The sequence below is a fragment of the Rattus rattus genome, chromosome 18 (genome assembly GCF_011064425.1).
Source record: "Rattus rattus isolate New Zealand chromosome 18, Rrattus_CSIRO_v1, whole genome shotgun sequence".
Lineage (NCBI taxonomy): Eukaryota > Metazoa > Chordata > Mammalia > Rodentia > Muridae > Rattus > Rattus rattus.
Window position 1 is genome coordinate 44,818,410 of NC_046171.1, and position 144,179 is coordinate 44,962,588.

At 46.9% G+C, this 144,179-nt stretch overlaps 1 protein-coding gene across 1 annotated transcript; it reads left to right on the forward strand.

Annotated features, from left to right (window-relative positions):
* Positions 1-20,172: 20,172 nt before the first annotated feature.
* Positions 20,173-115,274, forward strand: Prep (prolyl endopeptidase). Its single transcript, XM_032888595.1, has 15 exons — positions 20,173-20,373; positions 26,286-26,360; positions 42,569-42,702; positions 44,339-44,469; positions 45,905-46,114; positions 49,247-49,368; positions 60,325-60,430; positions 72,350-72,541; positions 79,752-79,949; positions 84,399-84,502; positions 105,486-105,622; positions 107,903-107,997; positions 110,612-110,743; positions 112,302-112,458; positions 114,505-115,274. The coding sequence occupies exons 1-15, from the start codon at positions 20,329-20,331 to the stop codon at positions 114,797-114,799; spliced, it is 2,133 nt and encodes a 710-aa protein (XP_032744486.1). The 5' UTR covers positions 20,173-20,328; the 3' UTR covers positions 114,800-115,274.
* The last annotated feature ends 28,905 nt before the right edge of the window (positions 115,275-144,179 follow it).

Genomic DNA, 144,179 nt, shown 5'->3' on the forward strand with positions numbered 1-144,179 from the left:
CATGGCAGGAAGACTAGGGTTGGCAGAAATAACCCAAGAGCGCCTCCACACACGGACCTGAGGAAATTAGCAATGGGACAGAGACAAGGGACATGAGAAAGGCAGGGGCTGCAGACCAAAGGCTGAGTCGGGAAGTGAGCAGGGGTTTCCCAGTCTGGCTGAGGCAGGGACTTCCTTGCCAGTGTCCCTGAAATCCATCTTCTTTTCCTTGTCACACGGCCCGCGCTCTGCGCTGCTTTCAGACCTGACCCATAAAAACCATCGCTCATCACCCTTTCTCCCCGTCCTACTTGCCAGGTGGTAACACTAGAATCCAAGCATTTAAGCTAGGCTGCCAGGCTGTGCGGGATACGGAGCCATCTTCCCTCTCTCGTGCCTCTGGGTGCTGACTTGGAGCCACTCAGTCCTCGGACTTGAGACGGAAATGAGCTGTCTGTCCCCTGGGTCGCTGAACTCTCATCCCAGCAGATCTACCCCTCTTGATCATATCAATGACATTATTAGACTCACACAATGTAGAAGCGATTTACTATAAGGCGAATTTCTCCAGTTCCCCTCTAACAAGGAACATAGGGGACTATCTCTTCCAGCTTCTCTCCTGGCTCCTGCGCTGCTCTGCGCATGTGCACCGACCACACTGAACTCTCGCCTTGTCTCCGTTGTATACCTTCCTCTTAGCTCCTACCATCCCCACAGCATCTTCCCTTCACTGTTTCTCCCCACCCCAACCCTCCCTCCAGAGCTGTAACCATTTCAGCCTTTCTCGTTCTTGAAATTTTAGCTTAAATATTATTACCTCGAGCCCTTCGCTATCTCTCCAAAACTCAGTCGACCACTGCTCCACAGAACCAGGTCATAAAGGCTCTAAAGCTCTAGGTGATAGCTGCCTGACTGTCCCTTCCTGAATCTAGGCTCCTTGAGAACATGGACTGGGTATGCCGTGTTCCAGCACGGTGCCTGGAATGCGACAAGCATTGAATAGGAAGGCTTGCTCCCAAAGCAGCCGTCAAAATACTAAGAATACTTATTGGCAGTGATTGGGAATAGAATGATATCTTCCTATCTTTTGTGACTCGGTTGTTTTTTTCTGCCCCTTGTACACAGATGGCATATGCATGGATACGTTAAGTGACTATCTGCTTGGAAAAGGGACTTTGATTATTAAAGGAAAAACAAGGTGAAATTCTGAACCTTGACTGATATCCCTATTTATACTTGGAATAGCTCTTCAGTCCAGTTTTCTGGGTTTGCTCACGTGTGCAATAAGAAGGATCATTTTTCCCCCTGAGAGATGCTCGGAAAAACCCAAAAAAGTCGATGCAAATTAGATAGAATATATATATATATAAGGAAGGGGGACCTTTGAAATCCTTTTGGCAAAAGTCGGGTCAACCTCAGAGTGAGAGCTTAGATGTTACTCGGAAGGACGGTAGGTTTGAGTGGAATGTCAAATCATGTGGGCCAGCATATAAGAAAGGAGGCCAAGTATTCGTGGATTCCTCAAACTCTGAACCCAGGAAGGCAAAGAAAGACTAGGAAAAGCAAAGAATGCCCTTCTCATATTACATTTTAAAAGTATTACTGTGACACTGTGAGTTACCAAATTCTCAATAACACATTTCTCATTTACTGTATATGGTAACAAAAAATAGATGTATTGCTAGATAATCTTTTAAAAAGTAGTTGTGCCTTTTTCCTAGAGAAACCTGGAAACAGATTTTCATCCTGAGGTACGCACAAGGGAGGAGGCTCTTGGGGTAGAGGACTGTGGGAAAAGTCTCCACCAGAACAGGCTGATCGCACTCGATGCCATAGAAAAAGCAAGGGATCCCTGTAGGGGGCGTCTTTTCAGTCCCCTGTAAGGTTCAGATAACAATATACTCAGCACTATACTTGCCAACAGGAGTAAAAAAAGTCTAGTACTTGGCCAGAGGAGCCGCCCCACTTCAAGTTAAGGCAGGGAACAGATCTGAGTCCGGCCAGCAGAGGGCAGTACACTCGATTTTTGAGACTGAAGGGCTGGTACTTAGGAGTTGGCCAGATGCCAGTGCGTCTTCTCTGTGAATGCCAGAGAGAGAGGGATTGCCTGTGAAAATCGGACTGCTTTCAAAAGGTGAGAAATGATCTGAGCTGTACACACCGCTCCTGAGGAGTAGGCTTTCAAGGTTTGATGACTAGAAACTACAGGGTTTCCTGTCTGGCTCCTCGGTGCTGGGAATGTGAACGCCTCGTTTCCTTTTATCCCCTGGACCGCAATCCCTTACCAGCGGTTCTCAACCTTCCTAATGATGCACCCCTTTAATTCAGTCCCTCATGTTGTGGTCACCCCCAACCATAAAATTACTTTGTTGCTACCTCATAACTCTAATTTTTGTTACCGTTATGAATCTTAGTGTAAATATCTGATATGCAGAATATATGATATGTGACCTCTGTGAAAGGGTCGTTTAACCCCCACCCCCATGGGGTCGCAACCCACGAGTTGAGAACTACAGCCTTAGACACCCTCTTTAGAAAGGGTTGGTGTGTGAGGAGTAGCTATTTTGCTTCCCCCGCTCCCCTAGTTGAGAAAGAGAGAGCAAGTGAATACGTTTTACTGAGTTATCTTTAAATCCAGATCGTTTGGTCTGAGCTATGGAGAGTCCTGGGAACAGCCAAGATTGCTGTCCCTTAAGCAAATGAGCAATCAGAATCTACAGGAGAATCACAGAATCTTGAGGCACATACACACACCCATGCACTGCCCACACGCAGAAGCCTTTTCCAGAAAACGGAGAGAAGCTCGTGGATGACATCCTGGGTTCCAGGGACCACTCCTGCAGGGAGCAAATGAGCACTTCTATTCCCAAGCAGTGGACTATTCCAGGGTATCATTCATGCCTTGCCTCTTAAATAAATCACAAGTGAGAGCTGATCTTGAACGCCACCAGCTGTATGAGGCCACCAGGACAACTGTCCTGTTCTTGATGACACCCTGCTCTATTTTGCAAATCACGAACAAAACAAGCCCTCATTCCTCCTGCCTCAAATTCTAAAATAAACACCCTGGTTTTGGGGTCTTCACGTTTGGAAGGTTTCAGAGCCTGCCTGCGTGTCCTGGTCCCTTTGTCTCATAGAACCATCTGAAGCTTTGCCCTGAGCCTGAGGGATGTCAAAGCCTCAGAGGGGCTTCTGGTCTTCCCTCTGTTGTATGAAGGTGGCCAGTCAGGCCAGAATCCGTTCTCTAACACTCCTACCTTTTTTCTTCTTTTTATAGTTCTTCCTAGCCAACCCAAATTTTGTGTAGGAAACTATCACATCTCCACAATCCCCTCGGCCCCCTCGTCTCTGGTAACTTTGTTTCACTAGGACCGCCTGTTTGAGCTTTTCCCTGTCAGTGGGATGGTAGTGGATGTATCTTCCTGAGCCTGGCTCGTTAGAGTCTATTCATGTCCTCTATGGCTATGCATGTTGGCACATGACTGGATTTCCTTCTTTTTAAAGCTAAATAGTACACGGAGGCGTCAGTGCTATGGCGAAGAGTGAACGCCTGACTTCCTAGCTTGCCTACTATGAAAACTGCAATGAGCTGAGGATTTCAAACCCACTGGATATTTACGCAGTGCTTTTAATACTGTACATTTAAGATGTGCTTTTAATATTTTTGAGGAAAATTGGAACGCTTAATCAAACTGGCTGTGCTAATTTGGGTCCCCATCAACAGTACATAAAGCTTCCTTTTTCCTGTCCTCCTTTCCTATATATATATTTTTTAAAGATTTATTTATTTATTTATTTATTTATTTATTTATTTATTTATTTATTTATTTTACGGGTATGAGTGTTTCCACATGCCTCCAGTCCTGCGTGTATGGATGTGACTGTGTGTACGCCTGATGCCCTTGGAGGCAAGATAGGGTGCTGGATTTCTTAGAACTGGAACCATTGGTGGTTGTAAGGCATGGGTGTGGGGGCTGTGACCCGAATCTGGGTCCTTGAAGAACTCTCTCTCTCTCTCTCTCTCTCTCTCTCTCTCTCTCTCTCTCTCGCTCTCGCTCTCGCTCTCGCTCTCGCTCTCGCTCTCTCTCTCATTCAAAGCCATCACACCAGGTGGAGATCTCACTGTAGTTTCAATTTGCAGTCCATGATGTTAAATGCTTTCCTCCTCCTTGTTGGCCAGTTTTATGTCTCTTGAGAAATGTTTGTTCAGGTCTTCTGCTGAATCAGGTTATCCTCGTGTTCTTGTTTTCTTTCTAGTGAATCGTTTGGTGCTGTCTGTTTCTTGGATACTGACTAACTTAGTTAGGGTTTCTGCTCCTGAGAAGAGATATAAGACCGAGGCAACTCTTGCAAAGGGCAACATTTAGTCGAGATTGGCTCACAGTTTCAGAGGCTCAGTCCTTTATCATCATGGCAGGAGGCATGGCAGCATCAGGGCAGACATGGTGCTGGAGAAGTTCTACATCTTCATCAGAAGGCAGCCAGGAGAAGACTGGCATCCTCGGGCAGCTGGGAGGATGCTCGCTTCCGCAGGAAGCTCTCTCCAGAGCACTAGGAGCCCTAAAGCCCGCCTACACCATGACGCACTTCCTCCAACAAGGTCACTCCTCCTAACAGTAGCACTTCCCATGGGTCAAGCATATTCAGACCTCCACACTGACTCTCTAAGATGCGATTGTAATAGATTCTTTCACCCGTAACATGTCTTCATGATGTTGTTTCCTTTGCTGTACAAACAAATTCATTTTGACCAAACCTGTTTGTTGGCATTCTGTCTAAGCTCCACCCCCACAGTTACCAGGTATGCTCCGCCCCACAGTTACCTGGCAACAGCCAAATAGGCCTGGCTCACTATAAAATGGGCTGCTTGGCCCCTCCCCACTCTCTTCTCTTACTCTCTTGCTCTAGCTCCCTTGCTCTTGTCCTCTTCCCTTTTGTCCTCTCTCCCCATTCCCCTCCCCCCTTCTCGCCACGTGCTCATGGCCGGCCTTTACTTCTCCCCTCTTCTACTCTTCTTCTCTCATTAAACCTTTCCAGGTGGAACCATGTTGGCTTGGTGTGGTCTGTCTGGACTCGAGCCGAGATTTAAACCCCAACACTATTTGTCTGTTTCCTTTTCCTGGTTATTCTTTTGAATTATACCCTGAAAAATCAAGCTGATATAAATTACGCCCTATGGATATTTTTAGTGAATTTTTTTTAATAGCTAAAACTTGAATTTCAGATTTTAGTAAGTTCTGAAGTAATTTTTTTTCACTGTTGTTTATTTGAGGGGTGAGATAAGGATCCCATTTCCTTCTTTCTACTTATGGGTAGCCTTTTTTTCCTAACGTTACTTATTGAAAAGACTACCCTTTCCCGGCGCTGTGTCCTTGACACCTCTGTCAAAAATTTAATAGCCGATAGGTACATGACTTTACTCTGGGGCTCCGTATCCATTCCATTGGCCATAATTTTGGGGTTTTTTTTGTTTTTTTGTTTTGTTTTGTTTTGTTTTGTTTTTATGCCAGGAATGTGATGCTTACGATGGCTTTGTTGCAACTTTGGAAATCAGACAGTGCAGTGCCCCTCCAGCTCTATTCTTTAAGTTCGTGGGTTGCTATTTTGCAGAACTCATGCACCATTTCCAACAGTTTCCGTTGTAGCCGTCAGATGTTTTCATATCCTGTTATTTAGCATCCGTCCCTCCCTCGATCTTACGACAAGAGTCTGAATGTAAGGTGCCAAAGAATGATTCGAACTTTAGTTCCTTGCCCAGTTATCGTCTAAAAGGTGAACTGATGACCGAAGGGTAACCAGCCAGAGTAAATTTCACTGAAAGGGCTGTCCTCCGGAAACACTGGGTACAAGGTGTTCATTCCTTTAGTCAGATGGACAGCTAGAAGAGTGTTCTCCTCTTGCTCCAGCCTCCTTAGCAGTAAACAGCACAGCCGGGCACCACCACGCCTGGCGGATCATCCGGTTAAAAATCGGTTAAAAATCGGGTTATTTGTTTTCATGATACAGAGTTGTTTGAACTCCTCATGCCTTTGGAAACGAACGCTTTCTTAACAGTGTGGCTTGCAAATATTCCCTCCCCTTCTGTAGGTTTCCTCTTCCATCACTCATTCACCTGACGGCTTCTTTCTTCCTGCCGATGTGTTTGCCTTCCAGGTGACTCCCCTTCCCACTTCTGCTTGTGTTACCTGTGCTGCTGGAATCCCGTCAAAGAGCAGTTGCCTAAAGCAACAATGAAGATTTGTGGCTGGGGGTGGGGTGGAGTGGACACCAACAGCTTTTCTTTGGTCTTTTCTTGTCATCGTTTGACAGTTTCAGTTTTCATGTGTAAGCCTCAGTGAATCTTCATGTCTTGGTTAATATGGTGAGACGCAGCATTTAATTTCATCTTTCTTTTGTGGGTATTCATAATTTTATTTTATTTTCTTCCATGCGTGTGTGTGTGTGAGTGAGAGAGAGAGAGAGAGAGAGAGAGAGAGAGAGAGAGAGAGAGAGAGAGCCAGATAGGTAGACAGGGAAAGAAAGAGGGAGGGAGAGAGAGGTCTTGCTATGTAGTCCAGGATGGTCTCCCAGTCTAAGGGCTCCCTCTACCTCAGTGCCTCAGTGGTGTGCACTGCCACACCCAGCTTCCCTGGTGGCAGCCTTACTCAGACTTTAGCCTGTGATAATCCGAACCTAATGCATGTGTTGGGAGTGTCCCCCCATCTTCACTACTCTGGACTACCTGATCTGCCCCTAGGTTGTTCGGTGGGCTGTGAGTTCTCCTTGGACGTATATTTCCGTTGAGGAAAAATCTTCATCACTAATTTCTTGAGTGGTATAGGTCAATTCAGTTTTCCTTTTTTTTTTTTTTTAAAGATTTATTTATTTTATGTATGAGTACACTGACACTGTCTTCAGACACACCAGAAGAGGGCACCAGATCCCATTTCAGATGGTTGTGAGCCACCATGTGGTTGCTGGGAATTGAACTCAGAACCTCTGAAAGAGCAGCCAGTGCTCTTAACCACTGAGCCATCTCTCCAGCCCTCAGTTTTCCTTTTGATTCCAGTTTTCAAAACGTAGTTGCTCTGCTTCAAATGTGCCCACGCCATATACTTTTCTAATCTATTTGCATAGGTTGTTCATAACACTCTCACATTACTCTGTATCATCCGTAGTATTGTTTACTATGAATGTCTACCATCATGAAAATTTTACTTAAAAAATTTTAATAATGGTAAACTTAATTAGTAAAATTTCACTTAGATTTTTTTTAATTTCTTCAGTAATTTTTATTTAGACATTTTTATGCAATATAGTTGGAACATATTCTTTCCCTATGTCCATTTCTTCACAGACCCCACTCGCCTCCCTACCCACCAACTTCACGGGTTTTCTTCCCCCCCCCCCAAAAAAAAACAAAAAATGAATCAATGCAAATTAAAGCAAACAAAAATAAAATGAGAAGATGGAAAAAATACTAAAACAAAACAAAAAGGACACAAAACCACAGAGTCCAGTTTCCGTTGTGTCCACTACTCTTGGGCATGAGGCCTGCCCTAGAATGTGGCGCCCTAGAATCTACCCAGTGACGCTCCATCGGAGAAAATTTGTTCTCCTTGTTTGTTTGCTTGCTTGCTTTGGCAGGTATCAATTGCAAACAGCTTCTTGGTTTAGGGTAGAACTTTGAGTCCACAGTTCCTTTTCCTCGCTGGAGTTTTGTCTGGTTTGAACCCGTGCAGACCTTGTGCACACTCCCCCAGTCTCTGTGTGTTCATATGTAGATCCATCCTGCGGTGTCTAGATGATGCCATGACTTCAGTCAGCCCCTACCTCTTTTCATTGTCCCACCTCCTCATCCACGAAGACCCCTGAGATTTAGGGAGAGGGGTTTGATAAGACGTCCATATAGGAGTGAGTGCTCCAAATCCTCTCACTCCCTGCACATTGTCGAGTTGTGGGTCTCTGTGGTGAGTACCATCTGCTGCAAGGTGCAACTCTGATGAGGGTTGAGCCTTGTTCTTATGGATGGGCAAATCAATAGGTCATCAGGAGTGTTCTTATCTGTGGGCAGATCAATAGGTCATCGGGAGTGTTCTTATGGATGGGCATATCAATAGGTCATCAGGAGTGTTCTTATGGATGGGCATATCAATAGGTCATCAGGAGTGTTCTTATGGATGGGCATATCAATAGGTCATCAGGAGTGTTCTTATCTGTGGGCAGATCAATAGGTCATCAAGAGTGTTCTTATTTGTGGGCATATCAATAGGTCATCAGGAGTGTTCTTATCTGTGGGCATATCAATAGGTCATCAGGAGTGTTATCTGTGGGCATATCAATAGGTCATCAGGAGTGTTCTTATCTGTGGGCATATCAATATGTCATCAAGAGTGTCTTATGGATGGGCATATCAATAGGTCATCAGGAGTGTTCTTATGGATGGGCATATCAATAGGTCATCAGGAGTCACATTATTGCTGTCCTTATAGAACAATAAAAGAAGTAGGTTTTGCTCCATTTCTTGGCCACTTTAGCAGAATCGAGTATGGTTTCCACCAGATCCAGTCAGAAAGTGGTTGGTCATTCCAATGACATGTGTGCCATCGTTGTACCAGTATATCTTGCAGGCAGATCAGTGTTGTAGGCTGCGGGTTTTGTAGCTGGGTAACACTGATGATCAATTTTCTCCTCTAGCAGTGTGCAAAGTACCTTCTAGAGCCACAAGCACAAACGCTAGTCAGTGAGGGCGAAGCTTCTAGTTGGGCATCAGCCTGATTTCTCTGTGCTTGATGACATGTTTGTTCTCTCAACAATAGTGCTTTCCCGGCATATTATACAGAGCAGCAATAGTCTTGGGTGAGTGTGGGGGGGAGTCCATGACCTCTTTGGTCAATGACTCAACAATATGTAACCTTGGCCCTGGATATTTTACCTGGCCACACAAAATGTCCAGTTAGAGTATGGTCTCTCCCATTATATAACGACTCCATTTCGATTTCCTTCATAATCTATGTATCCCTGTGTTTAATTCATCTTGCCAGAGTTTTATCAAGTTTCTCTAAGACGCGATTCTGATTCCTTAAGTGTTTTTGTATTCACTTCCTTGTTGTTTTTAAGACACATCTTGTTATGTAGTTCAGACTGCGGTGAAACTCACAATCCTCCTCCCTCTGCACCAGCATGCACAGTCTACTCTCATTATATCGTGTGCTTTTGTTTGTTTGTTTGTTTGTTTGTTTTGTTGATTTATTGTTCTTTTCATGTTTTCCTTCACAAGTCTGTTCCTCATTCCCCAGCCTTCTTTTATAATAGAAGCACGTTAGGCTCATTGGTAAGCCCATATTGTGCCGGGTTTTTACTTAATCACATATCACGAGTTTAGGGTTTTATATTTTCTTTGGTTTTAATATTTTATAATTTTCATTGTTTTTTTAGCTTCGAAACAACATCACTCACTGTTAAACATTGGCTTTTTGATCAGTGTTTATGATAGAAGTGTTTATACAATATTCTATTTCTACGTAAAAACAATTGGTAGCTGTTAGTTAAAAACAGGACTTTAACCTTTTTTTCCAAACCTTAAATATTTCTTTTTTGTAATTTGATATAACATGTCTGAGTGCTTTGTCTCTATATGTGTATATTAAACACATGTATGCCTGGAGGGGCAGGTCACTTAGAACTAGGGTTACAGACCAGTGCCCTTAACTGCAGAGCCCCTAACTTGTGTGTGTGTGTGTGTGTGTGTGTGTGTGTTTCTTCCTTCCTTCCTTCCTTCCTTCCTTCCTCACTTCCTTCCTTCCTTCCTTTTTGTTAACTAAACAATTTCTCTGTTTGCTCCTTAACAATGAGAAATTTGTCAGATGTGGTAGCATTATGTCTTCAATCCCAGGACTCAGGAGGCCAAGTGAATCTGTGAGTTCGAGGTCAGCTTGGTCTACAGAGAAAATTCCAAGTCAGCCTGGGCTACCCAGTGAAGTGGGAACCTAAGAGTTCTTCGGAAAGTTGTTTGGATGGTGCTTTGCTGAGGCAAACAGGTGAAGAAACGTTTAGCTGAAGCAGACACAGGTGAAAGTAAGCTCTGCTAAGACGGCGATGAAGGATTCTTTGCCGACAACACGCTTGTGTGGGTCTGCCTTACACTGTATGGTTGAGCTGCATTTGTCAGGGTTCCATACAGAGAAATGCACCAGAAAACTTCTGGTGGTGTGCTGAAGTTTCTTGCCACTTCCTTGGACTCCAGAGTGATGTCAGCTGAGACAAAATGGGTAGAGGAGGCTTCTTGTATGTTTATGGGCATCTCTTTCTTTAGGTTAGGGAAGTTTTCTTCTATAATTTTGTTGAAAGGAGATCAAGGGGATACAGATTGGAAAAGAAGAAGTCAAAATATCACTATTTGCAGGTGATATGATTGTATATTTAAGTGATCCCAAAAGTTCCACCAGAGAACTACTAAAGCTGATAAACAACTTCAGCAAAGTGGCTGGGTATAAAATTAACTCAAATAAATCAGTAGCCTTCCTCTACACAAAAGAGAAACAAGCAGAGAAAGAAATTGGGGAAACGACACCCTTCATAAGAGTCCCAAATAATATAAAGTACCTCGGTGTGACTTTAACCAAGCAAGTAAAAGATCTGTACAATAAGAACTTCAAGCCTCTGAAGAAAGAAATTGAAGAAGATCTCAGAAGATGGAAAGATCTCCCATGCTCATGGATTGGCAGGATTAATATAGTAAAAATGGCCATTTTACCAAAAGCGATCTACAGTTTCAATGCAATCCCCATCAAAATACCAATCCAATTCTTCAAAGAATTAGACAGAACAATTTGCAAATTCATCTGGAATAACAAAAAACCCAGGATAGCTAAAACTACCCTCAACAATAAAAGGACTTCTGGGGGGATCACTATCCCTGAACTCAAGCAGTATTGCAGAGCAATAGTGATAAAAACTGCATGGTATTGGTACAGAGACAAACAGATAGACCAGTGGAATAGAATTGAAGACCCAAAAATGAACCCACACACCTATGGTCACTTGATTTTTGACAAAGGAGCCAAAACCATCCAATGGAAAAAAGATAGCATTTTCAGCAAATGGTGCTGGTTCAACTGGAGGTCAACATGTAGAAGAATGCAGATCAATCCATGCTTATCTCCCTGTACAAAGCTTAAGTCCAAGTGGATCAAGGACCTCCACATCAAACCAGATACACTCAAACTAATAGAAGAAAAAGTGGGGGAGTATCTTGAACCATGGGCACTGGAAAAAATTTCCTGAACAAAACATCAATGGCTTATGCTCTAAGATCAAGAATCGACAAATGGGATCTCATAAAACTGCAAAGCTTCTGTAAGGCAAAGGACACTGTGGTTAGGACAAAACGGCAACCAACAGATTGGGAAAAGATCTTTACCAATCCTACAACAGATAGAGGGCTTATATCCAAAATATACAAAGAACTCAAGAAGTTAGACCGCAGGGAGACAAATAACCCTATTAAAAAATGGAGTTCAGAGCTAAACAAAGAATTCACAGCTGAGGAATGCTGAATGGCTGAGAAACACCTAAAGTAATGTTCAACATCTTTAGTCATAAGGGAAATGCAAATCAAAACAACCCTGAGATTTCACCTCACACCAGTGAGAATGGCTAAGATCAAAAACTCAGGTGACAACAAATGCTGTCGAGGATGTGGAGAAAGAGGAACACTCCTCCATTGTTGGTGGGATTGCAGACTGGTACAACCATTCTGGAAATCAGTCTGGAGGTTCCTCAGAAAATTGGACATTGAACTACCTGAGGACCCAGTTATACCTCTCTTGGGCATATACCCAAAAGATGCCCCAACATATAACAAAGACACACGCTCCACTATGTTCATCGCAGCCTTATTTATAATAGCCAGAAGCTGGAAAGAACCCAGATGCCCTTCAACAGAGGAATGGATACAGAAAATGTGGTACATCTACACAATGGAATATTACTCAGCTATCAAAAACAATGACTTTATGAAATTCATAGGCAAATGGATGGAACTGGAAAATATCATCCTGAGTGAGGTAACCCAATCACAGAAAAAAACACATGGTATGCACTCATTGATAAGTGGCTATTAGCCCAAATTCTTGAATTGCCCTAGATGCATAGAACACATGAAACTCAAGAGGGATGACCAAAATGTGAATGCTTCACTCCTTCTTTAAAAGGGGAACAAGAATACCCTTGGCAGGGAATAGGGAGGCAAAGTTTAAAACAGAGACAGAAGGAACACCCATTCAGAGCCTGCCCCACATGTGGCCCATACTTTTTTTTTTCTTTTCTTTTTTTAGGAGCTGGGGACCGAACCCAGGGCCTTGTGCTTGCTAGGAAAGCGCTCTACCACTGAGCTAAATTCCCAACCCCTTGTGGCCCATACTTTTACAGCCACAAAACTAGATAAGATGGATGAAGCAAAGAAGTGCAGGCCGACAGGAACCGGATGTAGATCTCTCCTGAGAGACACAGTCAGAATACAGCAAATACATAGGCAAATGCCAGCAGCAAACCACTGAACTGAGAACGGGACCCCCTGTTGAAGGAATCAGAGAAAGGACTGGAAGAGCTTGAAGGGGCTCAAGACCCCATATGACCAACAATGCCAACCAACCAGAGTTTCCAGGGACTAAGCCACTACCCAAAGGCTATACATGGACTGACCCTGGACTCCAACCTCATAGGTAGCAATGAATAGCCTATTAAGAGCACCAATGGAAGGGGAAGCCTTGGTCCTGCTAAGACTGAACCCCCAGTGAACGTGATTGTTGGGGGGAGGGCGGTAATAGGGGGAGGATGGGGAGGGGAACACCAATATAGAAGGGTTAGGGGGATGTTGGCCCGGAACCCGGGAAAGGGAATAACAATCGAAATGTAAATAAGAAATACTCAAGTTAATAAGGATAAAAAAACTGGGTAGAGGAGGACATGTGATGTTTGGAGGGTATAAATAGGACAGTGCTGGAGACAGAGCTTGGTTTGCTGATACGACCAGCTATACAGTGCTTGTGGGTCTCATCTTTGCTGATCATCGATTCCCTCAGCGGGGCACAGCCAAGAACTTCTCCTCGTTTTCCTCCTGCTCGCTAGAGCTGGGGCTGAGGCCTCTGACACTACTGAACTGGAGTTCTGGTGTATCCGTGAGGTGTTTGCCAGTGGGTCGAGTTGCCAATTTCCAGACCACACAGATGGGAGTCGCTCCAGGGAACCTTTCTAAACAGGTCTGCTTTCCTCATATCCTTTCTTTCCCGCTACCTCTGGTGGGTGTGGGCTAAAAAGGAGGTTAAAGCATTTAAGAACCATCATTAAAAATGGGTTTTTAAAAAAACTAAAGTTACAGCCCAGAGAAACTCTGTCTCGAAAAAACAAAACAAACCAAACCACTAAGAAATTTAAAACTACCATTATGATGGTATATTCGGTCCTCCCCCATTGTTCCAGTTAACACTGCTTCCCATTTATCTTATGCGGTTGTAGCAATTCGAGTTCCCATCAGCTCCATGTAAGATTTGCACCTTCGAGATTTGGTACGGTATGTTTTCCTGTGTCCTGCGTAAGACCGGATATTAACCTGGAAGCCCCATCCACCCAGGATAAGGTCACTTCCTGAAAAGCTAGGAGTTGTAGTTGTAAGAAAATAACAACAAAGCCACCTGTGAAAATACGGCAGCCAAATGGCTTTGTCCATAAAATAAATAAATAAATAAAATAACCCTCAACACGTGTCTCTGAGGCACTCAGCCGGGAATTCCAGGAAGCCGAGGTGTCCAGAGTCCATTTGCCTGGCCAGTATTTGCTTAATGAAGCTTGCTTCAAATTCGGCTCACAATGGCAGAATTGGGTCTTCTCTGAGTCTGAGGATTAATGCCTGAATAGGTAGGGAATAAACTTCATTGTGACACTGATTTCTGATTTTCCAGTTCTCTCCTACACCCTCCTCCCTCCCTTGCAACTCCCACCTGTCCCTAAAGTCCCCAGGGAGCCCCGGCTGGCACAGAACTCAATGCATAGATAGACCAGGCTGGCTTGCCTCTTCCTGCTAAGTGCTTGAACTAAAGGCTTGCACCACCGTGCCCACTGTGCCCAACTCTCTCAGTTCTGAGTGTGGTTGTTCATCTCGGAGCGTTTGCTGACTGTCCCCTTTACACAGTTGCCTGTGTGTAACTTATCTCTGTTTTCCTGTTGGGTTGCTTATCCATATTTCAGCTGAAGAGGAATTCTCTGTAGCCTTTTCTCAGCACCTGTCGAGTCTCCTTAAAGGCCACACTCTCCCTTGAACTGCAGAGACATTTAATAGTTGTCTTCACAGTCCATGGCTTCCTTTCTTTCTGCCCCTGCCTCCTTGTCTTGCCTGAGTTATCACAGAGTTTGCTCCCAGTTTATAAACTCTTTTTAACATCTAGTTACAGAGTAAACCCATCTAGAACTTCTTATTTAACAGTTTGTTTCCCGTTTCTGAAACTTTGGTTTTTGTTTTCCAAACCAGCCGGTCATTTTTGTGCTTCCTTGCAACTTACTGGGGTTTTGTTTTTGTTTTTTGTTTGTTTATTAGTTTTATTTCTCCCTCGAAACACTATCTTGCCATTTGTGTTCTCTGTTTTATTTTTCTAATGTATAAAACCCTCAGACAGCCTAAATATGCTTTTTTGTCTTTTCTTATTTCTTATATTTATAGTAAAGGGTGTCAAGGAAGACAAATTGGAACAATGCTAGCTATTTCAAACAGGGCTGAATAGAATGCATTTGTTACTGGTGCTGCCTACACTCTCGGACTCGGCAAGAACCTGGCAACCTTCCATCCCTTTGAAATGGTCAGCTGTAGATGCTTCTGGGGCATCTCGCCCACCCCCACTCCCCACCACACACACCTGACTGACCCACCTGGATGTTGTGAACCAGAGGACGGTGATTTGCAGGTTTCTGTCCTCAGCAGACCTAAGCCTCGAGAAGGAAGTGTCTCCCTTTCCTGCCCCTCTAATCTACTTTCTTCTTTTGAGAGAATCTGGCAAGAAACACCCTAACAGGGGAATTTAGAGAAGTTAATTTCCGGGCTTGTAGCTCCTTGCAGTACAGAGGCCAGAAGTGTGAAGACGTTGCTGAATGACTGACTACAAAGGCAGCAGAGAACCCTTGCTTGGCTGTTGATGGAGTTGCAGTTTGGTGACTTAATCTCAGAAACCCTCGAAGTTGGGTTTCCCTGCAAGCATTTGGGTGCTTTCCTTCAACGATGTCCCTTTGTCACTGTTCTCACAGACAGCTCTGGTGCAGTCAGTTGCAGGGCAATCTCTCTTGAGTGAATACAGGGGAACCATTTAGCAAAGGATGCCTAGTTTTGACTTTCTGTGTTTTCCTATGCAGTATGAGTGTGTGTGTGTGTGTGTGTGTGTGTGTGTGTGTGTGTGTGTGTGTGTGTGTGCTTCTGTTAGCCTTCCCTGGCATTAGGAAACCAGCGATGGTTTCTTACAGCTTCTTGTGTCACTTTCTTTCTTCTGCCCTTCCTCCCTAGTCCCCTGAACTTCTGATTTTGTAGTCAGTAATTTTGGACTGGTAATTTCCTCTTATTGGTTTTAAGTTCTCAGGTCTTAGTTTTAAACAGCAGACAGATATCACTGCTCTCTATATATAAACCTCTATATAAATGGCGCTCTCTCTGTCTCTGTCTCTCTGTCTCTCTCTCTGTCTCTCTCTGTCTCTCTCTTTCTGTCTCTCTCTCTTTCTCTCTGTCTCTCTCTGTCTCTCTGTCTCTTTCTCTCTGTCTCTCTCTTTCTCTCTGTCTCTGTCTCTCTCTCTTTCTCACTCTCTCTTTCTCTCTGTCTCTCTCTGTCTCCTCTCTCCCTCTCTCCTCCTCCCCCCCTCTCTCCACCCCTTTTCTCTCATGCAGATTTGGGCCACATTAGACCAGATCAAAAAAGTAGATACAGGCAGGTTTATTAGGAAGCAGCCCCAGGTGGGTGCGATGATCTCACAGGAAGAGCTCAGTGGAGCTGCATATCTGGGCTAAAGCAAGACGTTTTATAGAGCTTAGGTGAGGAGTGATGGCGTGGCTGCTAGGAGCTGGGATTATGTCCATACATGGTCAAAACTGAGCCCCTGGGCGGGCAGAGTGGGGGTGTTTTCTCTGAGGGGCAGAGTTGGGCAGGTGGGGTTCCCACCTTGTACAGGGGGGAGCAGAGGTTCCAGCCTCACAAAACCAAGTTCACTTTACACGTGGAGTCCTACCTGAGTTCTCTCCTAACAGCAAGAAGGAAGAGACTCTTCTTTTCCAATGCACAAACACTTTTGCAACTTTGTTAGAAATACCACAAGGCTCCAGGATCTGCTTCCTCTGCCTGTATTTGTTATCTGGATTGAATTCAACCCCATGCCAGGAGTAGAACAAGGTGAGGATCTAGAGGCCCACATACCGTTCATATCCATCAAAGGATATGAGCAACTGAGGCTGTGTCCGAAGTTCATCGAATGCTCAGACGAGGGACCGCAAGCCTTTGCCTGGCATCTGAAGTGTCCATGAAAGGTTTACAAACAGAGAAAACCAGGGAAATCCCTTCACTGGGTAGATGGTCCCCTCCATCTCGCCATGACCTACGGGCAGCATTCCAGGGAAATTAATCTTTTCTGAGTCAGTTATGAGGTTCCCATATTCTGCAAGTTCCCATGCAGTTCTCACTTAGAATATGGGCTTTTTTAAAAAGAATTATTTATTTTATGTATACGAGTACACTGTCACTGTCTTCAGACACACCAGAAGAGGCCATCAGATCCCATTACAGATGGCTGTGAGCCACCATGTGGTTGGTTGCTGGGAATTGAACTTAGGACCTCTGGAAGAACACTCAGCGCTCCTAACTGCTGAGCCATCTCTCCAGCCCTAGAATATCATTCTTAATTTTATAAAATCTCTGGACCCCAAGGTTGTTTTAGACTTTTTAAACGAAAATATGAACCCAAAGAGAGCAAGGGAGACCGTTAGTGGTGAGAAGAGGATCTTTCTCTTTCTCGAACCATTGCACATTTCCCAATAACTTTGCAGAATCAGATACACAAAAACACATGTGGACTTTCAATAACTGCCATACTGAGAAATATCTTATATACATCTTTGCAGGAAGGTAGCCTGAAAGGCCTGCACTTCAAACAGTGAGTAGGCTAACTTCCTACCTGGAAACCAGGGTCAAATTAAAGGGTGGATGACACAAACAGTACCCAAAGTGTCATTTCTGAGGGATACTAATGGGACAGCACTCTTGTGAGAATCAGAAAAATGTATTTCCCTTTGACAAGTACAGACTGGAGAGAATAAAAAGTTAGAGTCTTATTGCTGTGAACAGACAGCATGACCGATGTAAGTTTTTATAAAGGACAACATTGGGGCTGGCTTACAGGTTCAGAGGTTCAGTCCACTATCATCAAGGCAGGAGCATGCCAGCATCCAGGCAGGCATGGTGCAGGAGAAGCTGAGTTCTACATCTTCACCTGAAGGAAGCCAGGAACAGACTGAGCATCCTCAGGCAGCTAGGAGGAGGGTCTCCAAGCCCACCCCACAGTGACACACTTCCTCCAACAAGGCCACTCCCTGGGCCAAGCATATGCAAACCATCACAAAGATAATTCCACTTCAGGTGAGCACATAGGGCCTGTTGGAGTGTAGTAAGTGCCCTCCCCACCCTCAGTCTTCTCTCATGGGGTACAATATGTTTTAAAGTATGGGCTTTTCTGTGCCCGCCGACCTTGCTTTGAAAGACACAGAGACCTTTATGCTTATTAGTAAGCTTCAGACACTGAGCTGGACACATTCTGAGCTATTCTAACCTGACTAAGTCAGGTTGCTACTATGGCCGATTCCCCAGCCACGTGGCCCATTTCCTGATATCTTGCTTGGCATCTCCTTCATTGTCCTGACGGACCACATCTTCCTGGGTCCCACCTGAGACCCCTTCCCCCTCTCTGGTTTTGGAAGTCCCACCTTTCCCTCTCCTGTTCAGCCCTTTAACCGTTCGGGAGGTGGTGGAGAACAGTGTTTTACAAAGCACTGAGTCTGGAGATGGCTTCGCAATGATGGCCACACTGAAGTCGGGGGGGGGGGGCTGCAACCAGATCTCCGGGTACAGAAATCAGCATCTGAATGCACAATGCACAAAGACATCCCTCACCAGTGTGTGGGTGGGAGGAACCCTTTGATAAGCAACTTGAGAGGGTGCTGAGAGCAGCAAATCACTAGCCTGCCTCTTAGGGACAAAGTTCAAAGTCGCTACTGAAAAAGATGCTCCTGAAGGCTGTCTCGGAGGTCCTCTCTCCATGTGTTTACCTATCCCCTTAGTAACAGAGACGCACTGGTGTTTACTCCGGAGATAACACTTCCATTTCTAAAACAGTTCAAATACTCCGTTGTTAACAGTTGAGGTGGATATTAGGGACAACTGAAGAACTAACCTTAGTTCTGTCTTAGCGTTGGGTGACTTAGGAGCTTTAAGGTGACTGAGATTTCCTGTATCTGTTAAAAGGATGCCATTACGGGATTAAAGGGACAACAGAGATCTAGAACTTGGAAAACATGAAGGATATACCATCAGGGAGACAGGTTTTCATCGGTCACGGCCCAAGGAGCTAGACGAAAAGGAGAGAGAGTGAAGATATGTGAGGCTCTGTTCTTCTGTGGGTATTGTCAAGGTTTATCAGCTTGACACACCTGGGAAGAAGGAATAATGGAAGGGTTGTCTTTAGCAGATGCCTTGGGCATGTCTGGGGGGGCATTTTCTTGATTGCTATTCAATGTAGGAAGGCCTAGCCCTCTGTGGAAAGTACCATCCATGAGTAAGCAGGCTTGGGCCTCTGTACAACAAATGACTCAGGTTTAACCTGTAAGCAGAAACAAACCCTTTCCTCCCCGTGTTCCTTTTTGGTCAAAGCGTTCTTATCACAGCAACAGGGTCAATGATGATGATGATGGTGGTGGTGGTGGTGGTGATGATGATGATGATGATGATGATAATAATAATCCAATGAGCTGCTGCTGCACTTCTCAGGCTTTCTAGCCTAAGTAGTCAAACTCAAGTTTCTCTTGCTAAAAGGATGTCCTTGTAGACTGCATCTCTCTATGTCTTCTGAAGGGAAAGGCAGCGGACAAGTAGAAATGAAATGTAATTCAGCTTCAGAGACCGATTCCCGGCCCTCTTTTATAGGCCACCCCTACTATTGGTTCCATTTTATCGCAAGTGTAAAGCCGGGACAATAACAGTTTTCAAATCAACGTTTAGCGTGGCATCGAGTGTTTTCTGGGGATTTTTCTGAGTGTCCTTGGGATTATTATCTCTGAGATGGCAGGAGCTAGAACGCCTGGCAGCCCCTGGCATCTGGGTTCAGTAGTGCTAGCCTGCAACAGGAGCCTTGACAGTTAAAACCAACAGTGAGAATTCTCCCACCACGCTGGCTTTTTCTGATGGCCTTTCCTTTCCCATGGTTTGTAGGAAGGTAGGGACGCGCTATACACACTGAGAACTGGGACCACAAAGCGAGGCCTGAACACAAGCTATCGTTAGCCCATGGGTAGAGAAGTGTAGTTGGTCAATCTTCATGGGTCTGAGATCAGGCAGGTATCCTGTCTGTTTCCAACATAGGAACAGTGTTACCCAAAATACAAAACCCAAAGCAGAAGGGAGGAGTCATAGGGTAAGACAAGGACCCTAAATAACCAGCAGTCCTTTCCCCATCAGTCAGTAAATCAACAAGGGGTCATCCATCGTCTTGGCAACACCTCCAAAGAACCTCCACAGCCTGGAGGCCGAGCTCCCGGTGTCCATCAAGGGTTGGGGTGGAGGGAGGGGAGGGGAGGGAAGGAGGGAGGTGAGCTTCCTTCACGATCACCGTGAAACATTTCTTCCATATCCAGAGTGGCAGGCGAGCCCGCGGGTTGGGGAAAGCTGGCTATGGCCAGGGAAAAGGCAAAGTTTCTCTTCCCCGGCGCGAAGGGAGGGAAGGCGGGGTAGCGAGGGGCGGCGGGAGGCCGGTCGCCGAGCGGCGTGGCGCGGCGTCGCCAGCGTGCTCCTCCGTGCGCCCGGGCGCGGCTGGCGCTCCTGCAGAGGGAGCTGTGCGCCCGCTCTGGCGCCCGCGCGGCGACTCCGCTCCCTCTTGCCGCCGCTTGGGCCCGCCCGCCGGGGAGGGGCTCCCGGCCTAGCCGACAGCGTCTTCCTGCTTGGCGCACAGCCGCGCCGTGAGTTCGCCCGTGCACGCCGGCCCGCCAGCTGTCCGCCTGCTCGCACGCCGCCCTCCGCCGCAGTCCGCGCCCAGCCTTGCCCGCTCTCCCCCTCCTTCGGCCCACGCCCGGCTCCGGCCATGCTGTCCTTCCAGTACCCCGACGTGTACCGCGACGAGACCTCAGTGAGTACCCCGCTCTCACCGCGCCACACGGCCCGCGCCGCCCGCAGCTCGGCTCCCGCAGCCCCCGTGCGTCCCCCACCGGCTCCCCGGCCTTTGTTTGCGGAGCCTCCCCGGGGTCGCGGGGCTCCTCCCAGCGCGGAGCCGGCGAGCGGCCGCGGCCCACGTGCCCGCGCCGGTGGTCTACGCCGCTTGGCTCCAAGGACAGACCCCCAGTGCAGGCATGGGCGTCTGGAGCAGTGGGCAGCCAGAACGTACTCCAGTGTTTGTAAGGGGAGAAGCAGTCTGGCTTAAATATGGTGGTAGCACGAAGTGTATGCTGGTGTGTATGCGTTGGAAATGATGTAAGATTTGAAAACAAAAGCAAACTTTGAGAACTTGGAATTTGCAAGTCCTTGGAGTTTGAAGCTCATTCATTGCGCTTTAAGGCTGCCCTGCCCCAATCGGGTGCCTGGCGTTGGTTGCTGAGGTGCAAATAAGGAGACAGTGTTGGGGAAGGCGCAGTGGGCCCACAGTGTCCTGAGGTCAGCCAGGTTTGCTTAAGAAAGGAAGTTAAGATGGGGTGGCCTTTTGGAAAGAAAGTTCTCCCCACTGGGAGTTAACTGTTTACCTAAGCTGCAGGTGAACTCCAGACCCAGTTAGTGAAATTCTGAAGTGTGTGTGTGTGTGTGTGTGTGTGTGTGTAAAGTACTTTGGAACTTAAGTGGATTGAATCCAAACATTAGGGCCTTAATTCCTGTAGTCACAACCTGATTTCTCAGGTTACTTAAAACAGAATCAAAGTAAAAAATATTTTTGTATAATACCATTCTCTTTTTCTTTCCTGTTTACTTTGATCTGGTTCATGCCAGAAAATGCCCTCTTGGTTCAGCATATCACCCGTGGAGGTAAAGGCTCCAGCATTAAAGGCCATCTTGCTACCAAGTGAACTTCCAACTATCCCTGTAACCGCGTTTCTGTCTATCACAGGGACTGGTTAACCCCCAGACAACCTGAATGCTGTCTGTTAGTTGGGTGTCTCTCGCTGTCTGAGTGACATTGGGCAAATGTCTTACCTGTTATGAGTTCATGTCTGAGGCCTTCTTTTATGAATGGACTATTAGGGCTGACAGGCCTTGACTTGCTCAGGGAAGACTTGTCTATTAGGTGGCCTAGCCCTGCAGTGGGCCAGCAGCAGAGGTGTGAAACTGATTGGACTCTGAGTCTCCAATGTCTTTTAACTTCGGTTTAGCATATGTATACATATATATGTTATTAGTGATGTGTATTATATATATATATTATGTTATTATAATGATGTGATATATATATATATATAGTACCATTTTGTGGTTTTGATAAATATATTCTTTATATTCTTAGGGTTCCCCCCCCCTTTTTTTTTTTTGAACTTGGGGGTGGAGTGAGGATGGTATTAGCTCTTGCTTAATTTTCCCTTACTCCAGTCTGCCCCGACCTTGTAGTTGATCATTATTTAACAGTTCCTGGAAGGATCAAGTCATGGATTTTACGAAGTTTCTAAAAGTTTGCACACATCTGTGGAAGGAGTGTTTAGAATTTAATACAGTCCATTTCCTTCCCACTGAAGATCTCATGATACCCCTCAAGCCTGTGGCCTTGGCAAAGGAGTACCAGCCCGGTCTAGCCTCTGGCTTTATGGAGTACTAATGTTGGCCTGATAACCTACACAGGTGGCATTTCCTACAGTGGGGTTGTACTAGCGGGTCATAGTCTTGACTTCATACATTGGCTCGATCGTATGCTTATAGGGGTTTGGTCCCCTATAGCATATGCTGGGGTTCTGTCCCTCGAGGAGCATCTCCCAGCCGTGCTTATGCGTTCCCCCTAAATATGGGGTTTGTGCATGACGCTCATGGGTGTTCATGAACAGAAAATCCCATGTAACACCATTGCTTGTTCTGTGTCATTGTTAAGTCTAACAGGTCAGGAAATTTAGGCCTCCCACAGGACACTCGAGCCCTCATAAAAGAGTGCCGAGTTAGGAGAACACGGGAAAGGGGGCGAATTTCTCTCAGGAGGCGGGAATAATTTCCCAATTGAGCTTGGAGTTCGCTGGCTAAGGAAGAGTGGACATTCTTGAGTCTTGAGATGAAAATAAAGCCATCGTTGTGCAAGCCTGAGTGGCTGTAAAGTCCGAATTTACTTGTGGGATAGCAGGGAGACCCTCATGACCACGCCGTCCACGGAAAGTCGGTCTGGGAGGTAGCTGGGAAGAGACACTGCTCCAGGCTTGAGGGGGGGGGGGACACAACAGTCTGCGAGCCATCTCACAGGTGCAAGTGCAGTAGGGACAGCAGGAAGCAGAGAGGTGTCTTATCAGCCTCTCAGCCTCTCGGGGAGGGCAAGGGTGGTTTCCACACTTAAATCACGATGAGTTATATGTATGTAACTATTCAAGGGGTATAGCTACGATAGTACTAGAGTCTAATAAAGGGAAAAAAGTAGGAAGGGGGACATTGTGGACCGTAGCTCCTGGGGATGGACAACGGGAGCATCCTAGCGAGTCCGAAATTTGTCTTGAATTTTTGTCTTCGAGATTACTAAGCCAGATCTGGGAAGACAGAGCTATCTGCGTCCTATTAGGGTGACCACTTTGAGTCAGTTCAGGATATGGGATGCAATGGGTTCTGAGTTCAAGCCCCAGCCACGTACTTGCTGGGGTACACTTAGTCAAGTCTATGCACCTAAGTACATAGAATGACATTAGGGCCAGCTACTGTGGGGCTGCGCCCCACTGATTAGCCCCCAGGCCTTGACTGCTTTAGCTCTTGCTGGCTTTAGTTTCCCTATGTCACAGCAAGGGTTGGATAAATTACTGTGATGAGATCTGTGGCTAATGTTAACTCACAGACTCCTGCCTGTGCACAGCAGATCCGTTGACCTCTGTCCTCCTTAACCTCGGGATTTGTGTTTTTCCGTCTGTGGTGTGGAAATATGAACAGCCATTTGTATAAATCCACCCTTTTCTGTATAGCAGAGTTGTGAATATTCGGGGAATACTCATCGTAGCAACACTTTTCTCCAAGCAGTGGAACTGCCAGTCTACTTAACTTTTTGTACTTTCTTACGAAAGGTTAAGCTTGGGGTATGCCCAAGGACGTTTTGTGGTCTGGACTCAAGGCTGCCTGGCTGGTTTGGTTGCAGGCTTGACTCTGAATGTGGATGGCTGCTCCATCCTGTGCCTGCCAGAGCACCTCAGAGGGCCTTCAGAACTGTGACTTCTGTATCGACAGCAAGGAGAGAGTCTTTAATTCTCAGCCTGTTTATCCACTCGGGGTGTCAGATGAGAAGGGCTTGTAGGAGATCTCAAAATGCTTTGACTGAGTGGCCATCAGCCAAAATTGACAGATCAAGGTGGAAAATTGGCTTTTATGAAGACCCTCGAGGAGCAAGTTTAGTCTGTTTTTAGGTCTCCCGCTCTGGTCTGTCCGTTGTATAATGAATCTTTTTCCTGCTCACCGGGCCTGTTCTGTGTGTCCTTTTCTTCTCTCAGGTGGCTCCAGGTAGGGAGGAATGCAGACAGCCTGGTGGTACAGGCAGGGGATGCAGAGGCTGCCTTTCTCCAGGAGAGTTGGCCCTCCTTGGGGACTAGCCCTAGCCTTCTGCTGTTACGGCGTAAAGCAAGGACACAGGTTAGACATCTATCTGTGATAGAGGAAGCATTCCTGCAGCCCGATACAAGCAGTCTTAGCCCGAGTGCTGGCATCACTCACACACTGGGCTGGAGAAACCGATAATGGGGTTTAGTCAACCAGATCGATCTTGACCCTACTCAGTGGGGAGACCGTGTAACGGTTTTTACTTTCGGATTGTGTCTTCAGGCATGGTCTTAGAGAGTGGTGAGGAGGGGCGAGCCTGTTTCTCCCAGCCCGCCTTTCCTGTCTTTGAGGCCAGGCCTCGGACTTTGTACTACTGTAGGGTGTCCCTTAGTTGGGAGCGCCGGAGGCTCCGCCCACACCAGGCTCCACCAGCGAGGAGCAGTTGTCCTTTCTGCTAGCAGCTTCCTTTCTTCAAGTGTCAGGGTGGTCTAAGTGGATGATGGCTAGCGATGAAAGGCCATCTCTAGAGCCGTCCATTGAGCATGTGCTGAGGTGTGTAGGCCAGCTTCTGGAGCTGGTAAGAGAACCATGCTGTGCATTAGGAACGTCCTTTTAATAGTTCAGACTCAAAAGCAAAGCCGATCGTCTGCCATGCCGGAGAGAGTTGATTTCGTCACCCAGGCTCAACGCACGTGTGTGGTGGCTGCCTTACAGCCGTGTCCTTCTTGTGTGCCCGCTGCATCGTGTCCTTCTGTGTAAACCCCAGTGACACAGTTTTGACGTTCTTTAGCCCAGCCATCAGCCTTCCTTCCATCCTGTACAGTCAGAGCCTTTCCTGTTCCCTGTGCACAGTCGGAGCCTTTTCCTGTTCCCTGTGCACAGTCGGAGCCTTTCCCTGTTCTATGCTGTACAGTTGGAGCCTTTTCCTGTTCCCTGTGCACAGTCAGAGCCTTTCCTGTTCCCTGTGCACAGTCAGAGCCTTTCCTGTTTCCTGCATACAGTCGGAGCCTTTCCTGTTCCCTGTGCACAGTCGGAGCCTTTTCCTGTTCCCTGTGCACAGTCGGAGCCTTTTCCTGTTTCCTGCATACAGTCGGAGCCTTTTCCTGTTCCCTGCATACAGTCAGAGCCTTTTCCTGTTCCCTGCATACAGTTGGAGCCTTTTCCTGTTCCCTGCATACAGTTGGAGCCTTTTCCTGTTCCCTGTGCACAGTCAGAGCCTTTTCCTGTTCCCTGCATACAGTCAGAGCCTTTCCTGTTCCCTGTGCACAGTCAGAGCCTTTCCTGTTTCCTGCTGTACAGTCAGAGCCTTTCCTGTTTCCTGCATACAGTCGGAGCCTTTTCCTGTTCCCTGCATACAGTCAGAGCCTTTTCCTGTTCCCTGCATACAGTCGGAGGCTTTTCCTGTTCCCTGCATACAGTTGGAGCCTTTTCCTGTTCCCTGCATACAGTTGGAGCCTTTTCCTGTTCCCTGCATACAGTTGGAGCCTTTTCCTGTTCCCTGCATACAGTTGGAGCCTTTTCCTGTTCCCTGTGCACAGTCGGAGCCTTTTCCTGTTCCCCGCTGTACAGTTGGAGCCTTTCCTGTTCCCTGTGCACAGTCAGAGCCTTTCCTGTTCCCTGTGCACAGTCAGAGCCTTTCCTGTTTCCTGCTGTACAGTCAGAGCCTTTTCCTGTTCCCTGCATACAGTCAGAGCCTTTCCTGTTCCCTGTGCACAGTCAGAGCCTTTCCTGTTTCCTGCTGTACAGTCAGAGCCTTTTCCTGTTTCCTGCATACAGTCAGAGCCTTTTCCTGTTTCCTGCATACAGTCAGAGCCTTTCCTGTTTCCTGCTGTACAGTCAGAGCCTTTCCTGTTCCCTGCATACAGTCAGAGCCTTTCCTGTTCCCTGCATACAGTCAGAGCCTTTTCCTGTTCCCTGCTGTACAGTCAGAGCCTTTCCTGTTCCCTGCTGTACAGTCAGAGCCTTTCCTGTTCCCTGCATACAGTCAGAGCCTTTCCTGTTCCCTGCATACAGTTGGAGCCTTTCCTGTTCCCTGCTGTACAGTCAGAGCCTTTCCTGTTTCCTGCATACAGTCAGAGCCTTTCCTGTTCCCTGCATACAGTTGGAGCCTTTTCCCATTCTGACCTTCCATCTTTCTTCCCTCTGGAGCTAAGGCACTCTTTTCATGGAGAGTGGCTTGACACCTTTGAGAACCTGCCAACTTTGGCTCCTGTGGTAATTTGGGCAGACCTGTTGCCCCCGAGCCAGGTAGTGTCTTTGCCTGGCCTCTCCCATTTCTCTGCCACATTATATATACAGTACATACTGTTTGTTGAGCTTGAGTACTAATTAAGACCTCATTTTGTCTTCTTACAGGTACAGGATTATCATGGACATAAAATTTGCGACCCTTATGCTTGGCTTGAAGACCCAGACAGCGAACAGACAAAGGTAATTCTGGTTTGGGGTGATCGGTAAACTATCTCAGAGACCCCGTTCACCCGCGGACGTCGGTAGCCTTGGGTTTTTCTTCCCACGTCTCCTTGTATCTCTGCCTTGGGACAGTGTGTACCTGTAGGTACCCCAACTTTTGGTCAGATGTTTCTGGAGGGGAGGGAAAGGAACCAACACATTTAGTCCCCAGAGTGAATAAATGTAGATAAACGTGGCTTGTCCTGGCACTGATGAACAGCGCACTTGGAGGGGAAACCCTAGAAGGGATGAAGAAAACAGTATGACAGACAGACATGGCACGAGAGATGATGCCTTAGTCCTCCTAGGGTTGGGGCAAGAAAAAGATCCTACTAAAATACTACTCTGGATAATCCACTACTGGTTTTGACACAACAAAGAAAAAAGTCAAAATTATAAGAGTATTATTCGGTTTTGTTAAAGGCAGGGCAGAGGGGAAACTCTTAAGAACGTAGAAGTCTGTTTTGTTCTGGAGAGCCGTTTTCCAGGGCCCAGCTGAAGCCCGATTTCATTAGCGAAGTTCTGCTCAAATGCCGTGGGGATTGTTCCTGTGCACGGGGGAACTTGTCAGTTACACATATGCTAAGTGGTTAGGCTTCCTCGGAAGGAGTGCTGTGTCTCAAAATCTCTGTATGTATACACATGCACATGCACACACGTGTGCACACACACATGCATTGCACACACAAGCACATATATTTGGTTGTTTTTTTTGTTTTTTTTTTTTTTGAGACAGGGTTTTCTTGGTTTGTCTGGTACTTGTCCTGTAGACCAGGCTGGCCTCAGACTTAGGAGGCAAAGGCATTGCTACACACCTGATATCTTAAGTTCCTCACTTTTTTGAGGCTTTGAGGTATAATCTGTCTGTCTGTCTGTCTGCACCCCCCCCTTACACACGCACACACTGCTTTGTACATGAGAACATGTGTCCCAGGGCTGGGAAAATGGCTCATCAGTAAGGTCTTTGCCACACAAGCTTGAGGACCTGAGTTCAGATCACCCATACTCATAAAAATCTAGGTGTAACCATAGCCTCAGTGCTGGAGACAGTACAGTCCTGGGGTTTTACTGGTCAGCCAGTGCAACAGCATCAGTAGACTTCTGCCTCCACATGCACTCATGTGCATACATGCACACACCCATGTGCATATACATGAACACACACACGTACACACGCACATACACACACATGCACGCATGCACATACACATACATGTGCACGCACATGCACATACATGTGCACACACATGCACATACACATACATGTGCGCGCACACATGCACACATACACATGCACACACACAGACCACCAAGGACTGTCTCTAACACACTCGTCCTAGCCTTTGTCGACTTGATATACCCTAGTTATCTAGGAAGGGTGAACCCCAGCTAGGGAACTTCCTCCATCAGACTGGCTCATGGTCAGGTCTGGGGGTTGCTTTCCTTGTTGGTGTGGGAGGGCTCAGCCCTCTTGGCTGGTCCCATCTTTAAGCAGGTGGGTCTGGTCTGTATAAGAAAGGTAGTCAAACAAGTCCAAGGAAGGAAGCGGCATCCTTACATGGCCTCAGCTTTAGTTCCTGCCTCCAGGCTGCTGGCTTGAGCTCCTGTCCCGGTTGCCGCAGTGATGACTTACACGACCTGTATGACAAATCCAGCCTCCTCTTCCCCAAGCTGTTTTCGGTTGAAGTGTCTGTCTCCACAACATTAAGACAGTTAAGAAATACCATTTCACATATTCGAGTGTCTTTAGAATACTTTAGCATGTATTTCCCCCCTTCAATTTTATTTTATTTTTAATCAAAAAGAAAAGGCAAATCACAGGCTTGCTGTGATTTACTCTGGTATTTAACAGTATAGGTTTTCTAATTCTGACCGCGCTGGGCACGTAGGAGCTACCTTATCTGAAAGAGTATCAGAGCAGGCCTATAACTGGAAAACTCTAACAGGGAGGCGGTTTAGAGAGAGGAGGTCCGGGCGGCAACCTTTGAGGCTGTCGGTGTCACGTACCTGTTTTATAGCAGAGGTTCCAGACCGTAGCTCACACATAGTTCAGTGCATAGTCTGCAGATGAGCACAGGAGGGAGAGCCGGCTGGGCTTCGAGAGGCCCCACTTGGCCTGCTGACCATGGACCTCCTAATCTGAGATAAGTGGTCCTGGAGAGAGGAGACAGGTGCCTACCCTGGGGTTCCAGTGATAGCAGCTCAAAGGCTTTGGGGCCTGGCTTCCGTCAGCGACTTCCAGGGATGAGAGGCCTGTGGGCCCAGAGAGGAAAGGTATCTAATGGAGTTGAGGGGCAATCGTCACTGTTACAGCTGAAGGAGTTTCGCCTCTCAGGGGTAAAGGCTCCCGTGCTGTCTGAGGCACTGCTTGTTTAGAAACTGGGCTTCTCACATTGTCTTGGAAAGCGCGGCCTTGTTCCTCTAGCTTCAGTTTCTAGATGTGTTTCCTGAAAAGCAGAGACATCTCACTGTTGGCTCGCCCTGCTGCCAGGCTTCTGTGACTGCCCCGCACCCCCACCCCAGGTCCTGAGTCCTCTGGCCATGGAGGGAGCTCTGCCACCCCCGCCTGTGTGTCCCTGCCCTGGCATAGGAGCTGCTGAGCTCTGCTAGAGCAGAAAGGTTTTATACACAGTAAAACCTCATTGGTATAAATGAGACATCAGGCAGCCAGGGCAGTCTTCGGCATGGAGTGCCTAAGTCCCGAGAGGCTTGTATTCCTTCCCTGTGATTTGAAAGTGAGAAAATCAGGTCCCAGTGGTCCATGTGTGCTTCCAGTCACTCCTCCTTTGCCAGTCCACAAAGTCTCCATGTTCCTAGATGTGCTTGCCTTTCTCCTCTGCCGCCTGCCCCAACTCGCCTTCCTCAGCATACAGGCAGAGCTTGACGCGGGGCGACAACGTAACATGACAGTGAGGAAACCACTGTGCACCGAGTGGCAGCGGCGGTTGGGATTCTGCATGTAGCTTTTCCTCAGCTAGCGATGGGGTGTGTGGCACTGTCTGACCATAGCAGGAGCTGTGGCACCAAACTGGCCAAGCCACAGGACGGTCAGAGTCAACCACCAAGAGTCTCTAGCGTATGGAGTTGCTAATACGGTTCTATTCATTAAGTGTAGCCTTGTAAAAGCACTCTCCACTGCTTTGCTTTAAACTTCCCATGGGTTTACCAGGCTATAACCAAGTTGAGGAGCTTCTGCAAACCACTGTCTTCAAGATGAGAGGCCAGCGTGTCCAGAAATCTAATGCCACGCTCAGAGGAGCTCTCCTTGCTTGTATATCTCGTCAAGGGCTCCTCTTCCTCTTGGCTCTGCCTGGCCTCTCAGGCCTTTGGGGGACTGTGTCCCTTGTTCTATCGTCTGGGAAGCATCTTGGGTCACTGCAGGGGTTGTAAACTTGGGTTCGTTCTCCAGGGAGCTGGTAGTAGTCCACAGGGACGGTTTCCTGGTATCTCGGACTGTAATGATTTTAGCATTTTATCTTACTCCTCAGGCTTGGTTTTGTAGCCCTCGGGTCCAGATGAAAGCAGCATCTATGATCTCATTCTCTTTATCCTGTGTAGCCTTTATCCCTTCACCCTTCTAACTGACTCCTAGAGTTGGTACTGAGTCCCTGAAGGAGATGTGCGTAGGGGAAGGAAGCATTTATATCTTTCAGGGGATATCCAGTGAAATTCCGATTGTCAAGCCAGTCTCTGATCTCATCTCTGAACTCCTGGGCATTGAGCACTTCTTGAGGAACCAAGTGTATAGTCAGCCGCGCAGATCTGATGGCTTTTTCCTCTTGAGAACTGCTCCTGGCAAAGGGAAGATAGCAGCTCGCTTCACCTTCTATTTCTTGAGAGAATTCTTAATAGGAACCAGAAGAAAAATCAATAGAAAAGATCGTGCGTGAGTTACCCTCTCTAAAAGGAAGTAAGACAGGACTGCCATTTGTTCTGGAGAATGCAGTGTACATTTTCTTTCCTAGAGCACTGCACACGTTCTCTTGCCATTCTCCTATCGACCGAGCTGCTTGGGGTAGCGCCATTACGCTTCCCAGCAGGGAGATGAGAGGCCCGAAACACCGTATCTTCTTCCTTTGCCCCAGCGCCTCTCTTTTCCTTGCCTAGGATGTTTTAATAACCCAGTGTTTCTGAGATGAGTAAGGTCACGGGTTGACCGTTGGAGGACGGGTGCTAGGAGATGAACACCTCCTTTCTTAGGCTCCGTTCCTGTATCTGTGGAGATCAGTTTTCCATGTGCTTGCTTTGGCTTCCGGTTTCCTCTCAGATGTTGACGTATTCAGGAGAAGTTGCCGTTTATTACTCTAGCTTGGGTCTACCTGGAACAAGAGCTTTTCCTAGAGTGGTCCAGAGCCAGGCGAGCAGGGACCCCTGACTGCATCACCCCACCAGGCCCCTGCAGTGTTGGGTTTGAGGAAAGCCAGTAGGCTGGAAGCCCGCCCTGGGATTTCAGAGCAATGTAGTGCTAGTGAAATGGCTTTAAACCACGAGGTAGCCATGAGCGCACACAGGGTAATTTAGGCGCACAGGGACTCCAAGCGTAGGCTGGCTTTGGTTTACTGTATTCTTTGAAGACTTCCTGACCAGTGGAGATGTGTGCTTTGTTCCTGTAGCCTGTGAAATGCTTCTGTGCGGTGGAATGGAGTACTGGCTAGATGACCTAGAAGTTGGAGGGCATAACTAAGCCCTTGGTTTTATTTGTGCTTCTGTGACCAAAGGAAGCTATTAAATTTAGCATTCGTCCCCTTCATAAGAACAAGCGGAGACAGTTCAGGGGTAACACACTTGCTGTGCAAACATGAGTGCTAGAGTACTGAACCCCAAAGCTCATGTGAAGGCGTAGTGGGTGTGGTGGCTTACCTGTCATCCCAGTGCACGGGAGGCAGAGAGTCCCTGGAGCAATGTCTCTCAACCTCCCTAATGCTGTGACCCTTATACAGTTCCTCATTCTGTGCTGATCCAACCATAAAGTCATTTTCATTGCTACTTTACAACCATCACTTTGCTGCTGTTACGGGCTGTAATGTAAGATATCAAAATACCTGTCTTAAGTGACCTCGGTGAAATCTCTAGAGGGGTCTGGATGCACAGGTTGAGAACTTGCTGCCCCAGAACAAGATGGTTATCTAGGCCAGGTGAATCCGTGAGCTCAGGATTCAGGGAGAGAGATCCTGCAAAATAGATAGAGACCCATCAAGGAACACACCTGACACCAACCTTTACACACGCATATACACATGTACCTGCATACTCAGGTTTGCCCAGGCTGCGTGAACACAGACAGACAGACAGACACACAGGCACAGGCACAGGCACATGCACGCATGCATATACACATGCACCTGCATACACAGGTTTGCCCAGGCTGCGTGAACATGCACAGACAGACAGGCATTTACGCACGCACACACACACACACACACACACACACACACACACACATACACATGCACCTGCATATACAGGTTTGCTCAGGCTGCGTGAACATGGACAGACAGACACAAACACATACGCACATACACAAACACACAGACAGGCACACGCACACAGATACACAGACACACAGACACACACACACAGGCACAGATACACAGACACACAGACAGGCACACGCGCACATGCATATACACAGACAGGCACACACGCACATGCATATGTACACACAGGCGCGCACACACACACACACACACACACACACACACACACACACACACACGCACACGGATTTGCTCATTCTTCAGCTGTGAGGTCCTGACACCCTTGTGAGAATGTGTGCCTAAAGCTCCCCTCAACGTCAACAGTGAGCAAAGCGAGATGCGGTTGAGCGCTGCTGCCTACAGCAGACCAGCTTCCCAGCCCTGCTTTTAGTCACCAACTCAGTGTTGAACTTTAAAGACTCTAAATTCTCACCTGGAAACCCAGCAAGTTTTCCTCTTGAACCCTTGATTTTTCACAGAAGAAACCCACGTTCTTACTTTGATCTCCACTCTAGTACAGCCCACTTGAGAACCCAGTTCCAGCGTTTGCAAGCATGGCAGGTAAACTGGACCAGGGGTCACCTTAGAGCCGTTTGGTGCCTCCTTTCTAATTGCTACATCGAGAGCCACACTGGCAAGGCTGGCCTGTGAAATGGACCCGTTCATTAATGTCTCGTGTCAGAACCTCGGTAGAGAATGACGCTGTATGTCACCCTATCAAATAGAGGCAGAGAAGGCTTTATAGGTCAACTTACCGCCACATTATTGCAGCCTCCAGGACTTCTGTCTCCGATCTCTCCTCCCCTCCTGTGGGATTGTGCAGCCTAAGTTCCGTTTGTAAACATACTTCGCCTAGATCTACCCTGGACATTATTATGCGTTTAGGGTACGAATTCCTTTTGATGCTTGCTGGCATAATTGGCAGAAGTGTGAGGAAGTTGCTGGCACCCAGTGACTCATTTCAGGTCCTCCCTGCCTGTTGGTTTTCTTTGTCCTTGTCTCGCTTTCTGTACCAGAGTTTTTGGGTCAGTGGTTTTACTTATTATTGCACGCATGGATGTGCGTTTTGAGCATCAGACTAAGGATGGTCCATGCCATCTCCCTGACCCTTGTTTCACGGAAGCAGTAGAAGCCGCTTCTGGCTGCGTTAAGCAGAGGGGTCAACAGCAGGATTTGAAGGCGGTCACGGGGATGGGCTGCGGGCCACGCCTGGAGCGGGCAGACTTCAGGGAGGACCTCTCATTCTGCACCCACCACTGCTAAGGCTGTTTGCAGTGACTCAGTCCTCTGTCTCTCGTTCAGGTAACTGTGCCCCCAGAGGGTCTTGGTCAGCCAAGCCGCAGACGAGTGCTCCTCTCTTGACTCAGGACACTGGTTCCCGAGCTGGCAGGACAAACAACCTGGAAATCCTGCTCACTTAGGAAGGAAGGGGGGCGGCAGCCGCTCTGGCGGCCACGGGCCCTCTGGTGTCTCACCCTTCTCCTCCCGTTCTCTCACCTTGCTGCCTTCAGCTCCTGTACCAGCTCTTAGGTTGCACGTGCTGTGGTGTGCAGTGTGCCACTGTGGAATGCATTCGAGACTTGCATGATAGAGAGGCCGCCTTCGAGCTCTCGGGGGTCGGTGCCGAAGGGAAGTTGAGTTGCACCTTGAGTGGAAGCTTAGGCTCTGGTCCTTTTTGGTTACTCCCTGAGAAAGTCCCACGATAGAGAAGCTGACCTCTAAGGCACTGGTAAAGGGGGATAAGGACACATCCGTTTTCCCTGTAGCCATTCACTCAGGCTTCTGGTTTTCTGTGAGATGCTGGCATCCCGTGACAACTACGGCTAGATACGCAACTTAGTGGCAGTAGGCGAGTGTGTAATGTGTAGGGTGTGTCAGTCACTCCTCACACCCAAGGAGAAAGAACTAAAAAGCCAAATGCAAAGATAACCGTCTCCTCTTTTTCTTCCATGTTTAGTTGCTCTTAACCCGTCTGCCCTTCTCCTTGCTGTGTTTATGGGGAACAGTGCTCATTTGCAGAAGTCACCAGAGCCACTTATGGAGCATCCGGCCTTGGCTGGGGAGATGGCTCAGTGGTTAAGAGCACCGACTGTTCTTCCTAGAGGTCCTGAGTTCAAATCCCAGCAACCATGTGGTGACTCACGTCCATCTGTAATAAGATCCGATGCCCTCTTCTGGTGTGTCTGAAGACAGCTACAGTGTACTCATATACAAAATAAGTAAATAAATCTAAAAACCTAAAAAAGAAAAAAAGAAATCTCTGGTTCCCATCCCTCGTCTTTATGATCTAGAAAGCCTGGGATTCTGACTGGGAGGTTGCTAGGGCAGGGTCAGGGGAGGGTAATGGCGCCTTAGGGTTAGGTCGAGCCCACTGACCAGGCACTGTGGCTCCATTCTTCCAGCCCTCCTTTTAAATTAGCTTCTTCGTAAATTACAGCATAGGAGAGCAGGGTGGGGGTAGGCAGGGTCTAGTTTTTCCTCACCGGGGAAGCCCGAGTCTCAGAACACTTACAGGTCTTCGGGGCGAGCTGAGCGTTTGGACCTGAGCTGTTGAGTCACTGATATCTGGTAGTTCCGGAAGATCTTTGCCTTCCTCCTCCTCACCCCAGGCTGGCGTACATCCGGGTGCTTTTCAGCTTCCCCCGTTGGCTTCCTTCTTCCAGAAGTTTCTTCCTACTCCATTCTTCCCAGCAGCAACTCAAGAGGACTCTACAGCACTTGGACTCTGGCTGTTCAGGCGGTAATATGTAGCCATTAAACGAGCCACTTCAGAAGTAAAGACGGCGTTGAGCTCCAGTTCCACAGTTTTAATAGTTTGTGTGGTCAGGCTTTGAGCCTTTCTAAAGCCTCAATTTTCTTACCTTGTAATTCGAAGAAACCACCTCACGTAGATGTGAAAAATTAGATGATTAAATAGTTTCGAGCCATTCATCAAAGTCACGGGCTCACAGGAAGTGCTGCCTATCATACACTCGGCATTGGTTGCACTTACGGTGGGCAGTTGACACAGCACAGGGGCCGTCCGCTTATCCATGATTTAGAGACCTCCTCTGTGGAGCTGTGTGGGACAGGGCCGTATGCTGTGATTAGTTTTTGAACCTTTCCAAGAGTTTCTGTCATGTCGAATCATCCGTATTTCTCAGAAAATGGCCCGTTTTATCTGGGCGTTTTAGGATGCTAGCGTGGGGCAGGCTGGGTGGTGATCACGCTCCCTGGTCACACTGTCAGGTTGTGTATCCGTGTCCCTTTGAATTTTGAGTATCCATCTCCTCACCTTTAGTTTGACTAGGGCTTTGCCTGAGTGTCTTTTTTTTTCTTTTAAACATGAAAAGTAGTTCTTTGACTCACAAGTTAGGCTTTTTAAAACTTTTACTAGTAAGTTTCTTACTTTTTTTTTTACTTTTTTACAAATGTGAATGCTTAGTTTAGTTTACCTTGGTGATCTTTGGTTTAGGAATTTTGTTTTTCCAGACTTTCCAGTCAGCTCTGGGATGAGCTCTGGTCAGTCTCTGCTGGTGACCACTCCCACCTTTATCAGCGAATTGTAGGCTCCTACAACTGTCTGTCTGGCCTCTTGATTAGCAAGTCTGAAACCCATGGAAAGGAGCTTGTGGGAGCACGCTACATCAGGGAGTCCAGGGTTGTGCGTGCGTGCGTGTGTGTGTGCGTGTGCAAGTGTGTGTGTGTGGGGGGGGGGGCTGTTTAGGATCAGCCTGATCTAGGAATGGGTGTGTACAGTGTTCCTGGGAACCTGGCTCTTAGTCCATTAGGTCATTGTGTATTTTCCACATGGCTCCTCTGTGGTTGGGAAAGATAGGTCTTTGTTCCTTTAGGCTTCACCCTCCTTCCAGCCTGATGTCTCCAGAGACCAGGCAGTCCGTCTACCTTTGTTCTCTGATCCCAAGAAAGCATCTTATGGCCTTGCTTTGTAGACAGGAATTGGTGGGAAACTGCCATTAAAACGAGCAGGACTGACAGAGTATCGAGGGCAGACTGCCCAGGCTAGCGGCCGTGTTCGTCGCTGTAAGGCCAGTTGCACTGAACCTGTTGCAGATGGTAAGATCTCACCGTTGCTTTCCAATGGCCACTGTGTGAGTACAGTGCTCACCTGAACCAGATGCCCCTCATTGCTTAGACACAGGGAGAGCCCTGTGTATCCAGGTATGCACTGAGTCCAAGCCCAGCCCCGTGCAGCCCTTAATTTAAATGCCATGGACTAGATCAAGGGCCCTCTGCCACTGCCTGTGAGAGTCATAGGCGAGCCTTCCTTTCCCCAGAGCAGCCTCTCCTGTGTGGATTCCACACTGACCCTGCATCTAAGGAGTGGATACTCTGGTTGGCCAGCAGGGGTCAGGCATTCTTTAAAAGAATCGCCCCTTGGTCAAGTCTCATGAACTTTTTATGATACCCTCCATACACATACACACACATTATACATAGTCTTTTTCTGGTCACGTTGGCCAAATCTCATGAACTTTAATTTATAATCTTCCCCTGCCCCACACATGTGTACACACATACACGTTTTTTCCTCATACACATTTTCTCATGCACTTTATATAACCTATCTCTCTCTCTCTCTCTCTCTCTCTCTCTCTCTCTCTCCCTCCCTCCCTTTCCCCCTCCTTCCCCTCCCTCCATCCCTCCCTCCCTCTCTCTCCACATCTCATTAACTCTGTGTGTGTGTGTGTGTGTGTGTGTGGGTGTGGGTGTGGGTGTGGGTGTGGGTGTGTGAAAGAGGGGGGGGAGAATGAACGAACAAACGGATGCTTCAGAGCAGATCGCATTTGTGGGAATGTGGAAGCCAGCAGTTGTCACTTGTCTTTAAGCTCTCCACCATATTTTTTGAGACGGTCCCTTACTCCGTCTGCAGCAGAGCCCAGCTGCAGTGGTGCACAGCCCAGGTCCTCGAGCTTGCACAGCAGTCCCCGATGAACCATTTCCCCTGGTCCGTGCCTTTACTTCCCAGATACGCTCACTGCATTTCAGATTTGCTTAGTGACACGTCAGTTATTCCAGAGAGGATGTGTCTTCTGTGTCATTTTTTAATAGTTAGATATCTAGGGTTGAAGTTTACATTTTACTGTCAGACTTTTGGTTAGTGGAGACTCGGAACCAAATGCAATTAAAATTTTAGCTGTGAATGGGCAGTGAACAGTACCAAGAGTGATGCCAGACTTCTATAGTCAAGGGAGGGTTTCTCTTTCTTCCCCTCCTTGACTGACAGTAGTTAATTCCAGTGAGAAAGCAAGCAGGGACAAGCAGAACATGGGAGGGAGAGCCGGCTGGGTTTCTACGAGGCCCCACTTGGCCTGCTGACCATGGGCCTCCTAATCTGAGACAAGTGGTCCTGGAGAGAGGAGACAGGTGCCTACCCTGGGGTTCCAGTGATAGCAGCTCAAAGGCTTTGGGGCCTGGCTTCAGTCAGCGACTTCCAGGCATGAGAGGCCTGTGGGCCCAGAGAGGAAAGGCACCTAATGGAGTTGAGGGGCAATCGTCACTGTTACAGCTGAAGGAGCTTTGCCTCTCAGGGGTGAAGGCTCCCGTGCTGTCTGAGGCACTGCTTGTTTAGAAACTGGGCTTCTCACATCGTCTTGGAAAGCGCAGCCTTGTTCCTCTAGCTTCAGTTTCTAGATGTGTTTCCTGAAAAGCAGAGACATCTCACTGTTGACTCGCCCTGCTTCCAGGCTTCTGTGACTGCCCCGCACCCCCACCCCAGGTCCTGAGTCCTCTGGCCATGGGAGGGAGCTCCGCCACCCAGGCCTGTGTCCCTGCCTTGGCACAGGAGCTGCTGAGCTCTGCTAGAGTAGAAGGGATCCAAACACACATCCCCACTGGTTCCCTGGACTCTCAGCTCTGCACTCTGGCTGGACTGGAGCTTCCTGCCAGGGTGCTGGACCCCAGCCACTTCCTCCAGAAGCTGATTTACTGGCTAATTATGTTACTCACCGAGTGTGTGCAGGGGACTGAGTCTAAGACCTTCCTTGAACGCCAGTCTTCAGATGCTCCGGCTCCTGATGTCCTCAAGATTACTAACAAGACCTTAGACAGAACTTTGTAAATACTTGTGTTGTTTAAGGACTGATGGCAAGGGAGGGAAAGACCTACATACGTGCAGTTGTTTTCTCCAAATTCTGTTGGCTCGTGATTAATGGAGTCCAGGTGAGGGTGTGGAGGGCCAATTGTATACGCAGCAGGAATTGCTCTAGTCTGCGGCCTGTGGCCTGTCGCAACGTGATCCTTACTTGGTGGTGGTGTTTGAAAGGGCAGGACTAATTCTTATGTGGAGGACCTCGTGCCCCCTGGTCACTGAGCAGCCTGCAGGCCACACTGCTACCCTGATGCCCTGGAAGTGGCTCCTCCTTCCCTTGCTCTCACAGCGTGTTCTGTCCCTGATTCATCTCTCTCTTGCTTATCATGTTATGTGGAGCCTGTTAGTTACCGAGTCACTGTGGGCATCATGCTTACTCCTTGGCAAGAACCAGAGACCGTGAGTCTGTCTTACTTTAGTGAGCTGCGTTTTTATTCATACCCCGCTTCAGAAAGGCAGAATGCATTCCCAAGGCAGTCGGTCGTTGGCTCTGCGTCCGCTCCTTAAGCGTATGTGTGTTTTCAGTTGACTGGTAAAAACCACTGGCCTTTGTAGTTTTCGTTCTGTTTTCGTGTGTTTAAACGCTGTGAGACGTCCGTGTCACATTAACACGTGACCTCACATGCTTAACTATCTTGGTGATCAGAACACTTAAAATCTGCTCTAAGCAGTTTCCAGGAATACGGAATGGTCACTATATTCAGTCACCTGAACCTTTTTCTCCTAACTTTTGCATTCCGTGACCAGTATTTCCCCTTTACCACCCGCTGCCTGCCACCCTGACCTCTGACCCCAGATAACTTCCGTCTTACTCCTCGTCCCTGAAGAGTGTGACCTCTTTAGATTCTGTCTGCGTGAGATGGAGAAGTGTCTGTCCCTGCCTGGCTGTTCATCAGTCTTGATTGTCTTGCCTGTGATAGTACAACGGTGTCTGTGACAGCTCGAAACACTCCTTTTGAAGGCATGGGCGGTAGTGAATTGTCAGCCCTGAAACACGCCACTCTTAGGCAGGAAGCCATGTTTTTGCTTTTCAGTTATGTTAAGAATGCATATCACAGGGCTTTCTTTCCCCAACTTAAAGAAGGGTCCAGTGAAGAAGTTTAATATCTGGACACTTCCGTTTTCCATCTCAGTGTTCGACTTCAGTTTTTAAACATCGCTCTGCTCAAATAAATCGAGTAACCGTTGCGACCAATGTAACCGACGACAAGACTGGCCTTATTTAAAATTCCCTATAGCATGATTCTGCCTAGCGTAGCAATTGCACGACCGGTTTCTATGGGGAAAGGCAGTAGTATGTTCACAGTGGGTGCGTCTGTTGTGGTCCTTAAGGCAGAGGGTGTGGGGCAGCTCGGAGAAGCAGAGAGAAACACAGTTCTCTACCTTTCTGAAGAACTGAGCCCAGCAGTTTGTTGGGCAGCCCCAGCTTTCGACCCTGTGAGGCCAGAAGGCGCCTGACACCGGGACGTGCAGAATGGAGCACCCCTGGTGGAGGTGGGGCACCTGGCAGGATCCTCAGCTTGCTGGGAGCCCCACTTAGCTTCTCTTTCTTGGACCATCTTGGCATAGCTCCTCTTTCTTGGCAAGACCCTCCAGAAAGTTGCCATTAACACCGCAGACTAATGTGCAGCGTGCCTGTTCTCTCGGTCCACTCCATCCCTGCTTACGTTCCTCAGAGCCCAGCTTGGCTGTGTCTAACCTGGACCTCCGCCTTGGTTGCCTGAGTGGCTCTTTCTTCACTTTTGCATCCCATGGTGTGATCTCTAAAGATGGTGACCACATTTCCTGCCTCCTTGCCCACTATCGTCTCTCACACTTGGGTGGAAGGCTAAGCTTCCCAGGCACCAGGTCCTGCAGACGCAGTCGGTGCCTCCTCCGCTCTTCCTCTTCCTCCTGCCTGAGAGGCTCTGCTATTGCCTAGGGCCGTCGTTGGCTTTGCCTGCACCTCTGCCCTGCCTCGCCTGCTAGCATGTGCTAGACCCTGCGGAAAGCCACATGGCTGGCGGACAATTTCACAGGCGGCCCAGGCGCCGGCCCCTTCTCTCTCATCTCCGCAGCCGCTGTGTGTCACTGTCTCCATTGTTGGTGTACAGCAATCCCGGTGTGCTGCTGATAAGTCAACTGTATTGTAATACACATATTATACCCTATAATACGGTCAGTTAGTAACAGACTGCTGAGTCAGCTCGATGCTGGACTTGGCCGGGTGGCTTTAACACCACACGCCCCCGTCTCCCCGTCTTTGAAGCAAGCGTGGCGTTCTCTAAATTAGGTCAGGCTCTTGGACACACACTGATCTCTACTCTGCTGCTACTGTGGGCTGCAACCGGTTTCCACTTCCCACTCTTCAGGGAGGTCAAATGGCGTCAGCAAAGTGGGCAGGGCCACACAGCAGCAATTCTGGCCATCACAGCCATGTGGCTTGCTCTGAACATCTCCAGTTCCTCCCTCCCCCCTCCCCCCTCCCTCCCTCCCCCCCTCCCTCCTCCCTCCCTCCCTCTTTACCTTCTTTCCTTCCCTCCTTCCTTCCTTTTTCCCAAACCTCTTCTCTCCTCTTTCCCTTTTTTCCTTTCCTTGAAGCCCTGGGGCTCAAATGCAGACATCACCAGTGTGCCATGTCCAAGTAGCCCTCTGCCCCCAGCCCTTTTAAAAATATAAAAACTCCAGGAACTGGAGCGACAAAGTCTTGCCACACAACCACGAGTTCAGGTGTCCAGCAAAACCAAAAAAAAGCCAGGCGTGGCCACTCATACCAGGATTCCCGGCACGAGGGAGGCAAATGCAGGAGGGTCTCTGGGGCTTGCTGGCTGGCTACTCTAGCTGAATCGACAGCTCCAAGTTCAATGCCAGACCCTGTCTCAAAAACTGAGATGGAGAGCAGCTGAGGAAGACCCCAGTGTTGACCTCTGGCCTCGGCAAAGCCACACCCACACCTATTCACTTCGGAGAGGGAACTCACGACAGACCACGGCGTAAGGATACCACTAAAGTTCATTTCATTGGTGTTCCAGGAGCAGACATGTCTCAGGACAGTTTGAATCATGTTTCTTGAATTGCATAAACCTTGCTAATCGCAATATCCATTTGCAGTATTCTTCTCCTTTAAAGTCGTAAACATTAATGAGTTTGGCACTGTTTGCCCCACACATGGGATTGTGGTTCTCCAAAGCAGGACTTGCCAGTTCCTAGAGGAGAACCCGGGATTATCTGTCTGCTTAGAACAGCAGAGCCTAGATGGGCCCTGCTAGCTTGAGCGGCACCCAGAAGTGGACTGGAGGTGATGCTGGGTTGTACCGTCCGGCACATCATGTGCTCCGTTACTTCCTGACCTCTTCTGGCTGCTTATCGATCAGTAGACGCCTGATGAGACCTACTGAATATGGCACCTGCTTCATTTCTAACAACATGCACACATGAACCCTAGAGGCAGGATTTGTACCGTGTTCTAAACCACGCCTCTAGAGAAGGGTGCTCAGTGACTAGATCAGAGTGTATCATATGCATGTATGAAGAAGCCACAGTGAAGCCCAGTGTTCTGTACAATCAGTGTATGTAGCTAGAACCTGTAACCTGGCTGTATGAATGAGGCCCTTCTCCTGCCTTATCCCCAGGCTCTCCTGACTTCCTGGGGTCCTCTTCCTTTTCTTATAAACCATGATGGTGGGGCTGGAGAGATGGCCCAGGGGTTAAGAGCACTGAACGCTTTTCCAGAGGGTTGGGGTTCATTTTCCAGCACCCACATGGCAGCTCACAGCTTTCTGAAACTCCTGCGATCTGACACCTTCATAAGATTATTGATTCTTAGTCCCTGCCACTACAATTTTTCTAAATACCTAAGTAGTTTAGTTACACATTCTAGTGACGTTTTTGCCTGGGGTTGGCACGGTGGTAGGTTTTAGATTATATGAGAAAAGTCATTGAAATAATGCTTAAGCATTTTCTCCTATGTTTGACCCGGGACTTGAAGCTGGACCCTTGGGGTTTATAAATACATGTATTGATAGGGTTACCAGTGTGTGGTGTGGTACAGTGGGTTTGTTAAGAATGGAGATTCAAGGGGTTGGGGATTTAGCTCAGTGGTAGAGCGCTTGCCTAGCAAGCACAAGGCCCTGGGTTCGATCCCCAGCTCCGAAAAAAAGAAAAGGAAAAAAAAAAAAAAGAATGGAGATTCAAAAGCCAGATCCACTCCCTAGCTGTATGACGTTGAATAGCTTTTCAGACTACATCAAGGTGCAGCTTGCTTAGATGTGGAAGTGGCCTTGTGAGAGAATCTTCTTGGGCTGCACAGATAGTTCAGTTAAACCTGGTGCCCCGAGTCCTATCCTTGGGACCCACATAATGGAAGGAGAGAACCATCTTCCGCAGATTATCTCGACATCCACACAGGTGCTGTGGCGTGAACACACACACACACACACACACACACACACACACACACACACAGCTTTGAAGTCACTGTGGTCCTCCTGCCTCAGCCTCCTGACCGTTGGATTACACATGCCTCGAGCCGTCACACTCATCTTCAAAACTACGCTTCTGCTGATTGGTGCTAAGGAATAGTGTGTTACATGGGGAATTTTGCATTTGACTTGCCTTTTGTCCCCTTTAATTCTCTGCAGGCTTTTGTGGAGGCACAGAACAAGATCACAGTGCCGTTTCTTGAGCAGTGTCCAATCAGAGGTCTATACAAGGAGAGGATGACTGAGCTGTATGACTACCCCAAGTACAGCTGCCACTTCAAGAAAGGAAAGCGGTACGTGGGCTTGAACGTCTTTGTGTTCTTTCCACGCTCTAGCTTCATGTTGTCTTTAAAAAACAAGAGAAAGTGTGTGTGTGTGTGTGAGAGAGAGAGAGAGAGAGAGAGAGAGAGAGAGAGAGAGAGAGAGAGAATGTGTAGTGCACGTGCGAGAGGTTTGTTTCTTCCTCTATCCCTCCCCTCCCTCCCTCTCCCCTTCCCCCTCCTCCCCCTCCCCCCCTCCCTCCCTCCCTCACCCTCCCCTTTCGCCCCCCCTCCCTCACCCCCTCCCCTCTCCTCTCCATTGAGATAAGGTCTTTCTACATAGCTCTGACTGTCCTGGAACTCACTATGTAGATAAGGCTGGCCTCAAACTCACAGAGATCTGCCTGCCTCTGCCCCCTGAAGGACTAAAGGCTCACGCCACCACTTTCCTTCTACCCTGATTTTTGAGACGGGCTCTCTCTGAGAACTTGGAGCTTACCAGAGCTGGGGAGTAAGACATGACGGCCACTGTGCCTAGCTTGTGTCGGTGTTGGGGATTCCAGCTCAGGACTTCATGCGGTAAACATTTCACCCACTGAGCCATCTCCACAGCTCCCCTGAGCGCTTAAAATGCCAAGTCCAAGTGAGGTGTGGCGGGGCACTCGGGAGGCAGAGGCAAGGGGCTCTTTCAGTTCTAGGCCAGCCTGGTGCATAGTGGGACTGTGTCTCAAACAAAAGAGGTGCACATGTGAACCGAGCAGTTTACAAAAGGAAGTGACTGTTGCGTTTGAATGTGAGAATAGTTTTTGTCCCGCTCAGTGCTTTCCACCGCCATAAAATAGCAGTTAAGAAATTTGGCAGTGATGAGGCCTGTGAGACTAGACTGTAGTAAATCTTTATTACCTTTGGTTACGTGGAGAGCCTGTGATTTGTAAACAATGGTAACTTTGACTTGTAGTACTTGAAAACATTTTACTATAGGAGATTTTTTTTTCTATCCATGGCTGGCTTACAAAGCAGGGCCTGTGAATTTTGCCCTTCTGTTCTAACCGTTTCTAGCACCCACTTGAACATAATCTGTTGTTCTTTTTAAAAGAATTCTCTGTGGATGCGCCGTCCACACATCTACCCGGAATTCCTTAGCTCCCCCCGCAACCCCCGTCCTACCTCAAAGGGATGCCCTCTGTGTGCCACGCCCTGCCTGGCACCCGCCTTCCTAGGTCTAAGGGGAACACAGCCCTGTCCACCTGGGTGTTTGGTGAGCGTAGGGACTTGGTGGCCCCGCACAAACCCTTCTCTTTGCAGAGGCGTGCGGCTTTCACACCTGGCAGGCAGCCAGCCAGGCTGTGGACGCAGACCAGAATTTTACAGTAGAAACTCTGCTTTCTTCCCACATTGGGAAGAGACCGTCGCGGCTTCATTTGGCTGCCAGTGCCATTTTTAGCCGACTGCTCTGTCTCTACCTCGCTCTCCAAACTACAATATAAGCCGTTTGCATACACCCAAGGCAGTTCAAGTTTTTACCTACTGAAGTCCTCCTTCTGACTGTCTCATACCGGCTGTTTCCCCCTGGGTGTGGTCTTGTGAAACTTGCTCCTACGTGTGTTTTTGATTTCTTCTCGCAAATAGAAAAATGCCACAGCTAAATACAGGGAATTTCTGTCCCCAGGTATTTTTATTTTTACAATACAGGTTTGCAGAACCAGCGAGTATTATATGTACAGGACTCCTTAGAGGGGGAAGCCAGAGTGTTCCTGGACCCCAACACTCTGTCGGATGACGGCACGGTGGCACTCCGAGGTAGGTGCTGCACAGCCAGGTCCCCGGGAGCCTGAGGTCGAGACGCCAAGCGGGCTGTGCACCATTCTGTAGAACAGATGCACACATCTTATCAGGAAAGCTAACCTTGTACACTACATCTAGACCACGGGAATCGTCACGTCCACCTTTCTCACTCTGATGGCATGACGCAGAGGTGGAGAGAAAGTCACACTAGATCCAATAACTTCTGGGATGTTGAAGTGTCATTCCTATTCTCCATAACTTCTAACCTGACTAGAAACACTTAAGCCCTCTTGCAGGAAACAGGAGCCCTGCAAAGAATCTTCCAGCTATAAAGTGGACGGGTGATTGGAGCATGGCAATGTAGGCATTGACAGTCTGTTAGAATAAAGAGCAGAAGCACTCAGTCTCGTGGAATCGAACCCACTTGGTGCCCTGATCCTGAAGATGCTGTTGTACAAGCTGAGTCCAAGAGCATCTCGCCTGCAAGGGCTGTGTGTCCGCATTAAGCCTGCTCCCAGTGCAATCCCCTCCGTAGGCTGTAGCGAAGATAAACCTTGATTTGTTCTGTGTAAGGAAGAAGTGTGTTGTTCTCAAGGTCTGGGGTTTAATAGTTACACAGTCAAATTGCTGCCTAATAGACCAGCTAATCCTAAGGAAGACCAGCGTGTCCCACGGTCCTGTGCTAAAGCACCGTACAGGTTTGGTCCGCTAGAACCGTGAGCTTGAGCGGTGATGTTTATTACTCCACTGCGGAGTCAAAGGGCCCCATCTCATTGGATCTGTGGAAAGACCATTTCTTAACCGTTTCCAGCTATGCCTTTGTTACTTAGTGGTCCTCTTCACCCCCAAGTAGGCTTAATATATAAATGATGATACGTATTGGAAGTGGGGTACCAGCTTTTTTGATAAGAGGATGTTAGTGTCTCCATGAGTTTGAATCTGTGATTTAAAATGAATTCAGTGCTCTAGTTATTAATCTTTGAATGTCTGTGGTGCCCCGAAAACTAGGATGTAGAGAGTGATTTCAAGTGCTTTGGAGTCCATCCCAAAAATTACTTAATGGCTGTAATTTAATCCTATTACATGCTACGTATCATAATCCAGTCATTACTATAAAAGCAGATTTCCCCGTACTTACTCACTTCACAGTATAAATAAAATATGCTGTAGGTCCCGGATGAGTTCTGCTTTTAACCGAGCTACTCATCGAGCTGTAAAACTTTCATACAGAAGCATCTTAATGGACAATATATTCCAAGGTTTCCTTTTACCCAGGGAGAGAGTCTGGCCTAAGGGGGTTTTGTCTTCTTAATGGTAATTCCTTCAGCCTCAGCTGAGCTGGGGTTGGTCCCCATGCTATGACAGGCAGCTTGGACTGTGTGGGTGATGACCGCAGGCAAGGTTAAGAGTTGTACCCGAAGGTCACACGGCCATTCTCTGTGCCCCACAGGTTATGCCTTCAGCGAAGATGGTGAATACTTCGCCTATGGTCTGAGCGCCAGCGGCTCAGACTGGGTGACCATCAAGTTCATGAAGGTCGACGGTGCCAAAGAGCTTCCCGACGTGCTGGAGAGAGTCAAGTTCACCTGTATGGCCTGGACGCACGATGGCAAGGGAATGTTCTACAACTCGTACCCACAGCAGGACGGCAAGAGCGACGGTACGTGAATATTCGCTACAGTGAAGCCCGGTTGAATTAAAGACTATGACTTCTTGTAACTAAAAGGGAAGCTGGGTTGACGGACGCCGCTTACGGTCCTGAATGTATCTGATCTTTTCACATCACAACACACGTGTTATCCATCAACCCATCGATCAAGTTACAAAACCTTTTACAGTTTTGTGTTCTTCTGGCCGTGTCCTTTGACCGCGTGCAGCACTGGTGGCTGGCGGTGACCCCGTGGCTGCAGGTTGGTTAGTAATTGTGACTGGTTTAAGAAGGCCAGCGCCTCCCAGCTGTAATCTTGCTGATTTCTTGGTGCCGTGTGGAGGGCTCTGGGATTGACATGAGCAGTTTTCATGTTTCCTACCAGCGTTCCTAAAAGAGCATGGGTTCTTAAGACCCATAACGTGTTTCTCACATTTTGCCTTGTATCACGTGTTGTCCCAAAATTGCTTGGTACATTTTCACAGTGAGAAAATGAAGTTTAGTCTCACACCAGTCTTCAGGATCAGCAGTATATGTGAATTGCTTTTTGGTGATAAGCAGCCGATGTCTAGCATTTAAAAAAATAATAATTTAAATAAATTAAAAAATATAATTAAAAACTAATTTGAAACAGTAAGTTAAAATAATATAAATATTAAAAAATTAAAATTCACAGAAGAATTAATAAAGATATATATATATCTCCTTGGTGATGCCTAGCATTTTAAAAATAAATAAATAATTGATTAAAAACTAATTTAAAATAATTAAAATAATATAAATATCAAAACAATTAAAATTCACAGAAGGGTTAATAGAGATATGCATGCATATATCCTTGGTGTCGTCACCAGAGGGAGGAATAATTAATAACTTAAAATGAGCTAATCTGCCATGGCCGTCGTCATCCAGAGTCCGTAGCTTGGACTCAGCTGTGAGGCATTACCATGGCTGTTATCATGGAGGTTGATTTCAGTGCCTTGGAAATCTTTTATGCTCCACCGGTTTCCCCTCCCTTCCCTAGTGCCAACCCTGACCATTTCTTTTTCTGCCGTTTCAGACAGGGTCTCACCGTGTTGCCCAAACTGGCCTTGAACTTAGATCGTTTTGCCCTAGCTTCCCAGGTACAGGGAACGGGCATGTGCCGCCGTGCTGGGCACCACTGGCCCTTTCTGTCTGGATAGTTTTAGCTCTACAGACACAGCCTCTTCAGCTCCTGCCGTTAGGCCCTCCGAGGAGCACTTCTTTTTAATAAGGGGGAACATTTCACGGTCTGTCATATTTATCCCTTCCTTAGCTCAAGGAAGCTTTCCTTGTTTTTAGCAGCTGTGTACCAAGTTGCCATCACGGATGGACATTTGTGAGCCTTTGCGTGATGAAGTCCAGGCATCACAGTTGCCAGATCTGAGGGGGAGGAACCCCTAAGAACCATCCTCCAAAGCCTGGGCCCCCCTCCCCCACTAGCAAACTGTTGAGGGTCCCTGGCTGGCCCCCCAGTGTCTGCGATGCTCTCAGGGTTTGGGGAGCTCTGTGCTGGCTGTGTTTTCTTGTGATTTGTTTCCTGGTGACACAGGATGTGTGGCCCTCATCCACAGATTGTTTATCTTGATGGCCGAGTTCATCAGTGACCTTTTATATCTAAAAATGGGGCACCTACCCCAAGGGCCACTTAGACTTCGCCCACACTATCCTTCATTGGTTAGCATTTTACATTTTGGTCCGTGATCTTCTTTTGAGTTAATTTTCGTGAGGAATGTAAAGTTTATGCCCAGACATGCGATGTTTTTCGGTTTTCTAGTACCGTTTGTTAAAAAGCTCGTTATCACATCGTATTTCCTTCTTTGTTCGTTTATTAAAGATCAACGGACTGCGTTCACGTGGGTCTATGTCTGGGCTCTCAATCCCATTGTTAAACTGCTTGCCTGTGTGTTTTGCTTGTATGTTCCACACCATCACGAGTCCTGTAGCGTTTTCTTCTTTTCAACTAATTGTTCATTTCCACGTCTTAATTCAAGGTCATGGCGTCACGCGACCCCTTCGTAGGCGTTGATTATTGTGCTTCTCTCTTGCTCACTGCCCCACCCTCACCCCTCCCATCCTCCCTGGTGCCCTTTCCTCCCCTCCAGCTAATCAATTCTTCCGCCATTTAGTGCCCTTCTCTGTCTGTAAGAGGGAGGTCCATTATCCTCAGTGTTCCACCTCCCTCCTGTTTTATTTTAAAGCAGTGCCTTGCCCGGTAGAGCTGGCTGCAGTGGCCTTGGCTCCCCAGTGCTGGGATGACAGGTGGACACCACCGTCCCTGCCGGAACAGAGTTAGCTGGGGTCAGGCCTCCAACCTTTTCTTCACCTTCAGTGCTGGCCGTGGCTCTGAGTATTTTTGTTTCTGTTGCTGTGATAAAGATGTCGAGCCAAAGCATCTGGGGAGGAAAGGGTTTATTTCGCCTTACACTTCCAGGTAATACTCCATCGCTGAGGGAAGTCAGGGCAGGTCCTCAAGGCAGGCACTGAGGCAGAGACCACGGAGGAATGCTGCTTGCTGGCTTGCTCCCCGTGGCTTGCTCAGTTTGCTTTCTTATACACCCAGGGGTGGCACTGGGCCCAGTAGGCCTGGCCCTCCCTCATCAATCATCGATCAGGAAAATCCCTCCATCAGATTGCCTGTAGGCGTTTATCCAGTTGAGGTTCCTTTCCCCAGATAACTCCAGATTGTGTCAGACTGACACAAAACAAACAAACGCCACCAGGGCAGTTCCTGTCTATCCACAGATTGAGATACTGGGGTCCTGGCCTTGTGGCTAAAGGTCATGTTGGGAGGAGGTGACACATTGGTAGCACTGAGATTTCCCTCCATGGGCATGAGGTGTCTCCATTTATTACTTATTTCACTTCTTTTGGGTGCTGACGATTTTCCGTATGGACCTTGTGCTACTTTGTTAGATTGGTGGTGGATTTTTTTTTCACTTTGTAGGCCGCCAGTGGTAACTTCACTCCTCTCCTCACTTGCTGGCGTTTGCCCTTGTGTCTTTTCACGCCGCGTCCCGCAACCGTCTTCTCGACACCCAAGATGTTCTTAGCCTCGCCCGATGGAGGTAGGCCTCCTTAAGATTGCCAACTGCGTTTCAGCAAGTGCGTTCTGTTCCTCAGGCACCGAGACGTCCACCAATCTCCACCAGAAGCTCTGTTACCACGTCTTGGGGACGGATCAGTCAGAAGACATTCTGTGTGCCGAGTTCCCCAATGAGCCTAAATGGATGGGAGGAGCCGAGGTATGGTATGCTCGTCCTCAACGACGCGCCTCGCGGGTACTTGTGTAAATATTTCTAGTAGGGATGTGAATATTTCTAATAAGGGTTTCTAATAGCTGTGAAGTACCAGCGTGGGACTTTAAAACACTGCTCTTCAAATGGATTACTAAGAGTGAGGATGGTAAGTCGTTTAACTGTTAATTTCAGCATTAAAGTCTTAATAAAAGCAAAAGCTGCTTATGGTTATGGTGACATAAAGAAAGCATGGGCATCCCAGAGATTTGTACCGTGGTCTTCTAGGATGCTTCCCATTGCCCTCAGGCGAGAGGGAGTGACCGAGCCTCTCAGTGTTCTTTCTTCATTGGTGCCGTGTTTTCTCACCAGGCATCTTGTAGACATTTCCCCACTCGATAAGGATTCATGCACGCATTGAGGGTGGGTCTTGTATTCTGCGTCTTGAGAGTCAGCCGTGAGGGTCCATCGGTGCTCTCACAGTAAGAGCCCAAGTTTCCATCTGTGTACGAGGAGTTGTTGATGACGGAAGGGGAGCATCCTGTGTGTGTGTGTGTTTTTTATTGAGGTTGGGATGTAACATCCCACTGTGGGTAAGAATCCACCAGAGACCTGTTAGCAAGCCGGGGCACTCTCTCTCTTCTGAAAAGCTAGCAGGACTTTGGCAGGAGAGGAACCTTTTAAATTTTAAATTCCTTACTTCCAAGTCTGGTTGGAGGGATACAAGAACAGTGGCAGCGTCTTGTCCCCGTGTCTTCACGTGTAGTAGTTTAAGTCGTTCTTTAACTAGACCAAGAGGCAGGAGTTTCCCGCCATGACTCATTGGGTGTCAGTCTGGTGAGGTCTGGAAGGTTGTGCTTCTCTTTCCTCTGTGACTGGGAAGGGAGGGACTAGAGGAAGGGCATGGCTCACCCAGAGCCGTTTGCTGGCTGGGGTTTGCCTGGGCTGCTCAGCTGTGACTGCTTCCCTCTGCCATCCTAGTTCTGTGGTTCCTGCTAACCTTTCCACCCTCCTGCTTCTCTTTCTTCTTGAGGTGTTTCTGTGAGGTTCACAGGGCCATACCTCTCAGCAGGGATCTTTCCCCTTAGCCTCCTGGCCCAGAGGAAGTCACAAAGCTGTCCTCTCAGCTGCCTTCCAAGGACCTCAGGCCACCTCCTGTTCACAGCCCCTCCTGTGCCTGGGGAAATTTTGTCCTGGGCCTCTGGGGTCGAAGCACAGGACAGCTGTCACAGACAGGCATCAGCTACTTAATGTGGATGAAGGGTCAGGGTGGAGGGGAGAGGTTGCCCTGTTCCACGTCAGATGGGCCACCCCCACCAAAGACTTTGTTATTTTGAAGTCATTTGTGAACCAGAACTTAAACAAAAATCTCAAACTTCCCAGCAGAGGGCGCTGCAGACTAAAGATTGTGGAAACCCTCACAGTGAGGAGGGCTCAGACAGCTGGGTCATACACTGGGGACTTAACTCTGTCACACCTTATTCTTGAAGTTTTTGTCCTTTGAATCCTAAATCTTAATATGTATTGCATATAGCCGTAAGCTATTTTCATACATATTAGCTTTTGATCTCTAGGAATTTAAAAATACATTCTCGTATATACAGTTATAGATGTTACACATAGACTCACGTGGGAAATTCACACACACACACACACACACACACACACACACACACACACACACAACATGGAGTCTTGTTTTCTATTGGCCAACTTCTCCTGGGCGTGTGGCCTACCCTGGAGTGTGGTTGGAATACACAGTGTGTTGGTCTAGGGGGCACCGGAGGCTCATGTATTTAAATACTTGGCCCCGGGTAGGGAAACTGTTTGGGAAGGATGAGGAGGTGTGGCCTTGTTGGAGGAGGTGTTTCACTGGGGGAGGACTTTGAGGTTTCAAGAGCCCACCTCAGGCCCAGTTGCTCTCTCTGCCATACCTGTGGCTCTGCTGTAAGTTCTCAGCTACTGCTCTAGTGTCTGCCTGTCTGCCCTCCTGCCCACCTGCCTGCCCACCTGCCTACCCACCTGCCTGTCCACCTGCCCTCCTGCCTGTCCTCTTGCCTGCCCACTTGTCCTCCCGACCACCTGCCTCTGGTCTCCCTGCCCTGATGGTTATGGGCTCACCTTATGAAACTGTAGGCCAGCAGCCAGTTAAATGCTTTCATTTGTAAATTGCCTAGATCATAGTGTCTCTTCACAGCCGTAGAACAGTATTCAAGGCACCTAGTGATGGAAGCCCCAAAGGCGGGAGCTGGTTTTTCCTTTCCCAGAAAGTATCAATTGCAGGTAGCTTCTTGGTGGGACTTTTGTCCACAAGGGGAACCCTTGTTTGTGTTAGGATTGTTTGTGTCTGGTGTCACTTGTGTCCTGTCACAGTCTGTAAGTTCATATGTGTCATCACCCACCATTTCTCTCTCCTCTCTCTCTCCTCTCTCTCTCTTTCTGAGACACAGAGACACAGACTCTGAGACACAGAGAGAGAGAGAGAGAGACAGACAGACAGACAGACAGACAGACAGATAGACACACACAGAGACAGACAGAGGAGCTGTTGATTGGTGACATGGGGAGAAGGACCTGGGAGGAGTTGGGGGAGGGGAGAGAATATCAAAATGTTGAATGAAAAAAAGTTTTAATAAAATTAATTTTTTTATTAATTTTGAGAATCTTTTTTTTTTTTTTTTTTTTTTTTTGGTTCTTTTTTTCGGAGCTGGGGACCGAACCCAGGGCCTTGCGCTTGCTAGGCAAGTGCTCTACCACTGAGCTAAATCCCCAACCCCTTAATTTTGAGAATCTTATACATTGCATGCAATATATTGTGGTCATATTTACCTGCTAATGGCTCCCATATCTTCCCCCCGACCCGTTCTACTCCCTCCCAACTGCATAGCCTCTTTTTTGTCTGTTGTTTCAGATCGCTCACTGATTCAGATTTGTGCCACCCACATGATCATGGATGTGGCGCCCACCGTCCACCACAGTGTGGTCACTTTCTCTAGGGGGCACCCTCTGAGAGAAAAATGAGCTTCCCTCCCTCGGAAGCTGTCAATTGTCTGTCTGTAGCTTCTCAGGCGGGGTCAGTCTTCTCCCAAGTGCAGCGTCTACTCTCCCCACACCCTCTCCTGAGCTTAGGAGGGAGTGGCTCAGAAAGCACGCCAGCCACCTGACTTACTCAGCCACCGGACTTACGCTTCGGACTTTGATCAAGTGTGACTTTTTGCATTAGCCACCGTCCACAGCACCGAGACAATGCAGAGGCACTGATCTGCGGGTTTACAGATAGGGATTTAGAGGTCAATCTGACGATGTCCATTTACCAAAGTAACCACTGTAGCTTTCCAGGAGGGTCCCATGAGCACCCCCAACCTTCGGTTCTTTAGAGTATCGGGCACACATTTCCTCCTGCGGAGTTGACCTTCAGTCCAGGCAGAAATAGTTGGTTACCCCATAGCATTCTTGCTACTGTTTGCACCCAGGGGCATATCACCTTGCTGGTTGTTAATGTAGCCCAAGGGCATAGCTGGGTAAGACCCTTGATGTCTTTCCCACCCAGCAGTCGGTATAACACCCCAGTCACCATACTGATTGCCACAGCATGCCCGGGAAGACAGACGGCCTCAGAAACCAAGCTGGAGACCTAGCTGTGGGCAAGCAAGAGGGCCGTGCTGCCCCTTACAAAGCAGCTCGGTAGGAATTCCACTTTATAGGAGTGGAGGTTAGGTGTCCCCTTGCTGAACAGCTTGGGACTGACTTCCTTCCTTTAGATCTTGCACTGTTTGTGTATACTTAGTAAAGCCCTGTGCTGCTTCATGAACACCTAGTCTAGTTCGTTTTCCTGCCCCTGTACTAAACACCAAGACGCAGAACAACCTGGGGAAGGAACGTATTTCATCTCCGTGGTTAGAGTCAGTTATCAAGGGAAGGTAGGGCGGAAACCTTGGGGAATCGGTCCTCAGGCTCACATCCGGCAACCTTTCTCCTATAGCTCAGGCCCACCTGCCTTGGGATGGTTCCACCCACAGTAGGAGGGGCTCTCAGACATCCATTAGCAATGCTCTTGGGGCTCCCTTTTCCAGGTATGTCAGGTTGAGAGCCAGGATGAGCCTTCCCAGGACCCCACTTGATGATCTTCATGGTCTATAACACATGCATCGCTGAACGTCATTTTTTAAAGGGCCCGTATCTCGACAGCTGCAAACTGTCACTTGAGCTGCAGTGGTGTCATATGTCAGCACTCCAGCGTACGTTTGCCTCTGTGCATGTGTGGAGGTCACAGAAGAGAGATAGTTCACACCTTCCATTATGGTTCTCGGGACCAGGTTTAGATTATTGGGCTTTGCTCAGCTAGCATCTCCCCCTACTGAGCCATGCTGCTGGTCAGATTTGGGGTTATTGAAGGAAGGGAAATAAATGGAACTCTTGAATATCCCGGCTTGTGTACCAGGAGAGGAAGAATGGACAGATTAGAGACGTCAGTGCCCATCCCTTGCCAAGAGCTGCATTATTTCGAATAGGGTTATTATTTTCTTGGTTTGTCTGGTTTGGTTTTTGCTCAGGATGTTCTGCCGTATGCAGTTCTAACTTACCAGGCAGCGTGTATCAGATGGTGTTTGGATAGATTCTGCCATCCATGAATCCCTACCTGAAAACTCATCACGGGCAAGGAGTTGGGCATTTGGAAACTTTTCCTTAATTGAGTGTTGGGAACAGACTCAGTATCAACGTGATGCTGTTAGGATTCAAAGCCGTTATGAAAGGAGTCCAATCAATCTGGTAAAGGTCGCCTTAGAGGAACATGGTGAACTCTCCAAGCTGTTAAAACCCGTTTCCCTGCCTCGGTCAGCCTCCGGTCTCACGAGCCTCTGCTTCCTCTGCACCCTTACATACACAGTTCTCAGCTCCAGCACCCGACACAGAAACAGGTGACTATTTTAGTCCTAGAGGGTGGCATCTGTCAGTCCTGAGACATCTGCTGAGAATGAGGGCATTGCGTATAGCCTGGGTACACACTAGGCAGTTCCCTGGTGACGGGACCCCATACCTACTCTACCGTAAGCAGTTGTAAGCCTGGGAAGCCTTAAGCAACTGGTTTTAGAAGCCTGGCTCCTCCTTCCCAAAGCATTCTGGGATCTACGTTTTTCAGAGCTTTCTCCATTAGTTCTCTGACCATCATACATCATGCTCAGTTAACAAAATATCAGTTATTCTTGTTTGTGTCTGTCTGTCTGTCTCAGACGTCTTAGTGTTAGCCCTCTAAGCCCTGCCCTAGTTGGTTTTCCGTGGAATCTAGAATCGAGTTCAGTGGCAGCCCCTGGATAGCCCCTCAGTAATCTGGTTGGATAAACTCGTCCTCAGCTATGGTCCACTGAGTAGCTGTGTTTGAGGCATGTCTTTGGTAGAAGAAATAGAAACTGGGTGATCTCAGTGAAATCAGCCACCTTTGGTGGCACCCGTGTGCCCTCGTCTACTCTGGGCAAACGGATATGCTTTCTTTTCGCAAAGGTTTTGCCTGCTCACGGCAGGAGTGAGACTGCATACAACTCTGTGTCCATTTTTGGTAGTATTTCCACGTGTCGGCAACCAAAGCCAACCCCGGATGACAGCGTTCTTAGTTACTCTCCATCGGAATACCAGTGTACTAAAAACCTCATGATAGTAAGAACGGCGACTTTCAGCTTTGATTCCTGCCAATGCCGTGAGGAAGGAGAGTAGATCTAGTCTCGGGACATAGCTGCCTTGTTTATGGTGATGCTGACCTTTAATCAAGGAAAAAAGTGACTGTGACTTTAAGGAAGTTCACAAGACTTAAAATCTTTGTGTATCTTTAAAAGAAAGGACGTGGAAACTAGGAACTAGGAATTGCATATTTCATAACTGGTCGGGCTAGCATTACTGCCTCTCTTTTGCACACAGTGTTTTTAGTCAGATTGCTTCCGGGAAGCGAGGTTATTACAGCTTCTATCCTATGGCTGAAACAGCAGTACTCAGTAGAGGAAGACTTAGGCTGCCATCAAAGACTCTCTTGTTTGTTTGCTCCTTGATTTTTCCCCCCCTTTTCTCTGGCTTTTTTAAGAAAGTCACCTTATCTGTTAGAGTCGGGAAGACCTTATTAGCACAATGTCTGTCTTCCCACTGATCTCTAAAAAAATCATCTTTAAAATCACCTTAATGCAGTCTAAGAAGCTAGGCAACTGTTAATTTTTAGTTGAGAAAGGTATTTTTTCTAATCTGTACATTGAGAGGAAAGTAATGTATACATAGTTTTGGGATTGGCAGCTTGAACATCGAAAATACCAAGACATTTCCAGTTAAGCAAATTATATGACTCCGTGATGATCACCAGGAGGAGGTCCCCTGTCTTAACTGGCAATGTGACAGTGGCGTGCCCTGGGACTTGTGCCTTAGACTAACTATGAACTGCTGGGCCTGTTAGTCTGGTGGTGCTGGGGGGAGCTCTTGGGACGTGCTAGCAGCAGCTGCTCGCCAAGGTCTGGCGCTCTTGCACGAACGTTTCCGTTCTGTTTTTCCATTGACTGGGGCGCTGCAGCTGAAGCACATGTCATTTGTGATTGATGTGGCATGGCTTTAAGCAGCTGCACGGTTTCTGTCTGTTTTTCAAAGGACGGGAGAACAGAAGCCTGAACTAATTAATGTTAAAGAGGCTGCTTTGCATAATATTTAATAAAATTGTAATTGCGATTACGGGTGCTTTTCGCATAGGACGGTCTAAAAAGGTAGGGCTGAAATGATGAGCATTAGTTCCTTAGCTTTCTTTATTAAAAGCAGAAGAGAAGTAAAACGTGACTCTGGTCAGTCTGAAGTGAAAAAGAAAGGTTCGTAATGAAAATGACTCGAGGTGTTGGAGTTGTACATGCTGTAATTCTAGCGCTCAGTGAGTGGAACCAGAAGGACCAGGAAGGAATTGAAGGCCATCTGTAGTTGCATAGTGAGTTCAAGGCCAGTCTGACCTACATGAAATTCTGTCTTTAAAAAAGAAAAGTGTATATATGCACACATACACACATACAGACACACAGACACATACACAGGTCTGGGACTGTAGCTGATTGGTAGAACACATGCTTGACCTGGAAGCATCACGTTCGCCCTCCAGAACAAGAGAAGAAAAGGGGGAAAAGCAAGAAGAATAGAACACTGGAAAGACTTGATAACACTGGTTTTTAAAAAACTGCAGAATCTCAGATTGGATATTGAAAACCAAACCAGGTCTCATTTCCTTTCAACGGGCTCGGCATGCAGTAGGGCCTTCTTCACTGGCCACACCGGTCAGTACGGTTCCTGCCTCAGCTCCTGTCCTGCACAGCCAGAGAACTAAACACAAGAGCTGAAGCAGCCGTTGCAAGAACTTCATTAACAGATAATTAATTGGGGGTGATGCATGAGAGAGGTTATTCCTACAGACGCCTTAGTCTTCTGCCTTGAGGTGCTTTAGGGACCCCAGCGCAAGGATGAACAACTCGGAGCATTTTATTCTCACCAAACTAAGGATCCAGAGGGGCTGAAACTACTAGAATTTGTGTGGCCAAGGGGACTTCCCAGGATGAGTCATAGGGATTTACTTTAGGATGGCTCAGTGGCTTCAGCTGTCTGTCAGGACGCATGTGCATTGAATGGGACTCCCTAATTCAGGCTCAGCACAACTCCCCGGAGCTATAAACTACTAAAGGCTTGACAAGGCTTGGTGTTATTACAAAAGTCGCAACATTGTTATCACAAAAGTAGCAAAGCCTTATCAGCACCTAGGGAGACAGTGGTCCCTGGGGAGCTAGGGCTTCTGCAGTCAGGCTGCAGGCCACAGCCAGCAAGGCTGGCAAGCAAGTGGGAAAGGAGCCAGCTGCTTTGCCAACAAATTAATTGATTCAAAACATTTTACAGGCAGATTAGAAAAGAAAGAGTCCTGACGACATTCCAAGTCGCAGAATCCAATTCAGAAGTCACCACATGGCCAGTGAAGCAGAATAATGTGACCCTAAAGCCAGAAAAATCCTTAATCCTAGGGAGAGATTCAGGAACGGCAAGTGAGTCAGCAGAGATTTTAAAAAGTTACAGAAGTAATCTACAAAGGCTTTTGGACAATGTTAGACAGGACTAGGAGAAGCTCATTGTCTGAAATGCCAAGATAGAGGCGAGGGTGTTCTTAAAATGCAAATGAGGGGGAAATGCAGAAAAAAAAGTTACGTTTGATTAATTATACAAACCCACAGATAGATCCAAGGCGCGCAGCAAATCCCAAGCACACTGTTAAAGCTACCTCTGTAGTAATCTACTTGCAAGTGAGTGAAAGGAACAAGGAAATACCAAAGGCCTCCAGATTAAAAGTGCTCCCGAGTGTATGAACGCACTCACAGTACACACATACAGTATACACGCACAGTACACACACACACAGCGCACACGCATGCTACATATGGATAAAGTCAAACTAAGTGACAGTTCTGTGGCATTGCCAATGAGCCGTGCCAAGAGACCTCCCCATGGGCCCTACCCCGGTGCTCTTTTTAAAACTACAGACTTTCACCACATGTCCTGTCCCCCTTGCTAAGATTTCTTCCTGTTCTTTGTGGCATCTGTTGGTGTGTAATATGTGGCATAGTTCCATACTCGGGTGTGTCTCCTTTGTCAGGTGTGACATTTTCTGTGACTTTACTGACGCATCATTAGCATACAGAAACAAAACATACATGAGTTTGTACCTAGATACTTACAACATGTCTGTGGAGTGACCAAATAAAAGAACAACAGTTAGGTACAGCAGACTTCCTAGATAGAACAATAGTCGTGTACGCCTGTCTGTCTGTCTGTCTGCGTGCATTCATGTCTGTTTCTGTGTGTGTGTGTGTGTGTGTGTGTGTGTCTGCCTGTGCTTGTGCCTGTCTGTCTGTCTGCCTGTGTGCATTCGCATTCGTGAGTGTTTCTGTGTGTGTGTGTGTGTGTGTCTGCCTGTGCCTGTCTGTGTGCATTTGTGAGTGTTTCTCTGTGTGTGTGTGTGTGTGTGTGTGTGTGTGTGTGTGTGTGTGTGCTCATAAAGATGAAGGATTTAAAGAATTCGCCCCATGACTAGAGGCTTGCCAGCTCTTTAACTGGAAGAGTGAGCTAACAGATTGGATACTCTGCAAAGAGTTGTACTTGGGCTCTGTTCTCTTAAGAGCCATAGCTGGTTAGACGAGGTGCACCCACATTGTGGAGGGAAGTGTGGTTTACTCTGTGTCCACTCATTTAAGCGCCATTGCTACAGAAGCCTCTTGATTAATGCTTAACCAAATATCCGGACTCTATGGCTCAGCCCAGTTGCCGTAAACTTACCAATCATGAGTCTGTAGTATCTCATAGGCTGCAGCCGGGCGATGACGTAAGTTGGCACTCCTTACTTTAGATTCCTATTATTAATTTTTTTTTTTTTTTTTTTTACTACCTGTGGGTATGCTTTTTCATACTTGAAACTCCCAGAAGTGGAGGCTTTTTCCCTCTGAGATCCTATGGTAGAACTGACTAAGGAAATGGATGAAGATCTACTCCAGGGAAAGGTGTGAATGTGGCCCTGGACTTCCTACCTGCATCCGCTCTGTTAATCCTTGCTCATTTAGAACCATAGCCCTATAAACGCAACCCTCGGCAGACCTAGAGGTGAAGCATGTTAGTGTTCAAAATATCAACCTACACTTTCTCAGATAATAGGCGAGGAATTTAAATACAAATTACCACTTCCTATTTCCCAATAATACTTAAATTCCTGCGTGTTGGGCAGTGGACCGCGTCAGGAAACTTGGCAAGGTTGAGTGGGTTTAGAAACCCTGGCACCCACCTGAGGATGGTAGGAGTTTCTCTACTCCCAACCAGATCCTGGCTTGGGACATGTGACCACAACTCCCCACGTAAGAACGTGACCAGTGGTCACGTAGCACAGAACACAGAACTCCGTGTTAATGAAGTATCTAGATGAGCTCTGAGGGTTCACCCAATGAGCTTCCCTTCCTGGACAGTCCTTTCTACAAAAGGTATCTGGTCTCTGGTCCGCCCTGAGGAAAGCGTATGCACCATTTTCCAGGATGGACAGTGAATAAACAGTATAGGTAAGCATCAAGAACAGTCTTGGGGAGCATGGAGAAAGTCTACGGTGAGCCTACTTCTCCCATAGAAGGTCCCTCTGTGCTCCCAGACATTCACCTGCTAAGCTAAGCCAGAGTCACCCCTCCCCTCCAGCCTCACGGCAGATCCAAGGCCTCCTCCATTCCAAGTCCTCCACCCAGTTGTCAGAACCCCAACTTCAACCTCAGCCTACATCGTTCCTCGCCCAGGCTGGGGTCCCCATCTTAGGCTGTGTTTTCCCACCCCCTGAGCAATGTATCCGCATTCCCAGCAAGCCCAGCACCTGATGATGGCGTAGGGTAAAATACAGTCTTATCGTCCTGCTTTTCGTCTGCCTGAGTAGAGCTCACACATCTCTGGCGGAATTTAAAACCACACCTATGTATTTTCTTTTTCAAAGTAACTTCATTCTCAGATTCTGAGTTTGGAGTAAAGGCGCTGTGTTTGGAGTTCCCTTTTCCCTCCGTTGGGTATAAAATGTCCACTGAAGCCTCTTGGGCATTTGGTCCCCAGTTGGGGGCGTCGTTTTGACTGACAGGTCGTGCAACCTTGAGTGGGCGTGGCCTGGCTGAAGGAAGTATGTTACTGTAGGGTGGGCCTGTGGTTTGTAGCCCAGCCTGGCATCCCACCTGTCTCTGTTTCCTGATCCACCCAGATGTGATCAAGCTCCTACTGCCAGGCCTTCCTTTTCATGGATGACTGTGATGCCTTAAACCACAAACTCAAATTAATCCTCTTTCCTTCCAGGTTATTCCAGCTATGTGGTCACAAGGATGAGAATAGTCATTAATGCATAGTTAACGAATCGGCCAAGAACAGGTCCGTGACTTGGGCTTATGCGCTGTTTCCGCCTCTTTGCAGTTATCCGATGACGGTCGCTATGTCTTGTTATCGATCTGGGAGGGATGTGATCCAGTGAATCGGCTGTGGTACTGTGACCTCCAGCAGGAATCCAATGGTATCACCGGTAAGTCATTTTCAGACCCATTGAATTGCCCCAGGACACTCCATTAAAAGGTGGTGTGTCCGTCTTCTAGTTGACACTCAAGGAGCCGTCTTCCTTTCTACCACAGTAGCACAGTTCACGCAGGTTTTTCTTTTTGTGCTATTCCACGTAGATAAAGACAGCGAGGTGACTTTTTGCCGTAGATGGGCGTAAGTGATACAAACCGATTATATACGTTTTACCCTCTGCTCTTACTTGTGGGAAGATCTTTGTGCCCTGGGAGAAGCTGGTCTGGAGCTGTTCAAAGTCATCCGGTTGTTAGGACGCAAACTGTCAGAGGCAGGTTGCCACCGACCACTCAGACGGAGGACACTGTGGGAGAAGCAGGGCTCTGGTAACCAGGGAGGCACAGGTTCGGCGCAATGACAGACAGACACAGCACACTCAGGGTGGCTTGAATCTGCTGCGATTTTACTGAAATCTGCTTTGTGGTTATACACAATGTTTGAACAGGAGCTAATTTTTTGACCCCTTGCCAGGGTACACTCAGACAGTAACCAAGAAAAAGTTTAACAGTTTACATGAAGTTCAGAACAGAAAAAGCAAGGCAGGAAATAAATTTTCCTGAGAATCGGACTGCTGCCAGGTTATAAACCTCATTTACCTCAATCTCTAAATATCATCTCTCAGATAACAACAGGACAGCCAACTGTAAGGAGTCTTTAGTCTTTTACTCTCTCTTAGCCAATATTCATGTAATTGTCTTTTTAAAGAAAGGATAGCTGCTTTTGATAATAGGCAAGCATGGGGACATGATCTGGCCAAGCATTCTATAAAATTTAAAGAATAATATAATACTCTCTTTCCATCAATATTAACCCATCTGTCACCTTCTTCATCACATGTCCCTGTGTAGGGCAATGGTTCCGTGGTTCCTGTATCCTCTCATGCTGTTTCTACCTGAAGGAGGGGCCCACCACCTTCCTCTAATTACATAATGTTTTCTTCCATGTAACTCCTTGATAGGAGTTCCTAAATGTTTGGATTTTTCATAATTGACGGGACTTTCCCCTCTAATAGCTAGCGCCTTAATTCTTTCACTATCTAGGAGGTCTTGGATTTTCCACAGTTAATTCTACCTGTTGTAAGTTATTGATCACATCTCTTAGAGTTTCCTTCTGTTTCTACTTAATTTTTGTGAGTGCTTTCAAAAGGGGCATGATCCATAAAGACCAAATCAGGTCTCAATGTTCCTGTTAGTAGAGAAAGAAACAAAAGAGCAAATATGTAACTCCCGTTCCTAGAAATCAGCTAGGCAGAAAGTCGAGGAGGAAGTGGCCAAGTGTCTCCAGGAGACCAAGGAAGTTCTGAGGAGCTCGTATCTCTGGTCTGCTGATCACGATTGTTGCACGTCAGACAGGATCCACTGGAGCTGGCCTAGCAGCAGGTGGTTAATATAAAGGTGGGTATTTACCGGATTAACCGGTAATCATGCGATGACCCTTCCTGAGCCGTGCACACAGGAGCAGCCTGATGGTGCTTTCTGAAGCTTCCCATGTCACCACAGTGAGCGCAGAACCAGCCCCTTAAAAAAGCAGTCACCAGGCAGGTAGCACAGGCCTTTAACCCCAGCACCGTGTGGGCAGAGGCAGGTGGATCTGTCAGTCTGAGGCCAGCGTGGGCTGACGGCCATGTCAAAGGTGCCCGTCGTGCCCTCAGACATTAAAGCCTTTCAGCTCCATAACTTACTATGGTGACGTTTGACCAGCTGTGAAAATCTGTCACGTACGCTGACGTCCGGATGAGAACACCAAACAGACTAGTTAGTGTAACATAGAGACCTTTCACACGGGCTTTCAGAATATACAATTTATACCTATAGTTTGTTTGCCTCGTTGATAGTCCCTAACATTCTGTTACAAAGATAATTCCTTCTGATTGGGAACTACATCATTCTGAACAAGGATTGTCATTCTGACTGACACAGAGCACGTTAGTAGGATGGTCAGTAATTTACTCTAGTGCTGTGTGCATATATATATACATATATATAATTTTATTTAAATATATTTATATAAAATATATTTAATATAAATATATATTATTTTATTTAAAAAGGTAGAGGCACCTATTTTGGTCTCAAAACTACAATCACCACCGTTCACCTTCTCTGTGAGGGAGAAGCCACAACTGGTAGTTATTCTGAGTCTCATGCCTTTAGGTTGACCCCAAATGAAACTGCCCCTGTCAGTGAGCTTGCAGTTCTTAGGTGGTATAAAGGGTTTGGGCTTCCCCTGTTACAGTGTTGCTTTTTGAGAGGCGGGGGGAGGGAGGGAGGGAGGGAGGAGGAGGAGAAGGGCAGAGGGTGGGGGAGAGCTGTTTGCATTTTCTGTTTATAACTTGGGAGTCTTTAAATTATTAAGCAGGCTTATGCTATTAAAAGATACTAGCTAGCAAATTTAAACACTCAGATTGCTTAGCTTCAAATCGGTAAGGCCGTCCCACCCACGTGTTAGCACATTGAGCCGCACCTGCTGCTACCTCCGCCTGACTTCCAGAGAGCAGTGTCCATTTGCCAGGAGGATGCTTGTGGGTGTGTGTAGGGGAGACGCTCATGGGGTTGGGGGGGGGATATACAGGAGAAACCTACTGCAGGGGAGTTGGCTTATGAGATGTGGGGACCATTCAGGTAAGTGTGAGCTCAGTGAACACACAGGCTGATGCTGTTTCTCCTCCAGAGAGGCCTCACCTCTAAGCTTTTGGCTTTGCGGCTGTTGAGCGAGGCTCACCTATTGCCCAGAACAGTGTCCTGTGCTTTAACCGTGTCTACAGAATAGACACCGTCAGCAGAAACACCTGAGTTAGTGTGTTTGGTTAACTGGAGACCTTACCTGGCCAGGTCAGTAATCTTCGCTACAAGCTCATGGGACCCCACATAAAGAAGTGGAGCAAATGGGTCTGATGTCCCTTATGTCCCAAGGTAACAGTTTGCATACGGTTACTGAGCTGGTCAGGTTGGAGGTCACTGAAAGAGGGTCATTGTTTCAGTCAGACTTCACAGGCAAGCTGACTTCAGGTGACCATCGGGGAGGGTGGATCTGAGGCCGAGGGCCACTTACCAATGAGCCTTCTGCAGTGACAGCTGCCAGTTCTTGGGGAGTGGGGGCCTGTTACCTTTTCATTTTATTTATTTATTATTATTAATTTCGAGGTTTATTTGTGTATATGTGTGTATGTATATGTGTATGTAGTGTGTGTATATATGTGTGTGTATGTGTGTGTGTGTATGGGTGTGTGTGTATCTGTGTGTGTGTGTGTGTGTATGGGTGTGTATGGTGTGTGTGTGTATGTGTGTGTGTGTGTGTGTGTGTGTGTGTGTGTGTATGTGTGTGTGTGTGTGTGTGTGTGTGTGTGTGTGTGTGTGTGTGTGTGTGTATGGTGTGTGTGTGTATGGGTGTGTGTGTGTGTGTGTGTGTGTGGTGTGTGTGTGTGTGTGTGTGTATGTGTGTGTGTGTGTGTGGGTGGTGTGTGTGTGTGTGTGTGTGTGTGTGGGGGTGTGTGTGTGTGGTATGTGGTGTGTGTGTGTGGTGTGTGTGTGTGTGGGATGTTGTGGGTGTGTGTGTGTGTGGGGTGTGTGTGTGTGTTTCCGCATCTTCTCTGCTGAGCCCTCTCTTCACTCTCACCTTTTCATAATTACCACTTCACTAGCTTTACATTTGTGGATAACAGAAACCACAGTGGTTGGGATTGACCCTCGGCGCCACTCAGTTTCATACATAGGTTCAAAAATCAATTGCATGGGACAGCATTAGAGCATCTCCTGTGTTATCACTGGTTCACTGTGAGTCAGTCATATGGTCATAGTTATTTTAAGAAGCAAAGCAGTTGTCCCCTGATGTCCTGATAGGGATTCCAGGACCCCTGGCAGACAGCAGCATCCACAAGTTTGTTATAAACTGTCATAGTGTTCCCTTGGGAGCCCCACATCCGTCTGTGGGTTTCACATCCTTTCTGGATGTAATGAGAGGGGAGACGTATGGATACGTTGTAAACGGTTCCTGTTCTGTGTTATCTGTGGGCTATGAAGTCTAATGTTCATACAGATACATTTTTTTCTTTAGCATCTTCTAATCGGTCTGGCTGGCTGGATCAGGGGCTGTAGATCCCACAGCGGTTGGGGGCTAACTCTGAAGAGATTAAGTCAGGTAGTCGCTAAAAAGGAGACACCACAGATGGGACTAACGGTTGTTAAGTTACTTGCACAGTTCATTTTAATTACAGCTGAGTATCTTGATGTGAAGGTTGTTTTTCCCTCTCGAGATACCTGTATCTGCAAATGGAAAAATAGTACCTGTTTCACAGGGAATTATAAAAAAACAGTGAAAATGCCCCGAAAGGGACTGAGCAGGGTTTGGGTCCCCGGCCTACAGAGGGCTCTCTCTGTGCCTCCTTTGTCCTTTTCCTCGACAGAAGTTGAGATTTGCAGTCACAACACTTCGGTTTTAGATGACAGAACGGCAGGCTAAGGTCAGACTTCGCCATTTTTTTTCCTTCGGTTGGTTGGTTGGTTTTTAAGGTTACTCCCAGTACAGGTTTTGATTATTACTTTGTTTAGTACAAAGCCAGAGCCGTATCGGAAGAGTTCTCTGTGTGTACCTCTGTGGTGACTGGTGGGAAGGGTCCATTGTGCAGGCTGATGTTAGGGATCTGCTCCCTGTTGCTGTAAAATTATAAAAATGGTTGTCTTTTATCCCCACTAGATCTAGCACCACAGTGCCCCAAGGTATCTGGTAGATATCCTGCCAGAAGCACACATCCCAATTCCGTAGCGGCTTAGGGTCTCCGGCCGTCACACACTCTCTTAAACTTAAACCGCCACATGAAAGAAACGCACAACACAATAACCTCTGATCCAATTGATAAGATATAATCGCCCACCTAGACACACAGAGCCCGGTACACATCCATCCCTTAAGAACATTCATAACCACCTGTAAATACACAGAGTGGAATCTTAACATCCGCCTCCATGTTCTCTCTGTGGCTTCTCCCCCAGTCTCCTCCTCTTCCCTCAAACTTTTCTCCCGCCCATCCTTCCTTCTCGTCCAATGGCAGGCCTCGTTCTATCTTGTCCCTGCCTTCACCTGTGTAATGACATCATCCCACAGCTCCCCACTTTCATCGCCCTACCTAAGAGAAGGGGTGGCCATGGCACTTAAATATACTGTCTACCTTGACTGTTGATGAGTTAGTCAAGGGTGTATATAGGTGACTAAAAAATGACAGGAAATGTTAAAAGACCTCTTCTTCTCTGTTGAGGGGATGTATTCCTTTCGGTAAGTTTAAAACCCCTTTCTCTGGTTTCACCCTTTCCGTTTCAGAGGCAGAAAGAACTATTAGGATGTCTCAAATAAATTAATTCTTTATTAAGACACTATAGAGCTGGCTTCCTCGAGAAGCGAGGAGCTTAGCTGGTCATTTACTCTGTGCATGCCAGCACTGGAGGCAACGTCTCTGAGAGACGTAGTTAACCTCATTTTTAAAGAGACGGAAGTGTGTCTTTGCTTCAGGAAAGCCTTAAGAAGTTGTATTTCAAGTTAATCTTCGCCCAGGAAACAAATCAGTCCCCAGCAAGAAGCAGGCTTTAGAACCAGCAACGGGGAGAGGTTGGGAATTGAATTCCGTTGGTGGAATTGAATTCCATTTGCCTCAGAGTGAACATACGAACCAAATGGGCAGCACCGAAGGGGTTAAGGAATTAAGCCAGGTCTCTTCTGAAAAAGTTATTTTCCTGTTGTTCTTCTCACTTGTAAGTAACAAAGAAGTATGTGCCCCATGGTGCATACTTTTCTCCCTTTTTTGCAAATTGCTCTGCAGCACAAAGGCCTCTTTTGGAAATGTCTGCAGGTGTGGAAGGCCCTGGCCCCCTCAGCTGTTCTCTCAGCACCCAGCTTAGTGATGTTGCATTGTGGTTTGCCCTGGAGTTATCTGTATTTTGATGCTAATTCCACTGCCCCAAGGACAGTTGCCTAGTCTGGTACTCAGGACTCAGGTGACTTCACCAGAACCTTCTCCCCACTGAATTTGTAAAATACAGGTGAGGGGCAGGTACAGGATAGAAGGAGGCCTGTCATTGGACGAGAAGGAAGGATGGGCGGGAGAGAAGTTTGAAGTAAGAGGAGGAGACAGAAATGGAGAGAGAGGAGACAGAAAGTAGCCACAGTAGGGAGAACATGGAAGCTGACGTTAAGATTCCACTCTGTATTTACAGGTGGTTATGAATATTCTTAAGGGATGGATGTGCACAGGGCTCTGTATGTTTAGGTGGGCAATTATATCTTATCAGTTGGATCAGAGGTTATTGTGTTATGTGTTCTTTCCTGTGATGGTTTGAGTGTAGAGGGTTGGGGATTTAACTCAGTGGTAGAGTGTGTGGGCCGCCATGGAGTTGGGATGTGTGTGTCTGGCATGGAAACCTGCCTTGGGAACTAGATAGGTAGAGAGATTGCTGCCAGGCTCAGAGAGAGGCCTACAGCAGTTCGATATGGGATGGAGCAGAGCGGGTGAGAGGCCTTGCTGATTCAGACAGATATCTAGCAGATATCTCGGGGTGCTGTGGTGCCAATCTAGTTGGTAAAAGATAGCATTTTATTTTTCATATATTTACAACAACACTGCACCCCGTGTTCATTGATGCTCCTTCATCGACTGTAGCAAATCCATCTGTATGTGTTCCAACAAAGAACGGATAATGAAAATACGGTATATTTATCAGATGGAATACTATGCAGCCGTGAAGAAAAATGCAGTCACAAAGTGTGCAGAAAAATGGATGGGTTTTACTAACTGTATAATATTCAGTGAGGGAGTTCACAGCATCTCAGAAAGAAAAAGAAAACATCTCACGGGGAACCTAGCCAGGAATATATGTACCGATTTCAACAAAGATAAACACGGGTACAGTGTAACATGTAGAAAAGACAATAAGAAAGGCTAAATGTTAGGGGATGCTGTAATGGACACAAGTTCAAAAGAGGGTATAAAGCTGATTATCTTTTTTAGTTCTAACCGTCGTGGATTTTTGGGGTTTGGCGGTAGGCAAGTGCATGTGAACATTTGCTAGCAAGACTGTGAAATCCACGGGGCGCTACACTCCACAGCCACTCAGTGGTTGTCCTGCATAGAAGGCCATTGAGACCCAGAGACCTCAGACCTGGATAGTTTCTGTGTGTGATGCTTGCTTTTAAATTCCAAGTCTGTTATCATAAAGTCAATTTAATTTAAATAAGAACCCTTTTAAGTTTTACTGCCATTTTGACACATTCCACCACAGCTCCTTACCCTGGCGAGCTGTAGACCCACAGTGAACATTTACAGCCAGAATCAGCTCTTCAGAACATGGCGACGTGCCCACAGGCTTAGCTGAGGCTTTGGAGTTCAGCAGAGCCTGGTTATTAAGTAGCTTTGCTCGCTTCTCTTCGGGTTCACCCCTCTTCGGGCTCACCCCTGTGTACCACAGAGCCAGAGGAGTTTCCTGTGTATCTTGGGTCTGATCCGTACTCCAGTGGTGTTGGGGAGCGAAATAAATATTTCATATCAGGAAATGCTTTATTGTCGGGGGTACATTTTAAAAATCTGACATTTTACTGGGCCAAGATTTAATGTCAACAAATGTCCAATGAAGCTTTCTGGTTATCTTCAAACGTTTGATAGGCAGCTAATAACTTTACTTACATTGTTGTTCTAAGACACGAGGGATGTGCGCACACTTGTGTGCGTGCACGTGCGTGTGAAGCACTGTGTATGTGAACAACTTTCGGTTACCATAGAGTAGGTCACCTACTGAGTACTTGTTTGAGGGGAGCAATTTGCCACTTAAAATGTTAAGTTTGATCTTGCCTCCTATGCAGAGTTTAGCCTCATGAAATAGAACAGTGAGGTCTCTGGTCTGGGAGTTTGCCTGATCATCGTGTATTCTGAGTAACCTCTGAATTGAAACTAAACGCTGTAAACACTGACACAGGGCTTTCCCAATGCACTGTTGGTTTTGGCAGAAAGGGAACGTAAGTCATGGAGGACAGAAATAGAATGAAAGCAGAAATCCAGGGACAGAGACTGGCTTGTCCCAAATGATTGTGCTGGGCAAGGAGGTGTCTGGTGACACCTGTGCTCTTCTCCGTGGTCAACACAGGGGTGATTGACCCTATAGCTAAAACATCCAATCATGGAAGGTCCAAGATGTCTACCAAGGACACTCTACCCTGGCATTAGTGCAGGAGCTAGAGACAAGAAAGAATTTTCCCCAGATGCATGAGAGACACTAACATTCAAGTGGAATCAACAGAGGTCTAGAACCCTATGCACCAAGAATCTAAAGTGTGCCTATGTGGGTTGTATTCGAAGGGGCAAGCATAAGGAAATACAGACCTCTGAAAGATCCAATCCAGGCCCAAGGGTTTCACAGACAAGGGTTTCAAAAGATATCAGCGTTGCACAGTGAGAGAATGTCACACAGAGGCATTTGCCAACATGAGTAGAGTCAAGTCAGTAGGCACAGCAGACTGTAAACTGTGTTAAACACACTTTGGTGTGTGTGTGTGGGGGGGTGGTTAGGGTTTCTCTCTGTAGCCATGGCTGTCTCGAACTTGGAGATCTGCCTGTCTCTGCCACCTCAGACAGAGTGCTTTGATTAAAGGTGTGTATCACCACCGGTAGCTCTGGGATTAAACACACTTTAAAAACTAAATCACACTTTAAAAACTAAATCACAATTAAAACAATAAAACAACCTTTGGTGTGTACATAAGAAAACAAAGTCTGTCAACGGCCATCGGATTTAGAGAATGACTGAGACTTTTATGAGGCGAGCACGTGGCCATTGCTGTTATGAATTTAGCTACTCGTGAGAGGAAATTAAACACATTTAAGAGATATTCAGTGAAAAAGAACGGGAAGAAGTTCATGAAGTGCAGCCCACCACAAAGGGGGGAGACACGAGTTATTGGATGTGAAGAACAAACCTCTACAAATGACAGACTGCAGGTTGGAAGCAGCCATTTGGTAGAAGGCAGCTCAGAGAAGCTAACAGGTGAAGAATGGCTGCTCTCAGGCTATGCCCTGACAGTGATGCAGCTGTCTCCGTAAATGGAGTATATCTAAAACCTATTACTCTAGATAAAGCACTGTGTTCATGAGCACCTCCAGTGAGTTTCGTTTGAGTATTGTAATTCTGGGGACAGTGGCTAGCAGTCTGACCTCTGAGTTTAGGGAGTGCGTGAACACATACATGCAAGTTAAAAATGGCCTCGCAACTGTTCACATGCGGTTGATTATCTAGTCTTTCTGTGGCGGGTGGGGCAAATGGCAGAATCCTATCAGATGCACAGGCTTGAGGCTATGCACAGGGAATGACCCCGAGATTCACACATCATTCCCAGCGAGTTCAGAGTGTTCTTCAGTGATGTATAGAACATTCTTTAAGTCAAAGGCTGTTCTTAATACACTGAAAAGTATTAAAATAAGACCGGAAGGCTGGAGAGATGGCTCAGTTGTTGAGAGCACTGGCTGCTCTTTCTGAGGACCCAGAATTCTCAGCACCTACATGGCAGCTCACAAATATTTGTGACTCGAGTTCCAGGGAATCTGACACCCTCATTCAGACACACATGCAAGTGAAACACGGACACACAGACAAATCATCCAAAAGTAAACGAAAGACCAGATGTATTCTTTGAGCACAGTGAGTTTAGACGGATGTCAGTAATAACCAAAGTCTGAACAGACCTCACCAGGGTTCTCTGAAAGACCTGAGTTGCAGAGGAATGTCTGTGGTGACGGATTAAAGGCAGCTGTAAAAGGAGGCCGACCTCCGGCATTTGTGCATGCTAAGGAAGGAAGAAAACGTGCACAGAGAACAGCGCCTGTGTGACGTATCACACTCCCCGCAAACCTTACCGCGCTGCATTTATCCATTGCCAAGGGCATTCATTATCGTTTCAAAATACTGATTCTTCACACTTGGGGATGTCATGGTTTTATTTTGATGTTTCCTTCAAAAAAAAAAGTCTTAGTTGTTTTTTTTTTTTTTTTTTTTCTTGTTTGTCTTCGTTTAGATCCCACATTCCGTGCTAGGTGCATTCCTAAGTGTTTTGTTAAGGGTGCCTCCACTGTAAATGAACCCCTTCTCACTTTGTTTTTGTTTTATATTTAGATTTTTATTTTTACTGCTAGTTTTATTGGTCTTAAATTATTTTTAAAAATAATTTTCATTGAATTTTTATTGTGGGTTAGATACCAACAGTCGCTTTAAAAATAGTTTTCATGTTTCCTGTGATTCTTAGTTGATGGCTGAGGAAATAGGGCTAAACCAGGGGGTAAAGAGATCACCCAAGGGCTGGAGAGACGGCTCAGCGGTTAAGAGCACTGACTGCTCTTCCAGAGGTCCTGGGTTCAAATCCCAGCAACCACATGGTGGCTCACAACTCTCTGTAATGGGATCCGATGCCCTCTTCTGGTGTGTCTGAAGACAGCTACAGTGTACTTATATATACTAAATAAATAAATCTTTAAAAAAAAAAATAGATCACCCAGAGTCACACAGCTGAGCAGTGGGAGAGAGCGGCTCCTCATCAGATGTCCCACCCCAGGTTCTCCTCCTGGGTTGGCATTGCACTTTGCCTGGTGTGTTTAACTGGACAACACATCATGCAAAGATATCCTGTGGGTGCACTATGACCTGAGTGTCCGGTACTTACAGAAGATAGTGGAGTAGGAACGAATTGTCCAGACTAAAATAGAAGTTTTCCTGTGGAGTTGAAGGCAAGAAGTGTCTAGAGAACTCATGTATACATTTTCTAAGACAGCCACCGAGTCTCTGTGTCAGGGACATCATGAAGCAGGCGTCGTCTGGTGAGCCTTTTCCCCACTCAAGGTACTTCACAGGGAGCCATTTACAGAGTGGTAGCAAACGCTGTGAAGAGTTTTATTGGTGACCACTGCGTACCACATCCTAGGAATGAAGGACTGGAGAACGCGGTTCCTTCACTCAGTAGCTTTTATTTGCAAGTTTAAAATGGCTGCAGGCTGAGCATGAAGAAGCCAGCAAACCGATAATACACACTCCACTCTAACACCGAGTTAGAAGTGGCTGGCCGGCGGACAGCGGGCCAGGTAGAGGACACCGCCTGTGGCTTGCAGAGCACCACTAGAGTTCAGCAGGGGAGGCCAGAGTTAGAGTGTGTCAAGTTGAGAAAGGACTCTTTTATGGCGTGGGAGCTTAATTCGGAGTGTAATGGGAAGAAGGCCCAGGAAGGTTCAGAGCCACCATCGTGGACCAGCTTGGTGGGTTAAGACGTTGCGCTGCCTGGAATAGAGTATACCAAGAACGGCCATGGGAAAACCAGGCAGAAAGCTTTGCACCAGGGCTTCTGAGACTTTTGAGCTGGCTGCTGCCTTGCTGATTTTGTAGCATCTCTGACCTCTGCCACTAGATGGCCTCACCTCCTAAATCATGGCATCCAAAACTCGCTGTAGAACTTCCAAAGGCTGCTTGGATTTGGAGGGTCTGTTGCTCCCCGAAACCCCGGTTGAGGGCCACTGCTGTAGACCAGTTTTGGGGGAGGGGACGTTGTAGGTCGGCAGGAAGGATGGGAAAGTCAGGCTTTGATGTGAGACTTGTTCAGGTAGAAGATCTAACAGGTGTGTGGAACGGTAGGGCAGGAGACGAGGTCCTTCAGTCTCCCTTTAGCGCTGGGGTTTTCGATGGCTCCTTGGCACCCACCCACAGCTAGCCCTTGTTCTTCCATGTGTGCTGGAGCTCCCAGTACCATCTGCACGAGCTGTAGACTTTGTAGAAAGAAAAGAGCCTCTCCCCTCCCTGTGTGGAAACCTACATCGTCCCCTCAGCCTCAGAGATGACAGAAGTGCTTGCTTTCTTCCCAGGGATCCTGAAGTGGGTAAAACTGATAGACAACTTTGAAGGGGAGTACGACTACATCACCAACGAGGGCACGGTGTTCACCTTCAAGACCAACCGCAACTCTCCCAATTACCGGCTGATCAACATCGACTTCACGGACCCCGACGAGTCCAAGTGGAAAGTTCTCGTTCCGGAGCACGAGAAAGATGTCTTAGGTAAGTAAGGCAGGCAGCTGCTCGGGAACTGCTCGTGAGAACCTTGAAAGGTCAGTCCCTCGCGGTCTGCTGACCTGTTACTCTGTAAAGAGACTATGGTTGTGATTGTTAGGACGGCCGTGCCTAAGCGGCGTATGCTGCCTGGCTAAAGGGCTGACAGTTCTTAGCTTTGCACTTTTGGGTCACCGTCGCCGTTTGTGTTTACCTGTTGTAGATGTGAGGGGGGACTGCCAGTCAACTTGCTGGAAAAGAGAATAGACCGCCCTCTTCTTAATCGAAAGCTGCCACGGGCACTTACCCATCTTATCAAAAATAATATGCCGACCTGTAAATGAATGTATGAAAACCGAATCTATCTAGAAGCCCCACTAGTATTTTCCTGGGTTTTTACACAAAAGAGGATTCAGTCAGCACTTCCGACCAACGAAGAGTTTGCTTGCTGGAAGTCAGCTTCTGTGGTAAGTTTAGTGAGGAAGTCTCAGCCCATTTAGAAATGTATCATATGTAGTGGAGAATTGCACCCAGGCTAGAGGTTAGCTTCTTCTCAGAGAAGGCACTCCTGCTGTGTTCTCCAGTACACGCAGATACTCCTGCTGTGTTCTCCAGTGCACTCCTGCTGTGTTCTCCAGTGTACACAGGCACTCCTGCTGTGTTCTCCAGTACACGCAGATACTCCTGCTGTGTTCTCCAGTGCACTCCTGCTGTGTTCTCCAGTGCACTCCTGCTGTGTTCTCCAGTGCACTCCTGCTGTGTTCTCCAGTGCACTCCTGCACTCCTGCAGTGTGTTCTCCAGTGCACTCAGGTACTCCTGCAGTGTGTTCTCCAGTGCACTCCTGCAGTGTGTTCTCCAGTGCACTCAGGTACTCCTGCAGTGTGTTCTCCAGTGCACTCAGGCACTCCTGCAGTGTGTTCTCCAGTGCACTCCTGCAGTGTGTTCTCCAGTGCACTCAGGTACTCCTGCAGTGTGTTCTCCAGTGCACGCAGGCACTCCTGCAGTGTGTTCTCCAGTGCACTCCTGCAGTGTGTTCTCCAGTGCACTCCTGCAGTGTGTTCTCCAGTGCACTCAGGCACTCCTGCTGTGTTCTCCAGTGCACTCCTGCACTCCTGCAGTGTGTTCTCCAGTGCATGCAGGCACTCCTGCTGTGTTCTCCAGTGCACGCAGGCACTCCTGTTGTGTTCTCCAGTGCACTCAGGCACTCCTGCTGTGTTCTCCAGTGCACTCCTGCAGTGTGTTCTCCAGTGTACACAGGTACTCCTGTTGTGTTCTCCAGTGCACTCAGGCACTCCTGCTGTGTTCTCCAGTGCACTCCTGCAGTGTGTTCTCCAGTGCACTCAGGTACTCCTGCAGTGTGTTCTCCAGTGCACTCCTGCACTCCTGCAGTGTGTTCTCCAGTGCTCTCCTGCAGTGTGTTCTCCAGTGCACTCAGGTACTCCTGCAGTGTGTTCTCCAGTGCACTCAGGCACTCCTGCTGTGTGTTCTCCAGTGTACTCAGGCACTCCTGCTGTGTTCTCCAGTGCATGCAGGCACTCCTGCTGTGTGTTCTCCAGTGTACACAGGCACTCCTGTTTTGTTCTCCAGTGCACTCAGGCACTCCTGCTGTGTGTTCTCCAGTGTACACAGGCACTCCTGTTGTGTTCTCCAGTGCACCCAGGCACTCCTGCAGTGTGTTCTCCAGTGCACTCCTGCACTCCTCAGTGTGTTCTCCAGTGCACTCCTGCACTCCTGCAGTGTGTTCTCCAGTGCACTCCTGCACTCCTGCAGTGTGTTCTCCAGTGCACTCAGGCACTCCTGCTGTGTTCTCCAGTGCACTCCTGCACTCCTGCTGTGTGTTCTCCAGTGCATTCAGACACTCCTGCAGTGTATTCTCCAGTGCACTCAGGTACTCCTGCAGTGTGTTCTCCAGTGCACTCAGGCACTCCTGCAGTGTGTTCTCCAGTGCACTCAGGCACTCCTGCAGTGTGTTCTCCAGTGCACTCAGGCACTCCTGCAGTGTGTTCTCCAGTGCACTCATGCACTCCTGCTGTGTTCTCCAGTGCACTCCTGCACTCCTGCTGTGTGTTCTCCAGTGCATTTAGACACTCCTGCAGTGTATTCTCCAGTGCACTCAGGCACTCCTGCAGTGTGTTCTCCAGTGCACTCCTACACTCCTGCAGTGTGTTCTCCAGTGCACTCAGGCACTCCTGCAGTGTGTTCTCCAGTGCACTCAGGCACTCCTGCAGTGTGTTCTCCAGTGCACTCCTGCACTCCTGCTGTGTTCTCCAGTGCACTCCTGCACTCCTGCAGTGTGTTCTCCAGTGCACTCAGGTACTCCTGCAGTGTGTTCTCCAGTGCACTCAGGCACTCCTGCAGTGTTCTCCAGTGCACTCAGGCACTCCTGCAGTGTTCTCCAATGCACTCAGGCACTCCTGCAGTGTGTTCTCCAGTGCACTCAGGCACTCCTGCAGTGTTTTCCAGTGCACTCAGGCACTCCTGCAGTGTGTTCTCCAGTGCACTCAGGCACTCCTGCAGTGTGTTCTCCAGTGCACTCAGGCACTCCTGCTGTGTTCTCCAGTGCACTCAGGCACTCCTGCAGTGTGTTCTCCAGTGCACGCAGGCACTCCTGCAGTGTGTTCTCCAGTGCACGCAGGCACTCCTGCAGTGTGTTCTCCAGTGCATTAATAGGCATATGCGATCAGCCATGGAGATCCAGGTTCACATCTGGACCTGTAAGGAACCCTTTCTCCTGTCCACTGTGCTTTGCAGGGATTTAAGTCTGGTATTGCTACAGTGGACAGCAGAGAGCTGGTCTCAGGGACACAACTTCCCATGGGCATTTCCCACTGTGTCTCTTCTACAGTTTGATGTTTTGAGTTTACTTGGTCTTCTCCCCAGCCCGGGGCATTTGGCTGTGTTTCGTCTTGTGTTAAGATCCCTGCTTTCAAACCCCATGCCAGGATCAGATAAACCCCATGACGGCCCTACCTGTTCTTCCCTGACAAACCCACATTGCGGCTCCAGGGCCCAGCCTGGCACAGGCTTTGCACTAAGGTTACAGCTGGTCCTGCCCCCAAGATCCCTGCCGCCGTGTGGCCCTGGCCGCAGCTGTGGTTGAGTAGTGCTTTGTCTACCAGTGCTCCTCACGTTGGGAAGACTCACAGCACACCAGGAGTGCCTTCCTGTCTTCCACAAAGCTGCCCCTCTTGCTCTTAAGTTGTAGAGCAGATGCTGGACCATTTCATTTCCTTGAACGACCTCTGGTCAAGACCCTTCCAGAGACACTTTGAGCGCCTGCTGACTTCTGTCCACACTGAGGCAGAACTATCCCCACGAGGTGGGTGCAGGCAGGAGCACTGCCAAGGTCCCACGCTTGGTCGTACTCCGTGGTATTGACACATCTTGGTGTGTCTGAAGGAAACTGTGTAAGCCTGAGTCTTTGTGTAGATAACCTGGTGGTTTTAGGCCCAGCTTGGGTTGGAGTGGTGATTCTTGTAGAGGGAGCCATCCTGGACACTGTCGGTGTTTCCAAGCCCTCTGAGTTTTCGACCATTTAAAGTAAAAGGAAGACTGTGAAATGTACTGTAAGCAACATCCTATGTCATTTACGGATAATCCAAATTAAGAGCTGGCAGTTGAGGGTGCCAGTTTCCTCCTCAGAAGCTGTGGCTCTGTAGACTGAGAAGGGAGGTGTCAGTATTCTTACACTCCTCACTTCAAAAGAAGCAGAGTTTGCAGGGCACTGTCAGGGCAGAATGCACTGTTGCAGGGCACTGTCAGGGCAGAATGCACTGTTGCAAGACACTCTCAGCACAGAATGCACTATTGCAGGACACTCTCAGCGTAGAATGCACTGTTGCAGGACACTGTCAGCATGGAATGCACTGTTGCAGGACACTCTCAGCACAGAATGCACTGTTGCAGGACACTCAGCACAGAATGCACTGTTGCAGGACACTCTCAGCACAGAATGCACTATTGCAGGACACTCTCAGCGTAGAATGCACTGTTGCAGGACACTCTCAGCATAGAATGCACTGTTGCAGGACACTCTCAGCATGGAATGCACTGTTGCAGGACACTCAGCATAGAATGCACTGTTGCAGGACACTCTCAGCATGGAATGCACTGTTGCAGGACACTCTCAGCGTAGAATGCACTGTTGCAGGACACTCTCAGCATGGAATGCACTGTTGCAGGACACTCTCAGCACAGAATGCACTGTTGCAGGACACTGTCAGGGCAGAATGCACTATTGCAGGACACTGTCAGGGCAGAATGCACTATTGCAGGACACAGTCAGCGTGGAATGCACTGTTAGTCAGCGCAGATGACTCAAAGGACAGCTACGGAGTCAGCTGTCATTTATGATACCCCCAGGTCTCCTGTCCCTTTCTTACTTGGTCCAGTTTATAATCAGATGCACTCATGGTTAACACAGCTTGGTTGTTCCCTGACAGCCGGGACCTGCCCCATGTCCACCCCGTGCTTCATTCTCTCTTTAGGACAGTAAGTCACACGAACACAAGAGCTACGTTGCTGGGCCGAGCCACTCCTGAGCGAGTTACCTGTGGGTGTTATGAATTCTTAGTATCTTTGCTTATGGAGAAGTCTGTGTGGTAATCAAGGCTACCCAAGGTTGATGCCCTGTGATCCTCACAGTGGCCGGCGTCCCGATGTTCTCGTGAGAAGTGTGGGTTTCCGGTTTCTTGGGTCGTGAAAGTCAGCACTCTGAGGAGCCCCATCACGGAACCCGAGGGGAGCTTGTCCTCCCGACACGTCTGAGGCGTGGCTTGCTGCGTTGCCGTTACATCCCTCCCTCCTGGTGCCCTGTCCCTGCTTCGGGCTGGCTTCTGTGTCTGCCATTCTGTGTCCTCCTTCCCCGTGCCAGACACATGGTCTGGGCTCTCTGAGAGAGGCTCATTCAGGAAACCCCGGATTCCTGCAGTGACATTCTCTGTGTACCCTGCAAGCCAAGGAAAACCTTTCTTTCCTAAGGTGCCTTTAGTCACTGCATTTATCCCAGCGAGCTAGGACACCCTGTTAAACCAGGTCCTGGCAGGTTGCGAGATGTCTCTTTACTTTCCTGCCGGGCTTCGTGCCCAGTGTTTCCGGGCGTGTATATCGACGCTCATTCTTCCTTCCCGCCAGTCTTCTGCAGACTCCTCTGTTTCATATACAGGATGTCAGATGCACCGTCTTATATACTGCCGTCCTTACACACATTAACCTTCCGTTCAACTGCCTCCCCTGCGGTGGCTAACTAAGCTCTCTCCTCCCCACAACTCACCAAATGCCCCAAGGCAGACCCCCACCAGCATCACTGTCTTCCAAAACTAAATGGATCTCCTTGTCTTTACAGGATTCCTTTCTGCCCCTCCTGATCCTCACGCATCGACACCCGCATTGCTGGGTCCTTCTTTCTCTCTTCGCTGTGACCTTCATTCCTTGAGTCACCTCCTATTGTAAAAATATTTGATCTCAGGCCTGGAGAGACGGCTCAGTGGTTAAGAGCACTGGCTGCTCTTCCAGAGGTCCTGAGTTCAATTCCCAACAACCACACGGTGGCTTAGAACCATCTGTAATGCGATCCGATGCCCTCTTCTGGCACTCGGGTGTACATGCAGATAGAGCACTCATGCATAAAGTAAAATTAAAAATGTATATATACTTAATCTCCCTCAGGGCTTGTACCTCACCTTTGATCATTCAGTTCCTACATAAACAACACAAAACCTTTATAATAAGCCTTAATCAGCACTAGAGCAAGGCAGATATCGACCCTCTGTGCTGTTAGAATCTATTTTCCTATCGATAACCCCAAGCTATTACTTACTGTGTTCCATCCAGGCTGCTCTTAGCTCCAAGAGGCCAGCCTTCGTGACCATGATTTTAAGATTCTTACCTCATGGCATCTTCTCCTCTTTCTGCCTTCCTCTCCCTCCCCATGGTTTCATCAGACCCCAAGACAGAGAACCCCAAACCCCATTCATGTCTCTTCTGCCCAGCTACTGGCTGTAGGCATCTTTATTTAACCAACAGTTAACAATCGCTAAGAAGCAAGGTCACATTGTGTGTGCCGATTCTCTCATTCTTGGGAGCCAGTATTTATCATTACAGTATCTATCAGAAGATCAAACTCAACACACACTAACAGCTTGTCTCCTGGAAGTCCTCCTCAGCCCGCTGCCACACCCCTGTACTCGAGACCTCTCACTGCTTTGGGTCCTCAGCCAACAGCACCTACGTCCACATTTTCCCATTATGCGCACCCAAGTGCCTGCCGGAGTGACCTCATTCCTTTACTCGTACCTGACGATACACGGAGGGCGTACTACACTTCTGTGAAAGGATCAGTGCTCTTGTGTACATGGATCATGGCTTGGTTTTGTTTTTCCCCTCTCTATATCCCCATAGCTTGGTATCAGATATAAAAGGGGCATGTAGGACGTAGGCGTTTTCATTACTTCCTGTTACTCTGTGACAAAATACCTGAGCTGATCAGTTTTTAAAAAAGGAAAGGTTTATTCTACTCATAGTGTTAGCAGTCCTACTCCATGACTGATTTGCTCGTGTGAACCACAGTGGGAATCGTAACTTACCTCAGGACAGTCAGAAGTTAAACAAGAGCAAGAGGGAGGGAAGGCCAGAGGCCTCTCATCTCCCACGGCGCAGTCCTGTCTGACCAGCTTCCTTCCATTTTGAAAGGTTCTACTATCTCCCACTGGCTGCATGGGCTGAGGACCAGGCCTTCCACACGTGGACCTTTAGAACACACTGCTGCAGATTAGAACAGCAGGGGTATTTGCAGCCCTAGTCTAGTGTCCAGTTTGCAGGACTCATGCATCCAAGGGTGCATGAGTTGTCTCTCCAGGACCAAGGGCGCGTGCATCCAAGGCTCGCCATGACTGCTGCCTGAAATGCTATGAAAAAATTCTTTTTCTACAACTTGCAGTTCTAAGCACTGAACTTTGCAGTTATGGTGCTGTAGTGAGTACGAAAAGGTTGTGTATTCCTGGTTGCACATCACCAAGGCAGAGGCTGCCTTATTTCCTGAACATAGCAGCCGCCGTCATTTATTAAAGATGAGGTACACGGTTAAACATCATAAAACAGCTTCCCAAGCGCCATAACGGGGCGCACACAGTGGGGCTTGAGAGCACAGTAGGGCGTTAGAGCCGCTGTGCAGCTGACTGAGGGACACACTGTCTGACTTTCCTCTCCCTGTCGTTTCAGAGTGGGTGGCTTGCGTCAGGTCCAACTTCCTGGTCTTGTGCTACCTCCACGACGTGAAGAACATTCTGCAGCTTCACGACCTGACTACCGGTGCTCTCCTCAAGACCTTCCCGCTGGACGTGGGCAGCGTGGTGGGGTACAGTGGGCGCAAGAAGGACTCTGAGATCTTCTACCAGTTCACATCCTTCTTATCTCCAGGTGAGAGGGGGGCTCCTCACGGTGGTGACGTGGAGTTTCTGCCGGGACGTCGCAGGGTGTGAGGTTCTGTTTGTGCTCCAGACAGAATCACTTAGAGTAAAGCAGTTACTCAGAACCAGGGAACATAAAAACTGTTCTCACTCACTCTTCCGCGGGGGGTGGGAACAGCCCTTGTTCTCTGTGCCGACGAATGCAACTGCCTTTGTTAGGTTTCTGTTGCCGTGAAGAGACACCAGGACCATAAAAACTCTTATAAAGGAAAACATTTAGTGGGGACTGGCTTTTACAGTTCAGGGGTTTAGTCCATCATCAGCATGGCGAGAAACATGGCGGCCTGCTGGCAGACACCGTGTGGGAGAACGAACTGATCCAGTTGGCGGGCAACAGGAAGTAAACTGGCTTGAGCGCTTGAGACCTTCCAGCCCACTTCCTAGTGATGCACTTCCTCCAACAAAGCCAGACCTCTTCCAACAAGCCCACACCTCTCGATGGTGCCACTTTCTATGGCCCTATTGGGGTCATTTTTATCCAGTCTGCCATAGCAAGTCTTAGTCCCAGCCTTGATCTATACAAAGACTCACAGTGCAAACCCCACAAACATCCACGCGTAGGGAATGCCTCCTAGAATAGACTGTAGTTACGGAAACGCTGCTTGATTTTCTGTCCCTCCGACTTTGCTGCCTGTCATTCGCTGGTGGATCAAGCAGTCTTCAGGGAACTTTGACAGGGATCGAGGTGACCATCCTCCTCTGGGGATTTGACCAGATTGCAGCAATGTCTCATCTGGATGCTTCTGTTTGAGTCTTCCGGGTCTGTAAGGCACCTTAGCTCCATGACAGGCTGCTGACAGGGCTGTTAGAACCTGGAGGGTGATGTTGTAGCCAGGTCTGGATGCATATGGGCACTGTCCCAAGTGCCTTCCGGGGGACTGAGGAGCTAGAAAAAGCCAGAGAGTGGAAGCTGGCCCAGAGCCAGAAGTCAGGAGCCAGCACCAAGAGGACATGTGGTGCCCCGCCTCTCCCCAGAGCTCGTAGCCCAGCAGTAGCCAGTGAGTAGGGGAGGCATCCCATCTCTAATGTCTTTCTCAAGCTCTCCCGATTCTAGGCATTTGCTTTAAATGTGTCATATCTTCATATCTTCGACCGTTTAAATGAGTGAAGGTCACAGAGGAACACAGGGTAGGGGTGACTCATCAGCTCTTAGTAAAAGCCAGGGTCCCCGAAGACCCGTGACCTCTCCAGTGACCCCCGTCATGCCCGTTTATTTTAGGAACAGGCTTCTCATTATCTGGGGCAAAAGGCTCGCTGTCCTAGTGGGAAATGGTGGCTCTGTGCCAAGCGAGGACATTGCTGCCTGTGTCTGTGGCTGTGACGGTTGGAAAGAAAAGTGTGTTCCTAGCCGCGTGCTGCCAGCTGCTTCTGAGGCAGCCTTCATTTGTTCCTGTGGCGCTTGGTCTGTCTCCCTGTCTCCTCTCGTTCATTTTCCCCACCCCTCCCTTCTCTCTTAATGCTCTCTGATACCTAAGACCGGAGAGAGAGTGGAGTCTCCAGGCTCCTCAGGCCTTCTCAAGCCAAGTGCAAAGCGGCCATCGAATAGTTGAGTTCTCAGGAAAGCAAGGACTGCCAGTCACGTTGCTCAGAGATGTCCTGCCCGCGTCTGTCTGTCTGCGGATCAGCTGTTCACTACTGCCGTTGGGAGTGTAGGCAGAGGAGAAGTAGGACCTCAGCTTCCCACGGTGAGCACGCATCGAGCAAGGACACCAGCTGATTGTGCATCCAGTGGAGAGACACCGTAAGGACACATGTGAAGCCCGGCCATTTGTGACTCGTGCACCTGGAGTCCCACTTGGGAAGAAGCCAGGCCAGTCTGGAACAGGATGCCGTGACTCTGTGTGACGGAAAGCACTTGGTGTTTGGACTGATTTGTTCTGTACCTGTGGAGGCTTAGGGGCTGAGGTTGGCTTCAGCCAGACTTGAACAAGACAGCATCTTCCAGGCCTGGCTCTGGGAGGCGGGGAGGAGAAAGCCTTTCCCATGCGGCTTGGGAAGGAAACCTTTAAGAATTGGCCTTGGTGCTTTGTGTATTGCCTCCCGCTCGCCCCCATAGTCTTAAATCCTGCCCTACAGTATAACAGACAAGTGCCTGATTGAGTGTTGGAACCCCATTGCCTTGTCTTCATGTGGGCAGTGCTCCAGAGCCCCCCAATCCTTCTTTCCCAGCTCTTCCCAGAGTGTTCTCTTCTCTAACACCCTCCTCTCCCTTCTCAGCCTACAACCCAGTCTCCTTGCCTCTTCGTCATCCGGCTGGAACAGCAGCCTGTGAGAGCATTGCTTGTATCCGGGAACACCTTGAGGCCAGCTACGCCTTTTGACCTTAAGGGACTTGTGTAACTTACACTTTAAATCTTCATCCACTTCCTAGACAGCCTTCTGCTGTTTGTGACCCAGAATGTCCCCCCCCCCCGCATGTTTTCTCTGTCCCTGCATGACCTAGATCAGGTGGGACATGATATATCAGCAGGTTACAGTGGTTCACATTATAGTAGTGGGAGCGTGCAGTGGGCCAACTGGGCTAGCCCAGATGACTATGCGTAGAGAATATTGATGAAATACTTATCATTGAAACCACCAAGCTTATGCCCGCCTCCTTCACGGAGCCCTTATATAGAGGGAGGGAGGGAGGGAGGGAGGGAGGGAGGTGTGTGGCGTTCTTTAATGGCAGCCAACCTCCGTTGTGTACCTCGTTCTGCTGCTAGAGTTGTGTCACAGCTTTTCCGTATAAGCAGGAATACAGTGTGTCTCCTCTGTCTTTCGTTAGGGAATTTAGTTCCAGTGCGTTAGTGGCTTGCGTGGCTTCACCGAGCTCCTGATTCTAGTCCTAAGTCCTTCGTTGTTTGTGTTGACACCAAGGCGAATCCGGCGATCACGCGGCCCACGCTTTCCCTTTATTCCGTCTTATTTTCCCTTTTTATTTATTCTTCTCCTATGCAGTGCGTTCCAACAGCAGCCTCCTCTCACTGCACTTCCCAGTTCCCACTGCTCCCCCGTTTCCCTTCAGAAAAGAGCGTTGGGACATCTCCCCCTCCCCCGGGAGTCAGATTTGTGTGTGTTTGTGGTGGGTACCCTGTAGTGACCAGCAAACAGCAAAAACCCCTCATCGTGCAGTTATATACATACCGAATATTGGTTCTCAAGTTGCTAGGGAAATGCCTACATTGGAGGGGTTTGCTTGAGGGGAAAGAGCTGCCGTTTTAATCCATGATCCGTCTGTTTCTCCGTGTCCTGTGGGAGTCTTTATTTGGCTTGTGATTTCCCAGCAAGCATTGGGCTCCCAGGATCAGTCTTCCTCATACTTGTCAATGTATGTTTAAAGTACATGGGGTACCATTTCCGCACCAGCCTCTCTGGCTTGTTCCTCAACAGCACGACACTGCCTTGTTTCTTTGACTTAAGTATTAGGAGAGATGCGTTCATTCCAGGAAGTAGGACTTTTATTAATGATTACATAGGCTGGAATTCCTGGTGTATATTAGGTATTTTGTGTTGGGCGCAGTGACTGGGACAGAATTGAAACTCTGATTCTGAAGTGTCTTGTGGTGGCTCACCCTTGGCTCCTGATTGCTGCCTACCTGTGTGTCCATGGTTAGGTGTGGGTCAGGTAACAGAAGCCCCAAGGGGATCAGCCAAGAGACCCCTGACTGTGCAGACCTTGAGTAGGGGGTTGTGGGGGTGGGGCCAGCATTCCCATGTGACCTGGCTTGGAGAAAACTTGTTGGTATCAGTAGTAATTACTTTTCTGGGTGCTGTGACAGACCACGTGGCAGGAGAGCAAAGGCGGGGGAAAGATTTCTTTGGGCCACAGGGGCAGGCTTTGAGGCTTCAAAAGACCCATGGAGTCCCCACTGTCTTTGTCTCCTCGTAGATCAAAGTGTGAACTCTGGGCTGGTTTGTCACTCTGCCATCCTGGACTCTAACCGTCCGAAATCGTGACCTGGATCACACACTTAACTTTTGAAGGTTGCCTTGGTCATCACAGCAATCTAAAAGTGACTAGACAGTGAGGAAGGGAGGCCTGGTAGTTAGCGCCTTGCTCACCCTGGGGCAGGCCAGGCAGCAGAGAGAACCAAACGCTAACACCCAGCGGCCACAGTCTGTGGGATGGTTTCCGAAAATTCTCTCCACAAACACACTCAGGGCTGCTGCAGACGCATCAGGTTGGCGGTAAATATTAACACCACCAGGCTGCAGGAGGGGAAGCCATAGGTGGTGGTGCTGGTGAGGACACTCTCCAGGGTACGGCTCACATCAGACTCTCCTCAAAGCTCAAAGCCTCCCGAGTGGTGATGGGTGAGGCCCCTGCCTGCTGCTGGCCTCAGGTGGGGCGTAGCCTCCTTGTGGCCTGTGTGTGTCCTGAGACTTGGAAAGTAATCAGAGACTTGCTTCCCTCTAGGTGTCATTTACCACTGTGATCTTACCAAAGAGGAACTGGAACCCCGGGTTTTCCGAGAGGTGACGGTGAAGGGAATCGATGCGTCTGATTACCAGACTATCCAGGTATGGGGGAGACGGGAAATCTGACATTCAGGACGCTATTTACCTTCCACATGGTCAGAAGTCGCAGAGCTATCTTGGTGGTAACACAGAGGGTGAATGTTTCGGGCGCCCCTGCTGTTTCTAGGCACTGGGCTGGGCGCTTAGGGCTCTGCGGTGGTCCCTGTAGTTACGGCCCTCATAGTCTGTGGGTTCTGTCTGCGTCTGTCTGCCTACTTGAGGTAGGGATTGCCAAGCTCAGGTCTTCAGTCTGAAGTGTGGATGTTTCTGCTGATCCAGCCCATGCTCACAGCACATCTGAATGAATGGGCAAGCTGAAACCTTGTTAAGACAGCACGTACTCAGTCCCCGGTCATTGTGTGTGGCTAGGACTCCCCTTTTGGCTTGTTTAGCTTCCTGAGGGTGAACTGCTGTTTGATTGACTACATGGAGAAGAATGTCTGGGCCTTGGCAGGGAGAATTTGCCCATAGAGCGTCAGGTGTTTTATAAGGCGCTCCTACTCCAGACTCAGCAGGACTAATGCACATCCAAGCTCCCCGAGACTGCACAAGGCTCCCAGCACTAAGGAAACATGGGGTCCCAACCCTAACTGGGAAGCTGTCTGGAATTGGTGCCTACTGGCAAGGAAAAAAACCTGTTTTTGCCAGTGGAATCTTCCTGGGTACATTAACCACACCTCCAAGTCGGCCTCACGCCTATGAGTCGTTGGCCAGTGCAGAACAAACTCGATGGTGTTTTGTGTACACATTTTTGCCTCAGTTTTTGTTTCCTTTGGGAATTTTTTGTTTGTCATTGTTGGTGTTTTGTTTGTTTATTTTGATGGGTGTGTGTTGTAAAGTTGTTTTTTAAGTGTTTGTTTTGCTTTTTTTTAAAGAAAGAGAAAGGGAACAGAATGTTGGGTGGTTAGGGAGAGGGGAGTATCTAGGAGGAACTGATGCAGGAGGGGAAACATAGTCAAAGTTATATTATGAAAAATTCAGTGTTTTTAAAAATTACCAGTAAGCTTTTAAAGGAGTCTTCAAGGAGCAGGTGCTCCCACATGGGAGGCCGAATCATGCAGGCTACAGATCAGGAACCAGAACATTGGAAAGGCTAGCCGCGTGGTCATAGGGTGCACCTTTAATCCCAGCACTCCAGGAAGAGACAAATGGATCCGTCTCTGTGAGTTTGAGACCAGCTTGGTCTACTGACTAAGTTCCAAGACAGCCAAAGTTGCACAGAGAAACTCTGTCTCGGAAAGCCATAGAAGACTGCAGGAGACCTTATATTCGGGGACTTGACTGCCCAAGGGTGGTTCCCCGACACCGGAACAACATTCTGATGGGGTAATGCCTACCCTCAGTTGTCTAGATCTGGTTCAGTCGATGGCTAGATATAGACCCTAAGTAAACGTGTATTTACAGAAACAGGTGGAAGCTGGACTTGGCACGGGATTGCGGCTTACCATCAGTGTCCTATATTTACTGCTAGCAAGCTGACCTTCTGTTGATTGGACAAGAGCTGTGCCCGTGTGTCCATATACTGACTGACTGCTGAGTACTTTGAATGTCTGTACCACAGACGATGGCCCGTTCTATGTGTCCTAATTTATTTCGTATGTTAGGACCCACAGGGAAGTCTGCTGGGTTATAGTCTGTGAGGAGTATTTAAAATCAGACGCCCTGGGCTAATTATATGAGAAGCCCTTTCAGACGGTCCCGACTTTGCCTTAAACACACTGAATGGCATGGGAAAAGCACAAAGCCTTTCCACCACCATGTCCAACTGTAAGCAGTGCTCGGGATCCCTTCGGAGTTATTAGAAGGTAGTGTGTATTATGAAGTGACATATAGCCTGAGTACAGTCCTTGTTCAGTAGAAATGACTGTGACGTTTATGTGAAATCTTTTCTACATCAGTTTGACTGTGAGACATTCAGCTACATTTTTAGTTGGGCATCTGGGAGGGTTTCCATCCCACAGGCCTATAACATGGCTCTGTGGGAGATAAATACCCCTATCTTGCATTTCCTTCTAGTCCTTTCTGGCCATCCCTGGTGAGGATGGTATATGTATTCTTTTCAGTTCCAAATTGGGGAAGGGGGTGTCCTTCAGCTGTGAACAGAGCAGCTAGACTCCCAGTGTGCCTGGGTCACATTAGGTACCTGTGCCACTGTAAAACTCACAGAGTCTCTCTGTCCCTGGCGCTCCATGACTCAAAGCTGCTCTGACTTTGACCCTCTGGGATACTTAGAGTATTATATAGGTAAACACGGAAGGACAAGCCTAGGTTAGCACACCGGCCTGCGGAAGGCAACACACTACCCTGGGTTCTGTGCCTGACAATGGGCATCATATTGATTGGACCACACTGGGGAGTGCTGTTGTTTTGGGCCCATTTGCAGGGGTCTGGGTTCACATTTATTTATGCAGCAGAGAGTGGTCACGGGTGTGCACGTGGTTTGATGAGGCTCTCAGTGTTGTTTCCGACAGCCACTTCCCTGTTGTCGTTGAACCCAAGCTCTGGGGGGGGGGGGCTTTGTGCGTGCATGCAAAGCGTCCTCACGGCGTGTGGTAAAGTGGTGCGTCAGGGCAGCAGGTCTGGAAAAGCTCACTTTGTTTTCAGAGATTCTGGGAACTGTGGCTTTCGATCCACCATGACTTGAGTTTGTGTTTGTTCCATGTGTGTGATTCGAGCAGACCTCCCTGGCTACTTCTCTTCGGCTGTAGGCTGCATGTGTTTCCGTATGACCTATATCCTAGAGGTAGCATCGTCCTGGAGATGCATCAACGAAAGGACCCAATGAGGAGATGGGAAGGGGAAGGGAAAGGAGCCGGAGGGCTAAGCCCCCTCCCCCACACACGCAGAAGGGGAAGTGTGTGTGTGCGTGTGGAGAGGTCTGCATTTCACCAGACCTGTGCCTGTTGCTTAGGAAGGTGAAGGGCCTGTTGTTGCCTTTTATCATCACACACAGAACAAAAAGCAACGTCTGTGTAACTTTTACCCATCCTGGGGGCAGCTCTGGGAAAACTGACCACATCAGAAACACTTTTTCTTATTAACTGTCTGAAAGCAACAGGAGAGAAACAAGTCTCAGAATCCGATCCTAGAGAACTCGTTGTCTCTCGTCTCATCTGAGGTCCATGTAGGAGTTTTAGTTTTAGGTGTTTACTGCACCTTAAGTTAATTATTACTTCCTCTGCTCTTCCCTGTGGAATACCACGTCGGGTTGGTTAGAACCTGTCTGCCCCAGTCTTTCCCAGAGAAGCGAAGATGCGCTAGCAGTGCCATCCCGTGAAACAGGCTTGTGAACCTACCTGAGAAATCTTATCTGCACCTATTGCCAGTGATAAGTTCCTTCCTCCTTCAACAAAAGTGGAAGGAAGTTTAGTCTCCCAATAGATTCAGACTTATAACACTGCCGGGCACTGTTTGAATGCAGACATTCCGGATGTTGGCACTATTCCCTGCAACACATAGTCAGGCCCAAGAACGAAACACACAAAGATCTGAGAAGATGTGAGGTGGCTACTGCCATGGTCCGGGGAAAGATAGTATCGTATGTGGAGCGCCCCGGCTAGCGGCTAGGAGACTGGGGAGGAGTGTGCGTGGTTTTATCATCGCTGACGTTTTACCACCTCCGGTCATTCCGAAGCTGCTTCTGCTTTCCCACTGCTGTGATGTCCATCCCGTAATTTCACAGTCAGTTCAAGAAGCCAAGCCTCCGGGTGCCGTGTGCTGATGGTGCCGCTGGCCCATGTCATCAGTGGATGGAATTGTGCGCTGTGGTTGAGCAGGCCGTGACCAAGAAATGGAGCGTAGCCAGAATTCACTTTCTGGCTTTGCGGAGTCTCATTGTGGCTCAGCCAACTGAGAGATTGGTTTTTTTCTCCCCCTCAGACTAAAACGAAAGAGAAAAGAAAAATCATAGACCTGCAAATGGACCTGAGGCTGAATACACGCCAACTATTCTCTTTTCTTAACCGTCTCACATTTTATAAAAGACGAGATAAATTAGAAAAGCCAAGTCTCCACATTTTACGAGCAGGCACAGGCTTGCTTGGAACGGCATAAAAGCGAGGATTTTAAGCATTCGGCCGTGGCATTACTGCCCGTGCCTCTTGTCCTATATACTTAGTAGGACACTTCCTGAGGGTGACCTGCTGTACTGCCCCCCGCTGTCCTCACAGTGTTCTGCTGTGTACCTCAGTCTTAGCATTGGTCATTTGTGTTTGCCAACATGCCTTGGAGTCACAGACATGGGATATCTTTCTGTTTTGTTTGTTTTGTGGGTTTCTCTGTGTAGCCTTAGCTGTCCTAGGACTTGCTGTGAAGACCAGGCTGGCCTTGAACTCACCTCCCTCTGCCTCATGCTGGGGGTTAAAGACGGACACTGCCATTACCCCCAGCATCTGCTTTCCTAATTAGATATGGACTTTTTTTTTTAACCGTTAGGTTTCCATGACCTTGGTAATAACTGATTTGTGGTTGCTAGCATGCGGGCTCTGCTTCTGAGAGGACATATTCTTGAACGTCGATAAGCTTTTTGATACCGTGAAGTGTTGCTCCAAGCTCCATAGTATATGCAGCGAGCGTCAAGAGCACAGCCCATCCGTGTGCTTGTGAGCTGACCGTTGTTGCATTAATGATCTATTTCTGTAACATTGGGCCTGTATACTCGGGCCGTGGTTAGAAACAGGACAGGGCCATGGTAAAGTAGCTCAGCCAGGAAAGGTGCTTATCCACAAGCCTGACACCCTGAGTTTGGTCTCTCAAACCCACATGCTGGACGGAAAGAACTAATGTTATCCACAAGTTACCCCCTGACCCCTGTGTCCGTTCCTTGTCATGTCTCACATGGGCATGCATGTCGGGACACACGCACTAGATGGGACAGCTGTGGGGATGGCTTAGGGGAAGGTGGAGGGCAGTGTTCTGATGGAGCGCTGAGGTCTCACTGTGCTTCAGAACTCACCGTGGAAGTCACCTGAAGTGGTATCAGTTGTTCTCGGTTGGCTGTCCCAGCTTTTGCATTCATCTGTACAGCCCTGCATAAACAGATGCCACTCTGGGTGAGGGCGGGATGCTCCTTCCTTCCCTGTTCTGTACAGATCTGAAGAGTTAAAGGGACTTAGCTGAAAGGATAGTAAGGGTCTCTCTGTACCATAGAGACGCATGTTACGGGCCCAGTCTGTGGCGGGTGCCCGCTTCATGAGGTCGTACGTGCTTTCCCTTCCATGTCTGGGACACAGCAGCACTTTGTGTCAGCCTGGGAACACATAACCCACAGCGTGAAAGTATCAAGGGTAGCCTTGAGAACTTAGCCAGCCCTCGTGAGTGACCATATAAAATCTGCGCTGTGGGTCACATGATCTCAGAAACGAAATAAAAAGCACACGTCTTTCATATCTTTGACCTAGCCCACAGTAGGTCTCTATATGTGAGCAGATTACATGCGGGCGCAGTACAACATGAAGAGAGACCAAGGGTCATAACAGGTCGAAGAGGGACGGAATACACTTACAGGCACAAGGTACGAGAGGATATACGGTCGTTTTCTAGTTCCAGTTCCGACGTGCAGTTTGGTTTGGTTTTGGTGGTGGATAAGTACCTAAAATATACTCAATACCGAAAGTATAAAATATAATGTTAGACTACGGCTTCTGTTCCAAATGCCTCTTTCTAGCTGGGAAGAAGTTCAATGAGCTTGTATCGACTTTAGGGCTGGCTAGTTTTGATGTGCAGTGTTTTTTATTAATTTGTAAGTTTTTTATGATAAAGTTTATGACATTTGAAAATGAATATAAAAAGACAAAGTCTGCATCATGAAGTGTTCTGGGGTGAACCTCTCTAAACTTTGTTCTGAGGAAACGGTTCTGTATCAGATTATGAGTGTCGCCTGGGTTTTGGTGGGTCCAGGAGAGCCGAGACTTCCACTGGTGACTTAGAATAGGGGGGGTGCCAGGTACAGAAACCAGCTGGTCCTCCAGGATGATGGGGGACGTGACGTCATGGCCCAGCACTGTGGGGGGTTTTGTGCAAGCTTCCTTTTTTTGTTAGTGTATCAAACAGCTACTGATTTAATATGAATGGCTTAGATCTGTCCATTAACTAACAACACGTATTTCAGAATCGATGCTACAGCTGACGTAGGTCAAAAGGAACCTAGACTTAGTTCCAGGAGTGATAAAATATTTAGTAACTCAGATACCTGCATATATTCCTGAATTTGCTGTTGTATGTGATGAAGCCATTATGTGGGCTCAATGTTTGCCCAAGAGTTGTGGCTTTGAGAACAGTTAAGGCTGCCGGGCGGGGTGAGTTCTGCTGAGGCTGAAGCAGGTACACTTTAGCCCCTCCTCACTGTCTCGGAAAGCAGTGGTGTCACGTCTTCTTTCCGGTAGCTAAGTAGAAAACATCGGTGGCATAATGCGTCTGCCGCTGGTGGTTTTTCCAAGCCATTTTAGTAATTGTTTTCTAAAGATGGGATGGGTCTGGATGTGGTCTCAGCACTCAGACAGGAGGATCTTAATTTTGAGGCTAGCCTTCGTCCTTTGACAAACAGCATCAACAAAACAAAAGACAGGGCTGGACGTGGGGGCACAGCCTGGCAGGTTTCCCCAACAGACAACATAGGAGTCAACTAGGTACTTGTGTGATATAGGCCAGAAACCAAAGCGCTGCACGCCCCCTGGTGGCCAGGTGCCCAAATCTCACCCTTAGACCTGGGGTAAAATAAAGACCCATAGAAAAATTGAGGGCTTGCTGGTTTCTTCTTTGGTCATTCAGTATTGAGTTTATCCATTCTGACTGTGTGTACTTACTAGAAACGTGTTTGCTGCCGTTTTGAATTTCGCTGTATTGTAGTCAGATAGGATGCACAGAGAGTTACTTAAAAAGTTTTCCCGACTTTGAGAGCCGTTCTGTGTCCCAGGACGTGATCGGTTTTAGAGGCTCTTCGACGGGCTGCCGAGTGGAGTATTGGGTAGGCACACATTAGGGCCTTTTGATGTGTGATCGTAGTTTTGATTCTGATGTTTCTCTGCTTTCGTCCAGGTGGGTGACCTGTCTGTCTGGGGAAGGTAGGGTATTGAGATCACCTGCTGCTGTGTCTTTAATCTCAGCGGCTCAGACAGGAGGATCTTGTTGTATGGAGCTGGGTGCCCCAGGGTTTGGTGCACATGTTCAGGATTACAGTGTCTTCTTGGTTATTTGCTCCCTTCAGGATTAATTGTCCTTTTCTTCTTCCGATGAGTTTGGTTTGACGTCTGTTTTGTTAGATAGTAGGACAGCAGCGCCTGCTTGCTTCCTGGTTCCCCTTGCTTCAACCACGTTTCCTGTCCTTTCACTGTAAGGTGGAGTCTGGTTTTGAAAGCAGGATCGTTGGTGCTAGCAGATACATGCTACAAAGACAAAAGCGCTTTGTGTGTGTGTGTGTGTGTACATGTGTGTGCGCGCGCTGTCCTGGTTATACACACAGAAGGCCATGTGAGTCCTTGCTGGACATTTTGTTCCATGAGGCTTGGCTTTTGATGTTCATCGACCGTGGGGACGAGCTGTGATCTCGGAGCCTGCCTTCACGTCGCTGCACCCAGGTGTCGGTCCCTGCCGAGGTCCAGGTGTACTTTTGGGCAGCCGTGTAACTGCCCTTCCATTCTCAGATGTATTCCGTTTCCCAAAACTCTGTAAAGCTCTCCTCCAGCTCCCGCCCTTGGGGGTCATCGTGAGCAAAGGAAGGGCAAAGCCGTCACTTGGCAACAGTGTGGATGTCAGCCAGTGTATGCCAGGCTCTGTGCCTGCGGACTCTGTGTCACCTCGTTTCTTTGGAGGAACAGTTGGCGTGAGTTCCGAGAAGCTGGGCCAGCTCCTCTCACTGGACTCTCAGTCAAACACAATGCATTGGCATGGTTCTTTAGGTCTTCATGTAGAAGTTGATGTCCAACACTGGGGCTTTGTTAAGACCCTAGAGACAGTTTCTTCATTTATTTGCTTTGGTTGATGCTTCAGAAGAAAGACTCTACATAAACCCTGTACTCAGGCTGCGCTGTTAAGTACGTCCATGTTAATTCTGAAACATGGAAGATCATCTCTCTCCCAGGGGCCACTAAGTTAAACCATAGAGGGCACTGAGTCGCTCGCCCAGCCTCAGCTGTACCCGTGTGAGTCACCCGGCCTCAGCAGTGAGCACCGATAAGTGTGTGTGTCGGGGTGTATATGAGCGTGCTTGCAACCATGTTTTTAAACGGGAGTACCTGATTCTGAAGTTGCACTTTAAAAGAACGGTTTAGGATACCGATGGGAAAGTCACTTTGCGGGTGCATGCTGTCCCCATGCACAGCTTTTCTGTTGTATGTGAGCCATATCTACCCATTCCAAAGTTCCATGCGCATACGGCTGATTTAGTATTTAGAAAAGATGGATCGAGCACAAGTGACCGGAATCGTGGGCGACATGATCTTTGAGACTCAGGGCTTGGTTCTTTCAGAGCTGCTGGCTCTGACGCTTGCCCAGAAGCTTCTAAGGTAGGAGCAGTGGCAGAGTAGACCGGGCATTGTTGGGGCCACCTCTGCTTCTCCTTCTGCCAGTTCACGGGCAGTTGTCAGTGATACTCCACCTCACATTTGAAAGTCTGTCAGCATTGATTAGCACAGGCACACAACACACTGGAAGATAGTGACCTGGGGAGGGGCGCCTGAGCCCTTATGAGGTATGAAACAAAAATAAACATCCATCGTACACATTAGGAGGAGATGTCTGAATATAATAATAATAGAAAAAAAAAAAACTGCAGCCAAATAGGCTGCGGGATCGCTCCACTTCCGAGGCACTGACATGAAAATCTTAGGACTAACAAGGACTTAGGCAGGCGAAAGCAGGATGCAGACAGTTCATACTGCTAAAGCCAAGACCCTGCAAATGCAGTGCTTGGCTGCAAAAGGGACCCTGAGGTAAGACTCAGCCAGAGAGGGTCTGGTGTCCACCTGCCTTTAGCTCTGTCCCTCTGGTTCCCTAGTCCACCCCCATAGTCTGTCCTGCCTTTGGGGAATTGCTCTTCCTGAAGACAGTGCTAATTACTGAAACTTGTCTGTCCTCCGCAGCCCCTGGATTCCCCCAGCAAGGCCAAGAGCAGAGTTAGTGTATACACGGGGTGGGGTTAGAGAAGGACTGTCTGCCTTACAGATGTTATTCTATCAGTTGGAAGAACAATCTATCTCGTGGACTCTGTCCTGGGCTGACAGGTGTAGACGGCAGCCTCTCGTAACCTCACAGGATTGAGGGCTGTCGGTGGGGTGCATGGGTGAGCCGTTAATGTGACCTTTGATCCTGTAGCGAGCTGACTTCCCTGCCAGGGTTGGTCCTCACAGACGGCTCACCCATGCTGAGCTCTCTGGTGAAGAGAAGATAACCATTTGCCTTCATTTCCTAGGCCGCTGTGGCTTCCTAACCAAATGCCGGTCTTACAGTCACAATCACAATCCTCTGCTACCTGTCCAGCTTTGGGTAGCATCCACAAACACCCCCCCACACACACACACACACAGCCTGGCTCCGGTCCTCTCTGCTTCATCCCCCGCCTCTTGTCCTCTTGTCCACTGGAGTGCAGCCACACCGACCACCTTGTTTCCTTACACACACACAGGCCACGCCCTCACCACCCTTGCCTGGCCACTCATTCACTTCCTTTGTCAAAGTCTCAGGCACCCACATGTGCCACGGCAGCCCTGCCTCCCTGTGTCGGGCTTTCATTGTTTCTTCACTGCTCTGGACGTGAGCTGACTTCACATTCTCACCTCTCCTTCTTCCCAGTGGAGTGCAGTTTCACACCTGCTGTACGCTCAGAGACGCTTGACTGAGAGCGGCCATGGTGACAGGCGATGGGCTGTAAGATACACTCATTGCCCGAAACCTAGAAACACTGGGCTGTTCCTCTCTGCAACATTTGTTTTGCCATCTCCCTGGTCTCCTGGCCTTGTCTGCTCAGAACAGACTGAAAAGGAAAACACACACTTGCTACAGTTTATCCTACGATCTAGTCTTTAGAAACCTTTTTTGTCATACTTTGTAACCAGAGCAGGAAAGGTAACGTCTCACTTTGAGAGAATCACAGCGGGATTTTCTTGACGGTTCTCAGCATTGTGCATCTTGTAAAATGCCCTCCTTTGTGGCTTTAGTCTCCATGAGATCCCGAAGTCACCCCACGCGAGGAGGCAAAGGGTGCTGATGGTGAGGGTCGGGTCGCCATGCTGAAGCATCCTGATGTGAATAATGAGTTGCGGTGTAAGAACCCCCTCTTCAAGTGAGTGAGTGGGAATGGGGGAGCAGCCAAGGACTTCTGGAGCAGAGCGCTCCCTCACAGGCTGTCTTCAGACACTGCGCCTTTTATCTGGCGGTGTTGGTCAGGCCGAGGCTACAAGGAAAGATGGAATTTCCTGGGGAAGATACTCAAACGTGTCCAGCACTTTGCTGGGAGTGGGGAGGAGTTATCCGAGGAGCCCAGTAGAGGAGCATGGGAGACGGCTCTGGGAAGGGGGTACCCTGGGAAGTTACCCCAGAGAGAGCAGCCTGCTCGGCAGAGAAGCAAGAAGCAGTTAGCATCAGTGAACAGGGCCTGTGTCAGATGCAGATGGGACCGTCTACCTGTCCTCGGAGAGCTGCAGACGTGAACGCTGACGTGGGCGTGGCGGTCACTGAACCCATGGCACATTCAGAACTCTAGCAGTCTGGGAGGAGGAAGAGAGTATCAAGGACACCAGTATTTAAGGGACTGGGGAAGGAAGAAGAACCAGGAAAGCCTATGTCCTGGAAGCCAGGGGGAAGTGGGAGGGGTGGGGAGAGGACATCAGTCTCTTGCCAGCCTTAGCTTCAAGCGATTGGCCATAGGTGAAACCATTGGAAGGAGCACTGGAGGCAGGGTTGGCGTGAGGGTCGGCGCACCCACTGGTTCCAGCGGTGCCCGGTGTGTTAGGTGTCAGGAATGTTGTTGTATGGAGCTCAGTCAGTGCTGGCTTTACTGGCGGCTTTTCTGCTACCCCTGAAAATTTTTTTCCCCCTGAAATTCTTATCTGTCATCAGGACAGCGCCTGGTGCTCCGCTCAAGGCTGCCGTGACTGTGGTCCCATTATTCATCGCTTGCTTTTCATTTCCTTGATTACCGTTGCAGATAAAAAATAAATAAATAAATGAAGGGGCTGTGTTTAGAAACACTTCAGAGCAGTACACAAATCTTTGTCATGCTAGTCCTCAGGGTAAGGAGACAGTTTCACCCGTGAGATCTCCATGCACCCATACAGAGAGACACTTCGCACAGCCCCCATTTAGAATGTAAGTCGAAAGGATTTGTTCTTGTAGCCTCCCCTCCACCCCCAACAGCAGGAATTCTGAACTTGGTGATTTGCCCCATTCTCTTCCAGCAACCTCTTCCCCTTCCCCTTCCCCTTCCCCCGGTGAGCTGCCTCCCTCTGTGCCCCCCCACCCAGGCCCTTCTAATCGACTGCCGCTCTGCAGTCTGCAGTCTGCTGTTCTAGTGCACAGCCAGATCCAGCCTCTAGGCCCGCTCACCATTCTCAGTGGGGGACGGCAGAGCAGAGTGGTTCTCCTGGGCTCCTGGGCTCCTGAGGCTGTCCCTTAACTTAAGGCCATTCATCTCGGACTCCTCTTTCTTCTGATGCTCCTGGAGGCTCTATTTTGATGGTTTATGTCAGCCAAGCGATTAAGATCAGAGGATCATAGCGGCCTTGGGTGTGTCTGACACCAAATCCACCCCCTTCAGATTCTGGACACTTGTTTTCTTCAGGGAAAACTGCTTTGTGAATACTTGCCCCTCGGTGTCTCGCGCTCAGTCTGAGGTTTATATCGAACGGCCGTTGGACATTATGCTGGGGTTGTAGCTGTAGTGCGTTTGGCAGAGTCTTCCATTCAGGGCCACTCTGTATGTAGTCTGGTTTAATCCCGCGTGCTGCCATGAGCTGCACAGAGCCTGCCCCCCTTCTCTTCTGACGCCTGCTCTCTCTAGTAGTTCGCCCTCTTCACTACCAGCCACAAGGATTTAAAGCCACACGGTTCGCTTCTGTTCTGTAATCGGCATTCTAGTCAGAGCATTTGGGTTATTCCTTTATTTTTCTAATACAATAAATGTTCTGCTGTGGTTTTGAGGTAATGAGGGTTTGAAATGCGTTTCGGTATCCTTGCCGTGCTTTTATGATGCAGGTGTGGTCTCTTGCAATAAATTACCAAAGTTAAACAGTTTAAGATCCATAAAGCCACAAAAAAGCCCTGGCATTGCTAAATTAATAAGTTAACAGCCACACATAAGGAAAAAAATGTCAGATGTTAAAGAAACTCTATTAGTAATAAGCTGGGAATTTGTGACCTTAAAATGCTTGTATAATCCTTTGCAGCCCTCGGCCAGATCTAATTTTATTATTTCCAGCCTGCAAAGCATTATATGGCCAGACTCTAGGCTACTGTATCTGTGTGGACGTTCAGTGAAAGGCCAGTTACAATACTTAATGTTGCTTAATTGAATACAGGGCCTGTTGCCGTAAAATTATAAAGAATGCTGTCTTTTACCCCACACTAGATCAGGCACCATGGTGCCCCAAGATATCTGGTAGATATCATCATCTCAGTCAGCAAAGCCTCTCACCTACTCTGCTCCATCCCATATCACACTGCAAATGGCTTCTCTCTGAGCCTGGCAGCAATCTCTCTACCCATCTAGTTCCCAAGACAGGCTGCTACCATGCCAGACACACACATACCAGTTCTGTGGTGGCCCAATGTCTCCAGTCACCACACACTCTCTTGAATTCAATGAAATTGCCACATGAAAGAACACACAACACAAAAACCTCTGATCCAATTGATAAGATATAATTGCCCACCTAGACACACAGAGCCCTGTACACATCCATCCCTTAAGAACATTCATAACAACCTGTAAATACACAGAGTGGAATCTTAACATCAGCCTCCATATTCTCTCTGCCACTTCCTCTGCCTCCCTTCCAAGTCTCCTCCTCTAAAACTTTTCTCCCGCCCATCCTTCCTTCTCGTCCAATGGCAGGCCTCCTCCTATCCTGTACCTGCCTTCACCTGTGTGATGACATCATCCTAGAAGGACCCACTTGGGATACGCATTGCTGCATTTATCTACCTGGCAGCTTCTAAACCGGGCTCTTAGTATCACCCTAAAAGCAGAGGCAGAGAAATAGACAGCCATGGGAAAGGCTCAGAAGGACCACCTCCTAGGTGTCAGGAGCAGCCCCTGGAGGGAGGCCCAGGAGATTGGCTGATTGATTGCTGATTTGTAGTAGCTAAGAATGTGGAGTCAGGAGGCCAGAAACCCCACTTAGCTCCCAGCCCCATCATGTCCAGGATGTGTGGCTTGGCCAGTTAACCTTCTTACCCTTTTTCTTTTCTTGCTTCTCTCTTGTATGTCTTTCTTTCCTTGCTCTTTGAGACAGACTCTGATTGTCTAGCTCAGACCGGTCTTCACCCATTCATTGCTCTTCTCTGACCTGGGATTGCAGGCATCGGATCATACCCAGGAGGCTAGAACACATCCAGAGTGGCCCCAGGTGCCCATCCAAGCACGGACCTCCTGTGGATTCAGAGGCCCTTAAACCAGCACAGGGCACACTATAATCACTGCAAGGGTCTTAGATACGTGGAGTAAGCCAGTGTGCATTTAAACAAAATGAAGGAAAAGCCTGTGAAAAACATAAAAACCGACAGGCAGATTAATGTTGGCTTTTATTTTGTGCTGTGTGTGGGTTGGCAGGTGACGGCGTTGTCTCCCATGACTTTAGCTTGTGTCGAGTTGACATGAACTATCCAGCACGACTTGGGTCGCAGGGATTGAACTTAGGTCATCGGGCTTGGCGGCAGGCACTCTGCCTGCTGAGCCATCTTGGCGGCCCCTAGTGTTTGCTTTTAGACATCGAGAGCTGGGTTTGATTAGCTTGCGTAGGAATTTACGGTAACTAGGTTCAGTCTCCGGGTCCTCCGGAGTGAATGGTCAGTACACCATTTGCAGTTTCCTTCTCTGATTTACTATAAATATTCAAGCAAGGAATACACCGGTCTGACCTGTTTCGATGAAGTACCTGCAGCTGAATTTGAGAGGAAGGGGGTCAATAGGATGAGCTCCTGAAGGTAGATGAGTATTGGTTCAGTTGTAGTTCCTTCGGGAAGGGACGTGGCATTGAATTTGATGCTTTGAAGCTATGGAATAACTGCTTCTCTAGACAGGGCATTGCAACTAGGAAGGAATCAACAAGGTCAAAGGCAGAGTCTTGGCTCTGGAGGGGATGGAAACATTCTGTAGTGGGGAGTCACCACAGCCGGCTGGAGAGATGGCTCAGTGGTTAAGAGCACCTTAACCTCTTCCAAGTTGGATTCCTGGCACCCACAGCAGTAGTTCACAACCGCCTATAACGTCTTGGTAGGCAGGGGATCCAGCTCCCTCTTCTGCCCACTGTCATACACATACACACTAAAATTTAAAAGGGGAGCCTCCGAGGTAAATCCAGGACTAGGCGCCCAGAGTCTGAAGGTAGGAGTCCAGTTGGAAGGCTGTGCTGCCATGCCAAGGGCTAGGAATGGTTTGAGCCCCAGGAACAAACTGGCCTGGGTGTTTTGGGACTAGAACGTTGATTCAGTATACAATTCTCCTATTATTCACTTAGCAGATACTGACTGATGGCAAGTGGTGCCAGCCTCATAACCCCGGATGATGGGTGAACCTCATCTTCTGTAGGAGCGGAGGGCACGCATGCATCCTGGGGGCAGGTCTTTGGGTGGGGTCTTTTGTCAGAGCAGCCATGTTGCCAGGATAAAATCCCATTGCAAGGTCAAGACAATCTATGCCTTTTCCTCACAGAAACTGTGCTTGCTCTCCCTCTCTCCCTCCCTCTTCCCCGATCTCTTAAGCCACCTCTTTCCTGTGCTGCTCTTGTGAGAGTTGGGCGTATCCTATCTCTGACTAATTCTGTCAATCTTTTTCCGATTCGTCACCTCGCCCCTCAATTAGACATCCTTGTGTGGGATTAAAGGTGTGTGGCATGTCCACATTCCGGCCACAGCACACAGACTTAGGAGGACTTTGGACGTGATCCCTTGCCAGAGCAGCCATGTTGGTAGATTAAAATTCCTCTAGGATTTTGGCCACCATAGAACCTATGTACACACATGCATACACAGACACACAGACATAAAAATAATTGAATCTTTTTTAATCTTTGAACCTGAGTTGGGGGTAGATGTTCAGTTACTAAGAAAGTAAGAATGGCTTTCTCTGCAAGTTTCTCTCCAGCAGTTTTATCTGTGAAGTGAATTGTGTCTGCCTCGAAAAATACCGTTGACAGTTTTACTAGAAGGGCGTAGCAATATCGGGTAGGACTTTCCTGTTTAATAGTTTGTTCCTCAGTGCGATGGCACTGGTTGTCTGGAGCGGGATGGGCTTTCTGAGATAATAACTGAAATAGTGCCTCTGTGACAAGTGTGGTGACCTCAGAACAAGCAAGAGCGAGCATCTCTAACACTGGGACATTTGTCCTGGGGATGCCGTAGAGGCTGTCAGTCACTGTTGAAGAGGAGAGAGATGTTTTTGTCCAATCCCCACCTGTCTAGACATTTGCAACATTTTCCATATTGTATCCACCTGTCCAGACATTTGCAACATTTTGCATATTTGTATCCGGTGGAGACATTTGCAGGCATGAGCAGGATGGGAGGGCTTTGCAATGGAGTAGAGAAAGCTGTGGAGGGGTATGATAGTGGGGGGAGGACGGCTGGCACCAGGCAATGATGCTTGGCAGCCGTCTGTTCTCAGACTCTACTTGATGCTTGTCAGATGAGAGAATGAGGCACTGGGCTGACCGAGTTCAGCTGAAGCACTAAAAAGTCCCACGATTTGGAATTCTCCTCAGGGCTGAGAGAAACTGGGGCAGCCTCTGTTTACCCACCCTTTTGAGTGTGAGCATGCGTCCTCACCTTCTACCAGAGTTCTTGCAGCCTCACTGTGCTTAACGCTCTCCAGTTCACGTGTGGGATACCACTGTTACTCTGCTGTGCGTGCCCAAGATGAACAATTTAAGTTTTTCACAAGATTTGAAGAATGTTTTAAGTTCAACAGGAAATGGGATAGTGTGTGTTAAACGTTGTTTAGAGTCAAACTCCTCGTCCTTTATACCCTCTAACGCCTTTAGAGGTTTTGCTCACAGAGTTTGGAGCCAGTATCCTCTCAGAATGGCTGATCTTTGTTCCTATAATCCATCCTGGATACTTCATTTGATTTCGATGTCCACTTATGTGGAGGTGACAGTCACCTAGGTCCTCACATGGCCTGGTCCTCCACTGAAACGCGCTAGGAAAGCCCCTCTTTCCTCAGGACGGTCAGCTGCTACTGCAGGCTTCAGCATTAGCTATTGCTCAGAGGACCAGCGGTCTCTTTCAGGAACAGCGTCTTTGTGAGCAGCTAGCTAGCTCTCTGTTCATCACTGACTAACGTCTACTGATTCTCCGCTCCGTCTTGACTTAGCACTGTGAACCAGCCCAGGCAGCTGAGCAGCTTAACTACTGTCTAAGGCCTGGTATACAAGTACTGAGTACTGAGTCCTAGGTCTGGGGGAGCTGGTTGGTCACAGGAGATAGATGTAGCCCCTCATTGAGGGTGGTACTTCAAATAGCACCTTGATAAAACCAGAGCATTAGGGCAGGTGAGGTGTCATTTGGCTGGCTGTCCCGCTCAGTGCCAGAATTTTGGGCCTTTCTTATGAGAAGGCCCACCTTTTTGTCTGCTTTTAACAGTAATAAAGGACAGAGCCATCTCCCCAGCCTCTCAGGATCCCAAAAAAACTTTGTAGGGAAAATAAAAAGGCATCCTTAATTCACTATTTAACTCTGGATTACCTTGGCATTGTTTGCAATATCTTTGATGAAGGCTTCTGTCTAAAAAGGTCTTTCTTGAGATCTATCACCTGACATCTTCCACCGTAGACTCTTGGGCTTATAATCTGTCAAAGTAAAAGGTGAGCCAATCACAGGCTCTTTGTGGGTCTGTTGGATGGTTCGTGCGCTGTGCCCCCGGCAGGGAGATGGAAGGGGTGCCATCAGCTACGCGATAAGCCATCAGTCGAGAATGACAGACTTCTGCCTCTCAGGTGGGCGCCTGCTAGATCCATATGAGCAATTTTCCTGTCCATTAAGGTTCCCAGAAAAGCCTTAGTATCCCATTACAGGGCACTGCCCACAGTGGACACCCAGAAAGAATAGATGCGGATAAAGGAGAAGTTTTGAGGTGACCCTGATTTGAACATGCAGGCTTGTGGCAAAGTGAGGAAGGGTGTAGCTCTTGTATAGAGGAGAGGAAAGACCAAAGCCCTCACTGATGACTCTTGAAAGAGGGCAATCAGAAAAGAACACAGGAGGTAGGAGAGGAGATGGGTAAGCTCTGAGTGTCGGGTCACACTAAACATAAGGTCAGTCCGAAGGACGCCAAACTTGGAAAGTCCACTTGCAGAGCAAGCATGGTCATACGGAAGGAAGGCTTTGCTTTGCTTTATGGGATAGGAGACACCTTGAGTCTATTTACATGCCCAGGAAAGGGAGAGACCGTCAAAGTGTATATGGTGATTGGAAGAGGGCAGGAGTGGAGGAGGAGGGAAGGAACAGAGCCAAGACCTGGTGAGCTTTCTTGCTGTGGGGCAGCAGAGGCCGGGTGGGCTTGGAGAAGGTCTTTTGAGAACTTCAAATAGATGGCCTCTGGAAAGGCAGGTGGGATACAGAAGGAAAGGGGAATGGAAGAGAGTAGAAAAATCGGAAGGACGGTGGTGGGTAGGGTGGGAATAAGGAGACCTTGAGGAAGGATACTCGAAAAGAAACTCATGGAATTCACATGGAGATGGGAGGGTCATTGCACGTCATTTCAGAGCTTGGATGAGCTCATTCGTAATGCAGTGACTGGCAGTCCCTGAGAAACCAGCAGGTAGAGAGATTAGAGTTCAAGGGATTCAGGAACTAGTGACAGGGTTGACCAGGAGTCCTAAACTGGGCAAGGATAAAAGTCAGGGAAAGCTGACAGCACTGAGGATTAAATGTCCTAAGAGCTTTAGAAGTGATGAGTATCCCAGAAATGGACCAAGTCTGCAGGTGCTTATGAAAGACCCCCGGAGCAGGGAGACCCTCACTCAAGTCTCGGGATGACTCGACCCCCCCAAGAACTCACGTAAGACCGTCCTTGCTGTAATTTACACGAGGTTTATTGATAGGAACCAGTGCACTGGGGTCAAGACTCATATCCCACGCAGGGGCAGTGGAATTCGACCCCCAGTAGCTAAGAGAAGGGGAATTTAAAGGAAGAAACCACAACCCAAGGGGGTAGGGAGGGCATCATTGGAAAGTGTTGAGAATACCAGTGAAAAATCACGAGGAACTTCCTGTTTCTCAAGATTGTTTAACTTTATGGTCCACTAGTTCCTGGGAGAAGCTTCTTTCTTCTCAAGATTGTTCTCTAAGACTTTAATCTAACTTTATGGTCAGCTAGTTCCTGGGAGAGTTGCCGAACTAGCTGATGTAATTACCCATTCTATGGTCCTAGGAGAAGCTTCCTGGAACATACAATTCCAGGGCCTCCGGGCCTAACAGGTTTTTTTCTTCTACTCTGAACCTTTGTCTAGCGGGGGAGGCCACCTTAAAACTTCTCCCTTGCACTTAGACCCAACCAAAGAGGATCCTAAGACCACGGGTATAGACTGAAGGCCGGGCATTTTGGTTTGTGAAGGAAGGAATCTGTTGGTTTCTCCTGACCTAGCAAAGTGGCCTCAAAAAGAAGCCAATGTGTGATGGGAAATGCCTAGACTATTCTATTGCTTTGGTTTGTTTTTTGTTTGTATTTTTGTTTGTACTGTGTTTTACTTGCATGTATGTCTCTGTACCATGTGTTATGCCTGGTGCCCTCAGAGGCCAAAGAGGTAATCAGATCTTCTGGAAATGGAGTTACAGATCATTGTGAGCTGCCACGTGGGTGCTGGGAATTGAATCTAGGTCCTCTGGAAGAGCGCTGAACCGTCTCTCTAGCCCTGGACTTCTTTTAATGACAATTTCCAAAATGCTCACATGGTCGAATTATCAGTGGAAAGGGGCAGTGTGCGTATTTTAGGACCAAAATGGCCCTTTTAAGTGTTTTCTCACCATTTGACTTTTAGACTGTTTAAAATACCATTATGGTAACCTCGGACCCACACCGACTTAAGTCATGGTTAAGGGTCTTCACTGGAAGACAACCTGGGGTTTGGACTCCTCTTAACATTTAATATGTGTTGGGTGGGTGGGTGGTTGGCAGTCAGTTGGAGCTGAGGTATCGCACAGCAGGGAACAAGTAGAGGGGTCTCAAGAGGGGACATCTGTCCACCTGCCTGTGTGACAGCCAAGAGCTTGGGGAGGAGCGGCTGAGCAGGGCTGGGGACAGTGCCTGAGTTGTGTGTGGCTGAGGGGACACCAGGTTTTGCACTGATGTTTGCAGTATAATGTGAGCCAGCGGCATTTCCTTTGTCCTGTAGATGTGGATCCCCCTGGGTGCTTCCTTGCTACACAGTTAGGCTCTGCTAGTGCCTTCCAGTGTGACTTTACACAAGACTGCCCTGAGCAACGAACTCGCAGTGTCCTCCATGGAGTCTAAACTGCCAGACTTACTCCATGTCTCCACAGTATTTCTTTCCGTTGTCAGAAACCAAAGGGGGAGGGGGTTGGTGTTGTTTTAATTTCTTAAAACCCAGATGAGTGTTTGTTTGCACTGCCCTGTTCACGTTCTGTTGCTGTGCTAAGGCAACTTGGGTGGAAGGGTTCATTTGGCCTACATATCACATCCTGGTTTGTCGCTGAGGGAAGCCAGTGTAGCTCAGGACAGGAGGTAAAGCAGAACCGCCATGGAGGAGTGCCACTTGCTCCCTGTGGTTTGCTGAGCCTTTCTTATACCATCTGGGACACCCATGCAGCGGTGGGCCCCTCCCACGCAGTCATTAATGGAGAAGACGCACTACAGACTTGGCTACGGACAATCTGATGGAGGCATTTTTAAGTTAAGGTTCCTCTTCCCAGGTGACCCTAACTTGCTTCTAAGGACTTTGGGGCAGCTCTCTGGTGCAGTGTAACTCTTAAGATAAAAGAGTGGAGGAGCTCAGTGCCCTCCCTTGTGACCAAGGTCAGCAGGATGCTTCAAACCTAGCTGAGCCAGGCCTCTTCCTGTGCCACTTGCAATAAAAGCACCATGTTTGCTCAAAGAACCAGCCATTTCCAGAGCGCTGCCTATCTGCTGCTTAGCGTATCACTTCGGCTGGGACTTATCGCCACATCTGCGTTCCCCTCTTACCCTTCCTTCCCTTTCAATCCCCTATCCCGAAAGTAATGGATGTCCAAGTGTTGACTGATCTGGCCCTCCACGTCCCTGATTTAGAAGAGGTTCTTGAGCCTTAATTACCAATGCTGAGAGAATAGCTTTTGTTTAGCCAAGAATAATAGGACTCCGTGATGCCCCCGGCAGCTCTCTGAGCTAATGTTTTTGTTCTTCCCTGAAATTTGATTGATAGTCAAACGCGGAAGAATGAAGACATATTGAGTGTCTTGACCTTTAGAGAGGAAGTTGGATGTGAAATCTGTCTTTGAGACAAGATGTCCCCTTAGATTAAATTGATTGGCAGAGTCTGGCTTTCCAGCGTGAGGCGGCGAGCAGCAGAGCGCTGAGCGCCCATTCTCCTCTGTGGCTTCGTGATGGGCGATGAAAGACGGAGGGTAAAGACGACGAACAATCTGTCCAAGAGCACTTAGTGACGGGCTGAGAATTCGGGCTCCTCGCCCAGTTTCTACATCCGCGTTCTCTGCTCCCCACCGTCTCCAAGATGAAATGTGCCTCCCCATCACGGCAGAACTAGATTTTCACTGCGCTGCTGCAACTTTGTGTTTTCATCACGCTGCATGTAACTAAGGATTCTGCTTTTCTCGGTTGTAGGTTTTCTACCCTAGCAAGGATGGCACAAAGATTCCCATGTTTATTGTGCATAAAAAGGGCATAAAGTTGGATGGCTCGCATCCCGCTTTCCTGTATGGCTACGGTGGCTTCAACATCTCCATCACACCCAACTACAGGTAAGCAAGGGACACTTGACGTGGAGATGATCCTCTGCACGAATCACATGCCGAATCACGTGTTAAATCTCGTGCTTCTCGCTCGGTGGTCTTTCCTAGCAGGGCAGGACTTGAGATAACCGCAGACCCTTTACAAGCCAATCTTAGCATCCTTATTTGATGCCCTCAGTAGGATAGATTATTGGAGTCCCACTACAGCTCCGAGGTTATTAAAGACGACCCTCCCTCGTGGTCTAACGAAGACTCCCCTGTCCTGTCTCCATTGTAGCATGTCACCATCCTCTGTGTCTCTTCAGAGAAATACTTTCAAAGCCAGTGATTGTATTTTCTCAGCAGAGGCCTCAAGCACATTGTATTAATATTTAGTGATTAATACATTCTCTGAACACTCTGATGCCTCGTCCATTTTAAGCAGTTCGGTGATTATTTTCTAGGTAACAAGTGCTTATGTCTACATATGTGCATTGCTGTCATATGTGTAAATATCTCCTGTCAGTTGTCGTGCAATCGCAATATCTCATTCCTAGTACGAAATGGGATTTTGCTCCGAGTGTTTTTAATAAAAGGATTTCGCACCTGAAGCCGCAGCATTAAGCATGCTTCTGAGTAGCACTCATTTGAAGTCTTGTCCACAGATTCACCCCGGATCTTTTCTATTTGAGAAGAGATTAGTGAACTGACAGTGACTAGGACAAACTAATCCATCCACCGGCTGTCCTAAAATGTGACTAACTATAAGGCAGCTGTGGACATTCAGTAACTAACTGCTCATTACTTTAGAGTTAATGAAGTTGAAAGATGGCTCATGCCCTCAGAATCCTTTCATTGAGACTGAACAATCCTGAGGAGTTGATTGTTTACTGTGGTTGGCAGAACAAGGGAGCTCTTGTTCAAAATCATGATAGAGCGGTATTTCATGATGAGGGTTCCAGTCACATGGCACCGTGGTGGCACTACCCAGGGCACAGGCTGAAGTGAGGCTGAAAGGTCTCACTGCTTGAACCCTTCTCTGGCCTGCTGTCTCCTTAGCTCAGCCATGTCAGTGGTCCCATCACAGGGCACATTGATTCTGAGACAGTTGATCTGGAAACTCAAGCCAGCCCGTGACGACTGAATGAGCCTAAATATGGCATTATTTGCCATTCTTTATACGCAGCTTCCAGTGAGTAAGTATGCTGGGGTGGTGGCACATGCTCCAGCCAGTGAGGAGCGAGATGTGCACACTCTTCCCTTCTTTCTAGTAGGAGTGAGACCACATCCACTCCTGAGTGATCTACCGTGTCTAAAGCTAGCAGTCTGTCCATTTGGACAGTAAGTTCCTTTTAGACCTTTAGGCCAGGAATCAAGAGGATCCACAGACTGTTTGATCTCAGTAATGGACATCATAGTTTCAAGAGAGATCATCAGAGATGCATGAACATGTAAAGGACAAATCATTAAGTCATCTTGGCTAATTGAACATGCTTAGTCTGATGGTGTCTACCTCCTTCTGACTACCTTCCATGTCCTCAGTGATCCCACCCTCACCTCTAAGAAAAAGAACATCAGAAACAGTGTTCAAACCAAAATTACTTTGACAGTAGGAAGATGTTACTGCACATGCTTAGGTCAGAGGAAAGAGAAAAGAAAATCTAGGGTTTCCAAAAGGCCTAATTTTTTTTCTGGATAATAGTCTTTTATTCCCAGTCTTGAGGCTTGTTCTTCTCCAGTTCTTGTGGTCTCCCATCCTTTCAAGTCATTTATTATGTAATTATTATCTCAGTTTCCCACAAGTGGAGATACGCACTTGGTTGAGAAGTAGCTTGTTCTTTTCCAAGTTGATCAGTGCAGGCAGAGTTACAGGCTGCACTCCCCGCCTGGCCTCTGTCGGTCCGTTTGCTGTGAGTCACTGCAAAGGTAGACTCCTGTGAACCCGGGCCTCTGGTTATTCCTGTGTGTGCTTTATGAAGTCTGGATGCACAGTGAATTGTTCACAGTGTAGGAAAGTGAAATGTACTGTTTATGAAGGTATGTGAGCTTTGCAGGCAAACCGTAATCAGAGGTTACATATCTTTCAATTCTATCAAGTAATAATAAAAATACTGGCCTCTATTCGAATGCGGTTCCTCCTGGAGTGTTCTTAGGATACATTGTTGCGCTGAGATGGAGGGAGGAGTCTCAGTCTCTATTTGGATGAACTTCCCCTGGAGTTCTTAGGATACATTGTTGCTCTGAGATATAGAGGGAAGAGGGCATGCTAGGCAATTGCTGGAAGATTAAACTGTCGTCTCCGTTTCTCAGTGTGTCCAGGCTCATTTTTGTGAGACATATGGGCGGCGTCCTCGCGGTAGCTAACATCAGAGGTGGTGGTGAATACGGAGAAACGTGGCATAAAGGTAAGCTGTTTTCTCTGCAGGAGCAAGAGTCTGGCCTGATTGTAGTACAGGTCAGGCTGATCTTCCTGGTCCAACAAGCTGGGGCGGACAGAAGCAAGAGCTTTTTGGCAAAATAAGAGGAGCCCTTGCATGTACAGCTCCCCTATTACAAACAGCTCTTGTCATGTTATCTTCCTTGTAGCCTGGGATAATGAAGCACAATTTTTCAGGCATATTCCCCCTAAGATCATTGTGGAATTTCTCTTTCTGCAGCAACACCTGGGTGGCTGTAGGATGTAGTATTGGGGGCTTCTGTTATCTAGTTCTCCTCCTGATGGCCTTGCTTGCCAGTTTGGTATTATCTGGCCGTCTCAAGAGAGGCGTCAAAGCAGGCAGGCCAGTTCCTACTGAGAGAAAGGAAGTCCCATAGCTCTCTTGTTCCCAGTGTGGACTGGTTCTAGCTCCCAGCATGTCTGCCTAGCATTGTGCTGAGGCTATGTAAGTGGCTTTTAGACACAGATTCTATACTGTAGCCTTTTCTTGTTTCTCTGTATCTGTTTTCTGGCCTCATGAGGCATGTGTTCCAGCTTCGTGTTTTAGAGGGCCTGGGTTTGGGTTTATATTGATAGTTATTCAGTTATTCGTTTAAACCCTGCGTCTTCATTCTTTCGGTATGGTGCCTCCCACACCCTGTCCAGGCTTCCACGCAACTGGAATTGTTCAATTGTATGGTCTGCCACCCCGTAGTGCAGACCATAGGCACCTCTCTCTCTGTCCCTCGCTTCCCAAACTGCCATCTGCATTCATTTACCACGTGACCGAGTGTCAGTAGTTATGCTAGGGGTTGTCCTTGGCACATCCAAGACAGTTCTTTACCACTCTCCAAGGCCCACGGCTCTGGTTTCCTACATCAATCCAGCAACAAGAGTGAGGCAATGAAAAGATCCCTAGGTTTTAGCCTAGGAGGTTCTAAGTGCTGCAGAGGCCAAGGCCTGACCCCTGTGTCCAACATGCAGTTAAGGGCTACCTGATGTCACCCAAACTGCAGGAGCATCACAGCAGGACTGAGTGCCCCTAACATACCCAGTTGTCACCATATTTGAAACAACATAGAAGTGACTGATGTCAGTGGATGGATCTCTCAGTTACTCTAAATACAATGATACGTACAAAAAGATGGTTGAAAGAGGAAAAAATATATAATATATATATATGTGTATATATACACACATATATGTACACATATATATACGTATACACACACATAATATATATATACACACACACACATATATATATATATATATATATATATATATAATTTCATTTATACCCCAAATTCATAGGCTGAGACTTAGCCTGTTTGATTCGTCTAACTTTTTATATAGTTACTCATACACACAATATCCTGACCACAGACCGTGCTCCTGAGTCAGATTCACCCTCTGGGAAAATGGACCCCACGGTCTATCAGCGACATTGCTCTTGGGCCTGGTCTCCTTTCTACACCCATTCATCAATGTGACCAACCATTGTTCTAAGCCTTGGGAGCAGCAGCCTGGAGTCTAAGACTAAATTAGTTTTGGGTTTTTTTTTTTTAATGCTTTTGAAACATTAGTGAACGGAGCAGAAGGGACCTTCTCCATTCTAGCCTGGTGTGCAAAGCGCCCAATGGATCCAATTCTCATTCTCTTCCCATGCTTGAAGTGTAATCTGCTTTTAAAAATAGGCATATACACCAAACGCTATTGTTCTGGAAACTAAGTAGCCCTGGCTGTTCTAATTCACCAGTGATTGCTTATTAAAATCTTAATAACGTTTGTTTTGATGATAAAAAAAAATTTCTTTCAGTAGCACTGCCTCATGTTTAATTGAATTTCCGCACAAGTGGTTCATCTTGGGTATCTAATTAGATCTGGGTCTGCTTGCTTCATTCACAGGCAGTGACTCGAGGCATCTGTCCTCTGAGGCCTTCCCTTTCGGTATCCCGAGACCCTGTAACTCTTTCTCGCTGAATGACTTCACTGGTTTCATACATAGGAAGGGGCCTCATACAGTCGGGTTGATGGTACTCAGGTGACCCCTCCGGAGACATCTGACAGTCACCGCTCACAGCCAATCCCGGCATCTCTTTTTGAATTAGTGGCTGAGCACAGCTGGACCATTGCTCTCTCCAGTACTGCTTTGTGGAAGGTTGAGTTCTCCATGGAAGGAAGCGTGAACAGTCCCAAGCCACTAGCTTCCTTCCGGTGCTGTGTGCTAGGTGGAACTTGGAGGGCCGATGGCCGCAGGAGTCCTTGGTCCAATTCTCACTTAGCTTCTCAAAGTAGAGATTCTTTTTATTTATGTCTCAGTTCTCTCACGTGATCTCTTTCTCTTTGGGGACTTCTAACTTAGTTATACAGTTTGTTAATAAAAATACAAATTCACCATACAGGTTCCCAGTTGTGGTTGGCACTGGACCTCCACAGTTCACGGGATTGAAATTGAGGCCCTTCCATCAGTGTGGCTTAAGCAGCCATGGTCGGCACTGGTCAGCTGTGGAAACCTGACACTCTTCGTTTGCGGCCCGTGTAGTTGTTACTCGATTGCTGTCCCGGGGGGTATCGTCTTCACGCTGTCTCTCCCTTTGTAGGTGGGATCTTGGCCAACAAGCAGAACTGCTTTGATGACTTCCAGTGTGCTGCTGAGTACCTCATCAAGGAAGGCTACACAACTTCCAAGAGGCTCACGATCAACGGAGGCTCCAATGGCGGCCTCTTAGTGGGTGAGCCGAGCCCCTCGGGGTTTTCCCACAGCTCCCTGAGACTTTACGATCCTCAGATGGGGGGTAGTAAAACTCGCTTGCCTTTGCTCGTCTGAAACAGAAAACCAGGATGTCTGGACCTACATCGTACGGAGTGAGCTCAGCCCGCTGTGACCGCTTTAACTCCTTACAGGCTAAGGTCACAGATTGGCAGCATTCAGCCGCCACAGGACTGGTGCTGACCGGCCCAAGCCATGCTAAATTAGTAAATGCCTAAAGCTCAAGAAGATAAAAAATATAGTCATCCAAAATAATTTGTTTAAATTTGGAAAGGGTGGGGCTGGGGGAGGTGATTCAGCTGTTACGAGCACCTCTTGGTCTTCCAGGGACCAAGTTGTACTCTTAGGATCCACATCAGGTAGCCCACAAATTTTATTAGACATCCAGAAGTGCCAGGCATACATAGGTGGGTCAGCAAAACAAATGTCTGTAACCTTCGCAGAGCCTCATCTCTGGTCAGATGGATGAGACATAAACCAGGGCTCCTCAAGTGTGAGCGATGAGGGAGGCTCATGTCCTCATAGTACCAGGCAGGTAACCCAGAAGGATAGACTTTGAATGTGCTCTGGGAGACAAGAAGCCTTTGGGAGTCTTGTGCAGGTGGACAGATCAGGCCTTAGAACCCAAGTAGCTGAGAGGCCTCACTGGCTCAAACCAAGGTATGGCCCCAAACGTAGTAAATAGTTGGGTGAGTCCCAGGCTGGGTAGGACAGGACATTGCAAACACTGTGAGATTGGCGGTGTGATTTACTGGTTCACGCAGTAACCGCTGGGTTCGTGCCTTCTAAGCCAAGTCCTTTGAGAAACCCACGGACGACAGCTGCATCAGGGCATGGGCACACTCGTTCTAGGCAGTGGGCATTCCCACATCCCCCTAAGAGTCTAAGGGAATAACGGCTCAGGCTTCTGTACTGTTTATTAACGTGATGGAGTCAGAATAGGGTGAACTAAGGGTTTTTTTTTGCCAGAGACAGGAAGAGTCCGGATCTTTTGACTCCTTGGTCAGGTCTCCCTGGCTCTGTACCCCACCTCAGAGCGTCTGACCCGCCTTAGTGGCACTGATTACCGTGCCTTCTTGTACCGGTTCATTCAGTTCTCTTTCCCGGTGAATTCGGTTTTCTTTACTGGGAAATACTCCTTGGCAGGTGTTTTCGGTAGATTGCCTGTTTAAGCGACAACAAAACTTGTGAAGACAGAATAGATTGTGCCAGCACCGGTGAGAGCCGCGTTTCAGCCCCTCTTCTGCTCTGGACTGGTTCTGAGATGCAAACCAGTCCTTCAGATCCCTGTCACCTGTGAATACAAGTTGGGTGTGATACTCAGGTTGGGGAGTAAATGTCCCATTACAGCTAAGGCTCCACTTGGTCCTGTTGGACACTAATGGCTGAATCGTCTCTGACAACCTCCTCTGTTCCAAGAATGGAACATCCAGCATCCTGAAGATACACAGTGCTGGGTTCGTCCAGGTGTTTAATGATTAAAAAAAAAAAAACTTCCCCTTTTCTCTCTTCATTTTTAGCTGCTTGCGCAAATCAGCGCCCAGACCTCTTCGGCTGTGTGATCGCCCAGGTTGGAGTGATGGACATGTTGAAGTTCCACAAATTTACTATTGGTCACGCCTGGACCACGGATTACGGGTGCTCTGACAGTAAACAACACTTCGAATGGCTTCTCAAGTATGTCTTCCTTGATATTTGTATATAAAAGCTATTCGGAATCTGATCTCTTAATAGTGACCATAGTCAACAGAGTCACAGATATGGTGACACCCTCCTTGGGTTTGGTTTATTTGCAGTGCTGGGGATTGGAACCAGGACCTGGCAAGTGTCACTAAGTCACAGTCAAACACCCTCCCACCCAAATTCACTTTTCCACAAAGATGGCCATCTGACATTCAGCCATCCAGCCATGTGACATTGAATTCTGCCGACAGCTGGACTCGGGGAGTAATTCTTTCCCAGAGTTCCCCAGGAGAAGCACTGACAGCTCACTGTGATTTGGCCTTGAGAGACTTGAGCAGAGAGCTGAGCTGAGGCAGTTCAGACTCCTGGCTGCTGAATGACAGGAATCTCATTCTCTGCTACTGCTACTCTGTGTTACTCCACCAGCCGGGTGGCAGTGGAGAGGGCTGGCATTATTCCGAAACAAGAACAGAGGTAGCTAAACTGTTCCGGTGCTCACATACATGAAGTTGTGCGTTAGTTTGTACACACTTCATCCTTAACCCTCCACACCTCTGATGATAGTGTTGCGTAAACGAGATATTTCCCCTCTCTTCCGTTCCTCACACCCCACGTGTAACATTTGTACACTGTCTGTCAACTTCGTTTCCCATGCTTGGCGAATCCTACATTTTGATTCAAAACAACTTTTAGTTTATCATGATTTTTTTTTAATAGCTAACTTCCCTCATTAGAGCCAAATGTGAAGTGTCTTAAATCTGTGAAACAACTAAATTTTAGTCTCCGAGGGAAAAAAGCTAACTCTGAATCTTGGCGACTCACTGATGTTCACAGCGGACTGTGTCCAAAGAAGCCGTAATTCTCATTTTCTGGAACTACACTCGCATCTAGGGATGAAGGCCTTCGAAATCTAATGAACCCTGATTGTATGTCAGAGACATCAAAACGCTCCCAGCATCCGACGCTTCCTGAATGAATTTGAAAGGGGGGAAAGGGTTCCAAAAGAATTCCTAGCATCCCTACTGCAGATTCCAGTGTTCCCATGTTGCTGGTTCAAGACTGGGCTATTGAAGGAGCTCAGAGCTCAGCCCACACATCGGTTGGAGAAGGCCACACAGGGGTTCCTGGGTGTGTCGAGTTCTGTAGCACGCTGGGGATTGAATCAGATGGTTTCTTTTCCTGCAGAATTTCTCTGAATTTTAGTATACATTGTTTCACAGTGTGCAGAGAAGAAAAGGATACACAGGGTCTGGTGAGACAGATCCACTGCGCCCAGCACCTTTTACACAGTGAGAAAGCAAACCTGGAGCTCCTTTTACGTGGGTGATAAACCCAGCAGGATTCATAGTTTCCTTACTTTCATTCAGAAAAGTCTCTACTGAAACATACTTCTATTCATTAGCTCAAAACTTAGGAACGGAGACATTATTAATAATGGGCAGAATGTAAAGATCAGATACCTAGGTGTTCCTGTTACTAAACTGTTGCCGGTCACTCTTTCCATTCAGTTCTTTGCTTCTTAAAACCCTTCTTAATTGAGCAACTTACCTGTTAAACTCGCCGTCTGCCTCAGACGAGTCTCCTGGGCTGGACTAAGAGCCAGGCCCCCTCAGAGGATAGGCAAGTCCTTCCCTAGAGCAGCAGCACCTAGGCTGGGAGACAAGCATGAGGGCTGTTCCAGGACAGAGAAACTCCAGTACAGGGCAGGTTCCAAATCCTGCAACAGAAACACAGATAGTACAGACTGTTAAACTCCAAACAGTTAGGTTATTTCAGTGGCCTTTGACTTTCTTTCCTATACAGCCTTCTAAGGTTAGAGCTAAATAAAATGACTCAACTCCCCAGTTTCCTGTAGCCCTCGCCAGTCTTGGCAGCGCGGGCTGCTGTGGCCCCAGCGCGGGCTGCTGTGGCCCTCGTGTGCTGTTAGCCCCAGTTCTCGGTAGTGACGTTAGGCCCCGTGCCGCGCTGGCCTCCGTGACTGTTCTCTGCAGTAGCTCTGGTCTTGGTCTCCATCCTCACAGAAGTCCCTTTGCCTCCTAGGTACTCGCCGCTGCACAACGTGAAGCTTCCGGAGGCGGATGACATCCAGTACCCGTCCATGCTCCTCCTCACGGCTGACCACGACGACCGCGTGGTCCCGCTGCACTCGCTCAAGTTCATCGCCACGCTTCAGTACGTCGTGGGCCGCAGCCGGAAGCAGAGCAACCCCCTGCTCATCCACGTGGACACCAAGGCCGGCCACGGGGCCGGGAAACCCACCGCCAAGGTGATAGAAGAAGTCTCGGATATGTTTGCGTTCATAGCGCGGTGCCTGAACATCGAGTGGATCCAGTAAATGGGATTCCCGGCCCCTCCCACCAGACACAGAAAACCTCAAGGGCTTTCACAGCATCCTGACCAAGAAACCACCGGGCGAACGCTGCCCGGAGTGAGCACCGTGCCGCCGCTCACAGACAGCAAGCCGCCGAGCAGGACTGCCACCGGGATTTTATCTTTTCTATCTCCTTTCTAGGAAGCCCTTGATGTTTTGGTTTTGTTTCGTTTTGTTTTCCCACTCTCTCCAGGCACATATATTAAAAGGGGGGGGAAGGGAGGGTATGTTTATATAAGAAACTAAATGGCAGTGAACGTATTGTGAATATCAGAGCCCTGAACTCGTAAAGGGATCTAAGTTAAGGGTCATAGTTGGGCATACTCATATATAATAGCATAATGAAGTCACTTCTCTAACCATAGCATATAACCTTAAATAAGTGGGAGACCTCAAGGCAGAGTCCGCTGCATTACTAATAAATGCTACTGAAGAGTGGCAGGCTCTAGTTTTTGGTCCCTTTGAGAGGCAGCCCTCAAAACGCAGGCGACTATCGGAATAAAGAACGTAGTCTTTACGCAACAGTTGGAACCTTAGCACCACTGGAAAGAGGCCGAGTCTCGCCTGTCTCGTCTCGCTTTCATGGGTGCGGCTGTAGGAGGCGGCGTACCTCCCACTGTGACCCACCCGGGCAAAGATAAAGATTGGGCAGCCTCTGGACTGGGATTGGAGAGGGTGGGCGGGTTCTCGGACAAGGGAGCTTGCTCTGCAAGCCTGAGGACTGCTGGGTTTGAGTGACAGCACGTGTATAAAACGCTGGGCACAGGCTACGTGTGCCTGTAAGCCCCCACAGTGGGGGCAGCAGTAGGCAGGTCCTGAGCACTCGGTGGCCGACCAAGTTAGCCAAAAATGGTGAGCTTCTGGGTCCCTGAGAGACAGTGTCTCAAGGCAATAAGGTGGATGGATAGGGACAGAGAAAGACATCGGACATCCTCAGGTCTCCGTGTACAGGTGCACAGATGGGTATACACAGGCTTGCGTGCACAGAAACCACACACAGACACAAAAACTGCGGACTGGAAGATTAAGGCTATTCATCTGCTTGCCCATGTGTTGCCCTGGTTACAGAGGATTTGTGCAAAACAGACCACACAGGTAAATTTCCCCAATATAAACTGCCCAGTCTCCCTTGATAACCTGGGACTTGAAGTATTTCCCAAGTGTTACTCTATCAGATGTGATTAAAAGGAGTCCCTTAAACATACACGGAGTTACAGCACAGGTCACCCCAGTGACGGTGTCAAGTCATATACATTTTACACATTGTTGCTCTTTTAATTTTTATCAGATTGTGATCAGAGACTAGGTACAGCATTTTCTTTCACTCCTGCTAATAACACACACCGAACACAACTGGAAAGTGGGGCAAGGTTTGTTTTTCCTATTCTGGAATCATGTTGTTGCCTGACCATTTGTCTGTGTGGATTCTATACAGAGACCTTCAGACTCTGACAGGCCGACAGGCTACAGGTCACAGTGAGACTGAATGCATCCGTCGCAGCCTCTGCTGACCTACGGAAGTCATTTGAAGGGCCCCACCTAGGGCATCTTCCAGCTCACGCAGAATCTGACCACCTTCCCGCTGAGGTCTCCTAGACAGTGAAAGTGGGAGTATAACGTGCAGGCCCTGCTGCGGTGTGAGGCCTGCGTTCAAAGCCCAGCGCTCCCAGGAGGCCATGATGGGGAATAAAACAATGTTTATGAGTGCCTAGCATACGTCACTTCTCTTTTCCAACCTAAGTTTCCTATCTACATTTCAGAGGGGCACTGCGTCTATATACTGAACATTACCTTCTTTTTTAAGCTTTTTTTTTTTTTTTTTTTTGTTCTTTTTTTCGGAGCTGGGGACCGAACCCAGGGCCTTGCGCTTCCTAGGCAAGCGCTCTACCACTGAGCTAAATCCCCAACCCCCTTTTTAAGCTTTAAACATGGGAAGTAATCGGTGGTAAGAATGACTGCCTGGGTAAAAGCACGTGCCGCCAAGGCAGAGCTCAGCCCCTAGGACCCATGTGGCGGAAGGAGAGCCCTGAGTCCTACAAGTTGTCCTCTGACTTACAACCCACATATACGGCAACTAGGTAAACATTAGAGCCGTTTAAAGAGGAACTCCATAAGACCGGGGGCCAGGCCTTTCCAGAGCCATCCTCCCCATTCCTCCCCACCTTTCTGTCCCTGCCCCACCCTTCACTGTCTGACATTGCCGGAGACGTTTGCTGATGTGCATTGGGGTGGGGGTTGAGGTGCCTGCTACACGCATGATCTAGCTACCAGGGCCTCAGAGCGTCTTCACCTTAGTAAGGTGTCATTTAACGTGTTCACACATGGAATATTGTGAGACAGTTAATCATTAGGCAGTACATGGAAATGGTGCTAGTTTGAACAGGAAACTGGACAGCCAAGCTCGCTACAGTTCTGTAGAAAGGTTTTTAGCAACCTGGGTAACTTTCTAGGGAAGACCACATAACCAATACTCAGAACAGGGTGCAGATACCCCCAAGGGGTGGTTCATGGTGGTCTAGAAAACTGGGTGGGGAGGGGCTTAGGAAGAGGCCAAGAAAAAATGTCCGGATGTTCAGGCAAATGGAAGGAGGATAAGGGCTGACGGAGCAGAGCTGTATGCCAGGTCCTATAGGTGGAAAGCCCTTCTCTCATCAAACCTCCTCCCAGGGAGGATAAGGTATCTGGGGTTCCCCTGTCCTGTGCTACACCCCTACTCCATTTATTTAGGAAAGGCCCAGCACTTCCCAGCTATAGAGTTCACAGAACCACAACCCTAGCAACTGGACCTTAGGGACAGTCACAATCCGAATGACTTCCTTCCCTCTTAAAGGTAAGTATTGAAAGCTTTCAAAGTGGTAGATTAGGTAGGGCCTCTGGAGTGATCAGGTCAGCAAAGAGGTCAGTGTCTTTCTGAAGTCAGCCTTAGCCCTCCCACCCTCTTTGAGCAGAACTGCCATTTCTGAGTAGCAACCACCCAGAGAGTGGTGTTTCATTACAACAGCCCAAACAGATGAAGGTACCCACCCTCCTGGTAAGGACATAAAATGCCTTTAAGTCATCCTCCTCCTTGTTTAAATTTAAATCCTCTGCCCCAAGAGCCTGATGTGCTCTCTGCCCTTTTTGGAAGGGCAAAGTAAGGACAGTTCTTACTGTTAGATAGAAGGCAGAAGAGGATGATGGAGTAGGATGAAGGGAATTCTGTAGACAGGCCAAGTCCTGTTTCCTGGTATTTAGCTGGCCAGTCTGTCGTAAAACTCTAGCCATTGCCTTTAATAGAAAACACTCAATTTAAAAACTAATACAGTGTCTCACAGGACAGATGGTCAATGATCAGTCATGGACTGTGAGTATTGACAAAGAGCAGTTAGGTAAGAAGTAACCAGTTAACTATCCTGACAACTGCATCTCCCACTAGTCAGAATGCCCCGAGTGGGTAACTGTTCTCAGCTGCAGATAGTATATCCCAATATATCCCAACACAATACACCAGGACATTTTCCTATACATGAGCACGGGCGAGGGTCCACATCCTCTTCCCCCTCACCCTCTGCCTCAGCCCCCCACCTTTTGCATTATTCTAGAAGATGTGAAGAAAAAATACACTTAAAGGATTAAGGGGTATATTAAGACTAAGAAGGGAAGAGGGTCCTGTGACCTCACAAACATGCCACCAACCCCACAAACACTCATTAGTTCCTAAGGCTTGTTAAATTTAATTACCCAGTTCCATGGTACAATCCTTTCAGGGATCAGGATGTGGGCTCCCGTTGTCTTACTTTAGAGACCCTGAGCACTGCAAAGCTGTTTCCTAGGCTCTGGTCTTCAGAGTAGGAGTCACAGGCAGGACTGTGTGCATCAGTGACTCCCTCCCAAGGCTTCAAGACAAATATAGATCATCTCCTGACACATGCTGGGTTTTTAACTCATTTTCAGTATTTTCAAATACAAGTTAAAAAGCAATTTATAAAATCTAAATGAATAGTTTTTTTCTATCAAGTTCATCATTCTTTTTCTTAAAGGAGTAAAGTTTTCTATGTCAGTAAAACCTCAGAATAATTTTGCACATTGGTCCTTAATTTCCACCCCTACCCCTAGGGTTTTTATTAGCTATTTACTTATTATTTATTTGTTTGTTTGTTTATTATTGTATGTGTGTTGGTGTTTTGCCTGAAGGTATGTTGGATCCCTTGGAACAGGCGTTACAGACAGTTGTGAGTTGCCATGGGAATTAAACCCTGGGTCCTCTGGAAGAGCAGCCAGTGTTCTTTTTTTTTTTTTTTTTTTTTTATTATTAACTTGAGTATTTCTTATATACATTTTAATGTTATTCCTTTCCCGGTTTCGGGCAAACATCCCCTCCCCCCTCCCCTTCCTTATGGGTGTTCCTCCCAACCCTCCCCCATTGCCCTCTCCCCAACAGTCTAGTTCACTAGGGGTTCAGTCTTAGCAGGACCCAGGGCTTCCCCTTCCACTGGTGCTCTTACTAGGATATTCATTGCTACCTATGAGGTTGGAGTCCAGGGTCAGTCCATGTATAGTCTTTGGGTAGTGGCTTAGTCCCTGGAAACTCTGGTTGGTTGGCATTGCTGTACATATGGGGTCTCGAGCTCCTTCAAGCTCTTCCAGTTCTTTCTCTGATTGTTCAACAGGGGTCCTGTTCTCAGTTCAGTGGTTTCCTGCTGGCATACGCCTCTGTATTTGCTGTATTCTGGCTGTGTCTCTCATGAGCGATCTGCATTCACATTTTGATCATCCGTCTTGAGTTTCATTTGTTCTAGGCATCTAGGGTAATTCAAGCATTTGGCAGCCAGTGTTCTTAACTGCCGAGCCATCCCTCCAGCCCCATTAGATAGATTTTCATTGTGTGTGGCCTTGAATTTGTAATGTCCTGCCTCAGTCCCCCAAGTTCCCGAGTGCTGGAATTATAGGCGTGCACCCCTGCACCCGTCTCCTTTAGCTTCATTTCTAAGGGAGCTTAGGCTGCAGTTGTAGCCCACTGCTTGTCCAGCGTGTGGGGAGTCTTGGGGTCCATCCCCAGCATTTACTCTTGTAATCCCAGCACTGAAGAGACAGAGATAAGATCCTGGGGGCTCCCTGTGGGAGATGGCTCAGCAGGTAAGAATGCCTGTATCAAGTTACTGGGTAGTTCACAGCCACATGCAATTCTAGCCCCAAAAAATCCAACATGCTCTTTGCACATCCTCAGGCATACACATATGCACTCACATGCATATACATAAATTTTAAGATATACACAAGTCTTTTAAAGGTGAAGGATGTCTGAGAAATGACCCCCAAGTTTGGCCTCGGGTCTCTATGTAAATAAGTATATATGTGTACCTCTGTTCGTGCACACATGTGCATTTATGTACACATAGGGTGCAGTGGAAGGGGGAGAAGGTGTGGAAAAAGTCAAAGAAACTGACCAACTTTCAACTAGCCTAATCAAGGAGAGAGAGAGATGACAGACAGACAGACAGACAGACATATAGACAGACAGACAGACACAAAATAGAGATGAAGAAGCATTTACAGCCAAAGCCACCAGCACATAAATAGCTGGTAGGAACCATTCTGTTCCAAGCCTGAAAATATAGAGGAAATGATAAAATTCCCAAACACAGACCAACTACCAAATCTGAAGCAAGAACAAAATAGAAAATCCAAGCGGATAGAGTAATGAGATCAATGAATGCAGTGATTAAATCTACTGCCTATAAATAAAATGTCCCGGACCTAATGGCCTCACTGATGAATTCTATCAACATTTAAAAGAACTCACTTCAGTTCTTCCTAAAATAGTTTTTCAAACTCAGATGGAAGGAAATCTGTACTGTGGGAACAAGAACCGGGACGTGGGGGGAAAGTGGAGACGGAGCCCATGAAGGCGCCGAGTATTCAGACTCGGGAGACCGGCGACTCCGGAGACCGGCGTCAGAGTGCAGGTCTAACTCTATTCCTATATCAGAGACATAGGAAAGGCAGTCCTAACATGAATAGGTAACCACAGGAGGCCAAAAACAGCCAAAGCAGCCCCAGCATGGGAGATGGTTGGAAGCAGCACAGTCCCTAACTGCAGGGCCATAGGAAGCAAGAACATCTAAAACAGTGTGGTACTCCATCTAAAACAGACACGAGGCCTGAGGGGACAGAGCAGAGAGCCCAGGGGTCAGTCCGTGTTCACACAGCGTTTCATGAGGGTGCCGGGGTTACTCTCAGTCAGTGCTGCTAGCAAAATTTGTTCTGCATGTACAGAAGACTGAAACCAGATACCCATTGCTACACATTCAGATCGACTAAAAATGGATGGATGGCCTGAAACATAAAATTAACAGCACTTCCAGAGGCTGGCACTAGAAAACGATTCTTTTTCATTTTTAGTTCAGAGGCATCCCTAAAAACACAGGAGATGGTGAAAGCAGAGAACGGATTATTCCAAACTAAGAGGTTTCTGTATAGGAAAAGAAATACTAGTGTAAAGAAGGGAAAATTCTCAAACCACCATCCAACAGGAGATTAATGCCTAGAATATGCTAAGTACTCAAAAGTCTGAACACAAAAGACAAACTGTTTAAATACGTCCAGAAGTCTGAATAGACACCCCTTAAGAGGAGACAGACACGGTCAGCAAGCATGTTTGACGAAATGTTTCATCTTGCTAATAATCAGAAAAAGACAAATGAGAACCGCAAAGCGGCATCGCCTCATCCCAGTTAGAGCAGCTCTTATCAGATGGCAAAAGGCTCAAACCTCACCTCCTACAGCCATTATGGAAAACAAATGGCAAATCCTAAAATGAAAACAGAACAATCGCACGGTTTATAAATTCTCTAAGTCTATACACCAAAGAGATAAACATGACAAATACACTTGCAAGCCTGGTATGGTGATGAATGTAGTCCCTTCCAGCACTTGGGAGGCAGAGATAGGCAGATCTCTGAGTTCAAGGCCAGCCTGATCGAGTTAAATAACAACAACAAAGCAAAAATAAAAATAAAAGGTGTTGGCGGGTTTTTATTAAGTTTTTGTTGCAGTTTTCCTCTTAACCCAGTTAGTGCCCAAATGATCGAGATTGGATTATTATATTTATTTAACAAGCTTTAAAGGTACAATAATTGAGCAGTATTCTATATTATTCTATTATTCTCGCTATTAGTCCAAATCCCAGTGACATTTGCATTTTGGTACTGATCTGGCTCTTTGGACTCCAAGTGTTTTCTCACAGTGACTCCTGGACTCTCTCACTATGGTGAACCCCCCACTTCTTAACTCCCCTGCTCCCCTCTCCCTTGCTCCCCTGCTCCTTGGCTGATCAGCTAGCTTTATTGACCAATCAGGTAATAATTGTGGAACAATGTTTACACGACATTGAGACAAGAGATTCTTAGACTAAGAATAGCAACCAGATTTTGGGGCACAGAGATCACCATTTGAATAATATGATAATTTTTACACAGGGCACAATAACATCATGCCTACAAAAAAAAAAAAGAGATATTTGTACATGCACATCTACTGATACAGTATCACCATGAAACCAGTATAGATGCCTGTCGGAGAAGGAATGGATCGATGGTGGTTTATATACATGTCTTAGGGTTTTACTGTTGTGAGCAGACACCATGACCAAAGCAACTCTTAGAAGGACAACATTTAATTGAGGCTGGCTTACAGGTTCCAAGGTTTAGTCCATTATCATCAAGGCAGGAGCATGACAGCATCCAGGTAGGCATGGTGCAGGAAGAGAGTTCTACATTTTCATTTGAAGGGTTCTAGGGGAAGACTGGCTTCCAGGCAGCTAGGATGAGGGTCTTAAAGCCACACACACAGTGACACACCTACTCCAACAAGGCCACACCCACTCCAATAAGGCCACATCTTCTCCAACAAGGCCACACCTCCTAATAGTGTCACTCCCAAAGCCAAGCATAATAAAACCACGGCAATACACAATGGATACTACATAGTTGTTCAAAGAAGGAACCTCTGGAGTGTTTGCAGCAACAATGATGAAAACCAGAGGTCCTCATATTAAGTTAAATAAGATTAGAACAGTGATCCCTGGGAACAGAGGAGGACACGGTAGAGAGAGGATGGAGAAAGAAGATATCAGTGTTGAGAAGCACAGTGGGGGTAACAATTGGTTTAACAGTCTAATACATTTCCAAATTTCTAGAAAGGTCTCAAATCCCCAACATGTGAGAATTACCAGCATTACCAGAGACCACCATACCACAGGCCACTAACCCAGGGAGCACAGAAGGACAATCTATGGTTTCTGCCAGATCAGAATTAGTTTCACGTGGTTAGAGAGCTAGCCTAGTGGTGAAAAGCACTTGCTGCTATTGCAGAGGACCAGAGTTTGGTTCCCAGCACCCACAGTAGCTGTCAACTGCTACTAAGGGATCTGATACCCCCTGCTGGCCTCTATGAGCACTGAACACACACATACACATGTACTCACACACACACTAACACATGCATGCATACACACGCATGCATGCACTCACACATGCATGCACACACACAATGCACACACACACACACACATACACTCACACAATGGTTTTGGTTCTTTTTTTTTTTTTTTAAGAATCTCTTTCATATTCACAGTGTCACACAGTTGAAAAGTTTCTGTAGTAAGTCACAGGTCATCTGGACTTATTACCTGCCTTAGTGTTCGCTCCAGAGTTTATAAGTTCGCTTCTGTAAACCATCGTACTACCCCAAAGGAAGGGGATCACCTTGGAACAACAAATGGATCTTACTTCCTGCTTCCTGTTTGTTCAGTCACTGCTGTCTGTTCAGATGTGTATGAGAGTGCGGGCGCACACACACACACACACACCCTTCTCTTACCCACCTCTCTCTGTTGTGCCTTCTTCTTCACGTGGATCTAAGTTTCCAAGATGTATCCTTTCTCTTTGCTCAAAGAGATTCTGTTGGCAACATGAAGATCAGTTGGAAACAAAATTTCATAATTTTGACTTCTCTGAGAAACTATTTCTCCTTCAGCTTTGATGGGCGATTTAAGGTTGTGCCACGTGCTACAGTTGTACACTCCATGCCTTCTACTCTGCTTACCTCCTGCTTGTACCTCCTGCTTGCACCCTGGCTTGCACCCCTTGCTTGCATGCATTAGATCTCACTCTTATCTTTAATCCTTCTTTACAAGTTATTTTCCTCTGATCTTCGATTTTCCATGGTTTATAAAGGATTTGCTCAGGCTGGGGTTCAGGGACCTGGTCTTGCTTGGTGTTTGCCCATCCAAATACTGAGCAGAACTGACCCTGCTTAGCTTCAGAGATCCTACAAGACTGGGTATCTTCATTGTGATCTGACAATGGCGTGGCTGTTGTTCTTCTGAGATTTGTAATTTTCATAACTGACATTGTTTTCTGAAGATTCTTGGTTATTATTTGCGTTAAGCATTTCTGTCCTTTTATGTCTTTTCCCCTATAATGAATGCTATGCTGTCTGTACTTGCTTCCCAGGCCTTTCTGCTAGATTGTTTGTTTTCTGTATTTTTGTCTCCAGTCCTGTTTTCCTCGCTTCTCGGTTTTTGAACTTTCTAATAGCATATCTCCAAGCTCAGAACATCTGTCCTCAGTGACTCCTGTCTTTTAACAAGCCCACAAAAGGCACCCTTCATGTCTTGTAGTGCTTTTGGCCCCTGCCACTTCTTACTGGTCTTTTCTTAGGTTTGAACTCTTCTTGTAGACACAGCCCATTTGCTGTTTTATGTGAGGCCTGCTTTACTCATTAGAGCCCCCTCGGCAAACATAATCATCCCGAGCCCAACAATCTCAGGATCCCTGTTGTGCCTGGCTCTGATGCTTGCTCTAGCTCTCCCGGTTATACTTCAGTGTGCTTTGGGTAAAGCGGAATACAGTAAGTTGTCTCTCACAAACGGGCCAATGTTCTGCAGCCCATGGTGAGGTCCACTGCTGACTGAGTCTAGCTAGATCTCTGACCATAAGCCGCACAGGTGCGTCCCCCGCTTTCTCCACACTTAGGTGGTTTGGGTGCAGGGCGACAAGGGCTGAGGTGAAGCCAACTGTGTATTTGGCCAGTCAGGATGAGCTTGAAGGGCAAAGCTCTCTGGCATAAGAGGATTCCTCTCTCCTCTTGACTAGTTACTTTCCTCGGTGCCACAACAAATACCTGGCAAAGAGGAGCGAGGAGAGCGAGGAGAGCGAGGAGAGCGAGGAGAGCGAGGAGAGCGAGGAGAGCGAGGAGAGCGAGGAGAGCGAGGCAAGCGAGGCGGCTGGTCACAGGACAGCTGCCATCAGTCAGAAAATGTTGCTCAGTGGATGTTCCTGCTCCCCTTAACCTCCCTCTTCTCCCTTTTATTATTCACTTGTGGATTCCAGCCTACAGCGTAAAGCTGCTTACATCCAGGGACTCTTTCAGCTTCACTTAAATCTCTCTGAAAAACATACACACACACACATACAGAGAGAGAGAGAGAGAGAGAGAGAGAGAGAGAGAGAGAGAGAGAGAGAGAGGGAGAGGGATGGGATGGGGAGAGAGGGAGGGGAGGGGAGAGGGAGAGGGAGATTTTGTCTTCAATGTGACTCAAATCCAGTCAATTAATGAAATTAATGCCTTTCTGCCAAAAGCAGAGTAGGGGGTGCTCTTGATCCTTGTTCTGGGAAGTCAGTCAATCCCCTCGGTGATTGGTCTTACAGTATTGGAAGGTTCCCCATGACCATATTCTCTTTGCTGTAACTCCCGACTATCACAGTGACCGTCCAGCAGCCTTTGGGTCCAGGATGATCAGTCCATACTCAGGTCAGTTTCTATGGAGGCTCCTGCCTGTGTGTGAGCTTGCTCCGGGAACCATGACGGCCTAGCAGTCTCTCTGGTCTTGTGGGTGGCAGTAAGCCCAATTTTTCATCACTCTCTAGTAGACCTAAGAGGTCTTGATTTCTCAGATTTTAGTGCCAAATGCGAAAGAAAAGAGTTGAAAATGAACAAAGCATAATGAATTTGAAATGTAATACTCTGAGGTCAGAGTCTTAATTGCCAATTCAATAAACTCCAAATGAAGGCGATGTTAAATGGGCTGGGAGAGCTAATCAGGGGTTCCCTGGGTAGCCCCTTTTATGTCATGTGGGTTTTTTTTCATTGGGGGTAACTGTGGCATTTTATTAAAATGTGACTGATTAGGTCATTATGCCACAGAAGCAAGTCACACTGCATTGTTTTTGGAGTGTAGAACTCCAAAACTTTAAACGTTTAAACCTCAAAGGAGCAGAAAAACTCATTTTCTTTTCTAAGTGAACTGTTGCAGGAAATATTAATTGGGGTTTCTACCCTACCTTGGATCATTTAGTTACCAAAGAAAAGACACAAACCTTTATATTTATAATAAGCCTTAACGCACTAGAGCTGGGCAGGTAACAGCCCTTTGTGCTATTTTGTCTATTTTCCTGTTGATAATCCTGAGATACCACTTGCCGTGTTCTGCCTTGGCCACTCCTGCTCCAACTGGCTGACTTTCATGGCCAAAGCGCATGGTCCACTTTCCCCATGGCGCCCTCTTTCCTATCTCTCCTCTCCCCCTTGTGGTCCGTAGTTCAGAACCCAAGCCCAGGCACCAAAGCCCCACCCACCTCTCCTCTGCCCAGCTACAGGCTGTAAGCATCTTTATTCAACCAATAGCTTTAAGTTAAGGAGGGAGGTTTGCACAACAAAAGCCGGCACACGCAAGAATTCACTTGGGATGCAGAGTTTAGCATTAGAGTACAGAGCAAAAGACCAGACCTCAACAGTGAACTGCTACCGTTGAGAGACGAAGTGAGCCCTGCGTCTAACCCCTGGATGACCTGGGTGAGTTACACAAACTCCAGGAGCCTTGGCTCTTCAGCATTGGACAGAGAGCTCATTTACGACGTAGTGCTGACGTCACACGGGTAAAGCGCGTTGACGGATTCCCTGAATTAAAGCTTTCTGCTGAAGCTGCACTGTCTCCATCCTCTTGGTTCTAGCCTGGAGTTGGAGAGTCAGCTTGGGTCTGTGACTTATCTACTGATGGCTGAGGTTCGGCAGGCACAGCTGTCCACCGACTGGTAGCCTCGTTCAGTCACTACTGCTGCTGTGTTCAGTCACCACTGCAGACTCCTGGGCATTTGTTTCTAACTCCGGCACATTTACAACTGGATTTGTCATGTTTATGTCCTAAGACAACTGGACCCAAAAAGTATATTTTTTTTTATTCATCATGGTTTTTATGAGTTGATAATTTATACAATGTGTTTTGATTACATTGACACGACGCCCCCCCCCCATTTCTACTTCTATTGAGAGGACGATATTAACTCCATTTTAGGACTAGGGCTGGCTTCAAAAGGAAAGTCATCCATTATTAAGAACTGATCATAAAGCCTCCCTAAGTCATCAGTCCCAGGAACAGACCATAAATTCCAGGAGCAAGGCCATAAAAACCCGAATCCAAAGAACATATGAGATAACCATGAGGATGGGGAGATATCTCAGGTGAGCCGTCTTTGCTAGGCAGCCCAGTTTGGATATCTCCTCCTGTGGTTTAAACGTTCATAGCACAGGAATGCAGTCCACCGACCACCTGGATACAAGTCAATCAAAATCCGACCCATGGGGGTTGGGGATTTGGCTCAGTGGTAGAGCTCTTGCCTAGGAAGCGCAAGGCCCTGGGTTCGGTCCCCAGCTCCGAAAAAAAAGAATTAAAAAAAAAAAAAATCCGACCCATGTAACATCCCTGGCACCCAACAGCAAAGTTTTAGATAACCCAACTCTGGCTAAAATTCCCCTAGTTTCCTATAAAAATGACTTGTGAACCTTTGTATTGGGTCACCAATTTTTGTGAGCGGCTGACCGACCCCTGAATGTAGGCTTCTTGCTTTCACGAAATAAAAACACTCTTGCTAGTTGCATATGTGAATGGTGGGTCTCTGTGTGTCACTTGGAGTGGAAACATGGTTTCTTTGGGAAGTCAGTTATGTCAGATGGTGTTTTGCTAGAAAAAACTCGTGCAGGAGTATTTCCCTGAGGCAGACACAGGTGAAATGATGTTTTGCTAAAGCAAGCATGCGAAAGGGTTCTTTGCGAATGACATGTATTGGTTCGCCTTGCATTGCATTGTTGAGCTCCATTTGTCATGACTCCATAGAGAGAGAGACACCAAAAAATCCTCCTGGTGGTGTGCTGTCAGCTTCTTACCACTTCTGTGGACCCAGGTCGATTGGCAGGGTGATGTCAGCTAATACAGACTCACATGGAGTTTTGCTAAAACTCCTGTGCTAAGGCAAGACTCGTGGGAGGACATGTGATGTTTGGAGGGAGTCTAAATAGGACCCAATGGACAATAATGAGGTCTTTCATAGCTAGCTTTGCAACACTTCATTGGTCTCACGTCTTCACTGAGAGAGGCATAGGTGGGAGATTTTCCTGGCATCCCTGGTGGTGGTCCTGGTCACTCCTGCTGACTCCTGCTGATTTGGAAGAGATCTGGCTGTCTCTGCTAGGTTGTGCCACCACTGCTGATTCACGCCTGCTCTCCCAATACTACTGAGCTGGACTTCTGGTGTATTCGTGAAGTGTTTTCGAGTGGATCAAGCTGCTGCTGCTGATTTCTGTGAACTGAAGTGCTGATTTCCTGACAATGCAGACCAGATTTGCTCCAAAGAACAATTTCTAGACAGATCCACTTTCCCCACATCCTAATAACCTTTCCTTTCTACTACTGCTGGTGGGTGATGGGCTAGAAAGGAAGCTAAAGCATTTAAGAACCATTATTATTAAAATTGGGGTTGAGAAAAATGTAAGCTTACGGGCTCTTTCAGACTAAACACTATCAGACCCATGCCCTACACAGCCTCCCCATTTTGTTCCCTCAGCTTTTTATAACCCATCAAGTGCACTTGGTGCTGTCCATGCACTCTTGAATATGTGGCCTTTTGCTAGCACACGATCAAGCCACTAATTTCTTAAAGAAAACTGACTCTCTAAACTCATGTTTTGTACCAGGTCCCAGCCAGGTGAGTGTGCCTGAACATCCCCTCTAAGCATATTCCAAATGTCCCACATCCATTTTAAGTGTTAAGAAAAAATATTTCCTACTTTCTTCGCTCTTGGATTCGGGATATCATGTCTGAATCAAGTCAAGGTCCCTGATCCATTTGCAGTTGAGTTTTGTGTAGGTTAAGAGGTAAAGGTCTAGTTGCAGTCTCCTTCATGTAGCTGTCCAGTTTGACCATCACCACTGGTTGGAGATCCTCTTTTCTCCAGTGGGAACTGTTGGCTTCTTTGTCATAATCAGTTGGCCTAGGAGTATAGGCTCATATGTGGTTCCTAGATTCTCTTCCACTGATTAATGGATCGGCTTTCAAAGCCTGTATCTTGCTGTGTTCATTTCTATCCCTTTGGGCTAGAATATAAAATCTGAAATGGTGATACCTCTAAGAGGTTCATTGTTCAGGATTGTTCTGGCTAGCCTGGGTATTTCTATATGAAATTGTTTTTCTATATGAAATTGAAGGGCTTTTTAAAAATTTGTGTGAAAAACTGGGCTTGAAGATTGATGATGATTTAATTGAATCTGTGAATGGCTTGTTTTGTTTTGAGACAGGCTTTTTCTGTGTAGGTCTGATTGTCATGGAACTCACTCAATAGACCAGGCTGGCCTCAAACTCAGAGATCCCAGCCTCTCATGTGCTGGGAGTAAAGGCAGTTGCAATGGTGGCCTGGCTCAGAACAGGTGTTCAAGGCCCTGAGAACCCCAGAAAGCTTTTCTGCTAGCTTAACAGTTATTTACCGTTCCTAAGACGTTCTCATTCTCAACCACAGTCATTTCACTATGCAATTACTCAGACCTCTTCGATTCCTTCCAGGGTGAAATGCTGTAGACATGGTGAAGCAGAGGCCTCTCCCCGCTCCCATCCCAGGAAAGCACAGTTTCATGAGGCACAGACAAGGAGATAACCAACCACTACTTAGCTGTAAGTAATCAGAAACCGAGGCAGTAGGAAAATCTGCTACATGTGCTATCAGTGAACTCAAGAGTCTCTTCTCACATATGATTCCATGCCAGTGTTACTAAATCATGTTCTACGACATGCCCTGACTCCTTTTCTATCCAGCATATATGGAGACTCCATAAGAATGAGTTCTCAAGGGGCTGGGGATTTAGCTCAGTGGTAGAGCGCTTACCTAGGAAGCACAAGGCCCTGGGTTCGGGTCCCCAGCTCCGAAAAAAAAAAAAAAAAAAAAAAAAAAAAAAAAAGAATGAGTTCTCCAGGAGATAACTAGTAAAGCTGCAATGAATCAAATCATCACAACTCAAACCCACGAGCTCCTGATCAAGTTGAGGAGACTAATGTCCCGGAAAGTCTCTCAAATGAAGGGGCATGCTGTCTGCCAACCTTTGCTAGAGGCCAATGGAGGAGGAAGCCAGTGTAGCAGCCTGCCACACTTACACAGTGTTCTGAAACACAGCATGGGGGTAGCGGTGGGGGGCATGAGCTCTGGAGACCAGGTGAGTGGGAAATAAGGTCTGTATTGTGAGACACTGGACCACTGTTTTTGTCCCTAAGGTTTTCATCTGTCCAAGAGCCATGCACCTGGAAGAGGGGCAGCAAAACGAGAGAGGAGGGATATGTGAGAGTTAGCAGCACAAGCCCATCGGAGAAGTACTAAAAACCAGGAATTCCTTGTGCTAACATCGATGCCAGCAATATGTGCATTTGATAGAGCCGTGATGTGGGGAAAGGAGGCAGAGGAGCTAAGAATGGGTGAAGAAATGGGTAAACAAACATATTGGGGAAATCACGCAGTTGAGGAACAGCAACCCAAATCGTCACTGGGAAAGTGCTGCTAGAATGTTGAGAATTCAGAGATGCCTTTAAGTAAACATTTTCAGGTCTCTTGTTTCACATCATGTGCTGGAGCTGGCAAGGCTCTATCAGGGAAAGGGCACAGCTCCAGGCCTGGGCTACAGCCAAAGAATTCCAGGCTACTTACTTCATCCCATCATAATCTGACAGCAGGAGTTACACTCTTAAGAGAATATCGTTCATCCTAACATCTAGAAAAGAAAAATCAGGGGGGGCAGAAACGCAAGGCTCAGCCAGGCCTGCAGGGAAAGGGTTGCTAATTCTGGGCATCATGTGTTTCTATGCACAGACAGAAGTTGGTATGCTGGGGGCCTGATAACTCAGAGAGTTTGCATCAAGTGTCCACAAAGCAAAGTTCAAAACCATAAAAGGTAAAGAAATGAGGTTTCATTGAACATGAATGCATAGAAGCCAAGTCAGTGGTAAATCTTGACACACACACAGCTTGATTAAAATGGGAAAAATATTGCAATACGAAAGTAGGAAAGACAAAATACAAATGTAAGCTGGGCACAGCAGCACTTGTCTGTGACTCTGGCATTCAGGAATCTGAGGCAGGAGAGTGTTGAGGTTGACCAGCTGGGGCAACAGAGTAAGATGCTTCTCTCCTTCAAAAACAAGAAGGTGAATTTGGACTTTAACAGAAGGAAAAGCAGCAGTGGTCAGAACCTGCACCGAGCAGTTCCTTGGTGTCTGTTTCTGTGCATTCATTCTGCATACCTCACAGAGCAGGGTACTCAGGGTGGATGGACCAAGCCTGACGACTCAAGGCACTGGAAACATTCACCTCTACCATCGGGGTTAGGGGTCCCTTCCATGAGGCAGAAAAATGACAAGATTTGGCTGCCAAAGACAAACCACAGCCTAGAGAGAATGATGGTATCACAGAGACGTCACGGAGTGGGAGGGAGCTGTGTATAAACCACATATATTCCAACAGGAAGATTACAGTAAGTGAGGCAGTGGAGCTCAAGGGTGTGGGGACAAACAGCAAAGTCTTGTCCCATGAGGAAGAAAAAGTAAGGGAGACATTGAAGAGGCAGCAAACAGCCCTCACATAGCATCTGCCGCCTTCCCAGACGCTAAATCAAAGCTCAAAAGTAAAAAAATCACTAGATTAGATGATCCCTAAGACAAATTAAGCTTAAACATTCTATTTTACCTTTATGTTGAAGAACATAAAACAGAACTAGGTGAAATCAAAGGTACCCGTTGAAACATTTTATTAATATAGGATAAACTACACTGTTCAACTAAAAGCCCACCGCCCTGCAGTAGAATGTGGACATAGTATGTGAGTTGGATCTAAATAGAATTTAGCTTCTTTCCATCTGCAATCACTTTGCACCAAGAAAGTATATGATTTCAGATATATAAAAATAAATATACATCAAATTATCTACTGCTAATAAGTCATAAAGAAATATAATTAAAATATTTTGGTATACATAGCATTTCATCACTTGCTGAAGGTAAAAGCAAATTTACATGGTAATTAAATGTATATGTTTATTTTTTTATAAAGAGGTAGACCTTGTCTGAATAGTTGATATTGCAGGATGTAGAGTTCCCTCAATATTTTTCAGGTTTCTCAAATATTTTGACTTATAATTGACAGTGCTGAGAATGCTACTTCCCATAAGTAGTACAGAAATGGCGAAGTATGTATATATCAAAAATTGTTCAAAATTCTGTTAATTCTAAGTCCAAAATAACTGAATGGTTTATGAAGCTCAAGTCAAGAACTCAAATAGCAATTTAAAAAATAAAAAATTTTTAACATAACACAATGTAGAAAGCATACCAATTTGATGAATGTTGAAAAGAAAATGTTAACTGTCTTTGTTTTCCATATTAGTTTCTATAAGAGTGGAAAATTTTCTATGTACAGAAAAAAATGCAATTCAAAATAGAAAGGTCAGGGAGCTGACCCTGTGCCACAGCTCTCCATACCCCAATCCTGCCTGGAGAAAGCTTGTCCCCCAGGAGTGCTGGAACACCTAAAGCTCACAGTCCTCCACAACAAAATCCCGCCCAGAAAAAGCTTGACCCCTAGGAGTGCTGATACACACAGGCTCACCGGCTCACAGGAGGGAAAAGCTCCAATCAGAGACAGCAAGACCAGCTAACAGCAGAGATAACCAGATGGCAAGAGGCAAGCTCAAGAACATAAGCAACAGAAACCAAGGCTACTTGGTGTCATCAGAATCCAATTCTCCCACAACAAGCCCTGGATACCCCAACACACCTGAAAAGCAAGATTCTGCTCTAAAATCACATCTCATGATAATGATAGAGGACATTAAAAAGGACATAAATGACTGCCTTAAAGAAGTACAGGAGAACACAGGCAAATAGGGTGAAGCCCTTAAAGCGGAAACACATAAATCCCTTAAAGAATTATAGGAGGGGTTGGGGATTTAGCTCAGTGGTAGAGCACTTGCCTAGCATGCACAAGGCCCTGAGTTCGGTCCCCAACTCCGGAAAAAAAAAAAAAAAGAAAAAAGAAAAAACAAACAAGAATTATAGGAAAACACGAACACTTAAAGGAATTAAACAAAACCATCCAGGATCTAAAAAGGGAAATAGAAACAATAAAGAAATTACACATGGAGACAACCCTGGAGATAGAAAACCTAGGAAAGAGATGAGGAGTCACAAAATTCAAGCAACACCAACAGACTACAAGAGATAGAAGAGAGAATATATATCAGGTGTAGAAGATACCAAAGAAAATATTGACAAAACGTCAAAGATAATGCAAAACGCAAAAAGCTCGTAACCCAAAACATTAAGGAAATCCAGAACATGATGAATAGACAAAACTTAAGAATTATAGTTATAAAAGAGAGTGAAGATTCCCAACTCAAAGGTCCATTAAACATATTCAACAAAATTATAGAAAAAAAAAACTTTCCTAACCTAAAGAAAGAGATGCCCATAAACATACAAGAAGCCTACAGAATCCCAAATAGATTGGACCAGATAAGAAATTCCTCCTATAACAGAATAATCAAAACACCAAATGCACAGAACAAAAAAAGAATATTAAAAGCAGTAAGGGAAAAAGGTCAAATATATAAAGGCAGACCTATCAGAATTATACCAGACTTCTCACCAGGGACGATGAAAGCTAGAAGATCCTGGGTAGATGTCATACAGACCCTAAGAGAACACAAATGCCTGCCTAGGCTACTATATCCAGCAAAATTCTCAATTATCATAGATGGAGAAACCAAGATGACAAAACCAAATTTACATAGTATCTTTCCCCAAACTCAGCCCTACAAAAAAAAAATAATAGATGGAAAACTCCAACAAATGGAGGGAAACTACACCCTAGGGAAAGCAAGAAGTAATCTTTCAACTAACCCAAAAGAAGATAGCAACACAAACATAATTCTACATCTAACAACAAAAATAACAGGAAGCAAAAATCACTGCTCCTTAATGTCTCTTAGCATCGATAGACTCGATTTGTCAATAAAAAGATATAGACTAACATGTACATAGAGATGGATACATAAACAAGACCCAGCATTTTGCTGCATCCAGGAAACATCTCAGTGACAAAGACAGACACTACCTCAGACTAAAAGGCTAGAAAAAAAAATTCCAGACAAACAGTCCCAAGAAACAAGCTGGAGAAGCCATTCTAATATGGAATAAAGTCGACTTTCAACCAAAAGTTATGAAAAAAGATGAGGAAGGACACTTCATACTCAAAGGAAAAATCTACCAAGATGAACTCTCAATTCAGAACATCTATGTCCCAAATGCAAGGGCACTCACATTCATAAAAGAAACTTTACTAAAGCTCAAAGCACAAATTGAACCTCACACAATAATTTCAATACCCTACTCTCACCAATAGAAAGATCATGGAAATAGAAACTAAACAGAGACACAGTGAAACTAATAGAAGTTATGAACCAAACGGATTTAATATATATTTGTAGAACGTTTCATCCTAATACAAAAGAATATACCTTTTTCTCAGCACCTCATGGTAACATCTCCAAAACTGATCATATTATTGGTAACAAAACAGGCCTCAACAGATACAAGATGATTGAAATAATTCCATGCATCCTATCAGATCACCGTGGACAAATCAACAGAAAGCTCACATACCCATGGAAGCTGAGCAATGCTCTACTCAATGATAACTTGGTCAGGGAAGGAATAAAGAAAGAAACTAAAGACTTTTTAGAATGTAATGATAATGAAGGCACAACATACCCAAACTTATGGGACACAATGAAAGCAGTGTTAAGAGAAAAACTCATAACTCTGAGTGCCACAATAAAGGAATTAGAGAAAGCATGCACTAGCAGTTTAACAGCATAGCTGGAAGTTCTAGAACAGAAAGAAACAAATACACCCAAGAGGAGTGGATGACAGGAAATAATCAAATTCAGGGCTGAAATCAACACAGTAGAAACAAAGAGAACTATATAAAGAATCAACAAGGGGCTTGGGGATTTAGCTCAGTGGTAGAGCACTTGCCTAGCAAGCGCAAGGCCCTGGGTTCGGTCCCCAGCTCTGAAAAAAAAAAAAAAAAAAGAATCAATAAAACCAGGAGCTGGTTCTTTGAGAAAACCAACAAGATAGATAAACCCTAAGCCAGACTAACCAGAAGGCGCCCAGAGACAATAACCAAATTAACAAAAGTCAGAAATGAAAAGGAAGATATAACACAACTGAGAAATTAAAAATATCATCAGATCCCACTACAAAGGCCTATAATCAAAAAAAAAACAAAAAAACAAAAAACAAAACAAAAAAAAAACCAAAAACTGGAACATCTTGATGAAATGGACAGTTTTCTAGAGAGATGCCAGGTACAAAAGTTAAATCATGATCAGATAAACCATCTAAACAGTTCCATAAACCCTAAAGAACTAGAAACAGTCATTAAAAGTCTCCCAACCAAAATAAAAAAGCCCAAGACCAGAGAGTTTTTGTGCAGAATTCTATCAGACCTTCAAAGACAACCTAATACCAATACTCTTCAAACTATTCCACAAAATAGAAATAAAAGGAACGAAATCCCATGGGCAAGAGAGCAGACCACCCAGGAGTGCAGATATCCGGAGGCGGCAGGAGAGACTGCCACCTCTGCACACCTCGGCCCACATCCCTGATCCAAGGGGAAACTGCACAGTACCTCTGGACAGAGGGATATAGGAACAGAGAGCTGCTGGTACCTGCAGTTCTGGTCTGCGCCCAGGACCGAACTGATCTGGCCAAACAGCTCCCTGCACCCAAATCCCGTGGGGGAGAGAGATGGACCCTCAGAAGTGTGGATAATCCTGAGAAGTTGGAGGAGACTACCCTCTGCCCACAGCCCAGACCCAAGAGGGAATTGCATAGTGCCAATTGTGCCTGCTGGGTGCAAGGACCTACACGAGCAATCAGGGGCAGGACCCTTTGATTCCTGCCCGCACCTAGAGCTGGAAGACAGTATCCAGGAGCGCTGCCATAGCTGAGAGCAGAGCACCTGTTCTCAGGAAAGGCTGAAAGAAAACAGGAAAACAGTTCTACAGAAGTGCTGACACAGAGGCAGGGCCAAGTCACTCCTAGAAACAGCAAGACAAGCAAACACCAGAGTCAACCCAATGGCTAGAGGCAAGCGCAGGAATCTAATCAACAGAAACCAAGACTACTTGGCATCATTAGAGCCCAGTACTCCCAAAGAAAATACCGGATATCCAAACACACCAGAGATGCAAGATTTAGATTTGAAATCAGATTTTTTGATAATGATGGAGGACTTTAAGAAAGAAGGACTTTAGAGAAATGCGGGAAAACACAAGTAAACAAGTAGAAGCCCTTAGAGAGGAAACACAAAAATCCCTGACAGAATTACAGGAAAACACAACCAAACACGTGGAGGAATTGAAAATGGAAATAGAAACAATAAAGAAAGCACAAAGGGAGACAACTCTAGATATAGAAAACCAAAGGAAGAGACAAGGAGCCGTAGACACAAGCATCACCAACAGAATACAAGAGATAGAGAGAATCTCAGGGGCAGACGATACCATAGAAAACATCGACACAACTGTCAAAGATAATGGAAAATGCAAAAAGCTCCTAGCCCAAAACATATTGGAAATCCAGGACACAATGAGAAGATCAAACCCAAGGATAATAGTTATAACTATAACTATAACTATAGTTAACTATAACTATAGAAAAAAGCGAAGACTCCCAACTTAAGGGGCCAGTAAATATATTCAACAAAATTATAGAAAACTTCCCTAACCTAAAGAAAGAGATGCCTATAAACATACAAGAAGCCTACAGAACTCCAAATAGATTGGACCAGAAGAGAAATTCCTCCCATTACATAATAGTTAAAACACCAAATGCACAAAACAAAGAAAGAATATTGAAAGCAGTAAGGGGAAAAATCAAGTGACATATAAAGGCAGACCTATAAGAATCACACCAGACTTCTCACAGAGACTATGAAAGCAGAAGATCCTGGACAGATGTCATACAGACCCTAAGAGAACACAAATGCCAGCCCAAGTTACTGTATCCAGCAAAACTCTCAATTAACATAGATGGAGAAACCAAGATATTCCATGACAAAACCAAATTTATACAATATCTTTCTACAAATCCAGCCCTACAAAGGATAATAGATGGAAAACTCCAACACAAGGAAAGAAACTACACCATTCAGAAAGCAAGAATATAATTTCCTTGCAAAGAAACCAAAAGAGAGACAAAACAAACATAATTTCACCTCTAACAACAAAAATAACAGGAAACAACAATCACTATTCCTTAATATCTCTCAACATTAACGGACTCAATTCCCCAATAAAAAGACATAGACTAGCAGACTGGATATGTAAAGAGGACCCAGCATTTTGCTGCATGAAGGAAACACACCTCAGAGACAAAGACAGACACTACCTGAGAGTAAATGGCTAGGAAAGAACTTTATAAGCAAATGGCCTGAATAAACAAGTTATATGAAGTAAAATTGACTTTCAACCAAGTTATTGAAAAAGATAAGGAAGGACATTTCATATTCATCAAAGGAAAAATCCACCAAGATGAACTCAATCCTAAAATCTATGCTCCAAAAATGCAAGGGCACCTACATTCATAAAAGAAACTTACTAAAGCTCAAAGCACACATTACACCTCACATGATAATAATAGGAGATTTCAACACCAGATTCTCATCACTGGACAGATCATGGAAATAGAAATTAAACAGAGACGAGAGAAACTAACAGAAATTATGAACCAATTGGATTTATCACATATTTATAGAACATCCCATCCTAAAAAAAAGGATATCCTTCTTTACCACCTCATGGAACCTTTCTCCAAAATTGACCATATAATGGGTCACAAAACAGGCCTCAACAGATACAGGAAGAAATAATTGATGCATCCTATCAGATCACCACGCACTAAGACTGGTCTTCAATAACAATAATGACAGAAAGCCCACATATACATGGAAGTGGAACAACACTCTACTCAATGACAAATTGTTCAGGGAGAAATAAACAAAATAATTAAAGACTTTAGAATTTAATGAAAATGAAGATACAACATTCCAAAACTTATGGGACACAATGAAAGCGGCACTAAGAAGAAAACTCATAGCTCTGAGTACCTGCAAAAGAAACAGGGGAGAGCATATATCAGCAGCTTGACAGCTCAACTAAAAGCTCTAGAACAAAAAGAAATAAACAAAACCAAGAAGAGTAGAATGCAGGAAATAATCAAACTCAGGGTTGAAATCAACCAAGTAGAAACGAAAAGAATTATACAAAAAATCAACAAAACCAGGAGCTGGTTCTTTGAGAAAATCAACAAGATAGATAAACCCTTAGCGAGACTAATTAGAGGACACAGAGAGTGTATCCAACATAACAAATCAGAAAAGAAAAGGGAGATATAACAACAAAATATGAAGAAATTTAAAAAATCATTAGATCCTATTACAAAAGCCTATATTCAACAAAACTGGAAAATCTGGAGGAAATGTACACTTTTCTAGACAGATACCAGGTACCAAAGTTAAAACAGGAAAAATACACCATCTAAACATCCCCATAACTCCTAAAGTAATAGAAGCAGTTATTAAAAGTCTCCCTGTAGGGAGCGGTGCTGTAAAACAAAGATGGCGCCGACATCCAGCCCCATCTGAATTTAAGCAACTTCCCGCACATGCGCAGGCTTGTCTGCTTGCTAGGGCGGCCTTATGATAATGAGGTGATCCGGCGCCCTCCTGTGGTGAACAACAGTACTGCGCATGGGCAGGTGACGCAGACTGGCGTCAGTCTGGCTGGGGCGGTACTATGCTAATGGGGTGGTTCATGCTGCGCCAATCTCTGGAGGAAAAGTAGCTGGGATGACAGTGGGGTGATAGTGGGGTGACTCGTGCCCGCCAATCCCTGAAAGATTATTAGCATACTGTTGTGTATATAAGGCAAGCGACTTTGCCGCTCGTGGTCCCGGTGTCAAAAATGAAGTGGTCCTGCAGTAAAGGCTGTTGAGAAGAATCCAACCGTGTTGTGTCTTCCTTGCCCCCGGGATGTGGGAGCTGGCTGGGGTAGAGATGTCGCAGGCCCTGGCCTGGGACCCCGGCGCCCTCTCGCTCTCCTCTCCATCCGTCCACCCGCGGCCGCCCTCGCCCTCCTTTCCTCCTTCCCCTCTCGACCGCGACCTCAGATCAGACATGGCGACCCACTGAATTTAAGCATATTAGTCAGCGGAGGAAAAGAAACTAACCAGGATTCCCTCAGTTCAGTGCAGAATTCTATCAAAACTTCATAGAAGACCTCTTACCAATACTGTCCAAAATATTCCACAAAATTGAAACAGATGGAGCACTACCGAATTCCTTCTATGAAGCCACACTTACTCTTATACCTAAACCACACAAAGACCCAACAAAGAAAGAGAATTTCAGACCAATTTACCTTATGAATATTGATGCAAAATACTCAATAAAATTCTTGCAAACCGAATCCAAGAGCACATCAAAATGATCATCCATCATGATAAAGTAAGCTTCATCCCAGTGATGCAGGGATGGTTCAATATATGGAAATCCATCAATGTAATCCACTGTATAAACAAACTCAAAGATAAAAACCACATGATCATATTAAATGCTGAGAAAGCATTTGACAAAATTGAACACCCCTTCATAATAAAAGTCCTGGAAAGATCAGGAATTCAAGGCTCATAGCTAAACATAGTAAAAGCAATATTCAGCGAACAAGTAGCTAACATCAAACTAAATGGAGAGAAACTTTAAGCAATCCCACTAAAATCAGGGACTAGACAAGGCTGCCCACTCTCTTTATACTTATTAAATATAGTACTCGAAATCCTAGCCAGAGCAATCAGACAGCAAAAGGAGGGCAAAGGGATAAAAGTTAGAAGGGAAGATATCAAAATATCACTATTTGCAGATGATGTGATAGTGTACTTAAGTGACCCGAAAAGTTCTACCAGAGAACTACTTAACATGATAAACAACTTCAGCAAAGTATCGGGGTATAAAATTAACTCAAAGAAATCAGTAGCCTTCCTCTACTGAAAGGATAAACAGGCTGAGAAAGAAATTAGGGAAATGACACCATTCACAATACTTCCAGTTAATACAAAATATCTGGGTGTGACTTTAACCAAGCAAGTGAAAAATCTGTATGACAAGAACTTCAAGTCTCTGAAGAAAGAAATTGAGCACGATCTCAGAAGATGGAGAGCTCTCCCATGCTCATGGATTGGCAGGATTAATATAGTAAAGACGGTCATTTTGCCAAAAGCAATCTACAGATTCAATGCAATCCCCATCAAAACTCCTACTCAATTCTTTATAAAGATAGAAAGAGTAATTTGCAAATTCATTTGGAATAACAAAAAACCCAAGATAGCGAAAACTATACTCAACAATGAAAGAATTTCTGGGGGAATCACCATCCCTGACTTTAAGCAGTATTACACAGCAATAGTCATAAAAACTCTATGGTATTGGTACAGAGACAGACAGATAGATCAGTGCAACAGAACTGAAGACCCAGAAATGAACCCACACACCTATAGTCACTTGACCTTTGACAAAGGAGCTAAAACTGTCCAATGGAAAAAAGATATCATTTTCAACAAATGGTGCTGGTTCAACAGGAGGTCAGCATGTAGAAGAGTGCAAATCAATCCATTCTTATAACCATGTACAAAGCTTAACTCCAAGTGGATCAAGAACTTCCACACCAAACCAGATACACTAAAACTAATAGAAGAAAAAGTGGGGAAAATTCTCGAATACATGAGCACTGGGAAAAATTTCCTGAACAAAACACCAATGGCTCATGCTCTAAGATCAAGAATCGACAAATGGGATCTCATAATACTGCAAAGCTTCTGTAAGGCAAAGGACACTGTCATTAGGACAAAACGGCAACCAACAGATTGGGAAAAGATCTTTACCAATCCTACATCTGATAGAGGGCTAATGTCCTATATGTACAAAGAACTCAAGAAGATAGACTCCAAAGAGACAAATAACCCTATTAAAAATGGGGTACAGAGCTAAACAAAACATTCTCAGCTGAGGATTATTGAATGACCAAAAAGCACCTAAATAAATGTTCAACATCCTTAGTCATTAGGGAAATGCAAATCAAAATAACCCTGAGATTCCACCTCACACCAGTCAGAATGGCTAAGATCAAAAACTCAGGTGACAGCAGATGCTGGCAAGGATGTGGAGAAAGATGAACGCTCTTCTGTTTTTGGTGGGATTGCAAACTGGTACAACCATTCTGGAAATCAGTCTGGAGGTTCCTCAGAAAATTGGACCCAGCTATACCTCTCTTAGGCATATACCCAAAAGATGCCCCAACATAAAATAAAGACCCATGTTCCACTATGTTCATAGCCGCCTTATTTATTATAGCCAGAAGCTGGAAAGAACACAGATGTCCTTCAACAGAGGAATGGATACAGAAAATGTGGTACATCTACACAATGGAATATTACTCAGCTATCAAAAAACAATGACTTCATGAAATTCATATGCAAATGGATTGAACTAGAAAATATCAACCTGAGTGAGGTTACTCAATCACAGAAAAACACACTTGGTTTGCACTCATTGGTAATTGGGCATTAGCTGAAAAGCTCAAATTACCCAAGATGTAATCCACAGACCACAGGAAGCTCAAGAAGAAGGATGACCAAAATGCAGATGCTCCCACTCCTTAAAAGGGAAAAAATATCCATAGGAGGGGATATGGAAGCAAAGTTTTCTTGAGCAGTGACTCAAGAAATGGCCATTCAGAGCCTGTCCCACATGTGGCCCAAATATATACAGACACCAAAACTAGATAAGTTTGATGAAGCTAAAAAAATGCATGCTGAAAGGGACCAGATATAGATCTCTCCTGAGAGACACATCCAGAACATGTACAATACAGAGGTCAATGCTAGCACCAAACCACCTAACTGAGAATAGGACCCCCTTGGAGGGAATTAGAGGAAGCACTGAAAGAGTTGAAGGTGCTTGCAACCCCTTAAATACAACAATGCCAACCAACCATAGCTTCCAGGGACTAAACCACTACTGCAAGACTATACATGGACTGACCCAGGGCTCCAACTTCATATGGAGCAGAGAATAGCCTTGTTGGGGCACCAAGGGAAGAGGAAGCCCTTGGTCTTGCCAAGGTTGGACCCCCAGTGCAGGGGAAAATGGGGGGGCAATAAGGGTGATGTATAGGGGGAATACCCGTATGAAGGAGTGGGAGGGGATGGAATGGGGGCTTATGGACAGGAAACTGGGAAGGGGAATAAGGTTTGAAATGTAAATAAAGAAATATATCTAATAAAAAATTTCAAAAAGGAAAGTAAAAGACTCCTTAGACAGAAAAGAAATATTTGTTCTGGATTAGATAATGTGGATTCCATCATTTGCTTTGAGTTGGTTACATATGTTTGTACATGTGTATAGTAGGAATTTCCCAAGCCAAAGTACATAAACATTTTTTTAATTTTTATTGTAATATCTGAATTGTCAGTGAAAGTCATTCTTTTCTGAAAATAATATATTCATGAATATAAAATAAAATTAAGACATTCAATCTAACTTTTTAGTTCCAGAGAAATTTTTTGATAAAAATTGCTGTTATGATATGTAAGATAATACGTATATATGTGTGTCTGACTAATATATAGAGATTATTTACATTGCATCTTACACACTGTAAAGAATGTTTGAATCTACTAATATGTTAATGCATGCTCTCATATAGTTCATCTGTAACCAAATTACAAATTTTTATACACATGCGCACTTAGAATGTTAGTAGCATAATGTATATATGTATATATTCATATGCAAAATCTTTGTATTATAGGATACCAAGTAATACAAATAATGAACAATTTAGACCTGCCAAAAACCAATACCTACATAAGACAGACAACTTGATTCATGTATTATGACATACTTACATACTTGTTTAGAAAGGCAGGTGTACAAATCATGTTGTGAATTGAAGCTCTGTTCCTAGGAATTACATCATTCTCAATATCTTGATTGTTCTGTCTTAAACATATACTACTCCAAATATTATAAAACTTTCTAATTCTCTAAAATCACATTTAAAGATGTAGAAAGAAGATTCAATTGTTAGAATGTTAGAATCTGATATAGACCTAGTATTTTTATCCACAGATGGTAATTATTTTACCTATTCACTTTGCTGAACATGAAATTTGGAGATTATGAATGACAGCAATTACATCCAACACAGATTCACTGAAATTGTGGGAAATTCTTGGATTCTGACAGCTTAATGAAAACACTGTATCCCGATGTTTATGGAAAGAGAAATATGTGATTTTTCACTTTCCTGCATTGTATCTAAGAGAAATTCTTTGCACTTTACAGCATGACCTGACTAACATGGTTGACATGGCACTAGACTATGATGACCTAATATATGATGATTAACCATCTATTGTCATAGATTTATTTTCACATAACACCAATGAAAACAAGGCTAATACATTTAGTTTATCTGATATAAAAGGTGATACAGACTTCCTTTGTAATTATTACAATATAGAATATTACATATATGTATTCTTAGTGGCCCATTCACTCCTATTAACTTTATATCATCAGGGGCTATGAAGAGGGTGTGAAATTACCCCCAAAACTGAACAAGTATACATATTTTTAAAAAAATCAGTACAATAATGTTCTTTCCATTTCAGTGACAGTCAAAATATTTTTATCAGATGTTCTCATATGATGATCAGAGATAGCTTTGTAGATGACATTTCCAAATATTAAATTCTACAGACCAAAAATAGAAAAAATGTGCTTCCATTTAAACTTGTATTATGTCAACAGGACAAAATGACAACCTACAGATTGGGTAAAGATCTTCACTAGCCCCATATCCAATAGA

What these genes read in the sequence shown, in the direction of transcription:
- Prep (XM_032888595.1), top strand. Translation starts at nt 20,329, where the DNA reads ATGCTGTCCTTCCAGTACCCCGACGTGTACCGCGACGAGACCTCA. An exon ending in TGTACCGCGACGAGACCTCA is followed by an intron (nt 20,374 to 26,285) that starts GTGAGTACCCCG and finishes GTCTTCTTACAG; the next exon opens with GTACAGGATTATCATGGACA. An exon ending in TCCATCACACCCAACTACAG is followed by an intron (nt 105,623 to 107,902) that starts GTAAGCAAGGGA and finishes TCCGTTTCTCAG; the next exon opens with TGTGTCCAGGCTCATTTTTG.